The 144,179-nt window shown below is 39.6% G+C and overlaps 5 protein-coding genes across 11 annotated transcripts; 3 read left to right on the top strand and 2 right to left on the bottom strand.

Moving 5' to 3' along the window:
- Nucleotides 1-3,548: 3,548 nt before the first annotated feature.
- On the top strand, nt 3,549-37,842 carry fndc5b (fibronectin type III domain containing 5b). 2 transcript variants are annotated; one of them, XM_077196383.1, is made up of 7 exons: nt 3,585-3,854; nt 6,931-7,092; nt 15,728-15,843; nt 18,691-18,889; nt 21,692-21,781; nt 28,773-28,958; nt 31,048-37,842. In XM_077196383.1, exons 4-6 carry the CDS (start codon nt 18,706-18,708, stop codon nt 28,910-28,912), a joined length of 414 nt encoding a protein of 137 aa, XP_077052498.1. In that variant the 5' UTR covers nt 3,585-3,854; nt 6,931-7,092; nt 15,728-15,843; nt 18,691-18,705; the 3' UTR covers nt 28,913-28,958; nt 31,048-37,842. The 2 variants fall into 2 exon arrangements, with proteins under 2 accessions (XP_077052497.1, XP_077052498.1); XM_077196382.1 differs by lacking the exon at nt 6,931-7,092 and having other exon boundaries at nt 3,549-3,854.
- Nucleotides 37,843-40,617: 2,775 nt separating this feature from the next.
- Nucleotides 40,618-55,543, bottom strand: ldlrap1a (low density lipoprotein receptor adaptor protein 1a). 6 transcript variants are annotated; one of them, XM_077196388.1, is made up of 11 exons: nt 55,266-55,537; nt 48,556-48,698; nt 48,177-48,289; nt 47,143-47,257; nt 44,382-44,454; nt 43,839-43,925; nt 43,611-43,714; nt 43,450-43,484; nt 41,977-42,008; nt 41,829-41,884; nt 40,618-41,322 (listed from the first exon to the last, which is right to left on the bottom strand). In XM_077196388.1, the coding sequence occupies exons 1-11, from the start codon at nt 55,489-55,491 to the stop codon at nt 41,314-41,316; spliced, it is 993 nt and encodes a 330-aa protein (XP_077052503.1). In that variant the 5' UTR covers nt 55,492-55,537; the 3' UTR covers nt 40,618-41,313. The 6 variants fall into 6 exon arrangements, with proteins under 6 accessions (XP_077052503.1, XP_077052501.1, XP_077052505.1 ...); XM_077196386.1 differs by having other exon boundaries at nt 41,829-42,008; nt 55,266-55,542; XM_077196390.1 differs by lacking the exon at nt 41,829-41,884 and having other exon boundaries at nt 55,266-55,532.
- A 1,004-nt stretch (nt 55,544-56,547) lies between these two features.
- On the bottom strand, nt 56,548-71,799 carry maco1a (macoilin 1a). Its single transcript, XM_077196392.1, has 11 exons — nt 71,664-71,799; nt 70,102-70,243; nt 69,823-69,949; nt 68,228-68,351; nt 66,295-66,473; nt 63,172-63,676; nt 62,934-63,092; nt 60,996-61,178; nt 60,708-60,828; nt 58,321-58,495; nt 56,548-58,228 (listed from the first exon to the last, which is right to left on the bottom strand). The coding sequence occupies exons 1-11, from the start codon at nt 71,741-71,743 to the stop codon at nt 58,026-58,028; spliced, it is 1,998 nt and encodes a 665-aa protein (XP_077052507.1). The 5' UTR covers nt 71,744-71,799; the 3' UTR covers nt 56,548-58,025.
- Nucleotides 71,800-71,901: 102 nt separating this feature from the next.
- Nucleotides 71,902-77,447, top strand: srfbp1 (serum response factor binding protein 1). Its single transcript, XM_077196391.1, has 3 exons — nt 71,902-72,018; nt 73,597-74,261; nt 75,288-77,447. The coding sequence occupies exons 2-3, from the start codon at nt 73,617-73,619 to the stop codon at nt 77,046-77,048; spliced, it is 2,406 nt and encodes an 801-aa protein (XP_077052506.1). The 5' UTR covers nt 71,902-72,018; nt 73,597-73,616; the 3' UTR covers nt 77,049-77,447.
- Nucleotides 77,448-77,994: 547 nt separating this feature from the next.
- On the top strand, nt 77,995-93,473 carry e2f3 (E2F transcription factor 3). Its single transcript, XM_077196393.1, has 7 exons — nt 77,995-78,528; nt 80,353-80,455; nt 80,606-80,825; nt 80,946-81,113; nt 82,237-82,351; nt 91,424-91,562; nt 91,660-93,473. The coding sequence occupies exons 1-7, from the start codon at nt 78,268-78,270 to the stop codon at nt 91,932-91,934; spliced, it is 1,281 nt and encodes a 426-aa protein (XP_077052508.1). The 5' UTR covers nt 77,995-78,267; the 3' UTR covers nt 91,935-93,473.
- Nucleotides 93,474-144,179: the final 50,706 nt, after the last annotated feature.

The raw sequence follows: 144,179 nt of genomic DNA on the forward strand, positions 1-144,179 counted from the left end.
CTATTACAGCAAGCTATTTAATAATATTTTGAAATAGCTTTTATTTTATTTTTTATTTTTTATTCTAATTTTTAAGTTTTAGGAATTTTGTTATGTTCTTTTATCATTTTTATTGGTTTTATTTCTATATGGCTTTATTTAATTATTTTGTAATTTCAGTATTTCAACTTCAAAGTTTAATTCTAAGCTTTTTTAAGTTTAATTTTTTATTTATATTTATATTGCATTGCAATTTTATTTTAATTACTGAAAGCCATTTTTAATAGTTTTAGTTTTAGTTAACAATAAGAACACTGGTATTTACATTTGTTCACTTCATGTTTTTTCTAAAAGAAAAGCTGTCCAGTCGAGAGATGAAGAAAAAACAAGTTTAAATGCCCTCTAAGATGCATTTAAGATGAATAGCATTTATCCCAAAGGAGGTGGTTTGGATGCATGTAAGACAGTTGGCTGTTTAGCCCACATATGTAAATGTTACCAGTCCCAAATCTACATATATGAGTCAAGAAGTGACTAAGTGCAAATAGGCCAAGTGTTACACTGGATAAAATCTGCATTGCAACTGTAAAAGTCAGCATATATTAATATTTACACGTAGATGTCGATATGTGTTTGGCATATTACTGTACATTAGAATAATGAAAACGTTTCAGACGTTGTGAATGGAAAGTGCATTGTGTGAATTTAAAGTGGTGTCATTCTGTGGTAACTCCTTTTGACATGTAGAGGGTATTTCTCAGAACTTGGCACGAGAGTTCAAGGAGAGAGCTGGAAAGACCTCCACAAATTTAGGAAGAGTGGTTTCCCTCAGTAAGCATTCTAGCAAGAACAAGCGAGAGGGAGTGATGAAGACACTGCCAGAACTTCTCACTCTGAATTTGATTTGTTGACTGAATTGGCTGCAAAGGATGACTAGATCAGCAGTCACTGGACCATCCGAATGTTGTACACCGAAAACCGTCAATGCGTATTAAAGCCGAGGCTGTCATGCAACACTCAATGGCTACACCATAGAAATGTAATACATGGGTAGAATGGAAATTACCATGACAAAGGGAGTCCTGAAATAGGTGGAGCTTAACAGCCCAGACATTATTTCTCTGTCTACAATCAGTTTGCAACTTATATAGCCTACAATAACTTTGAGGGGGTTTACAAAGGAATATCTATGGAAAAATAAGCAAGCGGTTGAGGTTTGTTTTGCCGGATTATCCCAGATCCTTTATCTTTATCCTAAAAGAAACTAAGGCGCAAATTCATTGACAGGGTTGGAGTAAGCATGGATTAGGCCTTAGTTCAATTAGGGCATTTAAGTAGCTTTTATAAACGTGCTTAGAAAAAAAAACAAAGTCACTGACATATATCTCAGTTCAAGTTGCTTTTAAAACAGCTCAAACATGCATTGTAGTCTGGACTAGGCTTAAAGCTATAGTATACAATGTTAAAAATCGGTCGAGAAAGCCTGAGACGTTAGGGAAGTTTTAAAAAACTCATCCCGCCCCTCCACACACACACCCCTCCCCTCTGTGTTACCTGATCCCTCCCACCAGGAAACGAATTGAACAACGTCACTCAGTCAAGCTGTGATCACCGGTAGTAAACATCGGACACACATCATATGTAAAATTGCCTTTAGACACTTGAACTAGTTGCTTCATCAACAATTCTATTACACGTTTGAGTTCACGTCAACGCAAGATTAGCAACACATGGAATGTTCTAAACTCCCCACCACCATTAGTATAATACTACTAGTATTGCTAAGGTTTTCAGTAATTGTTATTGCAGCACACAGCGCAACAGCACGGCTCGAACAGAAACCCGCTAGGCCTGCTGAAATATATTCAAGGACTTCAAGAAATATAATTACTTTGACCCGTGATAGGCGATGCTAAACGGCTAACATTCCAATGCCGACCGGCAGCAGGAGCAAGTTGTCAAACTGCTAAAAAGCTATTTATGTAACATGTCACACCATAAAAGTATAAATAAATTTTTACCTGCTCAACAAAAAGTCAGCCGAGTCAGCGTCGGTGTTCAGTCCCAGATCTTCTTGAAAGCTTGAAGCTTCCTCCAACGGTCAATGGATATTTATCGTACTCAAAGTTCGGCGTTCTCTGCTCGTTCCTCTAATGACTTTCTCTTTCGTCCTAACTTTACTGTAGGGGCAAGCAGGGGAGGCTTGCTGCTGTCTTTTTTTTTTTTTTTTATCCATTGCTGATATGCTACTTAGCTAGCTACCATAGACTGTCAGCTGCTTACGCGTGCAATTTCATGTCACAGGAGGGGGGCGGGGGTGGGTGCGGTGGAGACGCGAGCGCCAGGTGGAGTTTCAAGTGGAGCTGGTAATTGGATGAGAGCAGTTGACCAATGTAAGCTGTCCGGCCGGACAGCTTACATTGGTCAACTTCTCTGCGGCTGTACAGCCAATAGAGTGAATGGATTTTTTCATTCTTTTTTCTATTCATATTGTTAGGATTGTACTATATAACAATAACCAGCATCTAAACAAGGATATTAATAATGAACAATCTTTGAAATCGTATACCATAGCTTTAAGCCTTGTCTGTGAAACCGGTGGATGTTTATTTTAGGTATTAATATGTGTCGGAGTAACTTGTAATGCAATTTTCATGGTTACTGAAATATTATTAAAAGGCTTGTTGAAACGTAGGCTAGCTATCAAAACTGTTTATTAGGCCGGTATGTAGCTAGGGAAGTTTTATTCCATATTGTGACATATATATAGGCCTATCGAAAGTGAAATCGCTTCTCAAACAAGTTTTTAAAAAAAGGTAAGGTAGGAATTGATTAGATTGTTGTGGTTTGCCATTGCTGTGATCTCATGTGAGTGACAGGTTGTCCCGCCCCCGCGTCGGCAAACAGGTCATCAGAGAGGAGAAGAGATGCTGCTGGTGTAAGAGGGAAATTAATCTATTTTAATGAAATATTATGAAGTTAAAAACACACAATGATGTGTATGGATTTATTATTTATGGGCTAATAGCTAAATACTGCTATAGCCTACCTATTCCATAAAACATCAAGAATAGTTATTTTTGATTTAAAACCTTTCAACCTTTAGGATTTGGGTCAAGCCTCAGTTTGAGAGTATTATTTAGACCCCCTAAAGGTCTAAAGTACTCCCGTCTTATTCTTCAATTTAAATTATTTTTCTACTTTGAAGATCCTCAAGTGTCTTTATTCGGCTGTAAATTATCATCCAGATCAACGCTGGAACTTGGACAGCGTTGTCACGTGGAGCCTGTTACTTTTCTTAGCAATATTAGGACGGGCCAATCACAATCGTTTGTGATTACAGAATAAAAAGGTATTTTATTTAGCCTATGTACAGCGGTTGCTGTTACTACTGACCTCCATTATTGACAGATATAGAATATTTATAGAATATTTGGAATTTATAGATTTTTTAAAAATAGCTTGGAAATGTTCTTAATGAACTAAAAATTTGAGTGCGGTTTAATAAGGAAATTAAGCGTTGTGAGCCACCGAGCGCCCCCTGGAGGAATAAGGCATTATTCTCCATTGCTAATAGTGACAAATGCCGTCCAATGAGCTCAGACAGTCTTCTCATGTCGACTTTCTGCGGCAAGTACGGAGTTTAGATCCAGTGCTGTTCTGGACTGATGCGGGAATTAAGACGGCCACCAGTCGTCAACGTTAAACACATAGACGCCGACTTATAAGTTTAATAATCGTGTGAGTAAATGGGATTCAACGTCTTCCGAACAGAATGTAAAGAATTCCTTGAAGGATGTGGGGAATTGAAGGCTCGTGCGCTGCGCTGTTATTGTTGTTTTTGGCGTATATCTCCGTTTCCTCGGTTAACGCCGGTGAGTTTGCGTGATTGTATTCATTTAGACAGGAATGTTATTTTTATATGGTCATTACTGGGCTTTTGCGCTAGACATAGAAAAAGACACGAAACCCTGTTAGTTACACTATATTTGCATGAATAAACAGAATAGCAACTGTTTTATCTTAATATTTCAAACAATATGCATAGTAAAATAAGCATTCTGATATGTTCACATTGGCAGAGAACAGACAGGTTGCGGGTATGAGATGAATAAATGATGCGCTACTACCTGTTCAGCCCATTGGGAAGCTCGTGGGTTTCCACTGTTCATTCAGACTGCATGTAAATGCTGTGAACAATTCATGTGATCCTAATTGATTCTGTTCAACGAGACAGTAGAAACCTGGTCGGTAGACAGAGATTACAGTTTGAACGCACAATAGATCACATTTGAGAGCTCTGGGATTTAGGGCATTTGTCTGGATGCATGCAGACACATTATAGATTAGTAGGCTACTGAATTCAGTTGTTAAATGGCTGATCTGATAACTAGTACAGCTAAATAACTACAGCAGAATAATGATTACTTTGTCAAGGTCACAAATTCACCCCCTTCAATTGTATTTGCATTTACCTTTCTCCATTAATTTAACCTTTCTAAGCAATATATAATTTAACAGATGTTTTGTATTAGTATGCTTTTTTCTCTGGCCTATATATAATCTACGAATCATGGTATTCTGTTTATTTTTATTTTTATTTGAAACCTATAAAACAATGGCTGGTTTCACTTATACAAAAATGTATGTGCAGATAACAACATCAGAATGTCTGCGATATCATTTGTTATATGGTTCAGCTGTTTACTTGTTATAGGATACTGTTAGTTAAACAGCTTGGAAAGGATTTACAATGATGATTTACCTTTTTAAAAGTGCTGTATAACTCAGTTTCTCAATATGAAACCTGAGATATATAAAGTGCCAATACTTTTGTATGTCAAATGTAAACCAATGGCTATCAAAATTAATGCACATTCATCTTTTTAAATTCAAATAAGTGTCAGTTTGCAGAAACACACAGCATAAAAGCCTTTTAGGCAAATGTACATCTAAATAGTCATAAGAATAACTAGTCTTATCGAGTAAGTTTTAGGCTAAGCAGTTTGATTCACATATGGCGTGTGTGTTTTAAGTTTCACTTCTGTTTTTTGTGGTTGCATGAAAATGAGTAAATCAGCTAACACCTAAAAATGATAAAAGTGAAAAGTATTAGCAGTAATTTGAAATGACTTTGAATTTGCTAGATGTCATGCTGCTTGCTTTATGTGGATGTGTAACACCAAATATGCCATTATTGTGATTATCGTACAATGTAGATAGATTTGTTGACGATTTAATGTATGAGGGCATTGGATGTTGTGTTGCTCACATTCTGTATTAGATTTTAAAAAAAAATGCAACAAATGGCAATTCTGCTGTCATTTTTACCCAAGCCAGAGACATTTAATACACTGTGCAAGTTTCGAACTGTTCACCAAACACTTACCACATTCCACCCTTTTTTTCATACCGAGAAATAATAAACTCTGATCATTAGCTGTTTTTAAATGATCAAAACAAAATGACATTAATCTGATGATAAATCGGGGTATCAGTAATAATAGGCTAACCATCAAGAAATCTATAGGAATGCATGCGTTCCATTTACCTCAGAGGAGGGACGTCGGTCACACTTTAGATTAGGGTCCACTTCTTACTATTAACTAACTATTGTCTACGACTTTTGCCTAATTACTGCTTATTAATGGTTAGTAAGGTAGTTGTTAAGTGGATGTAGAATATGGTGATGCTGAATAAGGCATTCATAAGTGCTTGTTAAGTATTAATAATCAGCCAATATCCTTGTAATATGCATGCTAATAAGAAACTTAATAGTGAATATTGGACCCTAAACTAAAGTGTTGGGATGTCAAAACTGGGAATGACGTCAAACCCAAGTTGTACCACGTTAGAGTAAACAGGTCATAAGTTTAAGATGGATGCGTCCAGGCAAGCTTTCATTGTCTCTATTGGAATGCAAACACATAAAAAAGCTGTATTTTGCATAGATAATACCGAAGTATCATGTCCACAACGGTTGGATAGCACTGTGTGCACCACTGAATTTATTGAGACACAGACAAACAGAAGTGCTAATAAGTAATACTGTTTCACAGCGGTTGATGCGCTTGCCATGATATTGGATTCTGAAGTCGGGGATGTTTCGCTTCCCCCAAGTTTCCCAGTCACAACTCCGACTTGAGAAGGCGTTCCACTCAAAAGTTCCTATGTGGTCTAGGACTTTCCCACCTCGGAGAACAAATGGAACGCACCATTGAAGTCGACATGAAATTTACTTCCCTATTGTGGTTTATATTTGTATCCAAGGGAAATATTTTTTTAAACAAGAAAAAATGTAGGGCGGGACTTGGTTTTGTGCTCCGAGAACTGATTGAATCATTGTGGTTTGCTATTGCTGTGATCTCATGTGAGTGACAGGTTTTTGGTACCCTTGCACCAGTAAACACATCATCAGAGAAGAGAAGAGATGTCGCTGCAAGAGGGAGGGCAAGTTATTTTGATTAAAAATTACAAGGGCACATTAAAAAAAATAATGATGCGCACAGATAAAGCATTTATAATAAAAATTGCAATATTCCATAAAAATACTAATTTTTAAGTTTGATTTCATCGTGACTTGAAATGCATGGTTTTCTAGAGGAAGTCACCTGTGAGTTTATTCTAAAACAGTTGTTTGGTAAAGGAGGGCAGTCTGCTAGAACAGTCAACTATTTCACATCAGTAGCACCTGCCTAATTTACCTAGCACCAAAATACATAAAGGCTCTTTTATCAAACAATATGCTGTGAAGTGAAATGGCCAATCCATATATCTTGTTGAAATAAGAACGCAGCGTGTGGTACATGATTACGGTGCTGTTCTGAGCTGCTAATGTGTAACATGATGTAGATTAACTGTAATAGACATACACAGCTCACACACACAAACAGACAATAATAAAGCACAACGAACCATTTTCACTCTGCTTTTCTCTTTTATGTTGTCTAGAGAAGCAACAAAGCCTCTGTCCATACATCTTTATACTGAGGCATTGGCAGTGATGCAGGATGGAGGAATATTAATGAAGAGAGCCATTGACATTTCCACACCATTATGAAAAGAACACGGTTTCAAACACCCTTTCTAATACAGAGAAGCAAGAGGAAGCAGGTGAAACAAACATGTCGGAGAATAACTGATCAACTTTAAAGCTGCATGAGGTTTAGTCTTATTACAGGCCTGTTGTATTTTGTTATGACGCTTGTGATGAAAGGCAGAGGTGCCCACACAATGTGCAACACGGAGTTCCTCGATCCGAGCTCTCGCATGTTTGTTTCATCTGTCAGTGTCAGGCATCTCATCAAAGCTGGCTGCACATTGCGAATATGTTATGAATCTGATGTTGTTTAGTGGGGCCAATCGCCCCTGTACATTGCATATTAGAGCAAATCTATCAGTTTATCTCTCTGAGATTCTGTGTTTGATGCATTATGACTAGGGATGTTAGTCAATGAAAGATTTTAATAGCATAAAATTGATTAATCACAATCACATAACTTAATATTGAATTGACAAAAGCCCCCAAATATAGGCAGGCAATAGAATTCAATATATTGTTTGTTATTTGTCTGAAGTGTATTTTGGTGAGGCACAGACAGCCTGAATTGCTCATTGGTTTAAAATAGTGATGTGGTAGTTAGTGCACAGGATATTAATACATTGAGCTATGGTGCTCAGGTCAGACTCAAAGCTGTTTGAGAAATTGTTTATGTTGCAGCCTTATGCTAAACTGTCTTTAAAGGGTTAGTTCACCCAAAAATGAAAATTATGTCATTAATGACACCCTCATGTCGTTCCAAACCCGTAAGACCTCCTTTCATCTTCGGAACACAGTTTAAGATATTTTAGATTCAGTCCGAGAGCTTTTTGTCCCTCCATTGAAAATCTATGGACGGTATGCTGTCCTTGTCCAGAAAGGCAATAAAGACATCATCAAAGTAGTCCATGTGACCTCAGTGGGTTAGTTAGAATTTTTTGAAGCATCGAAAATACATTTTGTTCCAAAAATAACAAAAGCGACGACTTTATTCAGCATTGTATTCCCTTCCGGTTCTGTTGTCAATCCGCGTTCATGAGTCCGCGGACGTAAGACGAGCTGACGTTTTATCTGGTGCGCCATTGAAAATCTATGGACGGTATGCTGTCCTTGTCCAGAAAGGCAATAAAGACATCATCAAAGTAGTCCATGTGACCTCAGTGGGTTAGTTAGAATTTTTTGAAGCATCGAAAATACATTTTGTTCCAAAAATAACAAAAGCGACGACTTTATTCAGCATTGTATTCCCTTCCGGTTCTGTTGTCAATCCGCGTTCATGAGTCCGCGGACGTAAGACGAGCTGACGTTTTATCTGGTGCGCCCGAGCTTCGTTTACAGTCTGAGGGAGACCCACGCTGTAAACAAAACAATCTTTGCAAACATGTCTAAGGATTTCGACACAGGGGAAGACTTGCATTTTTTTTAACCAGACATATTTATTTGAACCCGAATACACGGTACTAATATACCAGATAACATGTCAGCAGCGTCCTACGTCAGCAGCGTCACTGGCCTCGTGAACGCGGATTGACAACAGAACCGGAAGAGAATACAATGCTGAATAAAGTCATCGTTTTTGTTATTTTTTGGAACAAAATGTATTTTCGATGCTTCAAAAAATTCTAACTAACCCCCTGAGGTCACATGGACTACTTTGATGATGTCTTTATTGCCTCTCTGGACAAGGACAGTATACCGTACCTAGATTTTCAATGGAGGGACAGAAAACTCTCGGACTAAATCTAAAATATCTTAAACTGTGTTCCTAAGATGAACAGAGGTCTTACGGGCTTGGAACGACATGAGGGTGAGTCAGTAATGACATAATGTTCATTTTATGGGGAAACTAACCCTTTAATGCCCACCAAGGTTGCATTTTTTTGAGAAATATTATTACAATGTAAAATAACTACTCATAACTAATTTGCTGAATTGGTGCTCAAGAATTATCAGTTATTATAGGTGCTCTATTATTAATAATGGTCATCAATGTTGAAAACCAGTTTTGATACATTTGTTCTAGGATTCTTTGATTTGATGAATAGAAAGGTAAATGAACAGCACATTAATGCTGTTTTTATTATGCCGCAGTCGACCACTGCCGTGTCAGGTTATCACAGCAGTCTTACGGAGAAATAGAAAGGACAGGACAGTCAACAGGAAAAAGGGAAGACAGATGAGATCCGACCCAGGCAAGGCTATGCGAAGAATCGAGAAGATGGAGAAGCACCAGATAATGACTGGAGATCAGGCAGTAGCTTCAGGAACCAGAGGCTATGGAAACTTTGAGATGCAACCAAAGCTGTATCAGTCTCACTGCCTGGTCTTGAAAGCAGCAGCCAGGATGGAGGACAGGAACAAACACAACAAGAGAGAACAACAAGAAAAAGCAAAAGAGAAATAAAAACTGACTCAGCACAGCGACTACAGAAACAGAAACTACAAACAGAGAAAGGCCAAATCAAAATAAAAAAATAAGGCTTGAGAAACCTAGAGCAAAAGACTGGAACTAGACTAAAGCAAATTCATAAGAATAAAATGCAAAAAACTAGAATTTGCAGGAAACACTGTCTAAAGATCAGTAGACAAGCAATAATCGGTAACACTTTAGAATACGATTCCTTTGTTAATGAATAACTACACAGGAACAAAAGAGTAACGCAATATTAGCAATCTAGTAACTACTATTAACTAACAAGAAATTCACAAACGAATTAACGAATTAGTAAGTAATAGCACACAGATGAAAGTGGTAGTTCACTATTAACTAATCAATAAATACTATTTTTTAATGATTCCCAGAGAACTACTGAACAAGTTTCATAATTCATGCAAAACTAATCAATAACTAATGCAGGACAAATGACTAGCACTACAACAACATTTTAACTGCTACTGTAAACGAATACACAAGGTTTATCAATATGTAATACCATAGCAGACTTATGATTTGGGAAAAAAAATAGCCTATGCTCTCTCCTAGAGAACTATTTATCAACTGAAAAATTTTAAAGAAATGGATTTTTAAATGTAGTTGTCAGGACCTTACTTGTCTTGTAGCCAATTTTCCGGCATTCCTCTGGACTGGCATTGAATCACTAGAGTTACGGTGATGACTGGAACATATTGAGTTATCAGCCATCCAAATACCATATACAGTGATTATATTATTTAACCCACCTCACAAAAAAAATGTTTTTATGTATGTCTCCTAGCTCATATATGTGTGTGCAAATATCTTGTGAAGGATTAGAAGATTCTACACTTTAGGATTGGCTTTTCATTAGTAACTACTGTAATAATCATGGTAACTAACTAGTAATGACTCAAGTGTTACTACATACTTCTAAAGGAATTACGAATTATTTGGATCCGTATTCTAAAGTGAAGATCATGGTAACTAACTAGCAATGACTAACGTTTTACTACATCTACTTCTATGAGAATTACTTTTTAAAACTTCACCAAAAACCTCAAAAGCTTAAAATGATTAGTAATTCCTTTAGAAGTATGTAGTAACACTTGAGTCATTACCAATTAGTTACCATGATCTTCACTTTAGAATACGGATCCAAATAATGAGTAAATCCTTTATAAGTATGTAGTAACACTTGAGCCATTACTAGTTAGTTACCATGATTCTTACAGTAGTTCTCTGGGAAGCATTAAAAAAATAGTAGTTATTGATTAGTTATAGTGAACTACCACTTTCATCTGTGTGCTATTACTTACTAATTCGTTAATCAGAATTTCTTGTTAGTTTATAGTAATTACTAGATTGTTAATATTGTGTTACTCATTTGTTCCTGTGTAGTTATTCATTAACGAAGGAACCGTATTCTAAAGTGTTACCCAATAATCCAGCCCGTCCTCATCCCAATGCGTCATATACGACGCTTTTGCCAAAGCGTACATATCCTACGCACATGGCACCCTTTAGCATAAATATGAGACACAGATATATAGGTGGCAGAAGGCGCCTCCTAGTGGTCTAACCCTACCCCAGACCTAAACCTACCCATACTCTGTGCGTGTTATATTTACGCTAAAGGGTGCCATGTGCGTAGGAAATGTACGCTTTGGCAAAAGCGTTGTATATGACGCATTGGGATGAGAACGCGTTGAATAATCTCATCCACTACATACACATGCTACAAACCAGCAGAGACACAATGGAAAGGAGCACAATATAAAGGGACTAGAGCACATGAGGATCAGGTGAGCATAATTAGTCGAACAAGGACTAAACAAGGGGGCGTGGTAAAGGGAAAGAAGGAGGTGGTACAAGAGGAGCACATGGCCAACAGAAACAAAGACAAAGCCATGTGCTCAAGTCCAAGACAAACATAGAAACATTGACCATGGACAAGACTGTCAGACCAGGATCCTGACATGCCGCTCCTTTCCAGTTTATTTTACGATAAAAGTTACGTTTAATCAGAATCAGAAAGAGCTTTATTGCCAAGTGTGCTTGCACACACAAGGAATTTGTTTTGGTACTGAGGCTTCCAGTGGACATATACAAATACAAATACAACATGAAACATAATACTACAAATTATAAGAATAAAAAATAAAAATATAAATATATGAGAATAAAACTATCACAGTTGGGTTTAGTCAGAATAGACATTTTCAGATTTACAGATTATGAACCTATTTACAGTGTTTTGAATATTATAAATAAATAAATCTACATATAAGTATCACCTGGGTTGTAGGGTATTGCACTAAACAGTGGGAGTATTGCACTTACAGGCATATGCCTTGGGAGGAGTGTTAACTGTTCAGGAGGGAAATGGCCTGTGGGAAGAAACTGTTCCTGTGCCGAGATGTTCTTGTGGCCAGTGATCTGAGTCTCCGTCTTGACGGTAACAGTTCAAACAGGTGGTGTCCAGGGTGAGTGGAGTCTGTGATGATTTTACCTGCTCTCTTCCTCACTCTGGAAGAGTACAGGTCCTGGAGGTTTGGCAGGGGGGCACCAATGATCCTCTCCGCAGTCCGGACTGTCCGTTGTAGTCTCCTGATGTCTGATTAGGTAGCTGAACCAAACCAGACAGTGATGGAAGCGCACAAGACGCCTCCTAATGTCCGCCTCCTTCTTCCCTGAACTTGAACTTTGTTAGTTACGTTCGATCACTTAAATTCACTTTATTTCATCTAGTTCTAATGAAATAATGCAACTGTGCAAGTAATGAATTATTACTCATACAGGTCACTTTTTTTGGACAAATTAAAGTTGTGGGCTAACGCAGCACTGTTTTACTTGGTCAAAACAATCATACTAAAATACATTTGAGTGTGTTGAAAGTTATTTTATAATGTTACTCTGCATTCGCTCGGTGGCTGGTATGAGACACTTGTTGCACATAGCAGTAAGCTAGATCGATATTAGAATATCATGAAAAGCTGGATTACTTGAGTTGCTAAATGGCATGCAATTAATTTCAAAATATTTTATTTTTTTTTGTTGGAGAAAATGCTGTTTAACTGTTACTAAAAATTAAGCTCTTTCTGATTATGCTATGTTAGCCTCTTTACAAAATAATGTTGTCTCTGAGGCATGGTGCAAAAAAACGTTACACATAAAATTAGCATGGTGGATTCTCACTGCATGATATTACTCTCACACAAGATTATTGTCAAGAATATCTGAAAATAAGAAGTGGTCAGGTGGAGTGCAGGATTCCAAGCTAAGATATTATTGGATGCTGGAGGGGAGCAGTTTGCATCTCTTCCTCTGAGTTCAAGACAGGCCATTGGTGTGTGGATCAGAGACTGGGATTTTAATTTCAAGGGTTTATTATTCTCTGTCTGGAGGTCAGCCTGAGCTGTGAAACCACTTATAGACTTCAGGCAAAACTGCCTCCTGTCATCACTGAATTGTTTATCTGAGGCTCAGTTTTCATAAAGGAGCTTTGCTAAATTACTGTAGCCTACAGTAAGAAATATTTTCACAGGTCAATGAAATAATGAAACATTTGGTTTAAGCTGCTAGTTTCCTTTTTTTTTTCAGACTCCTGATCTGATTTTAAAAAGCTACAGTACCTGATGGCCTTATATAAACAAACACAACATCTTTGCATTTACTCTAACTCAATGGCAACCTCTCCATCAAATTAGCTTCATGCTACTATTTACATTGTGACAGAGCTTCGGCTCCTGACCAAAACTTACCCCGATAAATATCTCTCTAAGGCTTTCAGTGGGACAGCAATGCTAAGCTAAATATTTATGAGGACTGCCATGTCCAGGGACAGAGGACGCAGTCAAGCCAAACCAAGAGATTCACCTCATAGCTTTGGCTCCCTAAATCAGTGCTGCTGTCTAATGCTGCTGCCCACCTGAGTGCACAATCCTCTGACACAAGACAACCAGAACGAAAAACTCTTGCTTCCTACAAGGACGACTAGCAAACATGCTTGTGTTCAATGTGACATGTTGAAAAAAGAATCAAATTAACTTTTCCAAAGGGCCAGTGTTCCTAAGCAGTGCTCATTGCAAGATTGCCGATTGAGTAAATGCCTTGAAAGTCTATACATTCAAAACACGTTTGTCTCTGCAGACAGGCTAATACACTTTAGGTTTGGTGTCTGGCTGCAAGCCAAGGACTTATAGAACATTCACATGAAGCCCATTACCTACCGATGGGATCCAGAAAGACTGAATGAACGTCTTCTGTCTGTCCCGAGGTAACATTAATGCACTGTATGTGTTAACATCATGTATGACACCTCAACTCTTCAGTGGTGGTAACCAATATATTCAAGGCAGCTTGATTTTCATTTTTAAGAAGGTAATTTAAGTTAAAAGGCTTAATCAGGTGAAGCACTGGTGTTGAAGACTTTTGGAAAATATCCAAATAAAAAGGCAAATTATAAAACACATTAATTTAAGGTGAAGTGTGTAACTTGAGCTATACTGAATAGAATAATGATGATTTTTACCTAATTATTTTCACAAATACTCTCTCTCACAGTCAATCTACAAAAGGCTTGATTATATTTTCTCAGAATTTCTAACTGGAAACATTGAAACACTTCTAAAGGAATAGTTACTCAAATATGAAATTTAACCCTCATGTCATTCCAAACCCTTATGCCTTTCTTCCATGGAAACCAAAAGGAGAAGTTTAGCAGAATGTTCATGCTGCTCTATTCCATTAAAACGGTCACCAGGAGCTTAAAATAAGACCCCAATAAAGTAAATAAAAGTGGTTCATACAACTTTATACACTATATTATAGTCTTCGTAAGTCATATGATAGTTTTGTGTGAGAAAGAGAAGTTGTTATTCACTGAAAATTGTCAAACTTGAGCATATTCAAACTTAACGTTGGCCAGTTCCTTACACTAAGATATTCACTTCAAAATACCAGTGATATTTTAGTATTATTTATATACTATTATATTATGTATTCATATTTTGAATGATCTTTTAGTTTTATATTTTCATGTTTAAATTTACATTTTTAAGTGAACTAACCTTTTGCACAACAAGATTTCTTGAACCATGAATTCTGGGAATTCATCCAATATATGTTTCTGAATGCATGTTACATTCCTCCCCTATTTAAGGTGTAATGTATGACTGTTCCAAACACATCCTGCCCAGTGGGAAACATATTGTGTTCTCGGGGATGACTGGCTTTCTCTGTCTGTCATCCCCTTTAAATACACAATTTCCCATCTGCAGGGTGTGAATTTGTTACATTGTGATGGATGACGTTAACCAGACAACCATTTCACTCTGTAGTCAACAAACATTACTGATGATTAGAACTTCATGCACCAATTTAAGCAACAGTATATTATCATTCTGACAAGTGATGACACACAACATAACTTCTGACATCTTCGCTGCAAAACATTTCAGTTCAATCCATGAACGAAATGCCCAATAGCCAAACAGCGATTAACTTTGTGTAATCTAGACTGTGCCAGGCCATTTTCTTGGTTTGATGACCATCAAAGACAAAGAGGCTGGTACAGATAAGAATCTAAGAGCTCACACACAGTAAATAAAAGTAAAGAGCAGTGGAAATATTGATCTAGAGCAAACATGGAGCTGAGCATCAGTGCATTTCCATTAGCCAAACTGCACTTTTCATTTCAGTATTAGACAAAATAGCTCGAGAATGACATAACAAAGACGTTAACCGAGACAGAATGAATAATTTGTTTGGCTCTGAGCATGTAACATGTGCTACCATTGTATGATTTCACATACAAATATCCTGTATCAGATCTAGGCAGGTGGAGCTGGGGGAGGTTGAGGGTTTAAAAAAAAAAACTTTGATGGCATGCTGCAGAACCAGCTCACTGAAAACATTGACCCAGAATATTTAAATGTTGAGCAAGCAATCTCATTGGCCGCAGAACCAGCAGAGGTCAGTCAGCTTTTGCCATGCAATATATATATATATATATATATATATATATATATATATATATATATATATATATATATATATATATATATATATATATCCCTGCCATTTATGTTAAATTATTAAATAAAATGGTTTTTCATAATCAGTTATTATCACAAAGGACTGTGACTGGTCCAATTCAGTTATTATTGTCATAATACACATTGATAAGATCTTTTCGACAATCTCTTTCTCAATCTCTTTTAAGTTTCATTTGGGAAAATGAGCAAGAATGCTGTTGAAAAATAAACACAACACTTTTTTGTGTGTCTCCTCAGACAGTTTATCTGCTCCGCTCAATGTGACCATCAAAGCACTGGAGGGGAACTCAGCGATAGTGACATGGGAGATTCTGGAGGGAGACCCAGTCATTGGATTTGCCATCACCCAGCAGGTATACTGAACCAGTTTATGGTTCATTGTTGAGTCCTTACATGTGCAAAACAGTGGGAAATCACCTCATAACTCAAGTTTAATGAGGCAATATAATGGAGGAATTCTTGTGTAAGCATGTTGGTGACTGGTCTGCTTTCTCTTTGAGGGCACATGCTGTTGATATTTTAGGTGGCCTTGAGCTTTCTGTAAATGTTTTATGTGTGCATGCATTAGTGTGTGTGTGCAGATTTGAGGAAAGCAATCACTGTGGAGACCTCAGTAATAAGGACTGCAGTGACCATCTGCTGGAGTACAAAGCCATTACAGCTTGTCACCAAACTGAGCAAGACAGAGTTTCTGCAGTGTGTGTGTGTTAATTTTATCTCCTCATGAATTTCTTATGCCACTTATCACAACTATGGGATGATTTCACTTAGAATTGCGGTGATAGCACTGTTTATTAGTGCACACTATAAATCTGTTCTGACAATGACGTCATCTATCCAGGTCTTTAGTGAATAAGACATTATTAAAGTAAACATTAAACAACATTTGATATCTTTTTTACTGAGATATGAGTGAAAAAGATGGATCAATCTTAAATTACTATTAATTTTTGATACTGATGCTGCATCAACAGGATAGATAATCACATACAGTATATTTTTCAGTCAGTTGTTAATTTTTAACAGTTTTAACCATTTATTTTGCATGAAAATTAATCCTTCATAAGCTTTGAAGTGGAAAAAAATTGCCAAACTGAACAAGAGTTTCTGCAGTGTGTGTGTGTGTGTGTGTGTGTGTGTGTGTGTGTGTGTGTGTGTGTGTGTGTGTGTGTGTGTGTGTGTGTGTGTGTGTGTGTGTGTGTGTGTGTGTTATATTGGATAGTTATATTGGATAGGAACTATTTTCCTTTCTCTCATTTTCTGAGAGAAACGGTGAAAGATACATGCACAAACAGAGCGGACAGAGGAATGAAAGATAAACTATATCTGGTGATTTATGAGATTGTATTGGGGGTGAGGTTTGCTACTAATTTATTTATATAATTTGAAGTTAATAAATGTATAGAACACAAAAGTGATTCTGTTCTGGAATAAATTAAACTAAGCAAAACCCGATTTTTCCCCATTAAATGTTAAAAATAATGGCTTTCAAATTGAATGTTACATGGCTACAATTACCCATTTTATCTTTCAAAAAAGAAAGAAAGATAGCTTGATGTCAGGGTTATATTTAATTTCTTGTGTTTTTTTATACTCCCTGTTCTTGTTTGCCTGTGTTCTGTTTTATAGATAGTTTCCTTGTTTGTTAATTAGTTACACACACCTATTTCTGTTTTGCTGATTACCTCTCCCCAGTCCCCATGTATTTAAGCTCTGAGATCTTTCTGTTCAGTGTTTGGTCGAGTTTGCATTTGTGTGTTGTGGTTGTAAGTTATTTTCTAGTTATTTTCCTGAGTGTTTCTCTTGGATTTTGTTGAATAAAAGGACTATTGTGAACTCTACATCATTGTGCGCTTATACGGCCACACACCCCGTGACAGAAGACCGTTTGCCTTCTCTGTTCAGAGCCAAGTAATAATAATCTCGAGGACCATGCCAATGACTTTCTAGACCTGCCGTGCCTTACCAATTTCCCCGACCGCTCCCTGTGTTTACTCCCTCGGCTCCACCTAGGATTGTCATCCTTGCGGCTCCACCGGGCTCCCTTGTCCCTCAGGCTCCACCTTGTTCAGTTGTCACTCTGCCTGCGCTACGGACTTCCTGGCATTCAGCTGCGCTTTGTCCCTCCATCCCTACGGCTCCGCTTTCACTCCGGCTCCGCCTTGGTCCTCAGTCTTACTGGCTCCACCTCAGTCCTCTGTCACCCTGGCTCCACCTCGGAAGCTCATCGCTGTAGCTCCACCTAGGTCTTCAGAGCCATCGGTGTTACTTTGTCCCATCGGCTCTTTGTTCTCCACCTGGGTCTTCACCTCCATCGACTCCGTCTCTGTCTGTCATCCCCCTGGTTAATCCTATAAATTTCCTCCATGACCCCTCCCTCTGTCGACACCGCCATGGGCCTTCGTACTGGCTGTGGTCTTGGTCTCCGCCAGGCTCCTCCTGCTCCTGGCTCCTCCCACCATCATCCCCACCTTGGTCTCTCGCACCGTCCTCTCTTCCAGATTCTTTCCATTCACCTGATCCACGTCCTCCTGAGTTGGACTATTAATTATAGTTACGTCGCGAGTATGCGCTTTTCCGGGGCGAGTGTGTAATGTCAGGGTAATTTTAAGTATCTTATGTTTTTTGGTTATTTTCCCTGTTCCCATTTGCCTGTGTTCTGTTTTGCTGATTACCTCTTCCCATGTATTTAAGCCCTGAGTTCTTTCTGTTCAGTGTTCGGTCTCGTTTGCGTTTATGTGTTGCGTTATGCGTTTATGTGTTGCGCTCTGGTTTAAAGTTATTTCCTGGTTATTCTCCTGGGTGTTTCTCTTGGATGTTGTTTAATAAAAGGACTATTGTGAACTCTCCATCGTTGTGCGCTTTGTTAAAGCCACTCTCCCCATGACACCTGGACGGAGTGGTGAAAATAAGAGGACTTGGTGACGTCAACCAAAGAGGAAAGTTGTTGTAGACACTGAGCAAAATATTACATACTGATTATATATTACAATATATATATATATATATATATATATATATATATATATATCTGGAATAACATACACTGATGAATTATTCACAGTTAGACCAGGAACATGCATTTGAAAAAGTTTGTTTCATGTTGACTTACATGTGTGTGGCATCAACCACATTTATCCTTGGATTATTAGCATAAGCCTCGCAATCTCATTATTTCTTTCTAATTTTGATGTTTATAGAAGAAGGACGTTCGTATGCTGCGATTCATCCAGGAAGTGAACACCACCACTCGTTCATGTGCATTATGGGACTTGGAGGAAGACACAGAGTACATTGTCCATGTGCAGTCCATTAGCATGAGCGGCACCAGCCCCCTGAGTGAACCTGTTCTGTTCCGCACTCCCAAAGAGTCAGAGAAACTGGCCTCAAAAAGCCCAGGTAACTACCAAAAGAAAAAAAAAAATCCATAATACCATAATATTTTTTGAAGCACTTCAGAGGATTATTCTGGAAATTACATCTTAAAGTACTAAAGTACTTGCGGTAAAAACATTGTAAAGGGTTAACATCTTGCAACTGCAAATATCTTTAGCATATTCACAATGTAATGTCTTGTAATTTCAACATTATATCTTGCAGGACCATTAACGTCAGAATTTACTCACCCTCATGTCGTTCCAAATTTGTCTATTTGACTATTCTTCTGTGGGAAAACAAAAGTTTTCTTTTTTCTTTTTGGAAAAATATACTATTGAATACAATAAAAGTGAATAAGGACTGTTATGTACAGCTCCCAAATATCCTAAAAGTAGTTATATTCCTCATGCACTATATTCCAAGTCTTCTGAAGCCATTGATACTCATTAAGCTGATGCTTTTATCCAAAGTGAAGAGAAATAATGAATAAAACAAAGCGATTCACACTAAGGAGGCAGTAACATGTGAAATGCTGAAATATAAAGTTTAAAATTGTCCAGAGGAATACAGGTATTGATAATACTAGTGAAACCTAGAATAGAGATGAAATTCACTTCATTACTTACTGAACATTTTGACGTCACCTGTAGTTCTTTGTGGTTTGTTGAGTGGAGAAACTGCAAAGTCTTATTCACAAACAAATCATTCCTTTTAGATAAGATCTTTCAGTGAATAGATCAATCCAGTTCACAAAACTGGTCTGAATGATTCAAACTTTATGAATGTATGTACCACAGGTAATTTTTGAAGCTTGAAATCTCCAGTATCCATTTATTGCAATTGTATTAAAATCTGACTAGTATATTAAAAACAATTATCCTTAATGTTTCAAGAAAGAAAGAAAGCCACACACATTCAGAAGAACAACATGATAAATGATGACAGAATCTTTAGCTTAGTCATTAGCTTATATAAATTATTATATACAGAGATACAATACTGATATCTTTGTACAGTTGAAAAAGTAGATTCGTTTGAAAGATGACTAAACGGTCAAATCATTTCCGTAGAGGGAAAAAAAGCCACAGCAGGGAGGTGGTTATACAACCGCTCTAAAAATGGTGTTGTGTCATAATTCAGGGCATGAATTGCTCACTTTTGTACGTTTTACCAATGCATTTTCTGTTAAGGAGCTTGTCTTATCTATAGAGCAACACACAATACAGCCAATTTTTCATGTTGTGTAATCCATTTCGGTGACCTACTTACTTGGACAAACATCTGCCTGGGAGGATTGTGTTCCCGAAACACTTGCCATTTTATGGATGAGTGTCAGTCCTTGGCACTGGACTGTGTTGATTAGTGTCAAACCATCAGTTGTGCAGGTTAGAGACAGGGCAGGAGTATTCACTGAGGTGTAACCTCAGACATTAGTAAAATGTCAAATGATACCTCTTCATCTTACACATCAATGTTTTTGAAAAAAAGCAACTATGATTTAGTTTCAAAGAATGGTTCTCATAAAAAGTGTGAAAGATAAGTGACACATTTATCTCATTTACTATCATTATATGTACACTTCTGTTCTATATATATATATATATATATATATAGGCTATATATATAGGCTATATATATAAAAATATTATCAAAAGACATTTTTATATAATTTTTTTATATATATATAAAATTATATAAAAATGTCTTTTGATAATATTTTTCACAAGTGATCTCTGACATTTGGGACTCAATGTAAAAATAAAAATTACAAACTGGGATGTAGATTAATCTTGTATTTAAAGGACACTCTAGTGTCATATTCATTAAGGTATAAAGTTCTCTTTTTCAGGATCCATCTTAAATCTGTTAACTCTGCATTAAAGCCATTTGTGATGGATCAGGGGTAGAAATGTGCTTAGGCGCAGCAGAGAGTAGTTTACAGATGGCTAATTTTTAGCTGACGCATGTGTCAAAAAGTACTTTACAAAAAACAGTTTAATCATCAGGCATCACACTGATCACCATCACACTTCACTAAATACCAGAGCTAAATACTAATAAACACAGACAGTTAATCTTTCTCTCCACTGGCCTCCCCTCTCCATCGCTTCAGGGTGGCGTCAGGGTTTTTTGTTTTTTAACTGTACTCATGACATGTATTGATGTAATGTTGAGCTGAAAAATGCCTCAACTTTTCCCCTGCACTCAAACGCCTGAGACATCCAATACCATTTCAGTTACACCTAAAGTGTATTGAGTTTTTCTTCAAAGAAAGAAGAGGCGCAGACAAAGAGACGAGTGTAACTTCTCCCTGCAGTCATTATGAAGCACAGCTCTTCTGCTCCTTCAGATAAGCAGGACGTTGACGAACTTGGCTTTTCCCTCTGCGGTTAATCAGTGAACACAGACCAGAGCGCTATGTTCAGTTTCTTTTAAATAATAAGACTTTAATTAGAAGACACTTTAAATCTTCAGCCAAGAAATTGACCCCTGAGGTCTTCTCCCAGTGAGAGGAGAGCTCAACCCCGAAGCGATCCTAACAGTCATCCGCTTCGACTTGGGTTTTATGATTTGAATTGTGATTTTTTTTATATGAAACTGATAAATAATAAATATATCTGAGACGGAGAAGGTTTGCTTTAGGCTCCGCTTTATATCCTCTTGAGGCTAATTAAAGAACCCTCGGAAATGGTTTTAATTCCTTAAATAATTCTACTGTGGTTGTGCGTGTTGCCACAGTGCCTTTGCTTTGAAAACTGCAGAAGTAGTGCTTGTTTTCTGACTATATGAGTGAATGAACTGTGTTTGTTTGAATCCACACAGATGAAGTGACCATGGAGGAGGTTGGCCAGGCCGCCCAGCTCAGGGCTGGAGAGCTCATTATCATTGTGGTGGTTCTCGTCATGTGGGCAGGTCAGAATATGACCAATGATCAAACAGTTTGACCAATGATCAAATGTTGACTAGAGAAATTCACATTGGCTACATTCACACAGCAATAATATATATATATATATTTCAAATGTGGAAATAGCCCATGTGAATTTCTGTTGTCAACATTTGATCATATTTATATATATATATATATATATATATATATATATATATATATAGTGATGCTTGAAAGTTTGTGAACCCCTTGCAGAATCTGTCAAAATGTGAATAATTAAAAAAAAAAATACATAAAGATATTTACATATAGTCCACAAGACAAAAAAAAATGCTGAATTTATAAAAGTTTATTTATTTTTGTTTTTATAAAAACAGGATAAGATGTCTAATTTTTTCTTATTTTGTTTAAATATCTTTTTTTTTTTTTTTCATTTTGTATGGCCCTTCGGAAGCTACAGAAGATACTTGCATGTTTCCCGGAAGACACATTAAGTACAATTTACCTTGATCTTCAAGTTCAAAAAGTTTTCACCCCCGACTCTTAATGCATCGTGTTTCTTTCTGGAGCATCAGTGAATGTTTGAACCTTTTTTAATAGTTGTGTTTGAGTACCTCAATTGTCCTCAGTGTGAAAAGATGGATCTCATAATCATACAGTCACTGCTTGAAAGGGTTCAAATATGCAGAAGATGCTGGAAAACCGTAGAATTTGCAGGACCAAAATTATTTTTTCTGAAGAACATTGAGCAGTTTAACTGCTCAGGACAAACAAAAGATTCAAGAACAACCATCACAAAAAACAAAAAAACAGTCGTGGGTCATCCAGGTAATGACACAGTATTAATGAGACAGTATTAAGAATCAAGAGTATGTAAACTTTTGAACGGGGTCATTTTTATAAATTCAGCCATTTTTTCAAATATTTCTTGTGCACTATATGTAAACATATTTTATGTAAATGATCTTAATCAGGACAGAACTGTCACGGCTGGGTAGTGGAAAGGATCGAGGACTCAAGTGCAGGAAGAGGATTTAATAAAGTAAATATAAGTACAAAAACTAACAAACAAAAACAGAAAAAGAATAAATCAGATATGCAGGAAACACAAGGAACATGATAACAACGAACCAGTACAGGACTACAAACACAGGGAGACTAAATAGGGGAGCAAACAAGGAAGGTAACGAGGAAAAACAGGTGAGACAAATTAACCAATAATCAGATAACAAGGAAGGAGGAGTCAAGACAGAGACAGGAACACAGAAGACCACATGTGCTACATATGACAGGACAGACTTGTGACATTACCCCCTCCTTAAGGAGCGGCTACCAGACGCTCCAAGATGTAACATATACAAAACAAGAGTCCAGGCGGCAGGTGACACGGTGGAGGATCAGGGGGAGGGATGAGGGGCCAGGTCCATGGAAGGGAACAGAGACAGGGGGTGATGGTTAATCCGGCGGCCAGGGCGAAAGCAGACAGTCCATCTGGCGGCCAGGGCGAAGCAGACGACCCATCGGGCGGCCAGGGCGAAGCAGACGACCCATCGGGCGGCCAGGGCGAAGCAGACGACCCATCGGGCGGCCAGGGCGAAGCAGACGACCCATCGGGCGGCCAGGGCGAAGCAGACGACCCATCGGGCGGCCAGGGCGAAGGTGAAGACCCATCGGGCGGCCAGGGCGAAGGTGAAGACCCCTCGGGCGGCCAGGGCGAAGGTGAAGACCCCTCGGGCGGCCAGGGCGAAGGTGAAGACCCCTCGGGCGGCCAGGGCGGTGAAGACCCCTCGGGCGGCCAGGGCAGTGACTCAGGAACAGCAGACACCGGCTCAGGAACAGCAGACACCGGCTCAGGAACAGCAGACACCGGCTCAGGAAAAGCAGACACCGGCTCAGGAACAGCAGACACCGGCTCAGGAACAGCAGACACCGGCTCAGGAACAGCAGACACCGGCTCAGGTACAGCAGACACCGGCTCAGGTACAGCAGACACCGGCTCAGGTACAGCAGACACCGGCTCAGGTACAGCAGACACCGGCTCAGGTACAGCAGACACCGGCTCAGGAACAGACACAAGAGCTGTAACAGTCACAAGAACAGACACAAACACAGAAACAAACGCTGGCTCTGGAACAGACATTGGCTCCAGCTCTGGAACAGGCCTTGGCTCTGCCTCCGGCTCTGGAACAGGCACTGGCTCTGCCTCCGGCTCTGGAACAGCAGACACTGGCTCCGGCCCTGGAACAGCAGACACTGGCTCCGGCCCTGGAACAGCAGACACTGGCTCCGGCCCTGGAACAGCAGACACTGGCTCCGGCCCTGGAACAGACACAAGAGCTGTAACATTCACAAGAACAGACACAAACACAGAAACAAACGCTGGCTCTGGAACAGACATTGGCTCCAGCTCTGGAACAGGCCTTGGCTCTGCCTCTGGCTGTGGAACAGGCACTGGCTCTGCCTCCGGCTGTGGAACAGGCACTGGCTCTGCCTCCGGCTCTGGAACTGGCACTGGCTCTGCCTCCGGCTCTGGAACTGGCTCTGCCTCCGGCTCTGGAACTGGCACTGGCTCTGCCTCCGGCTCTGGAACTGGCACTGGCTCTGCCTCCGGCTCTGGAACAGGCACTGGCTCTGCCTCCGGCTCTGGAACAGGCACTGGCTCTGCCTCCGGCTCTGGAACAGGCACTGGCTCTGCCTCCGGCTCTGGAACAGGCACTGGCTCTGCCTCCGGCTCTGGAACAGGCACTGGCTCTGCCTCCGGCTCTGGAACAGGCACTGGCTCTGCCTCCGGCTCTGGAACAGGCACTGGCTCTGCCTCCGGCTCTGGAACAGGCACTGGCTCTGCCTCCGGCTCTGGAACTGGCACTGGCTCTGCCTCCGGCTCTGGAACTGGCACTGGCTCTGCCTCCGGCTCTGGAACAGCAGACACTGGCTCCGGCCCTGGAACAGCAGACACTGGCTCCGGCCCTGGAACAGCAGACACTGGCTCCGGCCCTGGAACAGCAGACACTGGCTCCGGCCCTGGAAAAGACACAAGAGCTGTAACAGTCACAAGAACAGACACAAACACAGAAACAAACGCTGGCTCTGGAACAGACATTGGCTCCAGCTCTGGAACAGGCCTTGGCTCTGCCTCCGGCTGTGGAACAGGCACTGGCTCTGCCTCCGGCTGTGGAACAGGCACTGGCTCTGCCTCCGGCTCTGGAACTGGCACTGCCTCCGGCTCTGGAACTGGCACTGGCTCTGCCTCCGGCTCTGGAACTGGCACTGGCTCTGCCTCCGGCTCTGGAACTGGCACTGGCTCTGCCTCCGGCTCTGGAACTGGCACTGGCTCTGCCTCCGGCTCTGGAACTGGCACTGGCTCTGCCTCCGGCTCTGGAACTGGCACTGGCTCTGCCTCCGGCTCTGGAACTGGCACTGGCTCTGCCTCCGGCTCTGGAACTGGCACTGGCTCTGCCTCCGGCTCTGGAACAGGCACTGGCTCTGCCTCCGGCTCTGGAACAGGCACTGGCTCTGCCTCCGGCTCTGGAACAGGCACTGGCTCTGCCTCCGGCTCTGGAACAGGCACTGGCTCTGCCTCCGGCTCTGGAACAGGCACTGGCTCTGCCTCCGGCTCTGGAACAGGCACTGGCTCTGCCTCCGGCTCTGGAACAGGCACTGGCTCTGCCTCCGGCTCTGGAACAGGCACTGGCTCTGCCTCCGGCTCTGGAACAGGCACTGGCTCTGCCTCCGGCTCTGGAACAGGCACTGGCTCTGCCTCCGGCTCTGGAACAGGCACTGGCTCTGCCTCCGGCTCTGGAACAGGCACTGGCTCTGCCTCCGGCTCTGGAACAGGCACTGGCTCTGCCTCCGGCTCTGGAACAGGCACTGGCTCTGCCTCCGGCTCTGGAACAGGCACTGGCTCTGCCTCCGGCTCTGGAACAGGCACTGGCTCTGCCTCCGGCTCTGGAACAGGCACTGGCTCTGCCTCCGGCTCTGGAACAGGCACTGGCTCTGCCTCCGGCTCTGGAACAGGCACTGGCTCTGCCTCCGGCTCTGGAACAGGCACTGGCTCTGCCTCCGGCTCTGGAACAGGCACTGGCTCTGCCTCCGGCTCTGGAACAGGCACTGGCTCTGCCTCCGGCTCTGGAACTGGCACTGGCTCTGCCTCCGGCTCTGGAACTGGCACTGGCTCTGCCTCCGGCTCTGGAACAGGCACTGGCTCTGCCTCCGGCTCTGGAACAGGCACTGGCTCTGCCTCCGGCTCTGGAACAGGCACTGGCTCTGCCTCCGGCTCTTGAACAGGCACTGGCTCTGGCTCCGGCCCTGGAACAGCAGACACCGGCTCCGGCCCTGGAACAGCAGACACCGGCTCCGGCCCTGGAACAGCAGACACCGGCTCCGGCCCTGGAACAGCAGACACCGGCTCCGGCCCTGGAACAGCAGACACCGGCTCCGGCCCTGGAACAGCAGACACCGGCTCCGGCCCTGGAACAGCAGACACCTGCTCCGGCCCTGGAACAGCAGACACCGCCTCCGGCCCTGGAACAGCGGGCACTGGCTCTGCCTCCGGCCCTGGAACGGGCACTGGCTCCGGCCCTGGAACGGGCACTGGCTCTGCCTCCGGCCCTGGAACGGGCACTGGCTCTGCCCTCCGGCCCTGGAACGGGCACTGGCTCTGCCCTCCGGCCCTGGAACGGGCACTGGCTCTGCCCTCCGGCCCTGGAACGGGCACTGGCTCTGCCCTCCGGCCCTGGAACGGGCACTGGCTCTGCCCTCCGGCCCTGGAACGGGCACTGGCTCTGCCCTCCGGCCCTGGAACGGGCACTGGCTCTGCCCTCCGGCCCTGGAACGGGCACTGGCTCTGCCTCCGGCCCTGGAACGGGCACTGGCTCTGCCTCCGGCCCTGGAACGGGCACTGGCTCTGCCTCCGGCCCTGGAACGGGCACTGGCTCTGCCTCCGGCCCTGGAACGGGCACTGGCTCTGCCTCCGGCCCTGGAACGGGCACTGGCTCTGCCTCCGGCCCTGGAACGGGCACTGGCTCTGCCTCCGGCCCTGGAACGGGCACTGGCTCTGCCTCCGGCCCTGGAACGGGCACTGGCTCTGCCTCCGGGCCTGGAACGGGCACTGGCTCTGCCTCCGGCCCTGGAACGGGCACTGGCTCTGCCTCCGGCCCTGGAACGGGCACTGGCTCTGCCTCCGGCCCTGGAACGGGCACTGGCTCTGCCTCCGGCTCTGGAACAGCAGACACGGGCACTTGAACAGTCTCTGACTGGGCAGACGGGACGTGAACAGTCTCTGTCTGGGCAGACGGGACGTGAACAGTCTCTGTCTGGGCAGACGGGGCGTGAACAGTCTCTGGCTGGGCAGACCTGACCTGAACAGTATCTGACTGGGCAGACGGGACGTGTCTCCTTCTCCGGACCACCGGACTCGGGACCACCAGACTCGGGACCACCGGACTCGGGACCACCGGACTCGGGACCACCGGACTCGGGACCACCGGAACTAGTACGGAGGGTTTCTTCCTTCTCCTCCGCCGACAAATGTGAGACGGTGTGGGATGAACTGCCTCCGGAGGTGCTGCCTGTTGCCACAACGGCGGTTTCCCTTGTGGGTCTAAAACGTTAATAAAAGCCCAAAAGTCAAAAGCTCTCAGCACTTCCATCTCCGACACATCAAATGGCTTATCCAGGGCATAATTAAAGAGGTCCTTAAGAGCCGTCTTTCCCAACCCTAAACCCTCACTGGCGGAGAAAAATTCCCCGGCAAAGTCTCTCACATTCCTCCCCTCCTGGTGCAAGGAAACCAATGCAGAGACCTTCATGATCCGGTCATAGTGCGGGCAGTCAATCGGCACGACTGGTGGTTGACCCGAAGTCTTCCGCTGAGTCCTCATCAGGGCTGGTTCGTTCTGTCACGGCTGGGTAGTGGAAAGGATCGAGGACTCAAGTGCAGGAAGAGGATTTAATAAAGTAAATATAAGTACAAAAACTAACAAACAAAAACAGAAAAAGAATAAATCAGATCAGCAGGAAACACAAGGAACATGATAACAACGAACCAGCACAGGACTACAAACACAGGGAGACTAAATAGGGGAGCAAACAAGGAAGGTAACGAGGAAAAACAGGTGAGACAAATTAACCAATAATCAGATAACAAGGAAGGAGGAGTCAAGACAGAGACAGGAACACAGAACACCACATGTGCTACACATGACAGGACAGACTTGTGACAAGAACTTAATAAAAAATAACATGCATTTTGTACGATCCCTGTTATTATTAAATTATTCACATTTTCTGGAAGGGGTTCACAAATTTTCAAGCATCACTGTGTATATATATATATATATATATATTGTGGTTCGATTTAAGTCACAGTAACACTTATAATTACTTTTATGAAGAAGTCATTAATGTTAAAGTCATTAAGATTACATAATGCTTAACATTTCAGTTGTTCATAAACATTCAGATAGGAATACAAATTTGTAACTATATATTTTTAGAATAAAGTTGAATAACTTTTGAATAGTGTTTGTGTGAGTGTGTATGTATACAGTAGTTAGTGCATATAAAACATTTAAATTTAGTTTCATGACATTTGTAACTCGCGCCTACATTTGCAAATAATGGGTTTTGATAAAATTGTAATTAAATGTTTAAGATCTCTAGTCTGTGGTCATAAATGTGGTCCAGAGTGGAGAAAAGACAAGAGCATATCTAAAGTTATGATTGGGTCTTATAGAGGCTTTCCTTATCTTTATATAATCCACGTCAAGTCTTTTAGAAGACGAGGGAATAAATCATCAGACAGGACAGTACTAGCTCAATTTAACTCAAGGTCGCAGTGCAGCTCATCATCCTGTTCTAGTCCAGCTATAATTTGTATGTTATTATTTGGGGCAGAATCATGCTGCAATCCATCATTGCATTTTTTTCTTTCCTTCTTTCGACAATGTCTCATCCATCACCTCCGCTCTTCCGTCCCGTCTTCAACTCTCCAAATCCTCTTTCATTTGTGCACAGGTGTGATAGCTCTGTTCTGCCGCCAGTATGACATCATCAAAGACAACGAGCCCAACAATAACAAGGACAAAGCCAAGAACTCTTCAGAGTGCAGTACCCCAGAGCACCCTACGGGGGGACTACTGCGCAGCAAGGTCTAATCCAGCCTTCCCCTGTCGGCAATAATAGGCTTTAGCCTCAGGACAGGTATGTTGGTTGATTGTGTGCTTGACTTAATCGAAAGTGTAACATATCGCATTAACCTTGGTCTTTTGTTGTTTGTAGTATTTAAGATACGTTTCATTGTTTGCTTTTCTAATACAAACCACGCATGGTTCCCATGGTTAAAAACATGGTAAAATCATGTAAAGTACCTGCAAGGCAGTGCTGTATTGACATTCCTCATTCTAGTTCAGGTTTGTACAATCTGTTTGTACAAACCAAACACCCCTTAATGTACATTCAGTCTCATGTGTTCTATCCTTTTTTTTTTTTTGTAAATGTTATACTTTTTTCTAATTTTATATAATATACACTACATTGTACACTACCATTTTCTAAAGTTTGGGGTTAGTAAGAGTTTTTTTTTTAAAAGACATTTTTAATGTTACAAAAGATTTCTGTTTTAAATAAATGCTGAAATGTTATTCATAAAAGAATCATGAAACAAATGCATTATGGTAATCTACAGGTATTAAAAAACAACTGATTTCAACTGATAATAATAGGAAATGTTTCTTGAGCACCAAATCAGCATATTTGAATGATTTCTGAAGCATCATGTAACACTGAAAACTGTAATTGTACTGAAAAACACAAGAATGAATTAAATTTGAAAATATAATAAAAAACATTTATTTTAAAATGTTATAATATTTCAAATATTACTGTTTTACCGTAATCCATTTTTTTTTTGGTAAAAATAATAAAGAAATTATTAAAAAGATGCAGCTTTGGTGAGCATAAGAGACTTCTGTCAAAATAATTTACTTAACCCAAACGTTTAAACGGTAGTGTATGCATAAATTTACTTTAATTAATATATAATAAATTTTATTTATTTTAGAATTAAAGTTTGAAAAACTCCCATTGAAAATGTAACCAACAGCAATGATGTCATCAATATTTGCACACCTAACTGCAAGTGGTCAACTTCCTACCATCTATTAGCATAATGAATTGCAATTTTCGTATGATTTCGTCTTACTGGTATATACAGCATTAAATTATTTTAGCAAAGTGGTGACACATACAAATGGTGATGCGGTGGTGGGTCCCCAGGACAGGTTTGAGAACCAGCATAGTATGTTGGAAAGAGTGTGCCAATATTTTCCACACGGTCTACTATTTCTGGTAGATTTTTGAAGTGTGGATCATGCACACTCTAATGGCTAATACTGCCCACAACCAATTGTGCTTTGGAGGAGGATTCAGTTCAGAACTACAAACACGAATTATGTTTAAAAAAAACTACAAACATTGCAGATGTGGGAGGCGGGTGTGCTAACAAGGACACTAAAGAGCGCAGCCTCTCGGTAGTCAGTTGTTAGCGGCCAGGGAAGTGAGGTTTACACGCACAGCTCTTACTGGCCTACGTCCGTTACATGTACATACTTCTAGGGCGAAGTAGGATGCAGCATCACAATTGAATTCAGTATAATTTGACTTTAGCATGTTGCTAAGCTAATGACATTATAATCTAATAAGAATAAATATACATAACATAAAATGACGGATAAAATAGTTAATTTTGATTGCTCATCAGTCACAATGCATTCTGGGATTGCCTTCTTTACAAATGATACATGCAATGCTAATATAATTATGCTGCCTATATCTTATATCATAATTATATGCCTATAACTGTATTGTGTTATTGAGTAGTAGACCATCAATGGTTCCATGAAGAACCTTTATCATGCATTAAACCTTTCATTTCCACAAGTAGTAGTGGGAAAATGTTCTTTAGATTATCAAAATGTTCTTCAAAAAACAACAAAATTGGTTCTTTTAAGAACTGTTCACCGGAAATGCCATCACTGCGAAAATCACCTTTTGGTACCTTTATTTTTAAGTGTATGGTGCCTTAAAATGCTGCTATGTAGGCAGTTTACTAGATTTTGGAACAGAGTGTATGCATTGATTTCTGTGTGTAGCCAACTGACAATAAGAGAATAAGCTAGCCTAAAGCTTGAACATTGTTCTTTTGCTGCCTTGCAAGCACTAGTTGTAATTCCTTGAGGAAATACAAATCTTTTGGTCTTTTAACTCTCCTTTTGTTTCGTCTTCCCAAAAGTGCTCCGAGACAAAACAAGTAAGCCATCAAATCACAAAGTCGTGAAGCCCACCTCTCATCCTCAATCAAACAACCTTTAAGTATTCCCATCGACCAACATGAACTCTTTGGTGCTTGTCTGTTTGGGACATTGAGACAAACTTGAGGATGAAATGGACAGGATGGTTCCAGAACTGCAATGCTGGAAGTTTCAGCTGTTTGAAGCGAGTTGTTGAGTTTCGATCTACAGCTGCCTCAGCTGAAGGACTCAAACCCTGCTGTGAGCTGGAAGACCAGAGACGTTGTGCCACCAGGAGTGTCTTTGGCTCCTACGTAGGCTCACAGAGATAAGGAGAAACCTGCCACCCCACATAAACCTTAAATAAACCAGGAAGCTGTGTTGTGAAAAAGAAGGAAGAGCATTTTTCAGAGCTCACCGTCATTATCAGCTCTGAACCGGGATCAGGTCTCTGACAGGGGTGACAATATGATAGTCATTTCACTATCTCTTGTATTTGGTTCTTTCTTTTCACACCTCTAGCTTTGTTTTATTTTCTTTACTTCATTATCCGCCCTCCAGCAGCCAATCACGCACCGTCTAGGTAATTTGATGTGGTGTAATTGGTGCGGTAGGATCTTTCTTCTCAGCACTCTTGCTCTCAGGGCATTCAGGAAAACATCCATAGGAATATGATGGACCAGATCAGATTCACCCACCTATAGCTCAATCACACTGTTCAGACCGAACTGCACATCAGAGATTGATGAAGAGCTCCATATTATAATAGTGATAGAAAACCTATTTAATCGCTTGTTTGTCTCAAGTAAATCAACAGCTTGTCGTCTCTAATGAGCACATTACTGTACAGCGATGGCTATTTAGGTCTTCATATTACATTCATTAGCATATTCGGCATGAGTATGGCTATTTACCGCTTTTATGTGCTGCTAAGAGATAGAGTTGGGTTTCTTTTTTCCACAGGCTTTTCTGGATTACTGTCCCTTTAAAAAGTTCAGTCTTAAAGTCAACATGAAATCAAAATTGACCCTATTTAATCTCATACTACATCTTTCTTGTGTTTTATCGTGAATGATTCAAACGGGGAAGTTATAAATTGAGGCCATTGTTTTTGCGACCTATTCAGTTCTCAATTGATTGTCCCATCCTTCATTTCCCCCCCCGGTTCAATATCTTCTTTAACATGTCACCTTCAATGTAAATTTGTATGCAGCACCGCACATTACATGAGGGGCCAAAAGATATACACTAGTGGCCATGAATTAAGAATTTGTTTCCACAAAATATTAATTAGTTTCCTCGCTTTAGTTCAATCATGTTCAAAGTTTAATTAAATGAAGACAAGGGAACAAATTAGTAAAACATGGGTACAAATTAATATATTTTGTGGAAATGAGTTCTTAATTCATCACTACAATATCTTTTTTCTTGTTCCATGTAATATCCAGTGCTCTGTAATTAAAAAAAATATTTTTTTTGTTGGTCAGGGTTTTTGTCTTGATTAAAATACCATTCATAATGTTCAAATGTTCATTCATAATTTTCCAGATGTATTAATTTTTAATTTTTAAATGGCTTGTAATTTCCAAATAAATTAAATTTTAGAATGCAAAGAGAATTGCTAAATGTTTACCAAATATACAAACTTCTCATATATGATCATCAGATGATTATGGAAGCTTGTTTCCACCACTGAATAAAAAATAAAAAAGGTATTTGAGAAAAAAAAGTCAGAATTGTGATAAAATAACTTATAATTGCATGAATCGCAATTGTGGGTCCCACTTTATATTAAGTGGCTTTAAGTACTATGTACTTACATTGAAATTAATAATTTGATACAATGGACTTATTGTACATACATGTTATTACATTGTACTTATATTTTGAAAATACCTGCATGTAATTACAGCTGTAATTAATTTAAGTAATTACATTTGTAATTACACAGTTGACCCAACCCTTACACCTTAACCTACCCTTAAACCTACTCATACCACACACACCTGACACTAATCTTACCAGTATCACATCTCAATAGCAGCAAAAGCGTTTTACAACACAACCTGAACACAATAAGTACATTGTACTTATTTTTCTATATAAGTACATAGTACTTAAAGCCACTTAATACAAAGTGGGACCTAATTGTGTGTTATAAAGTGAGATATAAACTCGCAATTCTGAGAAAAAAGTCAGAGTTTACCTGTATATCCCGCAATTCTGAATTTATAACGTTCTGCAAAAAAAGTCTGAATTGTGAGATAAAAAGTTGCAATTATTTATTTATTTATTTTGTGGAAGAAACAAGCTTCCATAGATGATTGCCTCACCAACCAACTTTCAGTTTACCCCTCTCATTCACACAGCTCAGGTTGTTCACTCACCAACATTACCGAGTTAGATTTTTCTAAGATTTGTCTTCTTCAAAATCATTATTAGTCCATTGGTAATATTCTGCAGCATTTTTCTTGTCATTTTTGTCAGCAGTTAAAAATAAATCATTTAATTATCAAGAAAATGCACATTTTATCACTTCTTCACTATAGTAAATGAAAATCATAAAAAAAACTTTGTAACAACGATATTCTTCAGTAATTTGATTGAAAAGATCAACAGTGGTCACATTAAAAAAAGTAACATGGTCACGTTTCATGTTGACTTTAAATTCCTTCTAATTTAGAATTACAAGAAATTTTCTTTTTGACAGTTTAAGCAAACTATACATACGACCAGATCTGTCTGATGGTCTATATCGTCCTTATCGGCTAGTCTCCCGGGCAAACTGAATAAGTCCTTGTGTGTCAGGTTTGAAGAGTGGGAATGGAGATCAGAGGTCTAGAAAACACTGATTCCCTCAGCCATTGGTCATTTGGGACTCTACATGATCTGAGTCAATTCAATGACACTGCAACAGTTCAACTTTAATGGTTACAGACTGTACGCATTTTTCAAGGACGTGAATTAGACTGTTAGTATCTGATCTGAAGAACAAACCTCCCATTATTCTTAAAACCAACCTACATGGGCACACAATGAGCAGTGGTATTGAAATAGACCCATCTTATTTTTCAAACACATAGAAGAATGTAAAGGCAAAGTTAAGACTTCAATTACTCTGAGGACATGAGGCTCCAGGTTGGCTCGCCATTCATATTCAAAGCTCTCAATGTTGGGATGGATTGCACCATTAATCAAGTGTGTTGAAAGCCACCTGAAGGTATCTCAGCACAATTAAACAATTCCGCATTGGTGACCATTACCTCCTCATCTCTGTCACCATGGCGACAGCCTAACGGACTGTCCTATCACTCCGCAGCCGTCTACGAGTCATCCGCACCTTCTTTTTCATTCCCGCCAGAGGAGGAAAGCGTATATTTCTTCTTTAATGACTGCTAATTAACCTTGGCCATGGGGAAGAGAGCTCAGGCAGACTGCTGGGTGAAAAATGGCTCATATCAATATTCTGTCTGAGCGGCTTACGGAGAAGAACAGAAGGTTAGGTGTGAGGACTGGCTTAAACCAGAGAGGACCGGCAACGTGTTTTCTGTTCAGACACGTACTGAGGTTTTGTGCCCTGTATTAACTGGCAGCACTTTCATTCAGATTATAATGACAATTTCATGTGAAATAGACACAAGTGCAACATTGAACAGATGTGGGCTGTGTTTGGAGGGGAATTATAGTGTACTGCTTACTTTCCAATTTATGGAAAATATGTCTGTTTCAAATAGTGAAGAATGAGATGTTAAAAATTACAGCTGGTTCATTCATCACACTGGAAATGGAACATCAATTATTTATTCCTTGCAGTGTTTACACTGTGTTGAACATGTCTGGGTTGTATTTTACCCCGAAATCTAAAGAAAGAAATAAGTATAATATCTATCGTAATATTTAACCTATTTTTAAAAGGGTTTCTTTCAAATTAAGCACATTAACCCCCCAAGTGTGAATAAAATGAATGAATTAAAATAAAATTGTATGCTACCGTTCAATACTAAGTGTTAGGAAGATTTAAAAAAAAAAACAACAACCTTTTATTAAGCAAGGATGTGTTAAATTGATTAAAAAGTGACAAAAAATACATTTACAATGTTACAAGATATTTCATCTTCAAATAAATGCTGATTTTTAAACTTTCTATTCAAATAATTTTGGTTTCTACAAAAATATTAAGCAGCACAACAGTTTTAAACATTGATAATATAAGAAATATTTTTTTTGAGCAGCAAATCAGCATTGCATGATTTCTGAAGGATCATGTGACACTGAAGCCTGGAGAAAAATGCAGCTTTATCATCACAGGAATACATTACATTTTGAAATACATTCAAATAATAAAAAAGTTATTTTAAATTGTAATACTTGACAATATTACAATTTAACTGTATTTTTGTCTGTACAGTTTTGGCTGAGTTCATTAAAACAAATATTTTTTTAAAATCTTACCAACCTAAACTTTTGAATGGTAGTGTGCATAATGGTAGTATTTTTTCATACTGCCTTTAATTATTAACGAATTATTCCTATATTAAATTAAAAGTTTATCGTAATACATCTGGATGCAATTGGGATAAGAATCAGAATTTGGAGGGGAAGGAAATCTTAACGGTCATGAAAAATTAATTTCTTATTTCATATGTATTGATTCGAATGATTTTGGGGTGAATTATGACCTGTACATCTTATGATTGGAATCGCATGCGAACAGAAAATTAGCATGGTAGTATGCTCTTCTGAACACAGCCATAATCGTTCAAATCAGCTTACATATAAAAGCCAGCAGTCGACTCTTTATGACAGAGTGTCATATGATCAGGATCCACATTTCACACGAGCAATTTGAAATTATTTCAGAATGAGCAATGTATTTCCCTCCCGCAATCCAAGCTTATCCTATTCTTTACCTCCAAAGTCCTTTCAAAGAGAAATCTCTACAGAAAGAGAGCAAACGTTTGGATTTAAGAGAGGCAGCTCATTTGCTACTTATTGAAGAGAATAATTCTCCAGTTAGTGACACTCGGGAGAGCTTTTGCAGGCTGCACAGTTGGAGAGATTTAGGAAATGTAATCACATTTTGTACTCCTGTGCTTGTGTCATCAGTTAGAAAAGCTGGACGGGCTTCTGATGCTCGTCTCATGACGTCAACTAAAACACACAAACAGTCTCACAAATAGCTCAACTAATCTGAGATGCTTGACATGTACTTTCAAATTATGTCATCATTTACTCACCTTTATTTAGTTCTAAACCCATATTCGTTGAACATAAAAATAAATATTTATCAGAATGTCCAAACTGCCTTTTCAATATAATTAAAGTGGATGGGGACCAAAGACTGTATGGAAACAAGCAGCTTGGATATTCTGCTAGATTTCTCTTATTTCTTTTTGTTGTTGTTTTTCTACACAAGAAATAATGTCATATGGGTTTGAAACAGCATGAGAGTGTTAATTAAATAATTTTACTTTTGGGTGAACTATCCTTTAAGAACATAATATATTCAAAAATCGCTTAGCTGGCATAGTCTAAATGCTAAAAACAGCTTAATATTTTTCTCTCATTGTGGAGTAGAAAGTTTAAGATTATCATACCTGTCAGGATTTACTAGCTGACAGATATAAATTAAGTATATTTTTGAAGTTTACAAGTTTATTAAAATCATCCATTCGATTCACAAACTCTTGGGTAAAGGGAGCAAAAGTTGTAGCAAATGTCTTCAAGGGAAATTTCACCCCCAAAATGAAACTTTTGTCAAAATTTTCTCAAATGGCTTCCTTTTTTCCGCAGAACACAGGCAATATATTTTGGGGGCTTTCTCCCTAATAACCGTCATATCTAATAAAACTAATTCAAGAACATGCCAGAGTCAGATTTTACCTAAAAATTCAAGAACATGCCAGAGTCATATTTTACCTAAAAATCCAAATAAAGAAATAAGACATGTATAATATTTATCTTATTCAAATATTTGTTTTTTCACAAAATAATGAAAGCCATAATTTTTGGGTGAACAGTCTCTAATTTACATTTAAAGCATCACAAGCGTCTTTGAAGACTGAGAATAAATAGTTCATCATAAAAAGTTCAGTCCCTGTTTAAAATCAGAAACAAAAATAGGTCCCACGTTAGTTACTATTTCTATCAGCCTGTCATTTAGCGCTTCCGTGAGGAACAAACAGCCTTGGGTACAAGTGATACGGTATGTTTATGCTTATGTTAAGCTTTTGTGAACCAATGCATTGACCTGTGTATGGACATGTGTATTGACAGTCAATGTGAAATCATGCTCAGATTTCATCACTTCACTCAGCCCACAGCATACAGTCACATAATATGATAACTTAAAATAAGGTGTCAAGGTTAAGATTATGCTACATTAAGAGTGTTTCAAATTTGCATTTCATGTACATAGTTCTGTATTGTGGCAACGTAGCGTTTCCGGTAAAGCATCCGGGAGATCTACTGAAGGCAAAGCAGCGAGATCATGCCTTAAAGAACCCAAAATGAGCAAGATGAAGTCAGTAGATGTGACTGCTGGGGTTGAAGTGGTGCATAACGAACGTGACGATAACATTCACTCCACATATTTACTATAACGCATGGATTTCAAAACAGAAGGAATGTTTCATGTAATCCATCGAGTCTGTTAACTGTTGTTCTTGAACAATGCTTCATGAGGGCTAGCATGTTTCTGCTGTTCTACACAGAATTATACAATTTATATGGGCATAAAATAGATAAATGTCTAATTATGTACAACCACAAAAAATAAAGTATCATGTATTTTCAAATAAGTGTCAGTTTTTTTTTTCATCTTTAGAGACCAATTTCGGTATATGTGGCAACTCTCATTGCTCTATGAAATTTATTGTTTGTCATACTTTCAGTAAATAGTTGGTCTGGTCTCTTCTGTGCTGAAAAATAAGGATTTTTTTCCATTATCAAATAAGACTTTTTTTTTAACATTGATTTTATATTACCAAGAAACAATCTTGAATTAGATTTTTTTATTTATTTATAGATTTTTTCTTTAAAAAATTATTTTCTTTAAAAAAATATATTTTTCTTGCAAATATAAAAATACATTGTTCAAAAATTAAACTTGAGAATTCATTTGAAAAATTTAATTAATTTTAACGTTTTTTTTTTTTACAATGGTTCCTGTTTTTTATATTTTATTTTTCAAATTTCAATTGTATATTCAGTTAACACACACATGCACACACACAAGATGTGCGTGACTGACAGTTACGTTGAGATGTTTAGATAAAGGGGTTTGAGTGAATAATCAACCATAAACCAGATAAAAACATTTATTAAATGTAATCTGTGTTAAATTTCGTCTGTCACAACAATCGGAACTTTTATGAAGATCTGTTTGGCCATTGACTTTTAAATGCATCATTATGCAAAAATTTGAGAAGTTCTTCGTATGAAAGACCCACAACTGGCAGATTAACTGGCCTACTTCTTTTCTCTCCAAAATTGTAGAAAATTAATTAAATGAAATATGACGGATGTTACCTGTAACAAAAGATGATTGACAGGCCAGTTCACGGTGACAGGATGCACATAACTATGCGACAGAGCGTTAATGTTTCAAACGAGATAGTATGTCCCAAAGCTGGTCTACTCTATTATGGTACACACTCAAAAGTACTTTTTCCCTTCACAAAAAATAAAAAAATAAAAAATAAATAAATAAATAGTATAGCTGAACTGGGACTCACTCATGAGTACTGTGTATTCAGACATAAGCTATTTCTTTAGTCACCTACTGTTTTTGATACTATATAATAAGTATGCGATTTCAGATGCAGCCAATGTATGAAGTCAGTTCTCCTCAAGTTGTTGGATGTGGTTCATCACATTAACTATGTGGTTGAAACATTAACATGTGTAATATGTTAAACATTTTTGTCTTCATTTTAAAGAGTGTATCCACTGTATTATCCCCAAATTATAATTAAATCTTGATTGTTTAATTATGGACTTCCTCCAAACTGTTTCTTCCGATGACAGGTTGTAATTAAGACATCACTGACTAATGAAGTAATAACACTTAACTGCGTAAAAAAAAAAAAAAAAAAAAAAAAAGTTTTATGGTAATCAAAACAAATTCACTATGCACCCCAGCTAAAACAGCGCTAATGAAAACTAGCTAAATGGAAAGAAATATCCACACGGTGTAAATTAAAGACCTTCAGCAGGAACCATTCAGATCAGAACAATTCATCTGGGTCAAATGTACACAAAGGATAGCAGTTAGATCAAAATAAAGGTAAAAAAATAAAGTAAAACGTAATGGGCCGCACATTCTCAACTGACTCACTGTGATCAAACCCATCCATCTTGTTCAACCTCGGTGTGTTTTAGTGTAAGCAAAATCCCATCAGCCATTCACAGACAGTGGCCCTGTGAATACAGATGCCTGTGCGCTCCGGACTTTCTGCCCTTTTCGTTGAATCTATTTTTACTGGCTGTAAAGCGTGAACTTCATCCGTTCTGAACTAGAGACCTTGGCAAAAATCGATGGCATTTCACCCACAATTCACCTATATATAGGCAAGAGACCGAAAAAGAGAGAATTGCATCATATATGAACATTTCACATAATTTCGAGGGTCCGTTAGAGAATGAATGCAAAATAAGTTTGAGGGGAAGTCCTCAGGGGAGAGAATACAGCATGCGTGAGGGGAGAACAACAAGAGGCGAGCCGGCTTTTTGAAGCTCGAGCCTCCCACTCGTTTTTTAGACACGTTTTTGTTGGAGTGTGTATGTGCGTCAAGGGTTCTCTGTAGCACTTTGCGTCACACGCTTCAACCCACATGCACACCTGACTCCACACATGTATGCAACAAATACACACAATCATAAGCAGGTAACCCAGTTGGGTTCGATTCTATAAGCTGAACCAAAATGTACAGGACAACCAACATCTTTCCCTTTTAATAGGTCAAACTATCCATGATGACAAACAAAATCACATTTAGGACAACTTAAAAGCTTATGGGCTACAGAAATTGACAATATTATAGGCTATACTAGATCAAATTGATACCCAGTGAGCTCTCAGTAATACTTTCTTGGAATATGATTTACAGGTCTGAGGTTTTTGTAAAACCTCGTTCAAATATATTGCCATCTAGGCCATAATAACTGTCATACATGAGGAGTACAGGGATTTCTCATGCTGATTGTGTTTCAGTAAAGTAAAGATGGCACATCTCTCCGGAGGCATTTCAAACAGACACTGCTGCGAGTGCTCCACATGTGTCAAGTGAATTTTGTGCCATCTGGGACAAATATAGAAAACGTGAAAAATCCACCTAATGCATAAAAAAAACAACCCCACACACAAGGGACTAAAAGGGAGATGAAAAGCCAGAGAAATTTAGAAGGCAATGCTGCCCTCTTCTGGTGACTAAAAAAAAGGAGAATAAAACAAACAAAAATTATCTTAATAGTTAATAATTAATGTTATAGATAATCACATATTAATAAATAATAATAATGATAATAATGAAATACCCATAAGACTAACGAAACACATTGAATAGCATAAATTATAACAATATTAACACTTTTATTAGACTTTTTAGAGAAATAGTAAATGTCCCCTTGGGGTGTTATAACAATCATACAATCCTGATTAAATAAAAAAATATGCACATGTAAATACTGAAATATGACTCAAAGGCCTCAAAAGACTTAAGTGACATGCTGTACTGTGAATTTAACGCTGATTTCTGTTTCGTCATTAATGAAGAGCATTATTGTGATAAATTTCAAAGCAGCAAACTACAGAGTTAGACATTAAAGTAACTCTACAGTGTACCTGAATAGGCATGATGCTATATGTCATATGATACAAATTTCTTTTCATACATGAAAAAAATACTGACTCCGGTATCTACATACATTATTCTGTATACAATTCGATTGATAAAAATAAAGCATGTAAACTCAGGTAAGATATCGCTTTTTTATGTTTGTTGCAAAAATAGACTCGTCTGCTATTGCTTTGGTGTGATGGACCAGATGATCGGGATGAGAAGGACCAGTGCGCCACCATTTCAACTGAATGCAGATTCCTGCATGAGTTTCCCGGACCTTCTTTCTCCCACATACCTATCTGTGCTCAGAGGCAGGAGAGCTCATCGGTGTTAGGTGCGTTTCCATTGGTCTTGTCTCATTCGGTCTCAGAGTTCCAGTCCTGAGGCATCACCCCAATGTCCAGGACCTGGGGGTTAGTACGAGACTCAGCGAGTCTATAGGGAAAGAGACAGAAGCAAAAAAAACTAAAAAACTAAACTTTAAAGTGATGCAAATGTATAGTATATCACCAGGTTTGATTAACATATGGGCAATTCCATGCAAATGTCAACCTTACCATCGAAAAAAATAATTAAAAAACGATTTAGTCATCCATAATGCTGAAATTGCCCACATGTGCCTGAAGGTTTCATTAAAAGCCACGTTTGGTCGGTTACTATGTTATTTACTATGCTAACAACTGTTATGGTCTCATTTGTAAGGTTAAAAGCCATGCAATACATCAATGTAATGTTCAGGGATAAAAACAAACAGGATGAAAAAGACAAAGTGAAACAAATAACATGCAAGCTGGGTAGGCTGAGGATGATGGGAAATTGAAGGAAACGAGCCTTATAATAATGCAATAAAAAAAATCTGTCCTGTAAATTGCATTTAAATATGGATCATTGCAGAACCCTGCCGTCAAATTCACAATTAGATCAGTCTGTTAGGCCAGTACCAGGCCAGGACAGATGCGAAATTTAGTTGAATTGATCAGTGAAAGTTGACAGGGTTCTGGAAGACAACAGGGGAGGGGAATGATGTTACAGACTGACAGATATGGCTTGGGTGGACTTTTGGTACAGGACTTGACCTGGACTTGTTACCTGGAGAGTACTCATAGCTATCCAAACTGCAGCTAGGAACAAAGAGAGAGCACAACAATCAAGGGCTTGAGAGCTACAGGATGTTCCTCTGTTCCTAATTCTATTCTGATGAAGGTGGCAATGCATTAATCAGCCAATTTAGCTGAATGTTATTAATCTCGACATTCATTTAGAGACACGAGAGGCTAAATATTAAGATTTAAAGAAATACTAAGTAATAAATGACTAAATGAGTAAATAAAAAGTTACTACTACTACAAATAATAATACAAATAATATTAATTATTATTATTAGTATTATATGGACATTATATACATTTACTTTATTTACAGTTCATTTTTTCAAATTAAAATGTATGTGCAGGTGTACAAACGTAATAGGGAATATGTGTATAATACATGTGCATATAATAACAACAACAATAGATATTAATAACAATATTAATATATTATTATTATACACATGTATTATATACACCTTTATTTTATTTACATAATAATAATAATAATAATAATAATAATAGGGACTATATAAATAAAATAAATGTATATAGTACGTGTATATAATAATAATAATAAATATATTATTACTATACACATAGATGTATTAAATACATTTAAGTACAATACATTAAGCATAGTCCCAATTATTATTATTAGTAGTAATACTAGTATCATAATTTTTGTTATTTATATGCATTATATACACATTTATTTTATTTAATTCTAATTCATGTGATCAGTTCTACAAACATAATTTATTCTAATTCATGTGATCAGTTCTACAAACATAATCTATTATTAATATTATTATTATTATAAACATGTATATAAAAATGTATTATATACAGAGTATTAATGTATTTTCTTACTTAAAGTCTTAATTATGCATTGCTACCATTGCAAGTCTGGCAAAAGTAGACATGAAAAAAAGAAAATAAAATATTTATATATATAAAAAAAGTTGTTAAATTAACATCCAAGCATTCCATGTATCAGTTTCTCATATCAGTACTCATAAAGCACAAATATTCAGGTCAAGTGTGTCATCTATATGCCATTAGAAATAAATCATTGAAGGCCAACTCTACATTTGCAGTGTCAATTACACCCCGCCAAACTACTAGTATAGCTTGGTTCCGTGGAGAATAAACAAATAAAATGAGACAATCTGTCTCATGAGACCTCAGTATGGGAAAAATGCCTTTGTTCAATTGCTCTGGATGATTAATCAAAGCCCAAGAAGTTATGCGGAGAAAACTAAAGGGTTCCAACTATCTTTAAGAACAAACACAGAACGATTGTTGTTGGAGATCGTTTTGATGTGCGAGAGGTTATTAGCATGCTTTTTACATGCAGCTCCCTTCTCAAGGATTTGTCCTTCCTGTCCCTCACTGAAGAGAGTTAGAAAGGAGATTCAGACGAAACAGAAGCTTGAAAGAGGAGATAAGAACAGCTCTGGGTATCTCATACCTTGAAAAAGCCTCTTCCAGACCATCATCAGTCTCCTAAAAAGAGGAGAAAAATGATATTCAGATTTTGAGATAAGGATCAGTTTAGGATACGTTCATTAAGATAATGGTCGGCAGTCACTCATGAGAGAAAAACACGCTCATAAGTGGACAAGATCTTACCCATTGGGGGGTGGTGTTGTTGTTGTTGGGTTCGGTGGGGTTGTCCACATTTTCCACAGCAGATGAGTAAACCTCGATGTCCAACAGGTTGTCTGCAGCTACAGCTAAAACAAACCAAACAGCCCATTAATATTGAAGTGTAAAAGCGATAGTTTCTCAAAAAAAAAAAAAAAAAAAAAAAAAAAAAAAAGTAGAAAAGGAGGCAAAGAGAGTTTAAGGAGTCAGTACCTCCTCCTTTCAGGCTGACCGATCCCTCTGACTGTGAACTGTTGGACGTTTCACCAGCTGAATCCCATTTCACACAATGCTCTCTCTCTGAAAGCAGAGCAACAGTACATCATGAATAATACTGCTTAAACAAACTAAATTCATATAAATTCAAAAAAAAAAAAAAAAAAACCTTTTTGGTGCTTTTCCTGAGCCCTAAGTTCTTTGCATTCTTACTAAACTAAGTCTCTAAAATTGTGTGACAAGTACAAATTATGCAAGGATTTTTTTGGAAGGTGATGCATTAACTGGCTCCTGTTTTACAAATACAAAAAAATACATCATTTTGTGTGCATCCATCTTTTCTACAAGAAAAGGCAAATGTTTTGACAGCCATTATCAATCACAACAGCATCAATGCCCTTGAAGACCCTATCAAGAGTGCAAAATCTGCAAATCCTTCAAAACATGAAGCGACAAATTATTTTCCACTTGTGGCATATGATTCTCTGCAGTTATACATGATCTCCATATTGTTTTGAGGAGAGATATGAAACACTGTACCTTCTTTAGCAACCTCCCAGAACTCGAAGGCCACTCTGAAGGCCTGAGCCACGGTGAGCGTGACCGCCTGTGCCTGAGGGATCACAACAGAATATTATTTTCCTATGTGTATTCAATCAATACCACTGCTTACCAGAGATGGGGGACTCGAGTCACATGACTTGACTCGAGTCAGACTCGAGTCGCAAATTTAAGGACTTGAGACTTGCTTGACTAAATTAAGAAAATGACTCGACTTGACTTTGACTTGAGATCCAATGACTTGAGACTTGACTTGAACTGTATGACTCGAGAATGACTTGATATACATTTGTCATCGCAACATCAATTGATGAACAAAATGAAAGCAACGGAACCATTGATGCCAGTCATCAGATTCTGCGCGATTGCGTGACACTGTACAAGCCCAGAAAAAACATACATCGCGGTGAGCGCACTAAATACAAAAACATCTCCCAGCATCGTTTCTTTTTGGATATAAACACTAGAAATTTGACTATATTCATACAAGAACATTTGCCGTACGCATAATAACTGGCAAGGGATATCGGACGACCATCACAACCTCGAACAGTCGAACTTCATTCACCACGTCTAAAAGTAAGCTATGGCTTGTTTAACCCGTTTGTTATAGTTAATTTGACTATCTTTAAATCGAGAATATTGGTCAAAACAGCATGCCTCTTTATACACAATTATGTTTTCAAATGTAGCTTAATGTTGTCAATATTCAAATGATAATTAATGATGCAATATGTTTTGTATAACATTTGCCACATTTCTTTTTAAATCATGCTTTAAAGCCAAATATGTCGTTCTTTCCAATGACAAAAAACAACATAGAAAACTGTTAATGTTTTGTCCTGTTTTATGTTTCTCTTAAAGCAGGGTTAGATGTTATCAGGGGTTACATTTATCAGATATTATCAAAATGCCAGCAGAATTAATATTGCACCCAAAATTCAAAATGTGGTGGAAAAAAAAATGCCCTAGTATCAGTTATTTTCATAATTATAACATATGATATTAAAAAAATATTTCCAGAATATTCACGCGATTGCAAATGTGATAATGATTTTATAAAACAGTTCAGTAAACAAAGAGTGAATATTGTGATGTGACATTTAGACATAGCCTAATACTCCAAATATTTTCTGTTTTTGCTCGATTTCTCCAATGACAATAGTTCCAAACAAGCCACAGAAAGAGTTATGCGTATTTGTGATTCAGTGACTTAGTTGCTTAGTTCCAGAACGAATCTGCCGTTTTGAACATAAGTTAAATTAATGCTCTATGACTCGTACATTAATACGGTAATTTGGCGCCACCTATTGGCGTTTTTAACTTCATAATTAAAAATTAAAAACTGATATTAAGGGGATGCCAGTTTGAAGAATGCCTTTGGTCGCATTGGAATTATACTTGAATTGTGAATTGTTTAATACCTTTTAATGGTCTTCTGCAATGTTTGAGGCATATTTATTTTTTCATGCTTTAATGTTGGCCTAATTTCAGTTACATTTAGATTTTTATTGTAGTAACCACTCAGCTATATGTGGAAATGCATATATTAAAAGAAATGTTGCAAATAAAACCATAGTCCACAACTTCTGTAGTTTTAACACAGTAGTCAAACGTTTGTATGACTTGCCAGTGACTTGTGACCCAAGCTACGACTTGACTTGCTTGACATAAGGCAGTGACTTGACTTGACTTGCCTTTATAAAAAATTTACTTGGACTTGCTTGAGACTCGAAGGTTAAGACTTGAGACTTGCACATGTGTGACTTACTCCCACCTCTGCTGCTTACACAGGATTCATTTTGTTAATCTACAGGAGTTAGAGATTCTTACAAAACTTTTAATCAGGAAAGATACATTTTGTTTTTGACAAAATCTAGCTCTTAAATACACATAATGTATAAGTATGGAGATGTTGTAAGTTATCTGAGGCACTCAAATGCAATACTTCAGATAACTACAGAGCACAGGCCCCCTTCTTCCATCACACTCTTGGTAGAAGACTATATTGCCCCTTTTATCTCTTTTTTGTCTCTCTCTCGCTAATTTGTCATGTTATAATCTGCAAATGCTGTGAGAAACAACTTGTGAATAATGCCTTATTCTTTAGTCAAGGTCAGTAGGCCTGGGAAGATTCTAGGGTATTCTAGGTCTTTAACCTACGTCAGGTGGGAATATTATGGGATGTTGAGAAAGACCATTCAAATCGTCAAGCTTTTATTTTGTTGGAATACAAATACAGTACATCATAAAAACAAATATTGAGTAAAATAGTCAATAATTGTTTTTGTTATTAATACTTTTCAGTATTGAATGAAAGATCTATAGTTATCACTTTTCTCGAATTGTATGAAGTCTTGGAAGAACTGTTTTACCAAGCGTGCCGCAGTGGATCTGGAAGAATACTTTCTCGGAAGAATAAAAACAATCACTGCAAAACAATGCATCTCTGAAATCTCACAGCTTTCTGAACAGCCTTCAAATGTTGCTTATGTAGGAAAAGCTTTTGCATCTAAACCTCACCATCTAGCCTCAACAGGCATGTTAACATCTTTTTGGATCATTGTGCTATGCTGAGAAGAACAGCATGTTCTTCAACAGGGAGAAAGTGATCTAGTCAGCTATTCTGAAAAACTGTCCTCCTCCTTCATGCTTAGTTTGACTTCTTTTGTTCCAGTCAGAAGTCTTTGTGTTGATGGAAAGATTCACAGCTTTCATAAGGAAAGCATCATACACTCACCACTTTTCGTTTGGCACAGAGGAACGCGTGGCACTCCAGCGTCTCATTCTGTTGGTTCTGGGAGATGAAAGCAAACACTTTGTCATGCATCTTGTCAGCTGTGCAGTATGATATCCTGGGAGAAAGGGTCACAAAACAGACCAGCGTTAAGGACTTGCAATCAGGTTTGAGAAAATATAAAATGATGATGAGTCGCAGGGATATGGATATGGAATAGATGCAGACTGCGTTGGAACTTCAAGGCCTGTTTTTTTTTTTTGTCTAAGATTTGATGAAAAATACAGTCAAAACAATAATAATATCAATTATTACTCATTTAAAACAATTTATTCTAATTTTAATATATTTTTATAATGTAAATATGTAATTTATAATGTAATGGCGAAGCTGAATTTTCAGCTTCATTACTCAAGTCTTCAGTCTTGATTCTTAATTCATTCTAATATGTTGATTTGGTGCTCAAGAAACATTTCTTATTATTATCAATGTTGAAAACATTTTGTTGATTAATATTTTTGTGGAAACCATGAAACTAACATTCAAAAGTTTCCCAAAAAATATTTAGCATCAAAATGTTTTCAACATTGATAATAATAAGAACCATTATTAATAATTTAGCATCATTTAATAATAAGAACCATTATTAATAATTTAGCATCATTTAATAGTTGAGCACTAAATCAGCAATAAAGCCTTTTGAATTTAATTGAAAAGTGTGTGTGTGTAAAGTAGGCTCAGCAAAAGCACACTGAACTGCGAAGATGAGATTTATGGGGACTACTGCTGGTTTCCTGCAGTATGCTGTATTTCACATGTCTCTAGTGAGAAATTCAGAGGTGTGTGTGTGTGTGTCTACGGTAAAACACTGGATGGTACGATAAATCATCTCCACTGTAGGTCAGACACACTGACGAGGAAGCGTGCAGAGACCACTTCTTTCATACTTTAATGTGGTTCAGTGGCACAACAAGTGAATGTTTTACAGGCAGTTGAACGTGAGAGAAGTAGTTGAAGCGGAGGTGTGTAGAGTTCACCTGTATATGGAAATGTTCTCGATCAGCTGGTTTGACACGCTATCGCACAAGATGATTCCCTGAGGAGACACTTTCAGGGCCACTTTAGGCAGTTTCTTCCTGCTGGCTTTTGCCTAACAAATGAATATATATGAAAACATTTTTATATTGCTGCTTGTCCGTGGTCTAGGCAATTTACTTGTCCTTGCAGAACTTGATTCTAGGCGGTTCTGTATGATTACTATGGGGTTGCTAAGGTGTTTTAGCTTGTTATGCAGTTGTTAGGGTATTCCAGCTGATTGCCAAGGTGTTGCTATGTGGTTGCTAGGCTGTCACAATGATATTATGGTCTTTAGACATTCTTATATCTTCATATCCAAGCTATGACAAATGAACTCACCGTGGCAACAATCCTCTTGACAGCAGCAGCTGATAACTCCTCGCCTTTGGGTTGGTCCACCAGAGTCATCCCCAGATGACGGAGGTTAAAGGTCATTCCCTCCAGAAGAGTCTCTCTTGTGTCAGTCCAATTCTCAGGGAGCTCTGCATGAAGAAAAAATACAACAGACTGAAGAGTTTAAGGCAACACTGAATAGCTACAAAAACATTTACACATGTGGGTTAAACCAAGTCAGCACAGATAAACAGTAAACAACTTCAACCAAAATGCTCACAAGAGACTTGCGCTACAGAGGTCATGAACAGTTATGAAATATTAAAGAAAGAAAAAAACAGTGTATGAGTAAATATTTGTTGGAGTCAACCTTTGCTTAAGAGACAAATATTCCAGGCCAAAAAAACATTTTGGATGTCTCTGTACAACTTTATTCCCAGGGCTGACTGAAAACAGACAAATACAATCAAAGGCCTGGAGCAGCTGTAAAGAGATGAAAAGTTCAAAAAATTGTCTTTCTTGAACCGGTGTTTTTGAAAAAGTGTCTTTTCTCAGCTCATCTTCACTAAAAACAATGTGGAAGAACTTAACAAGGCCTGCACAAAGCACGTCTTGAACCCCTACTGAACACTTCTGGAATAAAACAGTTAGGTTGACTAATACAAATGAATATATACTGTATATTGTATTAGTTTAGTAGATGTATTTTTCAGACAATAAATTGTAATTTTGCAATTGCAGCATTGTTTTTTTTGTTGCTTTAAAGCTTGTATTTTTTATACTCAGTTAGTTGATGCCAAGAAAAAAAAAGTTAATATATAAAATGTAAATGTGATTACAGCACCTGTGAAACTCCAACACTCCTGCCTTCACAATCTGCATAAATTCCAAATATGATTACAACACACATTAAGCTGTTTCAGCTATCCATTAACGCAGATGCACACAAATAAAGCTCATTATTTCTGTTGAGAGAACTCAAATGTTTGGCTCTAGTAACACTACCTGTGGCTCACCTGATCGCTTTTGGCAGTGGAGCTATAACATTTAAAATTCAGAAAATCCCCATAGATAAATGATAGGAATTACAACACAAAGGCAACAAGCCAAAACAGACAAGACATTTTTCATTTAGTCAGATTTGTTCAACACAGGTATTCAAGTCCCACAAATTTCACATTATTGTGTTAGTTTTCTATAATAAAACTTCAAATAAATTGTATAATCCACCTATATGTTATATATAAAACATATTAAATAACATTATATTTATATTGAAGTAAGGAAAAGGCAATTCCTGTATCTCATTTACTTTGGTCTGAACAAGCCACTGGTCTGCTAGACCTCCTGCTAAACCATTAAGCAACCGTATGACCAATTCAACGAATCATACATATATTTACAGGAATCACAATCACAGGAAACAGTGAATCATAGTCTCAGAAAGTTATTGTTAATTCTTGTGTACGGCCAACAGAAAACAAAGATGACTGAACAACAATGTCATGACAAGAGCAAAATTTAAAGCTCTAATGTGACATTTCATTTATAAACAGAACCAGCCGCACCAAGGATGATCGAACCATTACAAAGAAACTGAAAAGCTGACAAATGGGTTAAAGACACAACAGAATCTAGCTATATCATTACTTTGCCCACAGCTCCTGAAATAACATATCATTCTAAAATGTTTGATGGTGCCCTACAACCCCAGCATAAAAACCAGGGTAATTCATAAACATGGAGAAATGGAAAAGTGCGTAATAATACAGCCCTAGTGACATACTGATTAGTGACACACCCAAGGGCCCTTAATCACAGAGGGAAGCACTGCTTTGTCTTAACCATGTCCCTGAAGAAACATCCAAGGGTGGAGTGACCCAAACCACTGGTTGTCTCCAAGCTCCAAAAACTGAACTGGCTTTTTAGGCCAGATATGATTACGGTGCAAAATTGTGGGGGGGTTTTCATGGTAAGGTTTGGAGTTATTTCAATCTCGGTCAGATAGGGAAGAAAGAATGTCCTTTGTTTATTTTTGAAAATGGAAAAATAAACAGCACTCTTAAGAAACAGGAAATTCTTGCTTAAAGAGACACATGCAGATAAAAGTAGATGACCCAAGTGATAGGGACATGTTAATGAGAACATTTAGATGACAGATTTATCATATTTATTCTTCTAGTGTGAATTGCAAACAACTAAACTGACCATATCAAACTTTGATGGGATATTGATGGCTTTGTGAAAAAAAAAAAAAAAAAGCACATTTAAAAATGAAGGCTCCCTATTAACAAGTCTGGACTCATGCTTCTACTTCCACATGACTCCTCATGTAACAAAGGTTAATATCTAATGCTTTTATCAAATGGACTGCCTGGAAAAGCATTTAACAGCTGCTGGACGTCTCCCTCATGTTCTGCGTCAGATTGCCTGCCTTTTTAGTATGTGCAGGGCACCAACAAACACCAAAGATCCAGAGGCACGGGGCGATAAATCTCACCACTATAAAAACTCTCTCTTCATTACAATGCAGCGATGTTTGCTGCAAGCTATGCACTTTCTCTGTTGAGGCACATGACTTTGGAGCAGCAAGAAGGACATTTTTGATCACTCTGATGAGAAATGATCATAGGAGATAGCTGAATGAGAAGTTCAAGAGGAAGGAAAGTAATTATAAACTATAACACGGTGAATCGTTCTCAAATCTCCCCTTTAAAAGTTGATAAGCCCATTCATTTTGCTATCCTAACGGTGCATATAATTATATGGCTACTTTAATTCGATTATCTGCATGTAGCCTTGGTAATATGGTAATTTTCTGACAAATTTATAAAATGTATTAAATACATTAAGATGCAATTCACACATACAATGGATTTAATACACCTCTTATTTGATTACCATGTTCGTGTTAAATATTGATAGCATTAAAGAATGAAAGAATCAGCATGACTACAAATATCACAGTTCTAAAAATTGACACGTGCTTCAAACGAGATGTTTCCTTTTCTTTAGCACAGACATTCTTTGTCAGTGACCCACTGTTTTTTCACTTTTAACCTCAACCCTACCTGTGACCCATTTTAGGTTGTGACCCACAAGATAAAAAAACACTTGTTTAAAGAGATAATATACCCAGCTAACAAAATGAACAACTGCAACAGTCAAATAAAAAACAAAAAAGATCTTTGTTTGGATTCCAACAAAAAGGAGGGCAATGAGGTGCAGTCCGTATTGGAGCTAAAAGTAGGTCAGTAAATCAACAAAAGAATGTTAAACACACAAATGGGTCTTATTCTCCATCACTCAGCCGTTGAGAGAACAACCTATAAACACTGCTAACTTGCTGATGTTGGAAACTTTTACCATTCTGGCAAAAGCATTGAGCCTTTTCACTCCGACTGATTTGTGACTAAACAAAATCATAACCGTGCACTTCTTGTATTCCAGGTCATGAAGATAAGCAGCTCTCAGCCAACAAACAGAGACGCTTTTGTGGAGTCAAGACAGAATTAAAGGGGAAATGAAAATGCACAGCAAACTTTCTAATCCCACTAAAGGATATAAAAAATAAAATAAAAAAAAATTGCACTTGTTGAGACCAAGCCAGCCCACTTCACCTGCTTTCAAAGCTTAGTTCTGAGCTTGTCCACAGCAACTTTGAAGAAGTCTTTCTTTGTTCAAACAAACATGATTTAGAATGTCTTGGATATACCAGCAAACAAGTACCTACTTGTTGTCCAGGACAGACGACGACGACAAAAAACAAAACAAAAAAAACAAAACAAAAAACACACTGCTGGCTTTGCATTGTTTATTTCACAAAACCGTTATTGGCAACTTCTCATATAAGATCACTTGTTAATTAACCCTCAAAAACCCACTGTATCAAAACTGCAACACCTGTTTAAATCAGCAACACTTTCGGCAACAGACAAATGGCCATTTCTAGTGCCACAGCTTTATAAAGTCACTGTTTACTCACACCATTGCTCAGTCTTTTGGATCATATTTAGCAAATTTAAGTATTTTAAGTACTTGACCTTTGAGTCTATGACCTTGTTTTTTTTCCGTTAAAAACATGTTCAGTGATTGACAAGTAATTATATGTCTCAATATCAACCTAAATTCACAACAATTCAAAAGTTTAGGTCAGTAATACTTTTATTTAGCAAGGATGCAATTAATTGATCAAAAGTGACACTAAAGACATTTAAACATTACAAAATATTTCCATTTTATTTGAAGACTGGACCGAATGGACAAACATTTTATGGTCCTACACCTTCCACAGACAAAATATATATATATATATATATATGCACACACACACCACTTAAAGCTCCAGTAGGTCACTTTTGTAAACAAATATTTGTTAAAAATGTCATTATGTCCTGACAGTAGAATATGAGACAGATAATCTGTGGAAAAAATCAAGCTCCTCTGGCTCCTCCCTGTGGTCCTATTGCCATTTGCAGAAATACACCGCTCCCAGTCAGAAACAACCAATCAGAGCCAGGAGGAATGTCTTAGCAGTGTCAATCACGCTCGTGTACGCGCTGATCACCCCTCTCTTGCACAGCGCGAGCGCGTACCGTCGTTCGTGACTCTCCTGTTCGAACTCGTTCATCAAAATGAACAAATCTTTTTTCGAGTCATTTCGTTCGTTGAATGAACGAAATGACTCGAAAAAAGATTCGTTCATTTTGATGAACGAGTTCGAACAGGATTACGAACGTGCATCACAGAACAGAGCAAGGCGAGCATTTGTGCTTATAAAACTTAAAGTTTTGTATTTATTTTTGAAATGGCCGATGGTTTCGCTAGATAAGACCCTTATTCATCGTCTGGTATCGTTTAAAGCCCTTTGAAGCTGCGCTGAAACTGTCATTTGGTCCTTGAAACGTTTGTGTCCTATTGAAGTCCATTATATGGAGAAAAAGCCTGGAATGTTTTAATCAAAAACCTTCATTTCTTTTCGACTGAAGAAAGAAAGACATGGACATCTTGGATGACATGGGGGTGAGTAAATTATCAGCAAAAGTTTTTTTTAAAAAGTGAACTAATCCTTTAACGTTATTTTAGTAGCTATTTATAACTTATAGAAAGAGTGCAACGTTATAAAGTTACATGTATTGCAAAATACATAATGATTTGAGGACCAAGTTTGTAGTCAAAGTATGGGCAGGCCATAGTCAATGTAAAGCATATTGTTGATGTTTCGTCCCTATTAGTGAATGTCCCATAACTGTTTATAATCCGCCGTCATCGGTGGTCTTGCTTACTAGCCTGCGCGTTCACGGCAGCCTCCGCTGTGGGGGAGGAGCTGTGGAGGGAGGGCTGTAGCGCAGCAGAGAGCAAGGGGGTTGGACCTGTAAGTTGTGCTTGTTCAAATTTTCAACATTTCAACAAGTCAACATTTTCTCAAAACTCCCTACTGCAGCTTTAACTTAGTGATTGCTATTAGGATGTAAAGAGACTTTCAACCAGCTGAACAAAAAAATTTTTCTGGAACAAATCGCCTACCCTGCCTTTTAAGGTTAACATTGCCGTTTTATTCACACAATGAAGTCACAAAGATTAATATTACAAATGATTTTTAATTTATCCTAATTCAACTTTAAAGACAGTCAGAGGAGTGCTCTGAGAAGAACATACTGAAATTTAATTTTTTGGCTGGAAGATTTATAAAGGTCAAAGCAACTGCACAGTGAGACCCAGCATGTGCTTTTTCATTATGTATTACAGGAGGTCAGTGAGGTGTAGAAAAATATCAGGATCTTTACAAAGTGTCAGAAAGCTGCTCTGAGATGAACATCCGCATTCCAGCCACCTGATCTAAGAGAGTATGTACTTGCATAGTGAATTATTAAGGGAAAGTTCACCCAAAAATTAAAATTGTCCATTTATTTACTCACCCTCAAGTTGTTCCAAACATGTATTAGTTTCATTCTTCTGTTGAACACAAAATAAGATATTTTAAAGAATGTAGTAACCAGACAGGCACCCATTGACTCCCATAGTAGGAAAAAAATCTTTTGTGTTCAACAGAGGAAAGAAACTCATTCAGGTTTGGAACAACATGAAGGTGAGTAAATGACGACAAACTAAAATAAAAAATTATAAAACAAAACATTTTTGATTTTACAGTGGTGATATTGTGCAACCTCAAAACAAAATATGCTTCAAAAGTGGCTTGCTAAAATAAAAGTATGGATTTCTGAGGGCTAATGCAAAACATGGTAATCGTATTGGTGATATGATCCAGCAAAAGCCATGTCTTAAAATCTAGACAGCTTATTTGGGCATTAACGTTACAGCTGTATATAGATAGGTAGCTCAACAGGTTGAGACAAGGTCAACCACCAATAAACCCCAAAACTTCTAGTTTCGAATGAAGATTGTGAATCTGACAGTTGCAAAAACGCTTCTGTGTCGTTCATTAAACAAATTTTGCACAGCATATTTAGATCATATTGAAGATCCAAAAAAAAAAAAAAAAATTACCCACAAACTAACTAATAATATTCACAATTGCCTAGTAACTTAGTTGTGATTCACAACTACTAGGCAAACTGCATCTTTTGATTGTATTAACTTACTAAGCATGATTAAACACTATTGACAAATCAAGTTCAGATGCTAACGAATGGACAACACAAGTGACGCGTGAAAACACCCCAAATAAAAGTCTCGCTGTTGACACGAATACTCACTTTGGTGTTTGCCTGAGCTCGAGGACTGTTTGGTCAGGCTGGGACTCCGAATAAAAGCCCTTCTGGCAGATTTCAGCACATCCATGACGAGGTTTTCAAGCGGAGAAGCGTCTTCAGGTGCTGTTGTTGGCCATGAACGTCTCACTCTCAACTTTGTTGTTGCCGTTTCGATGCCGACATCTGTGGGAATACTTGAGTCCTCGCGTCTCCTTGGGCGGTGTTTCATCCGTCAATCAAAATGACGTTCGAATTACGCGGCGCCCAGGTTCTGTTTCCATGGAAACGGCATTAAACAATCCAATCGAAGCCTTTGGCGTATGCTATTTAAATGTCTGGGTCCGAAAATCAGACAGAGGCTTTTATGAAGGAACCACGTATATGCGGCTTAATGTCTTCATACCTCCCTATAATTCTTGATGATAAGTCAACATTCATAAGGTTTAGGTGTCTCGGTACTTGGTAAAGCAAGACAGACATGAAAATAAGTGACACGAACATAGAGATCTATTGACTTCATCTTTGTCGCCCTAGTGTGGATATAGGAGAAATCGTCCTCTATTGAGACTCGGTCAAGTATTATTTTCCACTATGGTAGTAATACGTTGTTTGGTAATAAGTCAAATATTCCGTGGTTGTGCATTTTTGCTTGAATGTCCACCACTGTCCAACACAATTCGAAGGCCCCTTCATAAAATATATCCGTCAGTATTATGATATTTATGACAAAGCTTGAAAAAACAAACAAAAAAACATACACACATGAAAAGCCTACTTATTTAGGAAGAGAAAAATAAAGTTTTTTTTAGCATTTTTTACTAATAATGTTATTAACATTAATTGGATTCATAATAAAGTATTCATTTGAATAACTTTAAGTCATCATGTGGTCCCCAGAAGGTTTCTATTGGGTCTCGGGCCCCCTGTTTGAGAATCACTGCTGTAGATTTTGTTTTTTATTTTGAATTATATTTTTTTTATTTTCTGTTTTCATTTTGATTTAAAAGTTTTAGTAATTTTGTTAGCTTTTTAATCTCTATATAGATTGTTTTTCTTTAAGTTAATGAAAAAAAAAACTTTCTATGGTTCGATTTCACAAAGACGAACAATCAAACTTGGAGCCAATTAAATCTAGCATTAAAATTATATATTGAATTTTATACTTGAATAAAGTGCAAATTCCTCAAAGCAAGTACAGTGATAAGGTATTTTACTCCCCTACACACACACACACACACACACACACACACACACTTTAGCTTGGTTCTTTAAAAAATCCAAACAATGAGAAACAAAGGCGTGTTCTTTACTCTCCACAAAGTTTACCATAAAAACACCAAATGCAATCCACAGTAATACTTTCCCAAGGTAGACAAATAAAAAAGAAACCCTTGTTGTAAAACAAGGACTAAACCAAACAGGCATATTCTGCCAGGAACTTGACACAATCCTTAAACCAATGAAGAAGAAATGTGAAGTAGAACTTTGTAATGAAGCATTAATGGATTGATTTTAGATGTTATCTGCAATGAGAGCTCTATAAAATGATGCATGTATAGTTTGCATTATCTTCAATGACATTAAATGGTGGAGGGGTGAAAAAATTGGCACATTTGACCAAAATCGAACCATTCAGCAAATATCATAAAATGCAATGAACATGTTAATGCAAATTAGAGACAGAAATAATCGAACACTGATAACTAGTGGATTAAAGTGGGCTTGCTGTTATTTGTGTTCCACCCCCGACAAAACACATGCCAGCAAGAGGCCAGATGATTTTAAATGCCACACTTGGGAATAACAGGTAACATGGTATGCTGACCAATCAGATGGATTCTAGGAGTGGCTGAATATGGCATGGGAAGTGTGTGAGAATATATTAAACAAGATATTTCAAGGCACTGTGTAACATAACAACTGGCAAACAAGACATCATATGTTCAGTTTTTCAACTGGTTTCAACTAAATTCTATTTTGTCCGGTAACAAAAAGGACTTGCATTGACCGCAAAATACGACAACATTCCCAAATATTTATGCAGCATTTTTGTCCACAAATACAATGTGAAGATCAGTCCCTTTTTAAAACAGATGGGGTTTTTTTTCGTGTCTTCGCCATCTCGAAAAACAGCATTAGGAGGGACGAAAAATGTGGAAAAAAAAAATATCTAATTCAGATCCAACATCTGTATCGAAATAAATTTTACCTCCCCGAAAACAGATGTACAATACTATGGTCATAATTAAACTGAACTGCATTCTTAATCACAAACACAACATGTTTTCCATCACTAATACTTGTGCTCCATCTCAATACATTTTCTTGTTACATTCAATTAACTTAAATATGTACGCTTACACCAGGGAAGTAAAAGAAGTCATGCCACCATTTCTGGCACATAAAACGATTCAGATTCAACACAAAGATGAGGTGGTACTAATAAAATCATAAAAGGTCATTAAGACCTCACAAAACAGATATAGGAGGACAAAAGAACCACAACAGGCTGAAGTGCCCTTATCAAGAAAATAACTTAGGTCTAAGAGCTTCAAAAATAACCTTAAACACCAGGAGGGCAGTTCTTGTTAATGTGACATCCATTTTTTCCCTTCTAATCCTCCACTTATATTAGCAATAACAAAGAAGAGTCATACTAACAGAGGAGGGGTAAATCAAACAAAAATACAACCCCATCCCACTGGTTTGCATACTGAACTTTTAGACAAATCAAAGAGCGAAGTGGACGACGTGTGTGAACATTCACTTCTTGAGCGGCTGGTAGACGGAGGCATTGGGGTCCAAGCTGGAAGGACTGGTGTCCATGAACTTGGAGGAATAATGTGGGGTCACAGGGGTCATGTTATTGGTCTCTGCAGAGTAGGTGATGCTGGGCATGACCGCCATGACCTCTGCGATCTTCTGCTTCAACTCTTTTATCTCCTGATCCTTCTGCAAAATCTGACCTGCAAGCAGGGCAAAAAGACTATAGGTTAGTGAGAGTGGAAGCAGAAATATTGTCAATATAAAGCTCTATCAGGACAGGAAAAAGGCAGACCTTGAGCAATCTCTAGCTGTCGCTTGGCATCTCCGAGTGCTGAGAAGAGATCCAGTTTAATTCTGGTCTCAGCACTCAGACTGTTCTCCAAGTGTTGGGTCTTGTCCTGCATGGCCGACAGTGCTGACATCAGAACCTCCGTGTCCTTTTCGTTCTCCTTATATTTACGCAGCTCCTGCACAGAGAAACAAAGAGGCGAGGAAGCATATGAAGGTACTTTTAAGGTTGTAGAAAAGATTTGAAACGGTCAATATGAAACAACATTTACAACTTATTTAACGCCCATAATTTGATGTAATTGCTGTGTGAAAGGTAGGGGAAAACTGTAGGGTGAGATTTTTTTTTTTCTTCACCTGAACGGTGTGATTCTGCTTCCAGACTAGAATAAGAGTTTGCCGCATATTGTGTAGAGGATTAACATTTTGTCCCAGGAATCAGGTCAAATCATAACATTTTGTCCCAGGAATCAAAACATTTTGTTCCAGGAATCAGATCAAATGTTTTGTCCCAGGAATTAGGCCAAATCAGAGCAAATGTTTTGTCCCAGGAATCAGGCCAAATCAGACCCAATATTTTGTCCCAGGAATAAGTCCAAATCAGACCAAATGTTTTGTCTAAGGCTAAGGAATCAGGCCAAATCAGACCAGACATTTTGTCCCAGGAATTAGGCAAAATCAGACCAAACATTTTATCCTATGAATCAGGGTAATCAGATCAAACATTTTGTCCCAGGAATCAATATCATTTACTTGCTGTACGTACACACAGACGCCGACTTGAGCTTCCAAAGTTACCAGAAGTCATTCATTTTCAATGGAAGCTGGCTTCTCTCAGCAGCAAGAAGCTTCAAATCCATCGGCGTTGCGTTTTGAGCAACCAGAGCTTCAATCAGAAAGTTGAAAGTAGCTCAACTTTATGGTAATGAGCTATGAAACGGTTCAGCGGCAAAACGGCAGCGACCAAACGGAATATAGGCGTCCTTCGTGCTGGCTGATTCCGGAGAAACATACGATGTAAACTTTCATTCCTACCAAAACATTAGCTCCGAGAAAATGGAGGAGCTAATCATCACCGTTGCTGGGTTTCCTATCATTTATATGACATGACGTTGTTTGCATATAGGGACCAGTTACAAAAGAACTAGGCATGGGATAAAATAGATGGGATAGTTGGTGTCTCCGGTGAGTTGGTGAAGTGCGTTCTGATGATTTATAATATTTTTCACTAGGAGGGAAATAATTGCACAACATTGATCAGTGCACCGTAGCATGCTAGTCTTCCTTGCTTGATGTGAATGGTACGATCTGTTTGCAGATCATTTTACCCTTATTAAATGTGCAAAAGTAATTAAAAGTAGAAGAAGCATTTTAGTGCAATGCATTAAAGGTGCTAAGCGATGTCACACGTTTTTTAGGCCAAAACATTTTGTCACATACAGCAAACATCTCCTCACTATCCGCTAGCTGCCTGTCCCCTGAACACACGGTAAAAAAAACGCGGTCTCTGCAGACACCCCAGGCTCCAAAAACGGCAACAAAAACAAACTGGGCTAACCCGCACCACGAAACATAAATTGTTCCAGCCAATAACCGACAAGAAGGATTTGGGGGAGGGGTTCGAGGTAAGTGCACGGATGAGGAGCGAGGGAGGGTCTAGCTAGCCTCCGTTTTGTTTGACAATACTTCGAACGTCAACAAGAAGTGACGTCACCCAACATCACTTAAAGCACCTTTAATGAGTTGTGTCAAACGGGAGTTTTACAGCTACAACATCTGGCCCGCCATAAAGTTACCGCCAGTTTCATTCATTCTTTCAGCTTTTGTCATGTCCATTCCGCGGTACATTTTAGGTTTAAACTGTTTCTGATAGATACTCAAATTTGTCTCTGTCCGGCCATGGTGGTACAGTGCGGTCATGGGCTTCCTCAATAATAATAATAATAATAATAATAATTATAATAATAATAATAATAATAGCTAATTATTCTTTTTTTTTCTGACCAAATGTGACCAAAACGGTATAAAAATGCTGTCATTATAAAAGGTTTCTAGTGTCAATGTATTGCTTGTTTTTTCAGTTTACATTTCATGTTGTGACACTTCTCTCGAACATAGAATGCTGCTACGTCAAAGCAGCCAAAGCGTCAACAACCGCCCCCGTACTTTTTGACAAGCGTCCTTGACAGGGCGGCCAGAGCTTCTTTGCAGCTCAAGTCGGCGGCCGTGTGTAGGTACAGTTTAAACATTTACAGTAAAATCAGTAAAAGAAGTAAAAAAGTCCAAGGTCTAAACGTATAGAATTTTCTTGGACAATTACACATTAACTTAAAAAAATATATATACTATTGCTCTTGGGTAAGCACCACGTCAGCAGGGGTTCTGTCTTACTTGCGCTTTGAGCTCTAGCTCTCGGATTAGTTCCTCCTTTAGCTTCATGTCGTGCATGAGCTTCTTGCACTCTGACTCCAGCTCACGTATGCGACTCCTCAGCGAGTCTGTGCATTCCCCTCTGTGAATGGAAGCGAAAGTGAAGCCCACCAGTACAAAGGCATAACCAAAGACACATAAATGCACACAGAGCACCAAATAATCATTTAAAGGGTATTTTCCACAGAAAATAGTAAAAGTATATGGGGAATATTTTAGAATGATTTCTAAAAGTTATTCATGTCTCACCTGGAGGCAGCTGCCAGAGCGACAGCACGTGCGGCTGTAGCCTCTTCCATCTTCTTTCTTTTCTTCTCTTCTGCAAGCTGCTTTTCCACTGCGGCCCGCGCTTCCTGTTCTGCCTTGAGCCGCTTCTCAAGCTGCACAATCATTTGCTTGTCCTTTTGCTTGGCCTGAACAGCGTTATGAAGTCTAAGACAGAGAAGCACAAAATCAACACTGGCACAAACAACTGCAGGTAGAGAGATGGAAATGAGCATCTTAGGATAAGAATGCAGGTGTTAACACACACAAAAAAGAGACTAGATAGTTATTAGCATTAAACTGGGGTCCAAACTTTTTCTAAATTTTAGATTTTAAGTACAAAAGGAGCTATACTAATAAAATTCATTATCAAAAAAATGATGGGATAGGATTTACTGGTCAAAAAAAAAGAAAAAAAGAAAAACAAAAGATAAAAAAGAAAGAAAACCTGGACCTCTAACTGTTCAGTTATAACCAATTCATTAATTATATTAGCCTGGGTTTCCCCATGCTGCCTTGCGCACGGCACAATTTTATTCACGCTGCTAGGCAGTCTGGATTCCATGGAACAGATTTTCGACTCAGCAAGGGGACCAATCACAGAACGGGGAGGGAGCAGCAAGACGATGACGACGTCTATGCGACACACCGAAGCAGTTTGTTTATACCTATGGATCCAACATGGCAGCAGACGCGAAGTTACCTTTCGATGCAGCCTTAGATATTGTTCGAAGTAGTTTAGTTAAATCTCCGACCCATCGTCTTCTTCCTCGTCTAATTTCTGTCGCTCTACATACGTCACCTGGTATAATTGAAACGATTGGCTATGAGCTACGTACAGGCCCATTTGATAGACATTCGTAGCATCCAATAAACGGCTCTGGGCATTCGTAAACCACGCCTCAAATACGTGAAAATGAACATGTGGTTCCCAGACCTACTTCTCAATGAGCCTCGGTCTGACGTTAGCCAAGCTATAATTATATATTCATTTATTAATATTTTGAATTAGCTTTTTATTTTTCATTTTAATTTTAGTTGAAGTTCTAGTAATTGTATTGTGCTTTAGTGATTTAAGCTTTTTTTTAAATAATTCTATTTAGCTTTATATTTATTTCAGTTTTAGTTTTAGTCATTTCAGAACTTCAACTTATCTTCATCAGTTGAAATGAAATAATTCATGAAAATTCTATTTTCACTAGTTTTATTTTTAAGTTTTTATCTAATATGTATACATTTCAGCTTTATTTTGATTAAAGGAAACTTATCTTTTATTATTTTCTACACTGAAACTCACTTGTCTAATGGTCTTTACGCAGGTGTAAATTATTGCCCCTACCTGCAACCTGTTACATTTGTTAGTGCTGAAAAGGACTGACCCCTCACATCGATTTGTGATATCAATGATGATTTTTTAAATCTGAAATATTTACAGTTGGCATGAAACGGAAGTTGCGATAATCTTTTCTGGCATATTGTACCGTATATCTGAGTAAAACTTGATTTTGTCTATCGAGAATTGATTTGATCTTTGTGGTTTGCTGTGATTGACCATTTTGATTTAAAAATGACTTTAATTGACAATTCATCCTCAGTGAAAAACAGACCATAGACTAGTGGTCCAGGTAATCAAAGTTTGGCCCCGTCCCAAATGGTACACTTCATATGCACTTACGGTCTAGTCCCATTTGTTATTTTGGGTTTCAGAAGTGTGCTTGCGAGCTTTGTGGTCGATTTACATTCTCGATGGGCATTTTTGCTGAGCCTGCACTGACTTTCACCTGACAGTCAGAGCAGCGTTACGCAGCAAACTTGCAGACTCGTAGGAAGAGTTTAGGGTACCATTTGAGACCGGGTCTTAGACTCCCCGGTTTAAAATATGTATTGGCATATATTAGTAACTAATTGTTGCTGATTTCTCACTTGTTTTGCAGTAACTCGTTTTCCTGGCGGAGCTGCCCCAGTTCAGAGCGCATGCTTCTTTCGGTACTGCTCAGAGAGCTGATCTGACTGCGCAGGTCTTGCTCCACCTGTCTGCTCGCCTGCAGGTCAGCCTTCAACTTCTTTATGTCCTGCTCAAGCCTGAAAAACAGAGAAAAAGGGAATGAACAGAACAAACACACTCCAATGGCCACAGTAGTTGCTACATGAGGAGTCTTACCGCATTAATGCATCTGGCTTACTGAGCTGGTTGTTAGGTATACAGTTCTCCATCAGATCTCTGTGAGGTGCAAGGTTCTTCCCAGCACACTTCTGTTTCTTTTCACTCCTGCTGGATGAGGAGGATGGTACGCTGCCATTGGTGGAGTTGTGGCTACGGGGGGAGGAGTTTTTGTAATGTTTAGAGGGGGCAGAGCCTCCTCCTCCACCGCCTACCTCCTCTTTTAGGAACAGGTTCTCTGCGCTGCCGCCGAGCTCATTGTTGAGTCTCTTAGTGTTTAGGTGGTTCTCCATATACTCAATGTCCTGTAGTTTAGCATCCACAGTCTGTAAGATGTTGTTGTTTATTCCTATGCTGTGCTGCTGCTGTTTTTTGTCTTTCCCCCCATCTTTGCCCTTCTCCTTGTACTCCAGTTCAGGTAGAGAGATGGGCAGTTTCTTGGTATTAGCAGAGCCGTTCTGAGCCACTAACACAGAGTCTGCCTCAGACATGCCTTTTGAAGTGGCTGCCAAATGAATTAAAGAGAGATAAGATTACAAAGCAATGCTGTCTGACAGCTATGACTTCAAATGAAAAATACAAATTGGAAAGCATCATGCAAATGAATAGTTAACTAGTACTACCATATGACTGATTTTATTTTTGCACTATGTATAATGTGCGCAGTATGAAAATCTGCTGCAAGCATGGAACATTAGGCAAAATGTGTGGTATACATCCAAAGCACACAGCGTGGAGTACACTAAACTTGATCCTTTCATTCCCAGCGTGATATCAACTAGGACTTTGAACATATTTTTGATAGTTGCCAAACATTACAAACATTGTGTAATAAAATTTACAATAACTGGTTTCAACTTGGTAAAAAAAAAAAAAATCATGCAACAAAGGTCACGTGACAATGCAGTAAAACAAATGTAAAACATTTAAAGTTTATTGTACGGTTTCATATAATAGTTAAAAAGTATTAAATAGTATTTATTAAATACAAAAACACTATTTTTCAAAAGTTTTGGGTCATTAAGATATGTTTTAAAAGAGGTCTCCTATGCTCCCCAAGACTGCATTTATTTGATCAAAAATGTGTAATATTGTGAAAAATTATTACAATTCAAAATAACTGTTTTCTATTTGTATATATGAAAATAATATGCAATTACATAAAATGTCATTTATTCCTGTGATGGCAAAGCTGAATTTTCAGCATCATTACTCCAGTCTTCGGTCGGATGATCTTTCAGAAATCATTCTAATATGCTGACTTGCTGCTCAAAAAACATTTTTTATTATAATCAATGTTGAAACCAGTTGTGCTGCTATTTTTGAGCAACCCGTGACTGTTTTTTCAGGATTCTTTGATGAACAGAACGTTTAAAAGAGCATTGTAACATTATCAATCAATTGATCAATAATTCAGACATCCTTGCTGAATAAAAGTATACATTCCTTTTAAAGGGGTCATGAACTGCATTTTAATTTTATAGAATTCTCTAAGGTCCAATTCACAATAATTTTCTTAGATAAAAAACAACATCCTAATTTAGAATAAGTTATTTTCTATCCTGTTGTTGACCCTCTCTTTCCAACACTCGGTTTTAATAGGCTGCCTGCATTCAAGACTTGGAAGTAAATGCCCACTGCTATGATTAGGTAACAGTTTTTCATATTAAAATAATTTTCAATGTCCCTGCCATTACAAACGTGGCATTGTTTTGAAAACTTCCGATGTTGAAAAATATCTTGTTACATAGTTAATGTGCAATATTTAAATCATAAATATTATATTATATCAATAAAACCTGCTTGATTTTAAGCAATCTGTTTTATAAAGTGCTATATAAATAAACGTGGTGTGACTTTACTAGAGTGCTGAATTGCAGAGCTCATGCAAACATATCCACGGTGCTATGATCAGATGCTTTTCTTATGCTTTATTAAAAATTCTTGCAGTTTTCTAAATTTTGTTGCATGTTTATTTTGTTATTGAGAGGAAAGCGTGCAGCACATATTTACAGATTCATCTAAACGCTGTTTTCAGCAGTGTGGCGGCATACTGTTTGATACAGTATATCGCTGGTCAAGTATTTAAAACTTTGTTTCACCCCTAAACAAAGAACGAAAAAGAACTTCGCCGTGAGTATAGCGGGGCCTAGAGTTCTCAACGGGCCGGGTCGGCCCGACAAACCCGACGGGACCCTCGGGTTCGGTTAGAAAATATAAGCAAATGACTCGGGTCGGGTCGGACCTCGGGCTTAATCTTTTCCGCTCAGTGAAAAAAAAGGAAATTATTAAATCAATCATCGCTGCTGTTCACTGTAAAGAAAGTCTGGCTGCTGCGTGCAACGTGCATCGCGGGGGCAGACCTGACGCCGCTGCGTGCATGCCTTTAGCCTGGAGAAGAAGATGTAGTTGGTGAAAAGTAACTTGCCGGAGGTGAATTCACCGTCGCTACTACAGGAGTGGGAAAATCAGAGGTCTGGAAAGTGTTTGGATTGGTGCTGGATTCTGATGGAAATTCTACAGGTTATGTCCAATGCTCAAAATGATGAAATATGACAGCAAAAAAACAGGGTCGTCCAGAACATTTTTATTTGAGGCATATTTAGTAGCCTATATAGCCTATTTATATATTTAAAGTTTGTTTCAGTTGTTTGTAGGCTATTGTTAAAAGACGTGAACATTAAAGGTTGATTTGAATTCCCGTCTGCTGGTCATGATAATACGTGTATGAGGAAAAAAAGGAAAAAAAAGAAAATTGGCGTCAGGCCGCGGGCCGGGTTCGGGCAGATAATTCATGTTGATGTGTCGGGTTACATCGGGTCCGGGCTTTAAAAGCCACGGGCCGGGTCGGGTCGGTTGTAATTTTCAGGCCCGTTGAGAACTCTAGCGGGGCCTTTATGCGTCAAAAGACCAAGGAACAATCGTTTCTGAATTCATAAGTCCTTAAAAAAAAAAAAAAATCTAACTGACCTCGAACTTTTGAATGTGAACGGTCATCAATCATATGGTAAATGAGATCATGGTTGTGAAGTCAATGCCTTGATCATTTTTGACTGACCCGTTTTTAGTATTTGTGACACGTGTTGATATTGCATTATCATAATAGTCAAATGGTAAGCTTACCCTCCTCTGTCTCACGTTCCTGTCTCTGAAGCATCTGTTGTTCTGGGGGCAGGGCCTGCTGTAAGAGCTGCATGTAGAACTCATTTTCCTTCTGCACCTCCTTTTGCTTCCGCAGACGAATCTTATAGCTCACGTAACTCTTGAAGCCGAAGCCCAGCGTCACCACCGGATAGCCAATGCTGTAAAGGAAGGGTTAGAACAACATGTTACAGAATACAGGAAAAAAAAGGATTGGTACAACTAGTGATGACTCAACAGACACCTTGAAATGGTGGCAACACTCCCATGTGCTGCTATGGAGACGCCAACAGTGTGTTCACAAATACAAAACTGACTGCTGCGCTATAAGTAGTACAGTTACATCAGCTATTTACTACATGTTGAATAATAAAACAATTGTGAAACTTTATGTGGTGTGAGATTTCATAAACCTTTAAAGAGGACCTATTATGGCCTTTTTCAAAGTAATTTTTCACATATTTACATTGTAGCACCTCTCTGCCCAGTCTGTCTGTAAAACGGTTTAGTTCTGAACTCAATGAAGCCCCTCCTTCTGAAAAGCGCAGTGTGCTCTGATTGGCTGGACCAGTGTGTTGTGATTGGTCAACCACTTTGATCGCGTTTGGAAATGTCACGCCATATCATAACAGCGAGTTTCAACACACTAACCAGGCGAGTTTCAACACACTAACCAGGCTTCACCCCTTTTTTTGCATATGCCCTGAGCGGGAAATATTTAAATGAGGAATATTGTGATGTGCAAATTCCTGGAAGAACACTCAAGACTACAATTGACCCTTCGCTAAGCCCCGCCCTCCCTAGTTACTGTTGCTACGCCTGTCAAGCTTTCGTGTCTGGCACGTCTATTACAGTGTGTATGCACCGGTGTCAGACATTCCCAATGAGATAATTAGTAATTTTTGGCGAACATGTGAAATATCTGAGAGAGCAAGACAAAGGGGACTGCAGTATGCATTCGAGCGATATATCCACGAAATAATATGCAACCAGTTAGCGTATAATTTCATTCAAATTGAAGCTAAAGCCTATATAGTCCCAGCGCAAGCAGCCGCCGCCTCATATGCTGACCATTCAAATGGGAAACACACAGCTATTTTCGTGCACAGCAGGGTAAGTGAAATGTGAAAATAATCTAATAATTATATATCAAACAGTTTATCCATACATTTTGTGGAATAACACTAACACCGGGTGAGCCGCGATCAGATTGGGTTAAAGTTACTCAGTCAGGGGTAACGTTAGTAGGCCGTCGATTAACGAAATGCTGAAATATATTTTAAAGTATGTCAGTGAGCCTCCGTCTTGTCTTTAATCGTCTTATTTTACGTTAAAATATATGCATTATGAACAAAGAACAGTCATTATTTCCAACTTCCAAGCAATATGTGTTTTTTTTAATCCGGTCTCCCACACTGCTGATCCACGCACATCATTTCTCCTCTTGGCTTTTAGATTTTCGGGAAGGAAAAAAATTCCACTCCCCCATCCAAACTTTTAAGATACCGGGTATCAGATTAGCACAATCCATACACACAACGCTTCGGCATGTTTCACTCGCTCGAAAGCTTGCCAGACCTCCAGCGCCTAGTTACGGTTGCTAAGACACGATTGGCCAGTTGCGGTTTTCAGGCGTGCCTTAGCGAAGGGTCAATTGAGGAATTTAAGGGAACTCCAAAAAAGTGCTTACTTTGAATGAATTTGTGCTTTTTAACTTTGCAGGCCTTTTTCATGCTCAAACATACTTAGTTAAAAACACATGTTGTGAAGAAAGTTCATGCTGTTTTGTGTTTGTTTTATTGGAAAGAGCAGCATGAACATACTTCATAATTTCTCCTCTTATGTTCCATAACTGAAAGTAAGTCATATTGGTTTGGAACGACATGAGGGAAAGTATGCATCAAACAAATCTTACCAGTGAGCTGCAAATGGACGGCAAAGGTCTACATGAAAATGTTTCAAATCCTTGAATCGGATTGCTGCTTCGATGTAGACGAAAAGAATCCAGAGAGAGACAGTGGGCAGACAAACACCTCGCTCTGTAAAGGAAGAAAATAGAAAAACATTGTATAACAGTTGACAATTTGATCTCTAGCTTGCCGTTAATAGTTATGACATTCTTACGGCATATATAGGAATGCATAATTATTCAAAATATAATGACTTCTAGCCCATTAGTGACCTTTAGGGTCATCAGTGAGGTTAAATAAAAGGCAACTGATTGTGTGACGGATCAATAACGTCAAAGGTTTCACAAAACAAGCTCTCGGCTGCAAACAAAACTCCAGCTTGCTGAAAGCACCCTCTCTAGTTGAAACACGCTGCAAGTCGTGTGTCAGCAGGAGCAATCACAGTCACAGCTCAAGGCATATTGAAACGGTTTTCAAGGAACAATCACTCAGTGTCAGCAATTCTTTTCCTCCTCTCTCCTGAGGTATAACTGAATCGACCCAGGAAAAGGACATATAATGACAGGAGCACACAAAAATCAATCAAAGATCTCTGCTCTTGAATTTAAACTCTTGAGTTCAAACAGCAAAGTAAACCTCTACATGGAAGCATATTCAGTAAGGATGCATTAAATTAATCAAACGTGATAGTAAAGAAATATATAAAGGTTACAAAACTTCAATTTCTAATAAATGCTGTTCTTTGGAACTTTCCATTCATCAAAGTATCCTGAAAAAAGTATCATGTTTCAACATTAATAATAATAATAATAATAAGAAGAAGAAGAAGAAATGTTTCTTGAGCAGCATATTAGAATGATTTCTGAAGAATCATGTGACACCCAAGACTGGAGTAATGTTGCTGAAAATGTAGCTTTGCCATCACAGGAATAAATTACATTTTAAAATATATTAAAATAGAAAACATTTAGATTATTATTATTATTATTTAGCTAGTGTACAATAGTACAGACATTTTGCAAGATTACAATTTTACTGTATTTTAGATCAAATAAATGCAGCCTTAATGAGCATTAAGATACTTTTTTCAACAAACAAAAAAATCATCCCAACCCCAAAATTTTTGAGAAAACAGGCCACTTGCTCAGTTTTCTTTTATGCAATCATCAAACATTTTCAAGATGAATGGCAGTCCAGAGAGATCTAAATGGTATTGTTTGCATAAGAAAAGCCCTTTCAACATCTCCCTCTCTAGCAACTGCCAGGAAAGTGAATAGTTGCGTAATATTTAGCAGAATGCTCCTGAATTATGTCACTGAATAATAAGTGAATTGGGTATATAAATTTAGTTTCTGGAAGCACAACTGGATTCACATGTCTGCAGTTAGTATTAGTCAATGGATGCCTATGGCAAAGCTTGCAACTTTTTCCGTTGCATGATGGAGCATCACTTTCGAAAACACTTACCACACACCATCCCCATCCAATCAATAGATTCCCAGCATTCTCTAGCATTCAATCAGCTCCAATGTGTCAGTACCCCCACTCCTAAAAAGATAATCATGGAAAGTCTGACTGGGCTCGAGCAATGTTGACTTACCTGTATGCCACACGTACTGTACCCAGACATAGGTGCTGGCAGCAAAGAAAAGCCATTGCTTGGGGATGAACAGGAGGCAGATGATGTCTGACGTGAATGCGACACACACAAAGAACACAGAGAACGCCTGTGGGATAATAGAAGAAAAGAGTAGAAATAATTGATTTAACCAGTGAAGAACATGTCACTCAAAGACATCAAGAGTGGTTTACAAAGGACCAAGATGACAGTGAGCCATTAGTTACTCAAGTACACAACGCTGGGAATTCAAATACTCACCAATCCCTGATATCTAAAGGAATCATAAACACTCCTGATGAAGAGCCAGAAAGGCCACAGATACTCGAACCTGAACTCCAGCACGAAATCAGCCAGCAGAACAAGCGCCCAAACGACCAGGAACTTTAGGTATAGAAAGGTACTGCCAGATCAAGAGAAATTCATAAGAATAAAAAATAAACAAACAAACAAACAAAAAACATATCAGTGTCCATGTCTTAGGCAAACCCTTTCTATAAATTAATTTCAATTACTTAATCCATGATTACTATATATTTATAAGCGTTTATAAATTCAGTGCTAGGGAGGATTTATTTATATTATATCAATAGTAAAATGTATTAAAATAATAAAGAAAATATACATGTATAATTACATTTTATTTAAATATTAAACTTATTTGTGTGCAAAAAGAGACTTATGCAATTATCCATGCAGATCATAACCACAGAAATTTTCATTATAGACATTTCCATGACCTTTTCTGGTCATTTTCAGGGGGTTTTCGAACTGCGGGAATCCTGAATGTTAGACTATTCAAATATACACAGCAAAAATGAGGTCTTGGCAGAGTATATCTTGGTACTGCATGTTTATATAAACTTATTTCAGATGGACCGCAGATATAAAGTTTCAGTCAACACAATGTCATGTGGAAGTTGAACAAACAAAACTTGCAGCATCAAGTTGCAAACAGGGTTTAATCCGCACATCTTTCTAGAAGGAAAACAGTCAACAATCAGTTCGTATTAGGATTCCTTCATTACATTCACCTGACACCTCTATATATAAGAGTGAAGGTGTCAAAAACGTTACAATAATGTGGCATACATATTTGGCAGCTTATGGTTTCTGGTAGACTATCTTGGACCAGCAACAATAATGTTGATCAAGCTGGGTTTTTTTTTTTTTTAAAACATGGCACATTCTTAAAAATAAAGATTCCAAAAGGGGAGTTTCAAAGTGAACCCATAAAGGACAGATTTCGGTTCCCCAAATAACTTTTCAGTTCTTAAATGTAAAAAATAAATATTTTACATGTGAAAACCATTTGAACAATATAAAAAAACCTTTTGTGCAACACAAAGGTTCCATGGATGTTAAAGGTTCTTCATGTAAACATCACTTCCATTAAAGAACCTTTATTTTTCAGAGCTGGTTGGCCAGCCAATGACCAGCTTAAAATCACCAGCTACCATAAATTAATCCAAAACAAGCTGAATCTTCCAGCAAGACATAGTGATGATGGCTATAAAAGACAACTGCACAACCTGAAGAACATTCATAACATGGCCAGGACCAAATGTAATGCTTATTATTCTAAAATTATGCACAATTGAAGCCCATGGATGATACACAAAAGCCAGCATCCACACATATTATGCTTTACTAAGAGGAGTCAGAGGTATCCTGGTCTAAGCTGCAGTCAGGCCGGAGTTGAATGATCACATTGAACTGTGATCTGATTCTGTATCTGACTGTGACAGCTCACATACAGCCAAGCTCAGTTCAGAGACGCCATTACGGTGCGGTCGAGTGGCCGTGAGGTTCCCTGTCCGTACCTGCTGTGAATACCCTCGGTGATTCGGTTCCGTTTCAACGGGCGACGGAGTTTGCTGCAGTCCGCATTGCGCCGCTTCATTCTCCACCCTTTAGATTCCTGTAACTTCAAACACTCGAGGGAAACTACGGGAGCGTCCTAATACTGATGCGCATCGCTACGCCAATGCGAGGATGTCAGTGTTTTCCTTCTTTCAGTCACAAAGAAATAAATAAAAACACTCTGCGTGAGGCCCTCCCATTTTTATTCTGGAAGGCTCGTGACGTAACGACGTCGTGCGCTACGTTCGCAAGTCAAGATGGCGGCGTCCTGAGCAGTCAACTCTTCTGCTTGATTTTCATTATTATTTTGTAGAGGTAAGTGTTAATATCGACATAAACTATGGATTTGAAGGTTTGCATAATAATAATAAAGTAAAAGTTGTGGCATATTATGTAAACCTTCTGTATATAAGTAGAGCACATTCGATCACTCCAACACATGCCTTCAGCCATGCTTGAAACAAGAATTTGTTGGGACATGTCGCGAGAATAAATTATTATTTGAAAAAAAGTTATGCAATTAGAAGTTATGTTTATGTTTATTAAGATTGGTTGATTGTTTAGCGTGTAAGTCACTCAGAGTTGTGTCGGTTTGACGGGTCTTATCATGTCAACATTGAATTTGCGTTGAATAATTTTGTACAGTTATTACAACATAACATACGCACACAGACCTTTTACTTGGCCATGCGATTTTCACCTGCTTTGTTGTTGTGATGTTAAATAATTTAAGTGATTATTTTGTTTTTATTTAATTATGTTCTCAGCATTATTTTCTTTTAACACATACAGACCTTTTTTTAAGAAAATGTATTAGATCATCTAAATCTACATAAACATGAATGCAGTATTACCACTCTGTAATACAACATTTTTATTTTGTAAATTCAATCATATTTATTGAATTGCTATTACATAATCTCACATTTTTTATGTTTTTCAAAAGAAGTCTATTATGCTCATCAAGCCTGGATTTATTTATAATATTTATAAATACTGTTTTTTTAATAAAAAAAAAACAGTAATATTGTGAAATATTGAAATTTAAAATAATGGTTTTCTATTTTAATATACTTTAAAATCTAATTTATTTCTGACGCAAAGCTGAATTTTCATCAGCCATTACTCCAGTATTCAGTGACACATGATCCTTCAGAAATCAGTCTAATATGCTGATTTATTATCAATGTTGGAAAGAGTTTTGCAGCTTAATATAGTAATTGATAGTAAAGATTACTATTGTTAGAAAAGATTTCTATTTTGATTGATAATGTTCTTCTTTTTAATGTTTTATTCATCAGTGAATCCTGAAAAAGGTAGGCCTATCACAGGTTCCAATAAAATATTAATCAGCACTACTGTTTCCAACATTGATAATAATGATAATAATGAATGAGTATCAAAATCCCCATATTAGAATGATTTCTGAAATATCATGTGACACTGGAGTAATGGCTGATGAAAATGCAGCTTTGTATCACAGAAATAAATTATTTTTAAACTATATTATTAAAATAGAAAACCATTATTTTAAATTGTAATATTATTTCACAATATTACTGTTTTTTTTTTTCAGTATTTTTGATCAAATAAATGCAGGCTTGATGTTAATGAGCATTAAAAAACACATTACATTAAAATGTATTGTATAAAGTGTATAAAATGTATAAACTTTAAAATGTATAAAGTAATGTTTACATACTTTTTGACTGGTACAGTGCAGTATTTTTGTGCACCAGGACCTTATGTCTTTGAGCAAGTAACAACCCAAGACTAAATTTTAAAATGTTGAGATCACATAACTTCATGATGTGAAAACATATCAAAACAACCAAAAACAAAAATCACATTTCATTAGCATGCTTACACCACCTGTTGTTTTTCTCATTCCAGCTTTCAGAAAGTACATAAAGATGCCTGCGGTACTGAACCTCAGTAATGAGGTGGTCAAGATGAGGCCGGAGGTTAAAAGGGTGAAGGTGCTCCTCATCCGGAAACTCGCCCGTCAGATCGCAGCCCTGGAGAAGAAGAAAGGAAATGAGGCAGACGTGGAGAAGTTCCGCAGGCGAGCGGCGAGACTTCGGGAGGAGATCCATGAGCTGAAAGTTGTTGTGCCTGACAGCGTCACCAAGGCCGCCTTACAGAAGGACATCAGCTTTGACAAAGTGTGCCGGAATAAAGAGGCCAGCCTATCTGAGCGGGCCATCGCCCGCATCTCCACTCATCCACAGTTCAGCAAGAGAATCCAGAGCATAAAAGCAGCCATCAAAGCTTTCAAAGATGAGAGAATAAATGCAAGAAAAGCAAAACAAGGAAAAGACAATGCCGAATGTGTCACGTCGCAAGATCAGCCACAAGCGGAGGATGATGATGGGGATGTTGGTTCAGAGAAATCAAACGATGATAATGAGAAACTGACAGAGGAGGAGGGTGACAAAAACACAGATGAACAGCAAGAGGAGATTGATGGTTCCTCACAAGAGAGCCAGAAGACGAGTCTGGAGACATTAAAAGAACAGAACAATCCGTGTCAGAAGGAAGAAACATTAACAGTTGAGGTTAGTGTAATTTTAAATGGGGTTTCTTCCATTATTTTAGATTAGATTGGTACAGGTGAAATAATTGGTCAAGCTATAAAAAAAAATACAGGTTACTTAAAGGAAAAGTTCACTTAAATATGAAAATTCTGTCATCATTTACTCACCCTGAAGTTGTTCCGAACCTTTACGAACTTCTTTCTTCTGCTGAACACAAAGGAAGATATTTTGAAGGAAAACCTGGGATTTGATACTAAAACAAGTATTGAAACTTTAAAAATAATAGTTCAGATTCGACTTTTCTAGTTAAGAATGGTTTAGTCCAGATACACTATGGTTCAAAAGTTTAAAAAAAGAAAGAAATTAATACTTTTATTCAGCAAGGATGCATTAAATTAAAAAGGACTTGTATAATGTAACAAATGATTACTATTTCAAATGCAGTTCTTTTGAACTTTCTATTCATCAAATAAATCCTTAAAAATGTATGATGGTTTCCACAAATATATTAAACAACACAACTGATTTCAACATTGATTATAATAAGAAATATTTACTGAACCGCAAATCAGCATATTAGAATGATTTCTGAAGTATCATGTCACACTGAAGACTGGAGTAATGATGCTAAAAACTAAAATGCATTCTAATGCAGCCTCGGTGAGCATAAGAGTTTCAACATTCTTGCTTCTTAAAATTCTTGTTGTATATATGCACTGTGTACCTTTACAATACGAATTTTTGCAGCTGCTGTCTTTATAAAATAAATAATTTCAGAACGGATTCTCCTTATACTGAAATTGTAAAGAACCGTGATCCCAAAACTGATGTACATACTTCAGAAATACAGTTTTGTGTTCCGCTGAAAACAATAGCTTAAAAGTTTGGAATGAAAATGAGTAAATAATGACAGAATATTCCTTTTTAGATAAATTATTCCTTTGAACATCATGCTTTTATTCAAGATTTAGACTCTTGCAGTAAACATCATTACTCTAAAGAACTCTTTACATGAAGATTGTTCTGAAAATAAAATGCCTCTTACAGGACTCATCTGAAACAGTGGCCGTCCCAATTGAGGTGATAAGGATGAGGAAGGAAGTGAAGAGGACGAGGGTGCTGATCATCAGTAAAATGGCAGAGCAAGCGGCTGCTCTGAAGAAGAAGAAGGGTCCGGAAACCGAGGAGAAGGAAAGCCAAGAGAGAGCAGCCGGAATCCTGAAAGAAATCCAGGCTTTAAGGAGTCTTAAACCAGATCAGGTGACCATGACGGCACTTCAGGAGAATGCTGAGCTTGAGAAGATTTTACTGGACCCTCAGTCAAGCCCACTGGACAGAGCCATCGCACGTATCATCACACATTCCCGCTTCGTCAACAAGCTCCAGAAGGTCAAAGAAGCCATCGAAGAAGAAAGAGCTAAGGCTGCGAAAGCTGAGCAGAGAAACACTGACAGACGGGACACGCTGCAGTCCAAAAATGAAGATAAGGAACCAGAGGATGACGACAACGATGACATCGAGGAGGATGGTGAAGTAGTAGATGAAAAATCTAAGTGTTTTTCCACTGAGATCAATAAGTCTGGTGTTATAGAGCCAACCGAGAGTAAAGACCCTGATGCTTTTGAATTACCACCATCCAAGATCGTCACAACACCATCAGAAAACTCCAGAGGGGTCGAAGTTAACTCAAAGAATATAGAAGTCACGGCTCCAAATGTCCAAAGTTCTCCTGAAAAGTCTTCAGCTTTAAGCAGCACAAAGTCTACTCCGCCGAAGAACGTTAGTAAAGTAGTAGAGGACAAATTAAAGAGTTTTTCCACTGAGATCCATGAGTCTGGTGTTGTAGAGCCAACTGAGAGTAAAGACCCTGATGCTTTTGAATTACCACCATCCAAGATCATCACAACACCTTCAGAAAACTCCAGAGGGGTTGAAGTTAAATCACAGAATGCAGAGGCCACGGCTCCAAATGTCCAAAGTTCTCCTGAAAAGTCTTCAACTGTAAGCAGTACAAAGTCTACGCCGCCAAAGAACGTTGATAGAGCAGACAAAGAAATGGAGATCACCTTAATGTCACAAAAGAAACAAGACCTACATGAGACCAAGAGGCTTGAGGCAGATGAAGAGAGTGATTTATCAGATGATGAGGAGGAGAAGGAATATTTCGATGACAGCACTGAAGAACGTTTCCGTAAGCAATCGTCTCAGTCTGAAGACAGTGAAGATGACGACTTCTTCCTGGGCAAAGTGAGCAAATTCAAGAAACGGAAAAGTAACCAAGATAAAGTCGAGGAGAAAAAGAGTGAGCTTCAAAAACCTGACAAGGAGGCCACCAGCAAACCTCATGAGACAAACTTAGAAAAATTAAAGTCTGTGTTTTGCTCAACTTTGTCCAAATCCACCGTCTCCTCTCAGAGAGCAAAGTATGGGTCTCTGTCTCACAATGACAGGTCAATACCTCCTCGATTCCAGAACCAGAGGAAAGGTCTTGAGAGTAGGATGAAAACATCTCAATATACAAGCCAGGACCATGGCGCTGACAGGAGGATGGTTCCTTTCAAACCTAACAGACAGAGTTTTAAAGTTCCTGGACAAAGGCAAGTGGGACCGTCAGGGTCAGGGAGGGGAAGGTCACAGTTCGAGCAGTATCAGAACCAGAATCCCAGAGGTCCACCTGGAAACATGTCAAATCCACCCCAGCAGTCCCTTCATCCCTCGTGGGAGGCTAGCAGGAAAAGAAAAGAACAGCAGGCACAAATCACAGCATTCCAAGGGAAAAAGATCCGATTTGATGATGATGATGATTAAGAAATGTCTGCTGAAGTTCATTTAATGCTTTCATGTTTTGATTATAATTCTTCCTGTTAATTAATATATTTAGTCAGAATTTGTAATAAAACACAATTGTTCTTTGTTACTTTACAATGAAGCACTGTAAAAAGCCAATGTGAATTTCCTGTGATGTATCCCATTTATTTCATAGATAAAACTGTGTAAAAGTTTTTTTTTCTTCAATTGCACACTAAAAGATTTCCAAGTCCTCATTGTTATTGTATATGTATGGCCAATTTGATAACTTTTGCCTGTTGTATTTCAGAAGTTGCAATACATCTTTCTGTAGGCTAGTTTTCTTAAACTTTACACACAGATTGTGCTGTGCAGTGCCCATATTATAAAATTCTTGCAATAAAGGCCTTCTCAGTGTTATTTAGTATCATGCATATACTTTTATAGTATTTATTCTTTTGAAGTGGTATTTATTTAAATTTTCCATTTAAATTTTAAAGTTAGTAATTTTGTTGTGGTTTTCTTTCTTTTTTCTTTCAGTTTTAGTTATTTCAGTTTAGAAATTGAAATGTATGCTGTATTATACGCTGAAAACACACACACACACACACACACACATATATATATATATATATATATATATATATATATATATATATTTCGGTTTAGATAACAACACTGATCTTTTTTATGTGCTTCTGTGGATTTGTCTACATTTTGTTTAATGTTTATGTATATCGAGATCTCTCTGTCAGCATTTAGCCATGTGTTTTCCATTTGTCCTGTGTCGCATATCTAGCGCCTCTAGAGGGCAAACCGCAGTTTTAAAAAAACGCCATTGTGCGTTTTCATTGGCTCCACTATACCTATGCGTCAGCATTTATGGGCGGAAAACAGAACGGAGCTAGCGAATGACTGCGCATATGCAAATTTGTTTCAAATATTTCCCGGGAAATCTGAGTTTCGCGGGAGGACCTTTCGCGCGTAAACCTCATCCCCTACTTCATTGTCCGCTTCCTGGAGCCATTTTTCGCCCTAGCGAGAGGGAGTTTGCATCGTATTTTAATCGCTTACATCGGGTGTTTTAGGATTTAGCAATCTCACTCATATTACAGCTATGCATTCCTAAGACTGTGCGCTTTCATAATTTATGATTATTTTAAAGCCAGTCGCCCGGATTTGATAGAAAAAGAGCCTCTAATCACAAGTGGGACAAAGGGAACCTGCGCCTCGGAGGATCATGAGAAAGGGGGGTTCCTCGGTCCCAGGACAAATTATGTTAACAGGGGTTGTTAGAGGCGAACAACACGGTGTTTTTAGTGCGGTTTCCGATCGACGATGTGCAGCTTATTCCAATACAGCAGCCCGTATACAGATAAACACACCACCGTCCGCGAATACTGTCTGTGTGCCCGAGGCTTCTGCTGACAGTTTGTACACAACTCCACTACAAGGAGCGACACATGGGACAGGACTGCGACCCACATTAGGACGACCACCGGTAAATGTCTGCTTTAATCCTGTCAAAGTGTTACACATTCAATCCTGCAAATATGAAGTCGTTAGGCTAAGTCCACTTAGCCTACTTCTGCTGTCATCATGGCTACTGCTGGATCTGCGTTATGTGCATTCAGTATACGGAGTAGGCAGGTTTATTGTGCAGAACTAATCAGCACGTTTACGATACTTAACTAAGTAAGAACTTAACTCAATGTCCCCTAAAAATGCGCAAGTTAATGACGCATGATGATAGTTTACCACAAACATACACATGCACATTTCCGCAATTGTAGTCACGATATAACTAACTGTAATAGACAATACGACTATAATCATGTTAAATGTGTTTTTAACTTACAATAGCAGTACTGTAGTATTTGTAACTCGATTGGTTGTCTAGTTGCACGCCTTTTAAAGTTTTATTCGAAAGCTCGAGGGTTGCCTCTGTGAATAGCTCTGTATAGGTCGGATAACGTTATAGACCATATGCAATTTAATGTTGAGTAGATATTGTCTCATAAGAGTCTGCTTTCCACGCAAAAGCTTGAAATAGTGAAGTCTAGGCCCTGGTTTGTTGTCTTAGGATGGGGGATGGAGTCATCTCTGAGCTCGCGGACTCTGTGCTAAGCCGAATGCTTTGCTAACTGTTGTTTTTATCGTGATTTACTGCAAAAACTCCTGACTGGCATTTGTTTATAAAGTAATTTTTCATACGCAAGGTCGGTGGTGTTCATGTTATCCAAAGCTAAACGGTTTATTGAGAGATCAAACTTCTGTTTTATAATGTTTTCTAGATTTCTTGAACAATACAACAATTACAACTTTTTCAAACTTAAGAAACCTACATTGTTTTGAATTTAAAAACGACAAATCCAAAACTGAAGTGAACTACAAGTGATCAAAGATTGGAAGAAAAAATATTGGGATGAATGAAGCAACACGCACAAAAAAAAAAAAACCCTAACAAAATAAGGTCATGCAAGAATAAATCAAATTATATAGTACTTATTACGATAAATAAATAGCATACTATTAGGATCTTTAATGTTACGTATGTCAGTTAATGTTACCAAATATGTAGGACCTTAAATTCAACCAAAACCAGATTTTGGTAAAAACTAATTTCTAACAGAATTTTTGTATTTTATTTGTTCAAAGTTTCAATGCATGCAATCATTTAAGCAGCACTTAAGAAGGGCACTTCCTATGACATCAAATATATTTCCCGTTTATCATGTAGTGATGACAGCAGAATTCCTGCAACATGCAAAATGCATAAATAGATATTGACTGCATCTATTATTAACTAAAGTGTCATTGGTCCTTTCGAAGTTTCTCAGTGGTCACTGAGTTTAAGGCTTAGGTAATGGAGGACAGCCATTTTAATTTCTCCCCTACTATGTTGCATTTTGAAGTGGTATTACTAGGCAAATGAAAAACCAATATCTTCTTTTCAGAGGAATCTGAGCCTGTCCAGTCCGCTGAAGATGCTCTTTTAGGGACATAAGCTGTTAGTCTTGAAAAATGTACCTTTTAATGGTCACAGACAATATATTGACAGATTTTTGTGGCCATTTGTGAGATTTGTCCAATTATTTGACCAACTTGTCTAAATAACACAAGTGTGTTAAATTTGATGTACTCATACAATTTCTATTAATGATTGAGCACATTCGAGGAAAAGTTTGTATTTGCACATTAGTTTTGCCTGCTATTTAAATTGAGTGTAATGATAGTAGTCTTATACTATTATAATAATGTCGTCTAATTACCCTTACAAATTCACAAACACATGACCAAAAGAGTTTTTTTCTTCTTGACACAGGCTAAAAGGAGGTTGGAGCTTGACATCACAGACCACCAATACAGCGAGCCAGCTAAAACCTTCCGGAGTCGCAAAGGAGCCCTTAAACTGAAGGTCCCCAAAGGTATTAAATTAAGTCTTTCCACAGTTTTCCTCATGCGATAAGTGTGTAGAGTCAGCAATATTAAATTATACCATCTAATTCCATCACCAACCAGCCCTGCTTCCTTGTGCCGCAGAGTTATGAATGATTGAATGACCACTTGCATTTCAGCTCCTAAAACCCCACCGGAGAAGACTCGATATGACACATCCTTGGGCTTTCTGACTAAAAAGTTCTGTCAGCTTCTGGCGCAATCCTCCGATGGAGTGCTTGATCTCAATAAAGCTGCCATTGTGCTCAATGTCCAGAAAAGACGTCTGTATGACATCACCAACGTGCTGGAAGGAGTGCGCCTCATCAAGAAAAAGTCTAAGAACAACATACAGTGGCTGTGGGTTGCTTAAAATTGTGGTTAATATTTTAACATGGATTATTTTGGAAGTTTTAGTAGATTTGAGCCTGTTTTGATTTGAAGTGTTGTAAGCGTTGACTTCTGCTCTGGTGTTTGCAGCGGCTCCATTCTCCCGTCAGAAGGTGGTCTTCCGTCTCCAGCGATGCAGAGTCACAGCCTGGCCAGAGAGATGCTGGCGCTCACTCAGGAGGAGAGACGCCTGGATGAGCTCATTCAGACATGCACACGTAACGTCCAGCAGATGACCGAGGAGATCCACAGTCAGAAATATCCTTCACAAGCAGTTAGCTGTACTGTCTGATGTGTGTAATCACTGAAGGCCAGAAAAGGAGAGCACGAGTAGGAATCTAAGTTTTATTCCTGGTACGCATTGTACAATTTTGGGCTGTCCCAGACGAAAGATGACCAATCGTGGCGATTTCTGTGGTCATGGCTCCTTAACAGTGGTCGTACAGTTAGAGAGGTGCACTGACGCCCGTGGTCACGGTCTGGCGACCAAAGATAGCATGCGATCATTTTCTGACAGTTTTAGAAATTTAGCATGATCATCTCGCTGTGTGTTTGATGCAACCTACATCTACTGACTAGTCAATAAAAATGCAACATGAAATGCATATTGATCAATGTGATATGGCGCTAAAACTAAAAACTACTTTACCTCAAGCTCCATTTGCAAAATTGGCATGCCAACAGCCATGACCGCATCCATATTCTCATCTTTTGCTTCCTCATCCTTTTTTGCAGCGCACATAAAAACCACAATTGCCTAAGTGTGATTCATCTTGCTCTATTTGTTTTCCACTAGCGCATGCTGGTGACATTTTATTCTTCTATACTATCTTGCATCGTAGACTACGATTCAATGGGTGTCATCATCGTACAGTGTACATACATGTCATACTTAAGTTTATTAGATCCATAATGTACTGTGTGATTGTAATGATCTTATAGGATTGCTGAAATCACACAGTCTGTTGCAGGCATTAGTTGTAGGGCTGGATTTAAAAATATCGTCTTCCCGATTTGAAAAGATTTTAATTATGATGAACCAATATCAATTCTTAAATCGCAAGATTCGATCTTTTCTGTTGTCAGTTGAACAAAAATTATCTGAAGTTCACTTACCATCCAATAATTTGCAATAAGCTTTTACTTTTGATTTGAAACAAAGTGTCAGCTTTCAAGTTCTGTCGGTTTTATTAGAAAATTCAAACAATGCTGTTTTGGTGCTCTTTAATGTGGCATGACAGATTGCTGTAGCCACCTCAGTTCAAGTGGCACGTGAACTGATAACCTCTGCTCTTTACGACTAGTTACAGCAGGAAATAAACATGAAGATGATGTGTTGAAAGACTTGGTAGTTGCTTGATTTGTCCTTAACCCTTCTCACATATGCATATGTGACCTATCAGGACATCCGAAGAATAAAGAGCCTAAAAGACCAAACCGTCATAGCGATCAAAGCACCATCTGAAACAAAGCTGGAAGTGCCTGACCCAAAGGAGGTAAATCATTTTGTTTTAGCTTCATGCTTGTACTGTTTAAAGACCTATTCACTCCATCAAACAAGGACTGTTCTACTACGGTTTGGAATCTAACTGTTCTGCCATACATGGTATGTTTATATTATAAACAACTACTCAAAAACCTTTTTAAATGTTGCTTATTACAACAAAACTTTCAATGTGTGTCTAACTACATATCATATGAAAATCTAGTCAGTATTCTGTTTGAAGTCTTTTAAAAATTTAAGTTCAACAGCATCAAAGGCACTAGGCTTGGGCGGTATCCAAACTTTGATACCGTCAAACCTCCTCCCTATTTTACCGGGGTATACGGTATTACCGTGACTAATTAAAAAGGCTCAGACAGCGTCACCAAACTGTTGGCTTGTGCCTACACCGCTCAGAAACTGAATACCAGATCGAAAAAAGAAAAAAAAATCAAGGCCAACCCGTGCTCGTTGTGTCTGATCCCGGCTGACGGCATTAAATGTAATATGAGCCGTAGCCCTATTTAGACTCGACTATTTTTAATACGTGGGCCGTTATAATATGGTGGCGCCAAATAATTTTTTAACCCAGGTGCTGAGGGGGTGGTAGATATAAATACTATTTATAAATGAGCAAAAATGGGACACTTAATATTATTTATTTTAATTATGACAATTAAAGTATTCATTTTATGAATTAAATTAAATTAACAAGCAACAAGCAAGAAGTGCATTTGTAAATCCGGTGACACGCGTCCATTGATTTTTATTAATACAACTTTTCTGTCAGTGCTGCAAAGATTAAGTTGACGATCGCCATCTCCTAGTGAACGCGCATATATAGAGAGAAATGCAAATCATGGATTACATAATCAGAAGGTATAGGCTAGCCTTTTTCTTTTCGTTTTGAATTGTTTCGTTTAAAGAAATTGACGATTGATATCTCCGTAGTGAACGCGCCTATAGAGAGAAATGCACACATCATGGATTAATCAGAGAGTATGCTGCCTATATTTCTTTTCCTTTTGAATTGTTTCGTTTAAAGAAATTGACGAATCGCCATCTCCATAGTGAACGATAGAGAGAAATGCACATCATGGATTACATAATCAGAGAGTAGGCTAGCCTATTTCTTTTCGTTTTGAATAGTTTCGTTTAATGAATTTGATGATCGCCATTTCCGTATGAACGCGCATAGAGAGAAATGCACATCATGGATTAAATAATCATCGAGTGGCCTATTTCTTTTCGTTTTGAATTGTTTCGTTTAATGAAATTTCAAGCTTTATTTAGATACAGGCCTATCTGTCATGTCTGTGAGACATACACTGAGTTTCGGTTAATTTATGATGAGATTTCAATGCAAGTGACCGCGGCGCGCCAGCGCACGATCATGTCATGATTATGTTGTCTGCTTTATTTGATTCTTATTTATTATTGGTTGATAAAAAAATTATTAAAATTAAGATACAATTTATACAAAACGAAATTCACTTTACAGAAAGGCCTTTTACAAAATGAAACTTAATTAAGTGGTCAATGTCTGACTCCCGATGCATCCCATCTTACTCGTGCTTTTCAGTTTTCATTATCAACGTAAAAAAAAAACATTATAATATTTTAACAAATATAAACTAATGCGCTTATTTAATGAACTCGGGGCTTAATGCATCCTCGCAGCAGTGAGTGGGTGGTTGTTCCGGAGATGCGATATTAGGTTAGAGGTGTTTCCATCTCTCGCGGTCACCTTTTTTATTGCAACATTTACAAATTGCCTCGTCAGTATTTACCGCCTCTCCCTTCTCTCTCTCTCTTTCTCCTCCACACTGTCACTTGATGACAACTACATAAGCATTTTTAGGCATTGAATAAATTATATTTATATATTATATGTAAGTGCCGGTAATGACGGTATTGAAACTGATACCGTTGCTATTTTAAGACCCCGCGGTATACGATATTACCGTAATACCGCCCAACCCTAAAAGGCACCAGGAAATAATTCAAGCTAAATTGAAAAACGGTCACCATTAGTCGTCACCTTTATTAATATAGCGCTTTATACAATACAGATTGATTCAAAGAAGCTTCATAGTGATAACAGAAAAATGTAAGTTTTCTCATCATAGCAGTAACGTTGTTAAACTTGTCATTGGTCCATAATGTGAAGGTCTCTTCAGGTGTGTTTCTTTGGGAGGTGCGTGATGTTAAAGACTTAAGCGCTCAATGCAGATTTCGCACTGACTGACAAACACTGTGACCTGCCTCTTAGTTGGCACGCAATCCTGAATTCAGTTATTTCACGGCTTATTGCGATTCAATGGTCAAATACACATGACAGTATGTCAAAATACCCATCTTGGTGAGTTTATGTAAACACTTGGTTATATCTTTAGTGAATGTAACCAATTGGCAGAGAAATCAAATGAAAAATCAAATGTGTGTTAAGATATTGGATCTGTGCCTCGTGTTACAGGGCATCTTTACACTTGTCAATGCGTTTTTACTGATCAGGGGCCGTATTCACAAAACAATGCATCTTACAACTAAGATTTCTAAATGGCAGTAAAAGTTATTAGGTTAGAGTTTTCTCATAACTAGGGGTGGCACGATCCGCCTTTTTTGCCTCAGATACCGATTCCGATACCTGGGACTCAGTATTAGCCGATTCCGATCCAATACTAAAATAAAAATTTAAAAAACAGTGCCAAATTACCTAATAAACTGTATCTGTATGCCTCACTGTCGGGAAGAGACTGTGATTATTCTTTTGTTAAAGGCTTCAAAGCTTGACTTAAACATTAGTTTCCTTACTTTGTAAAACAATACAGACAAAATATGTACTATATAAAAATAAGACAATTATTTTTAAATTTTAAGCGCAACTTTTTAATGAAGCAGCAACATATGATAGATTGGACAGAACAACTAAGGCTATCAATAAACTGCCATTGCGCAAAAGTATTGTAATATGAAAGGCTCCAATTCAGAGCAGCACGAAACGCTTATGCGCTTCCTGTGCGCAGAACGATGCGCTCGAAGCAACATGGAATCACGGCGCGCAGCGCCTCGCATTGAAAAGTTCAAAGCACAAAAGTAAGATATACATATATTTCTTATTTATTCATTAGTATGAGCCTTTTAACAGTTTTAAATTTCAGTTAATGTGCGCGTGAAGAGCAATTATATCGCTCTCTACTCCAGTGTTGTGTTCACTGATCAGTTGTGTTGTGATCTAACAGACACCCGGTAGAAAGTAACATGTGAAACTCCAGCACGTTATAGTGCTTTTATGCAAACCATATACCTTTATCTACAGATCTACAGTATAATAATAGGAACATTGACTCATCTTGGAGAGTGTTTCATCATGTTGACTGTTTTACCCGAATGCTGTTTGAGTACTGCATGGAGAATGATTGACAGCCGCAGCGGAGGGAAGCACTAAGATTAATTTAACGATTTAAATCTGTAACTCGCATTAAACTATATGTAATGGCTTCAGAAAACTTGGAATATAGTACACGGAAACATTATAGCGCTTTATAATGTTTTTGTGCCTTTTGCGTTGTATAACAATAACATTCGTAGGCTACAATATCGGATTGGATTTGGATGGTCTCGCCTGGCGATACCCGATCCGGCAAATATTGGTAGTATCGGAGCAATACTGAGTATCGGATCGGCGCACCCCTACTCATAACCTATTCACAAAGATACTGAGACCAACTTTTACTAAGGAATAGAGAAGTCTTAAGTTAGGAGTAAGGGTGGGGTTGACCTCGTTGCTATGGATGATGTCAACAAGCTTAATAAGTAGGTGAGTGGGGAGGAGTCTCTGTCAGTGATTCAATCATAGAAATATTGTAGAACGATATGTTCATGTTGCCAGATTCAATTAAATATTGTAAAATAAAAATCTTGTCATATTGAAATAAATATGTTATTAAGTAGGCACTAATTTAACAAGTATGTTTAATTGTCACCCTCTTAATACTCTGCGCTTTTTGTCCGATTTTGAGACTCGTGCGACTCTTTTTCGGGTCGTGCCGATTTTCAGCTTTGTCGTGCAGTGTTCGTTAAGTGTACATGGGGGAACGAGAGGTGATTAACCTCTCCTGACAGGAAATGGATGGTCGGATGAATTTCTGGCATGTCAGAAATTTTGGTCGCTCCTCTTGACTATCGCACAGTTGAAGCAGAGCTATGAACCGATTGCCCTAAACTCAGTGTTTTTTCCTTCACTGCGCCTGCGCGAAAACAGGAGTTCAACCATTTCATCTTTAATGCAGCAAGAAAGAAAACGAAAAGAGTGAGATCTTTAAGTTCTGTCTATCAAACTAGCTGCAAATTACTGTTACTTACCTTCAGTTTGTGTTGCAAAATGGATAAACCATATTAGGGCTGCAACTAACGATTATTTTGATAATCGATTAATTGGACGATTATTTTTTCGATTAATCGGATAGAAATTAAATTAGATTTTTTTTTTTATTATAACTAAATAAAACCGTAAATCAGGGTATTTATGTGTAAAAGTGTACTTTAAAAAGTGCAAAAGCCACACATTGAGTTTTACTAATATCAATATTTGCATTGTTTTTAATGATAATTGCTGATGGCAAGTTGACAAACATGATTATTGTTAAAAAAATGATATCCAACATATTATGTTTTATCACAATTTTTGTTAAAACAAATTTACACAGACATGTTGTTCAGATGTGAATATCTGAACTAAAAACAAACTAAAAACATCTAAAATATATAATTCATTTAATTTTAAAGAATATAATATATATTATATATATAATATATAAAAGAATATAATATAAGGATAAATTGATTAATTAAATATAGAAAGACTGAAAACAATTGTGTGAATGTAGAGCCGCAGTAGATCGCGTTTGAAAAACAATTAAAACTTAGTAGACAAATGCTATAAAAAGAGAACGGAATGGAGGTAACGTTACCCAGCAAGCTAACAGGCTTGAGTAAAGGACAGGAGAAATTATGCATTAGTGCACAAGCATTCGCTGAAAACCACTGAGTACAGTGACTAAAAAACAATATTTTACTGCTGCTGTTATTAACTGCCTTTGTATTTAATGCTTCACTTTGTAAACACCGTTTTAATTTAACCTATTTCTGCGGTAGCGCTATTTTAATCCATCACTTACGTTGCGAGCGAACTGATTGCACAACCTGATGCTCGAGACAAAATACAGACATCCCGGAAGTCCCGGGAGTCTCCCGCATATTGATTGCGGCTCCCTGATGCCCGTGAATTAGTTCAAACTCCCGAAATCTAGAGCGCGCAAGCAAGAGCGTGCATGCGAGACAGAAGAGACTGCTCCAAACCGTGTAGCGCGCGCGCTCGGCAGAGCGCCTGAGGGAGAGAGACCTTGCGTGTGTGTGCGTACCAGTAAACGCTCCCCGTGACGTAAGCAGACCAACTAATCGATAATGACATTCGTTGACAACGATTTTCATAATCGATTATAATCGATTTTATCGATTAGTTGTTGCAGCCCTAAACCATATTACCCACGTCTTCCAAGCTTCCTGCGATGTTGATACCGTGCCTATTTTATTAATTTGTTAAATGCTCATGTTAAACGAGCTGTTTTTGAAATGAATCTCATTTTAATTTTCATTGATGACTGATTATTACAGTGTTCGGACATTGACTGTTTATAATTTTAATTATAGGCCTATACTTCATTGCAATCGAACTAAATGTTTTTAGACTATTTTCAATGAGTAAGCTTCTATCTAATCTTCGCAGCATGTCGGTTATGCGGGGATGCGCTATAAAATTATTGCGTGGCAAATGAATTATAATAGCCTATACATTTAATAATAAAAGTAGACCTTCCCTAATAATAATTTAATACATACATTGGAAATGCTCTTGATATTGATAGCTGATGCTTGTTTTGACTATCTCTGGATACATGATATCATGGTCTATTGGCGCAACCTGGCACGGGGGTTTATCGCACATATTTCACACGTATAGTGTGAGCAGTCAAGTTGCTGCTCGATGATCGGGCGTATGGTGTGAGCGCATAAAACGCGAGCTTTGGCTTTACATCGCATGCGATTTTACTCGTTCAGTGTGTGTAGGTAACCTTGCTGAAATTGCACAGTGTATGCCCGCCTTTACATGTCTGCATCTCAAGATATTGCAGAATTCAAGAGACAAATTCTGATTTATAAACAAAGTTCTGGAGGAGCATTATCTAATCAATTCAAGAGGCATATATACAGTATACACAGCCGACTTTACCTAGTTACCTCAACAGTTTTCTGCATTCCTCCGCCACCCCGACGACTCGCTCTCGGCCCAGCAGGGGATACGGGGGGAGTATTCTGGGTTTGGACTAAATTTCAAGCTTGGAGCCCTCGATCCCCTCGGACAGCATGGCAAATAGGCTTATTTTACTCTCCGATCATTTGTAAATGTGAACTTGTGAAACAACTGCCACATGTAATCAGACATTTTAATTTCTTTTATAAATTAAAGATGTATTGTTGCCTTTTTATTATGACAGGAAGCAAAGTGGGAGAGAGAAAGGTCCACTTGACTGCAATGTTTTATTCTCCATCGTTCAATGCATATTGCCTATACATAAAGGAACCTTTGTTATGAAATCTATAAATCAAAATATTTATTGCATTTATGAAGAAAAGGCTCTATACCTATTGCCTAAACGTTGTACTGTGTCTTTGGGTGGATTGTGGAGGCAGATTGCAAGCAGCAGCCATTAGGATTGCTTGTGATTTCGTCTTAGTGACTTAGGAGTCCTCTTGACTACTCCTAACTTTTCACAGATTTAGGAGCTGGTGATCGCTCTAAAATGCTTTGTAAATTACTCTTAGAGCAGAAATGTAGGAGTCTTAAAATTAGGACTAACATGCTGATTTAGGAGAAACTCTTAAATACTGGGAAAGTTAGGAGCTACTTTTAGCCTCAAGATGTTTTGTGAATGCAGCCCCAGATAGCTATCCAATTTGTTAAAACGGTTTAATTTATGCTTGGCCACACAAATGTCTCCACACAACTAATCTTCAATTCCCACGTTATTTGCAAATTCAACAGAGTACGTGTCACTGAAAGATAAAATAAGAAATTGATCTTGAAATAAGCTAATAAATTAAATAAGTCCGCAATTTAGCATTCACCAAGTTGAATGACTGTGCTTTCAGGATGTGACCCCGAACGGTGAATTATTTGTGGCAGTTTGTGCATGTGCTTGTTGAAGTAAGATACTAAACTGTTCATCTTTTGTCAGGCTATATCTTTAGCGATGCATGTTGGCGCTGTCATACCTGGCTACCAGGAGCCGGTGTAACACACACACTTTTTTTACCGCCATTTTTGGAGGAATAATATTGTGTGGCTTAAACAACCAGATGCATTAACACATGTCCAGTTGCATCTGGTCTTTTCACGATCAGAGAATGCATGAAGTGACCAGGTGTAAATGCGTCCAAAGTTACCACAGCCTAGATTGAATGGTTAATATTTTCAACCTTAGGGAGATTTAGCGTATTTCTGCAAAAATAGTAATATAACTGTCTTTTCATATCTTTTTGTCCTGCCTTGTTTTATTTGCACCAAATTATGGAAAGTGGTATCAAGCGCATCAATAAAATAATTAGGATATGAGCTTTGCTGAGAGTATATAGGTAGCCTTAGTGCTCGTTTTGAGTGAGATGACTTAAATGACTTGCACATATTTTAATTCAGTAACCAGCTGATTCATTGAGCGAGCGTGATGTGTGCCATTATAGGTATGTTCCCAAATAAGTTTTTGTTTTATATTTATATCATCTAATGTTATCATACAATATCACATCAGCAAGAGTGCCGTTTTCCCTTGCACAATTGCAAATGTGATATTTATTTTATATAAGTTAAATGAACAATAAATGGATATTGTTACATTTTATAAACTATATTGTCAATATTGTTTTTTTCCCTTTATTTCACAGAGAATTTCAAAATGAAACCGTAGCCGAGTCTCAATGCAGCAGACAGCGATTATTTATTTTTTTGACTGAAATCCACATTTTGAACAAATCAATGTAATGATTCAATGAACAATCACTTGCTGCTTTCCCGAATGAATCAGCTGTTTGAACAAATCGGTTGAATTAATGACTCCATCAACTCCCTTTAAGGCAGTGACTTGTCGCTTTAATTAGAACGTTAAAATTAGAAATCCGTTCATATTAAAAAACAATCTCATAGCTTTATTTATGCAATTGTAAATGCAGTGTAAATATATTAATGTCAGTTCTGATGCCGCTTCTTCGTCACCTCTGCACTGCAAAGATGGATTTGATTTAATTTGACTGGTAACAGTGGTATTGTGTTATTATTCTAATATAATTTAATTTGAATTTTATAATTTGACATAAGTTGATGCATACATCCACAAATGTCCATATATAGGTGAAAATTACCCTGGAAATCAATTTAAGGTGGCAAATATTACCCCTTAATAAAGTTAATTTCTGTCACTGCTGTAAACTGACCACTGCATAGAATATGAAAAATATGAATATCTTCGTGAGTCAGCTGTCAACAACAGGTGTAAACCAGCCATGGCACCATGCACAAAAACGTAATCAGTAAAATAATTATCAAAACAATATTTTTGTCAATATTACACACTCCTAATGCACAGTATTAATTTTGTTTTCCTCATGTCTTAAAAAGCCTTAAATTTGATTTTTTATTTTATTATTATTATTATATTTTTTTTTTTTTTTTAAGTAGACATTTGAACTTTGAATTTGAAATGGTTATGTATATTCATTATGATTTTGTGAATGTCATGCTTTAAAACCATAACTTCCTCATGCAAATTAAACAGGGTAATTGAATAAATGTTATGATCTAACTTTATTTTTGGCTTTTGTTTTTTAGGCTAATGAATTTTATCTTCCATTTCTGAAAATTCATTTTGTAAATAGCCATTTAAAGTTACTCTGGTTCTAGTAGAGGCAGCACACTAAAGTAATTTTATATTTGTTCCTTTTATACTTACATTTCTTTGCAATGTCTGTTTAGAGTTTACAGGTCCACCTGAGTAGTTCCAAGGGTCCCATTGATGTTTTCCTCTGTACGGACGGTGGCGACTCTGGGAGTCTGCTGCACAACGGCCTTGATGTGAATGGAAATCACCCTGCGTTTCTCAAAGTCTCCCAAGGCAAGAACTCTCAACTTTTACAGCAACAATAACATCTGGTCCTTCCCAAAAAAAAAAGTTTCCTTCAAGTATATTTTTCCATTCTATATCATTTCAGAAACCGCTTCAGATGGAATGGCTGATGGTGTGAAGATGAACGGTAGCGTCAATGGTTTTGGGTCCTTGGCTGGAAGTGCCCCCATGTCACCACTCAGTTCCTCCTTGTCCTCCATTCTCCAACAGCCAGAGGAGTCCATCCCTTTTGTGCCGCTCTCTCCTGCTCTGCTCAATGATGAATACATGCTGAGCTTGGGTGATGAGCAGGGTATAAGCGATCTGTTCGACTCCTGCGACCTGGACACACTAGCACTGGATGATCTGCTTAGGATATGAGCGATCCCGGAAGCCCACCGGACCTGATTTAAAGTTAGTTGACCGGTGCTGCTTAATTCCTGAATGAAATCTAAATTGACAAGATTGATGGGCGTAAATCTGGGGATGAACTACAGACTGAATTTCCTCATCGTCACATTTGACATTCAGTTTACGCATGGATCTTTAGGTTAACTGCCTCAGGATCCAAGGTTCCTCTTGTCTCTTACTGTACAGATGGGTTTCTGTATCCTGATAATGTCATTTTAAAGTTATTTTTAGTGTGGTGAGTTGCATGAATTGTTTGATTGGTCTGTAAATGTTATACTGGTGTTGTGATGGGCAGCCCCTGCGAATAATGCAGAAAGTTCACAATTTCCTCAAAATAGAGTATTTCTCTACTCTTAATGAAATTTTTTTTTTTTTTTTGGAGTTAATCTATTGCTTGCTTTCATGGGGAAAGTCATCTTAGTATTATAGGCTAGCTAAAAATCAAAGAAGATTAGCGAGTTGTTCCCTTATTGAATGATCCAAAGTGCATTTGGTGCTTTATCACTTATGCTATATGCCAGTGTACAGTATCTCAGGGCACAGATCAAGGAGCGGGTGCTTTGTGTGGTGATCTAGTGATGTCTGGGTAAATGTAGAGTGAAATTGGTTTTCCTGAACTACAGCGTCTTATCACTTTTGTTACCAAATGATTTGTGCAAAGAAATTCATGTCTTTTCCTCCATTTTTGGTGCGATTCATGTGTAAACAACAATGTAATGATTCTGCAAGTTGTGCAGTTTTGACTAATTTTAAAACACTAGATTGGAAACTGAATTTTGGATATTTCCCTTATCTAGTCCCCCTTCATGTTGAATGTATTTCAGTATCTGAATTGCACTGAAGACTTGAGTCTTATGAAGCCATCATGGACATCTGTGGCGTAACGGGCCACTTGATTATCTAACATTTACTGTCCCACAGAGAATTTTAGGTTTTTCAGTAGCAGCCGTTTTGTGTAGTGCACATTAATTTCCCATCATATGTTTCTTTCTTCAATCCTATAAATTAAGTTAATTTGGTTTTATTTTAGCGCAACCACATTATGGGCTAGTACACAGGCTGCTGTTATAGCCATGCTGGTCCCCCCCTTAAATACCTTCAGTCAAGTAAATTAGGCATAACCATTGTTATTTTAGCTGTATTTTAGTTGTAAAGTTCAATTGTGTAATACTTCGGATGTGAAGTAACTTGTTAATGCAGTTTTTTTGCTGTGGTTAAAGTAAATTATGGTACATATTAAATTTGAACTGGTGCTAATGGTCACTAGTTCTCTTGGTTCTGCATTGGAATGAGGATGTTGGCCATATATGCAGCCATTTTGCATAGAAAATATTATGACTAATCACTTTGCCTGTATGTATTATATGCCTACAGTGCAATTTGATTTTTTTTTTACAATTAGAGGCAGTTTTGTGTGCCACTGTGTGAAATGTGAAGTTTTATATGTGGACTGTAAACTGTGCATTAATTGTTTGCAAATTGTTTTTAATAAAGTTATGAATTTCTGCACATTCTGTCCTGTTGATCATGGATGCTGCGCATATGTAAAAGGCCTTTATGCAATGATCTAATTAGAAGAACTTTGCTTGTCTTAACTCTGCTGAACTTTGATCATTCAGAATTGGTTCTGAATAGTTGTTTATAGAACAGCACAATGCAAACAATTTTTTAATGTTGCAAAAAAAAAAAAAAAAATTTCGTTTATCTGAGAAACTTCTCAGATCCTGAATGTTACAAAAAAATACTAAAAGGGAATGAGATGTTGCCTATTAGACTTACAATTGGCAGTAATATGTCAGAAGAGTAAATCCACTTTTTAATTTTCCCAATATTGATCATTTGAACTCCTATTTCAAATGTCTGGTATCACCTGAAATTGAAAAGTGTCCATCAGAGAAAAAGCCTAGTGTCCAATATTAAAGGTTAGTTCAATCACCGGGGAATTTATAAATGTTCATAAAATATTACAATAAATATAGGATAAGCTGATCTTTTGAGCTCACCGCTGAATTTAAATGCTAATTGTGTAATGGTTGATGCAGAATTGTATGCAGAATGGGGGAACTTTCTTAGTGTGCTGTCCACAATGTTTATACATTTATTGCTCCGATTTTAATTTGTAAGTGAATGAATTTAAGTCCGGGTTTCACAGACAGAAACAATGCCACTGAAATATTTTAAGATTTGTCAGTGCAAGTTGCTTTCAGTTAAAACCGCTCAAACATGCATTCTCGTTTGGGACTAGCTTAAGCCTTGTCTGTGATCTGTATGTATTAAGTTACAACATGATGCCTCTTGTAATGACTGTCCTTCTCTTGCTTGCCATTAGATGGCATGTTCTTCATTTGAAAGACAGAAATGTCTGAATACCACTATATTGACAATATTCTTCTCACAAAATTACTGCAATGCCATTTAATGTAGATCTTAAACTGCTTTTTATAAAAATAAATACAAATCATTTTCTTCATGAAGACTTGCATTTTTACTTTATATGGTTTTCTTTAGTGCTTCCTTGTGAGATGACATTAGTGTTTCAAAACCTTTAAAGGCATTTTTGCATTATTTCAGTCCTGCAGTGCAGGGGATTAAATGTTTAATTTCACATATTTCTTTTTTCGGACCATCAGAGCAGACAGTATCATCAGAATGAACAGGCGGACACGTTTTCCTACAGATGTCCCTTATCTCGCCATGCTTCGACTAATGTGTCTTGGCTCTGAGGCTGTCTGCTCTTTGTCTGAGAGAAACAGCAGTGAATGGCTAGGCAATGTATGATGTAATTTATTTGGAGTAGCACCTCTCTCATTTGCCTGTAGGGGGCACTGTTGAGACACTAAAGAGGGCCCAGACACACTTAACCTAATTCCCTAGTTTTGCTTGCCAGACACTAGGTTCATGGAAAGTCACTGATTTGATCAGTTATTCAAATTATAGTATGCATCCAGCAGTTAAAACAAATGGCTGCAGCTGTTCTCATTGGTTATGTGAAAACTGATATTTGTGTGCCCTTGATTAATGCTTCATTCAGCTGCCGTTGTTGTCCGCACAGGCTCCAATGGGAAATTTCAAGCCAGACAGTTGCAAAGCACACTTTATTTCAGCCCATGTGCTTGTACAGCCTGTTGAGCTGCCACATTATGATCAGATTTTTTTTCAGAATTATTGTATGATGAGTAATAATAGAGTTTAGTCAGTTACTAAAGTATGTGATTCATTCCACTGAACGTGTATAAGTGCTACAGTAAAGCTGAAACGTACACGCAGCGTAGAAGCACTACACGTGCGCACATGCACAGCATACGCTGCTCCTCATTCATAAAAGCACACGACGTGTTTTGATGGATACTGATTGGATGAGGGCTACGCTACGCTTCTATTCGCCGCATCCTACGTGCCCAATCAGAAGCAGGCTGCCCTCCATTCCTTCTGCTCTGTGTTTCAGAGTTTCAGTAGTGAGTCTGACTGCTCAACTGGATCCTGCAGCAGTGGCCAGAGGTCTGTGGACAGTAAAAACAAGGATAGATTAGTATTGCAATAAAACGGCTATGATGCATCGCTGTGAGCTCATTAACACAAAATACATTTGCTTATCCAGATTTATTGGTATTCAAATTCCTAGTTATTTCTTTCAGGAAGAGATGTTTGCATACTAAGAAAGGCAGTCATAAGGTCTGATTGTACTAACTGAATTGAATTCATAGTAGCCGATAGTGATGCCAAGGCAACTGAATGACTGTCGTTACTGTAGATATATTGTATATATATTTTCCTGTTTTTGCTTGTTGTTTGCAAGTTTGTTTGAAATTTATATCATGTCAGAATCATGTTTTTCAGCATTCCTTGTGTCTCTTAGGGAAATCGAAGGGTTACCTAGATGGGAATGTGTCTTTCTTTTCTCTATCTTCATTCACAGATGTTTGAGATTTAAACCCAGATGCCTCATTTCTAGACTAAATTACCACGAGCTACCGGACAGCTGCCTCTTTAGACTACTGACCAAATTACCATCCAAAATATTAACCCATACCACACGTGTTTAGCATTATTTACCAAAAAAAACGGTCTGTCTGAGTTTTGTTTCATGTAAAGTCATCTCAATGGCGAAAAATGTCCCAATCAATTGCATTTTGCATTATAGTACACTTAAGTGGCCTTTTATTTAATTAATATTGTATTACCTGCAAGTACAGTTTTTAGAAATATACTTAAGCATACAATATTTTAGCACACTTCACAAGGGATTTGTTATAGCTGTTTATTTGACATACAGAAATTTGATTGATACGGATGTCAGGATGCATGCCTTTCCCCCAGATTGCCACTATTTGCTCATTGCACTTGCATACCTAAGAATCATACAAATCAAAATGCAGGCAGTGTAGTGATGGTTAATTAATCAGATAGAATTGTCTTTTGTCAGTGAAAATGTGTGTGATTGCTCCAGATGGTTTAGTTTCCAGATGGGAATAAAAGAAGGCATTCTCATAAGTGAATGTACGGTTAGCAGATATCACACATTTGATGGCTAAATATTAGCCAGTTCCTTTCTCTAGTATATATACATAGTCATGATACATGACAATATTCACCCATAAGGTGTTTGGCACATGCATTTTAGTATTATAATTAGTTACTTAAAGTTGAAATGTAAAGGAAGTAGCGTTGCCTCGTAGACAATACATTGGGCAGAAAAATCCCATAGACTTGCATTGAAAGAGGGACACGAGTCATACACTCTTAGAATAAGGTTCTATATAGAAGCTTAAAGGGTTCTGTCAGGTGCTTTAAAGTCCCCTAGTAGTCCATAACTGTATCCATTAAAACTCAGCTTTGATCACCAAAATGACATATTCAAACAAATATTCTTCACGCCTTAAAATAGCTTGAATGTAACTCTACACCCTTGCCTCATTTAGTATACGTGGTTCTATGAATATGCAAATTAGCCCTGCCTTCACACACTCGCACCAGCTCAGAGATCCACTCGTTGACGATCACACATTGACGTGATTGGTTACAAGGTAGTTAATGACATCAGAAACCCCAGTGATTTCAAATCCCGTTTTTGAGACTGTCTTTGGTTCATTGCAGTTTTAAAGAGAAAATACTCGGGAATTGTGTTGACTTTTGAATTTGCACATGGTTTGTCTTAAAGCATATTAAAAACACCACATAGACATATAAACAACATTAAAAGCTTGATTTTCAGCACAGGGGGACTTTAAATTAATTTTCTATTTTAATTACATTTTATGAATTAAACAGCTCGTAAACATTTTATCTCTAGAAAAAATGAAAATAACCCAATAAACATAATAGTATCATGCGATATTTATATTTCTCCTTATAAAAAACCTTTTTGGCATAAAGGGTTTACACAACGTTTGAACGTTTACACGAAAACGATGTACGGAAAACGGAAACGACGTTGTTGTCAAAATTATCCCCGTTCACATGGATCAGCGAAAATGACTAAAACCGTTGTATTATGCTGCCAGGCCAGTAGTTGATGATGTCCCTTTGTAAAGAAAACTACGCGCCAATCGACTGAACACGTAATGCGCAGTTACGTACTTTCAAATAGTTGCAAATGTTGTCGTGTAAACAGCCCCTTGGAGTGTATCTAGAGACTAGAATATCAGAGATTTGAGGGTTAACTCTTTTAATCAGAAAGCAACCACATAGCAACACATAGCAACCGCACAGAACACCTTAGTAACTACAAAGCACCCTTTAAGGTTGCTTTGTAGTTACTAAGGTGTTCTGTGCGGTTGCTATGGTTTTAATAATAAACTTAATGAAAATTCTGTCATTATTCACCCCTTAATTTTGTTCCAAGCCTGTAGGACTTTCTTTTTCTGCAGAACACAAAATATATTTTGAAAAACATTGGGGTTCGAACATCATTCCAACCAATTGATTTTCATTTTACAGACGTGTACAAATCAAAAATGAAAATTCTGTCATCATTTACTCACAAGTTGTTCCAAACCTGTATGAATTTCTTTCTTCTGCTGAACACAAAATAATATTTTAAAGAATGTGGTTAACCAAACAGTTGATGTACCCCATTCACCTCCATATATATTTTTTTCTCCATACTTTGGAAGTCAACGGGGCCCATCAACTGTTTGGTTTTTATTGTTTTTTTTTTTTTTATTATTATTGTCTGAACTGTTCCTTTAAATGAAATCATAATTGTGTACTGAATGCCTTTATTGGCACAAACTGTCTCCTAAGATAATTCATATTAAGTCTGAAGAATTACTGTCAATACCTTTTATTGTATTGAATTATTCAGTCCGTATGAGCTTATTTGATCAGGATTCCTACTGTAATGAATTAGAGGCACTTTTTGCGTCAAACTAATGGTGAGATGAAAACTTTCCCAGAACCAATGGCCACCAAAGCGCTTTACATATTTGCCTCACATTCACCCATTCACTCACTCATTCATACACCGACGGCGGTGTCAGCCATGCAAGGCGCCATCCAGCTCATCGGGAGCAGCAGGGGTTAGGTGTCTTGTTCGTGGACACCTCTACACTTGATCAGATGGAACCGGGGATCGAACCACCAACCTTTCGGTTTGTAGACAACCTACATGAACCACTGAGCCACTGCCGCCCCAATATATTCATACTGCATTAACTAAGGTTTTTAAAGGTGAACCCCCTGACAGTTGGCGCATCGGCTTGTTTCTTTCATGCACTGACCCCGGCTGTCTGGGATGAGGTAATGTTTGCCCCCCTGCATAAGTAGCAGCCAGTGACCGGCAGTTTAAATTGGCATGCCACAGATATGCAGCGCTGCCCTGGTAAGTGGCCAGTTTGTAGCGTTGGAACAACACATGGTAATTAACTACCTAGAGTGACAAATCCAGTCCGTTTTATTTGGTGTTAATGCGAAATTAATGTAACATAAGTAGCATTTGTTGAAGGTAGCACCTTCTTGTATGAAGCGACAGGCCAGCTGTTGTTAACGTAACGCTCCAGTTGCACCAACACAGGCAGATGCACCTGAACTTTCTTGAGATTGTGTTGGCCCCACCTGCAAACCTCAGACATTGCGAGAGGACAGAACAGTAGGTTCCGGAAGTGCTCTGGTCATTTGCATTCCATTTGCATACAGTTGCCCCCCAAAAGCCTGTTGGTTATGTCAAGTGGCCAAATTAACTAGTTTTCAGTTTGCATCTCATTTGCATATGAGCTGCTTAACCGAGGTTGCTCTGCTAGGTGACCTTAATTGCCTTCGTCCTTGTGCTGGGAGAAAGCAGCCTCTGATTGCAATTAATTTCATTAAGAAAAGTATCATTATGACCCAGAGAATACATTTGCATGCTGTCAGGATAGGGATGTGCAAGCTGTTCCCAATCAAGTTGCGTTTTGCATGTGTAGATGTTCTGTCATACTTTTCGTAAAGATGAAAAATTAGGCCAGGCTATGATGAGTGTTGCCTTCATCAGCGCGATCAATCTCACTCAGAAAAGACGCAGATGCATTCATTACATTAGCGGGGGAGGTTCATAGTTTTGCCACGGTAAACGGTCTGATTTCGCCACAGGTTAATGTGAAGGTCTAGTTCTGCTGTCACTGTCTGAAGAAAAAGTACAGGACTGGGCGGAAGGAAATGAACTCAATTAAAGATTTTAAGAAAGGTTCCAATGTTTTGAATATTTGTATATATAGTGGGTTCTAAGGTTGAGATTTGATTTAAACCTAATAAGCAGAACTTTTCAAGATAATATTTATATATATATTTTTTGATTAATTTTTATTTTCACAAAATCCAAAACAGGCACACATTTTAATGATGGATAATTTACTTTTATTTTAGTGACATTTTAACTCAAATGCTAAGTAGGTTTTCACATTAATTAATTAATACATTTTTCAATTCAACTTTTCACTCAAATTGTTGTTTATAATATAATTTATATTAAATAAATAAATATATTTATTTTATTATAGACATCATTTTAGAAAATCACTAATGGGTTGAATTAATTATTTTTTCAATTAAACTTGACACTCCAATTGTTATGCTGATATTATATATAATTTAAAATATATGTTTCATTACAATACATGTGTTTGTCTTAGAATATTTTATTTAGAAACAAAATGGAAAATAGAAGCATTTTCACTTATGAGATTGAGACTGATGGAAATTTTCAATTCAACTTCGCACTCATATTGCTATGCTATAGTTATATTATTTATAATGAATATATACATTTTTCATTATAAATACATGTACTGTATTATAATCAAATGCATTCATTATTTGTTAAATTATTAATGAATTTAAAAAATCAAGAATTAGGAATAAGAAAATTGTCACTAGTAGTCCCAGACGTTTCACCCTCACAGTTCATGAACACTGTACCTCTCTTTCTTTTCTGAGGATTGCTTCAAATACCACAACCACATGCCACCAAGTTGAATGAGCACAAGACTGTGTGTGTGTGTGTGTGTGTGTGTGTGTGTGTGTGTGTGTGTGTGTGTGTGTGTGTGTGTGTGTGTGTGTGTGTGTGTGTGTGTGTGTGTGTGTGTGTGTGTGTGTGTGTGTGTGTGTGAGTGTGTGTGTGTGTGTGTGTATGTGTGTGTGTGTGTGAGGGCGACAGAGTATATTTTCCTTTCCTCCTCAGGGTAGATTTGTAATTAAGCTTTTGGGTTTAGGCTTTTCTGCTCGGCTGGAGCTCCAAAAGCTTTGGAGAGAGAGAGAAACAGAGAAGGAAAGAGAGGGAGAGAGGGCAAGCGAGCAGAATCATAATGACACTGCTCCTAGTGGAGTGTGAAATTCACCTCTGAATCCATATGCCAATAGCATCTCTCACCAAGGCCCCGGCGCCCACAACAGGGGCCTCCTGAGCCTTTTAACCCCAACCTCTGGAAATCAGTTATTCATTCGTTCGCCACAATCGCAGGCCTTCTGATTGCTCTGACGCCTCTAATAAATGCTCAGATTGGCTTCTGAGCGCCGTGGTCCGAAATGAGAATATCTTTGCGTTGTTCCACGGAGACGGTTCCTTTCCTTCAGGGTGGAAGCTTGTGGAAGTGGAACGTGTCAAATCCACAAGGGGGATCTGGAATGAAGGAATTGTGCGGGTCATACCTGAAGGGCTTCTGTTGATGAGAAGTGGCGCCTTAATAACACCGTTTGGAACACCACCTTTGAGAGCATCGTAACTTCAGTGTGACAGCGGCAGCGTGCGAGCTTTACAGCACCAATTCTTTGTTGTCTTTATATGTCTGCTCAAAATATATCTGTTTTTCCACCCCATTTGCCCTGGACATTGAGATTGTGGCCTCTGTTTCGATACGATAACTGAACCGAAGTGGAGAAATGTTCTCGAGATGGAAAATCCTCAAAGATTTGTGCGACCAAAAATCAATATCAATCCTCAACTTGAAAACACACCAAACCGCCTTTTGTTTGGTATCATGTAGCAACGAACTCTTTTTGCCAGCAGACTCTCCTCTGTTCAGTGTTTTGTAAAATGGCTGATTCCCCGGAGGTTCGTGATATAGTGTTCTCCATGTCAACCTTATTTGCTTGTAGAGACAACTAACCCATGCCACCCCCACACCATACACGAGTCAAAGTAGTCAGAGCCATTTTTTCCATTTACAGATATGACGAGACACGCACGGGCGAGTGGCGCATATAATATCCCGCAAAAAACATCCCGCTAAGTCTAAAATATAAACACGTATAAGGCTTACCAAAGTGAATCAGGGAAAGAATTGATAATGTATTGACTCATTGTTTAAGGCAAGACACCCCAGGTGAATAGGGTAAAAAAATAACTAATAGACATCACCATACTTCACCAGTTGATTGATTACATTAATAATTGCAAAAAATAAATGAATAATTGTATAACAAGTTTTCTGAAATGTTGTTTAAATATGCAAATAAGGCGTTATCTAATTAAATATGCACTAGTTTGCATACATTCCTAGAACAAAAATCTGAACATTGGATGAAGTCAGGTTTAAAATTCTTGTTTAATTATTATTAGTTTTTTGATATTTGGATATGTCCATCACTCCACAAATCAGAAAATACTGTCAACAGCCAAAAATAAATACATTTTCACAATTTTTTTAGGAATAAAATAAAACGAAATCAGGAAATTTATATATGAACAAACCCCTCTGTAAAAACCTTCAGAATATAGATAAGAATACAACTGTAACGTTTGGTGTCTGTAAGTGCTACTGAAGTGGAGATTTCTGGCTCAATGTAGAACTAATTTTGAGAAAACGGCCTTTTAAGATAGTATATATGTTTTTTCAGACTAGTGGAAAGAAAAAATCCAAAATACACCTTTAACTATCATTTAGAGCACTTTATATATTTTCGTTTGTATATTTCAGTCTGTATATTTCAATTACAGTATACTGTAATTGAAATATACTGACGAAAATATATAAAGTGCTCTAAACGATAGTTAAAGGTGCATTTTGGAGGTTTTCTTTCCACTAGTCTGAAAAAACACTTTATGAAAAGCTCAAAAACTCAAACTCTAAATTGTGTTAATTTTGAACAAAACAACAAAAAAAGTAACATAGTGTACCTTTAATATCTATGTTAGTGATACATGTTCCTTGAATTCTTTCAGGCTGATCCCAATACAACTGTCAAGTAATTAATAAGTAAACAGGAAACATATCACTGAGCAGTGCATAAATTATTGTCAGGTAAACATAATCTGCTTCCTCCCAGTTCAAACTGATGAGAGGAAGGAGTAGGACTTCATGAGGAGCATCGTTCACGGATAATACACAAAGTCTCAGCGGAAATTCAGCCAAGGTCTTGGCAGTGCGCCAGTCCGCCAGTGTTCAGTAGCCTGCAGGTTAAAGCAGTGCGGAAGCGAGGAAGTGTCGAAGGTGTGCATTCAGTGTTGATTCCAGAATGCATATTTGGCTCTAAGGCTCTGGTACAGTTGCTCTTAAGCAGCGTAAGACTTTGATATGCACACTGCGCTAGTGAACGATCTCAGCAGGGCATATCCACTGCCTTCGAGGCTTATACATTTGCTTCCATGCAATGATGCTTTTTGCATCAACACTCCAGTCTATTATAGTGCATGTCTATATGCCAACATAGCACGACTGTGAAAGTCAGAATGCATACAGATATCCTGAGCACTCGTTGAACTTTGATACCCTCAGGGAAGATTGTGTTAACTCCCTTTAACTAATACTGTGTCCTGTCAACGCATGAATGGAGAAAGCTTGCTCAAAAAGATGATTTTAAACGTGGCAGCTGACCTATGCATGCATTTCCCGCTGTCTCTTTTACTGTATACCTCCATTTTTCGCCATGCTCCAAATGTTAAGTAAGTGTCTACACTTGGCATAGTGTCTTATGTAAGTTTGTACCAAGGCCAGCATATTTGTTGCGAAACACGACGGCCCCTTGCAGAGTGTGGCTTGTGTTCATCCAAGCTTGAATGTCAGGACGCTTTACTGTGGTGGGTGGTGTTACACAATTTTTTTTCCGAAGCATATCTTTCAGTATCAACACAGGGTAATCAACTGTTTATCTAAGATATAGTGTTTTTTTGTATTATTTATATACTATTATAGTATTTATTAAAGTGCCCCTATTATGCTTTTTCAATATTACCTTTCATGTAGGCTAGTGTTTAATATAGCTCTTTGTGAATGTAAAAGTCTTCAAAGTTTTAAACATCAAAATGCACGACAAATAAAGTCATTGTCTCCTAAAAGAATTAATCAATTCTGAAATTCTAAGTCGCCAGCAATTCCAGTCTCACTCTCTATTACATACCTATGTAACAATGTAACAAATTTGCATAATGCCAGCCTATGGTCTTCATTGGCTGTCCGTGAACAGTCTACTTTGACCCGCCCTCAAACACCGTTGTAGCTGAGGCCTGGAAGGGTTTGGTTCATGTTGTCGTCATGTCGAGAAAACGCTGTTTGTAGTGCTGTAAATCCCCTTTGATGCACTTCAAATGGATCAGGACTCGTGCCGTAATTGATTCGGTAAATGCCATCATTACTGTTCGTAATGATGTTACTCTGGAGCTGAAATTCAGAATTAGTAATAGGCGTTTTGTTTTTCCGACACACGTAGTGAGCAGTAGACCTATCACAACACACTGGGTCATCTGACCAATCAGAACAGAGTAGACACTTGGAAAGGAGGGGTTTAGAGAGTCTAAATCTTCGAACGATCTGTTTTCATGCTTTTTGTGAAATACAGTGATGTGCAATGGATGAGAATATTAAAATGTTTTTTTTTTGTTTTGTTTTTTACCTTGGATGCATGTAAACCTATAGCATAATAGGGGAACTTTGATAGCCTTTATTTTTATGTTTTCAGGTCTCATTTACCCTTGTTAACTCTATCTATACAAACCTGGTTTATTCAGTCATTGTTTGTGAAGTCATGTATGTTACACTGTAATTTCTGAGTGCTCTTCTGATTTCCTGTTCAATGGTTTTAGACCCTTTTGAGAAAACTCTGGATTGCCCCGTTTGCTTGTTTTCGGGATTACCATGTTTGCCTGAGTTTCCTGCATGGTGTTTGTTTTGGATTGTTTGCATATGTTTATAACCTCTTGCCTGTTTATTGGATTACGTATTTGGATTACCCTTTATTAAATGCTGCATTTTTATTGTACACCTTGTGATATAATGTAACAAGCTATAATTTATATCGTCCCCTTGGAATTATAAGGTTCTATCTGACATTTTTGTCAAAATTGAGTTATTCACATATTCTTATTCTGTGACAACTTATTTACATTATGTGATGTGTTTTTTTTAAGTTGTGTACATTGTGGGACTTTTTATTGAAAAAACAAAAAGGTTCTATCTACAAAATCGAACTCTAACTTGGCTCTATAAGGTTCTATCTGCGTGAGCCAATCAGCACTTCGAATGCACAGAAGAGGACCAATCAGAATCAACTTTATATGTCATGTCGCCGGCTTTTTCCTTGAAGACAAAAAGAAACCCCATAAAGGCAGAATGCTATACATTTACAGTAAATTAAATATTCACTAAATTGTGTAGTGTTATGAAGTGGCTTCAATTTGGCCATTTTCTTTATAGTGTATTGGTTATTATTATTAATTATGAATGAGGTTATTATTAATAACTATTATTATTATAGTTATTATTATCTGAATTATACAAATATGCAGTGAGTAAATTGAATATTTAAAAAAAAAACATTTAACATACAAGTGTGTGTGTGTGCGCGAGTGTGTGAAAGTGTGTGTGTGTGTGAGTGTGTGAAAGTGTGTGTGTGTGTGTGTGTGTGTGTGAGTGTGTGTGTGAGTGTGTGTGTGTGTGTGTGTGTGTGTGTGCGAGTGTGTGTGTGTGTGTGTGTGTGTGTGTGTGTGTGTGTGCGAGTGTGTGTGTGTGTGTGTGTGTGTGTGTGTGTGTGTGTGTGTGTGTGTGCGAGTGTGTGTGTGTGTGTGTGTGTGTGTGTGTGTGTGTGTGTGTGTGTGTGTGTGTGTGTGTGAAAGTGTGTTGGTGTGTGTGTGAAAGTGTGTTGGTGTGTGTGTGTGTGTGTGTGTGTGTGTGTGTGTGTGAGTGTGTGTGTGTGTGTGTGTGTGTGTGTGTGTGTGTGTGTGTGTGTGTGTGTGTGTGTGTGTGTGTGTGTGTGTGTGTGTGTGTGTGTGTGTGTGTGTGAAAGTGTGTGACTGTGTGTGTGTGAGTGAGAGAGAGTGTGTGTGTGTGTGTGTGATTAAAAAAATAGTCTGACATTTCTTGTGATCATATAGTCAGTGAATCATTTTTCAATGATTATTTAACTTTATGAATTAATTTGCTGACGCATGTCGATTTTATTGTAGTTTTTAAAGTCTTAAAATGTCTTAATTTTTACAATTTTAAGCCTTAAAGGTCAAATAGTTAACAATTTCATTGATGGGGTCTTAATTACAACAATAAACGTTAGCATGTTATTTCAGCCATACTGATGTCTAGAGAGAAAGCCATTTCACCTGGCCCACTTTAGCTGGAATAAAGTCCTGCTCAGATGTATTACAGTAGCTGCTTTCTGTCTAAACAAAAGAAAGATTAAAGTAACAATTTCTGCAATAATGTGTTTAATTACCCACCAAATTGGTAACGAAAATTAAGATTCTGCACTGGACAAAATATTTAGACCTACCTTGCTTAATTTGAAATGTCCTAAATACATGGAAGTGCTAAAAAATATGAAATAAACGTCATAGAAAGGATACAATTTTACTTTCTAACACATGTTGAGACATTGTTACAACATTAATTTTATATTTAATGTTCAAATAATGTTTTGGCAGATAGAACCTTATAATTCTAAGCGAAAAGTGTTTTTTTAGAATTAGAAGGTTCTATCTGCGTTTGACCCATTCCAAAAAAACCCATTTACAAATTTGAGAGGATTTTGATATTGTACATTTAGAATACATTTAGGGTCCCTGTTATTTTCATGTTTGAAAGAAACTTGTTCCCCATATAAATTTTCCTATATGTAATGCAAAAACTTTGAAGCTCAATATCTCAAAACTGCTCAGAACGCAGATAGAACCTTATAATTCCAAGGGGACGATATTATATATTTTTTTACTTTTAATTTTAGCACTTTAACAAATTTTTTTTAACTAGAATACCAATCTGAGCTTCCCAGGTGTATTTTTAATGTTTTTACCCCCAGGCATTTAAAAAAAATAAAGGACAAGCCCTTCGATATGTCACGCCCAAAATGTCAGTTTCAACAGGAAACACCCTCAACACAAAATCAAAAACTGCACTCGTTGAGTGATTTAATGGGGCCTTTATGGACCTTTCTCTGTCCTGCCATTTTTTATCCCCTCATGCTTGGAAAACATGTGCATATAATTTTCCAACAACTGTTTAGTTCGCCTCAGCTGTTGTGACCTGAGTTTGTGTTCAGCGGTGAGTGTGACTAACAGCGTGACCCTAAGAGATGGTGGCTTTTTTGAAGAGCTGCAGTCATCGTACGCCTTCCTAAGTCACAGCAGTTTGTGCGCATGTATGTTTGTGAGCGAAAACCAAGAGGTAGTTGGAAAAAAGATCCTCCCCCCAAATTCCCCTGCAAGGACATCAGAAAGCTCTCAGTGAATGTGCACGATGGGGTTTATTAGGTTTAGGCAGTGTTTTAACAACAGCCCTGGTTTCCTCCCCTGTGGTTGCGATGAGTTCAGTGAGTTGGTATGGAGGCTGGCACGAAGGGTTTTTCCACAAGGCTGCAGTGTGCCAGTCCATGTGCCCTTCGGTCATTGCGGTATTTCAGGTTGTTTGTTTTACTAGAACACACTCGTTTTCATGCCTTGCAACCCTGACCGCTTTATGCTTGCCAGGTGTGTACACACACGTACACGAATACATACACACACACACACACAGATGTCAGATTTCGGTGCATGGCAAAGTGGCATGGCTATTCGCCTAATGCAGTGTCATCCGAATGAGATGTGAGTGAGTTTTCTGCATTATCTGAATGAGTGCTGTTTGTGCCAGTCAAAATACATAATGTCAGCCATATGTGTGACCTCTTTGGCAAAAGAACATGAACCCGCTGCCATCTAAACAGCACCAGGCTGCTAACTACTGCTAATGCCCCAGTGAAATCCCAGAATGCTCTGGCCAGATGAAGCTGAAAAGCTAACAGGAAAGAAACTGCCAACGTAATAAGGTGTAACATCTCGGATTCTCTGCAGCAAACAGGTGCAAGAGTTCTTGGAATCGTGCTGGCAACGACGTGCAATGTATCGACTGTAAACAGTCAGCAAAACCCTTTGTAGCAAACGGAAAACGTGGCAACTGACACCGTAGCAGAATACTTTTTTTGCTCATGCACACACTTTGAAGTGACCTTTATATGCTGTGTCAAACCAGCAAGGAATAACAAAAAGCAGCCTGTGAACTGAGCGCTTCATCGCTTCCCACAGCTACAGTACTGGCACCCGTACCGTGACCCCGCAGCGGGCCGAGGAGGAGTGAAAAATAACCGCGTGCATGCTGAGGAGCGGGAACATTCTGACTGACAAATGGTAATTTACGTCCTCATTGGCTAATTGTCTGGGAAGTGTCCTCACATTTGAGTCGCCTCGCGGTGGGAAATGAGGGATATTTCTTTGTTTCTCATTTCTTAAAGGCAAAACGGGAGTATGAAATAAAGCTTTGCTGAAGTAGAAATTGAGTCAAGGAAATCTAATTAGGATCATTTAATTAAATTAGTTCTCTTTCCAATAATGCGACTCAAGGGAGTGCTGTAGTCAGAATCGCATTGTAATTGTCTCAACTTTATTCTCAACTCTTTTGTGTTTCTTAATATATTTTCACTTCATCTGAGAATGGCTTATTGCCTGATTTCAAAAACACATCTACTTTGCTGAATCTTTTCGCTTTGCATGTGGGCATCAAAATTGCACATTCTTTGTTGCTCATCTGCTGTGTTTTAGCATTAAACCATGTCCTAATCTGGAACGACGTGTCGAACTGACAAGCAATAAAAATCTAATATCCTCCAAATAAAGCTCGTTTACACCGCAAACAACAAAACTACTCAACAAAGGTGAAAAAAAGTTATTTGGTAATAAATGAATAATAGAATTTGTTTTCCAATATTCAAGAAAATCCAATGAAAATGACACATTTCATTTAAATAGTATAACATTTCATTTCATTACATAATAGTTTATACAAACAAGTTTATAAAATAATAAGAAATAGACTATATTGTGTTGCACATCTATTTACATTTATTTGAATGTGTCAAGCGTGTGAAAACTCATTGTTCCCTTTCGTTGTCACTCCGAGTTACGTCGGATGACGACGAATGGGGTTTCGCTTAGAAAGCCTATCAACTTCGAGTATTACAAAACGAGCCAATGGCAAAGAAATGCCATGGGTCTGCGGAATTTGCATGGCGTAACTCCGCCCCACCTCGTGGGTATAAAAGGAGGAAGCCGGCAGCAAGCAGATATGTTTTCGCTTCGGAGCCAAGTGTATTCTTCTCTCCACAAGCCATCTCTGAATTGTCAGCTTTACAAACGAGTACCTCGAGTGTTGGTGTGACGGCGATCTACGGCGAGAGCGTGCTTCCTGCTGATCTGTTGCAGTGGTCTGCCAGTCGGTGCGTTTCTCCCCGGGTGCTTCAACACTTGAGTTTTCTCTCACTAAAAGAGCTTACACGTGGCACGTCTTTTTAAAGATGTCTCGCCCGTGTACTTCTGGTTGCGGCAGATTGGTATCGGACTCTGATGGGCACGAGCGTTGCATAGTATGTTTGGGCATTGATCATGCTAGAGCAGCGCTCGTGGATGACTCATGTTCTCTCTGTGGGAACATGACCATCGCGTCATTACGGTCGAGACTCGGTGAACTCGCAAGAGTGAGAGTCCCCTCATCCACCCCCCGTCCTGCGGCTGGTGGCCAGGGTGATCTGAGGGTTACGGTCTGGAACAAGGCGCCGACTATGTGTCCGCGACCCCAGCCCCCCTCTTCAATGACGGTGCCCGCTAGTGAACTGCTGATTCCCGCGGGTCTACCCTCTGGTGGCCCGCGTGCTTCAGTTGAAGCTACAGAGGAAGATGCCATGTCTGTTGCAGCATCACTAGGCGGGTTTGACTCTTCTGGAAGTGAGGGCTCGTCACAGCTGCCACCTTCCGGTGTGCATACGGCTGTGTTCGAGTCTGATCCGGAGATGACGGCCATGCTTTCCCGGGCAGCCGCGAGCATCGGACTTGAGTGGAGGCCTCCACCCTGTCCTGAGCGCTCGCGGCTGGACGATTGGTTTTTGGGTAAGGCCGCCGACCCTCGTCCTCGGCAAACCCCAATACCTTTCTTCCCGGATGTGCATGATGAGATCTCGAAGTCCTGGAAGACCCCCCTGTCTTCTCGGGACCGCTCGCTGGTCTCATCCGCCTTTCCTCCCCTCGATGAGGCAGCTGCCCGTGGGTACACTGGGCTTCCCCCGGTTGAACGCTCTGTTGCCATGCAACTATGTCCTCAGAGTGCTTCTTCTCGGGGCGAGCCTAAGCACCCATCCAAAGCCTGTAGATTTTCGTCGACCCTGGTGGCGAAGTCTTACAGAGCGGCGGGACAGGCGGCTGCTTCACTGCATGCTATGGCCACTCTGCAGGTCTACCAGGCCCAGATGCTCAGAGACAAGCACGAGGGTAGGACAAACCCAGGGCTCTTTGATGAGCTGCGCGCCGCGACCGACCTTGCTCTCCGGGCGACGAAGGTTACCGCGCGCTCCCTGGGTTTGGTGATGTCCACAGCTGTGGTCCAGGAGCGACATCTGTGGCTGAACCTGGCTGACATGCGGGACGCTGAGCGGACCCGTCTGCTTAACGCCCCCTTGTCCCAGGCCGGCCTCTTCGGCGGTGCAGTTGAAGACTTTGCCCAACAGTTTTCAACTGCCCAGAAACAGACCGAGGCCATCAGACACATTCTGCCCCGCTGGCCCGCTGCTGCCTCCACCTTGCCGGCCGGGCAGACGCCTCGACCTGTTTCCCGCCGAGGGCGCCCTCCTGCGGCTCCCGCCCCTCCCGCCCGGACCACGCAGCAGCCTCCACCCAGGGCCGGTCGCGGAGGAAGCCGTAAGAAGGCGCCACAGCCCTCTCCTGCCCCGCCCCCCGCTAAACGCCGGGCCAAGCGGCGCTCCTGAGACGGGCTGCTCAGGGATGATGATTGTTTCACAGGAGGTGGTAGCAGGACCACTCCTTCCCCCGGTGGAGGGCCGGGGGAGAATCTTTTGTTCTCCACTCCCCGCTGCTCACCCACGGGTGGGCAGCACCCTAATGTGGTTAAAGTCAGAAACAATCCCCTCTTCCCTGAGCTCACAGAGTTCTCGGGCGACACAGAGCGCCGCCCACAAGCCGTGCTCTCCTCGCCCCCCTCTGTCCCAGAGGCGGTTGACACGGCGTGCCGTCCACGGACCGCTTCGCCCCTGTCCCCCTCTGTCGCCAGACCCCTGGCAGAGCAGGCCCCCGCGGGACGACCAGCCTGGTCCTCCCCTGGCCCCCTCTGCCAGGGCGCGGTTGCTAACTGTGCCCCCTCTCCGGGCCGCTATGCCGTCCACATCTGGGCCAGTTACTCCGCTTCGCTGCCCCTCCGGGGGGACGCCTGTGGCTCGCATGATCCCGTTGGTTCAGTTCCTGGGAGCCTGGCTAGAGCTTCCCCGTCTGTCCCACTGGATCGCGCGTACCGTCAGGCTCGGCTATGCGATTCAGTTCGCACGGTCTCCTCCCCGCTTCAGGGGAGTCCGCTCCACTTTGGTCGGTGGCAATGCCCCTATCATGAGAGCAGAGATTGCCACCCTGCTGGCGAAGGGTGCAATCGAGACTGTCCCTCCAGCCGAGATGAGGTCCGGCTTCTACAGCCCCTACTTCATTGTCCCCAAGAAAACCGGTGGGTTACGGCCAATCCTGGACTTGCGCGTGCTGAACCTCTCCCTTCACCGGATGCCGTTCAAGATGCTCACCGCCAAACGCGTTTTCGAATGCATACGGCCCCAGGATTGGTTTGCAGCGATCGACCTGAAGGACGCCTACTTTCATGTCTCCATTCTTCCTCGACACAGACCGTTCCTCCGGTTTGCTTTCGAGGGGCAGGCATACCAGTACGCGGTTCTCCCTTTCGGGCTAGCCCTGTCTCCTCGCATCTTCACGAAGGTCGTCGAGGCGGCCCTTGTTCCCCTTCGAGAGCAAGGGGTTCGCATCCTGAGTTATATCGACGACTGGCTGATCCTAGCTCACTCTCGAGATCAGGTTTGCGAACACAGGGACCTAGTGCTTCGGCACCTAGCCCGTCTGGGCCTTCGGGTCAACTGGGAGAAGAGCAAACTTTGCCCCGTGCAGAGGATCTCTTTTCTCGGTATGGACATCGACTCGGTCGCCATGTCCGCGCAGCTTACGAGCGAGCGCGCGCAGTCACTGCTGACTTGCCTAAGACAATTCGAGGGCAAGAGTGTGGTTCCACTGAAACTTTTTCAGAGGCTCCTGGGGCATATGGCATCTGCAGCCGCGGTCACGCCGCTCGGATTGCTTCATATGAGACCGCTTCAGCTTTGGCTTCGCGACCGAGTCCCGAGGTGGGCATGGCAACACGGCACGTTCCGAGTACCAGTTACTCCGACCTGCCGTCAGTTCTTCACCCCGTGGACGAACCTCGATTTTCTCAGGGCCGGTGTCCCCCTGGCTCGAGCTTCCCGGCATGTTGTTGTCTCAACAGATGCCTCCACCACGGGCTGGGGCGCCATGTGCAATGGACATGCTGCTGCGGGCTCCTGGACAGGTCCCCAGCGGCTATGGCATGTCAATTGCCTCGAGTTGTTGGCAGTACACCTTGCCCTGCACCGCTTCCGAGCGTTGCTCAGGGGTCAACACGTACTAGTCCGCTCAGACAATACCGCCACTGTAGCGTACATAAACCATCAGGGTGGTCTACGCTCCCGCCGTATGTCACAACTCGCTCGCCACCTCCTCCTATGGAGTCAGAAGCATCTGAGGTCGCTTCGAGCCATCTTCATTCCCGGAGCGCTGAACTGTGCAGCCAACGAGCTCTCACGGCTTCAGCCCCTCCCTGGAGAATGGCGACTCCATCCCCAGTCGGTTCAGCTGATTTGGGACCAGTTCGGGGACGCGCAGATAGATCTGTTTGCCTCTCACGACTCGACCCATTGCGCCCAGTTCTATTCCCTGACCGAGGGCACGCTCGGCACGGATGCTCTGGCGCACAGCTGGCCGCAGGGCCGCAAGTATGCGTTTCCCCCAGTGAGCCTTCTTGCGCACACTTTGCGCAAGGTCAGGGAGGACGAGGAGCAGGTCATTCTGGTTGCCCCTTACTGGCCCAACCGGACCTGGTTCCCCGAACTAGTACTCCTCGCGACAGCACCTCTCTGGCCGATCCCTCTGAGGAAGAACCTTCTTTCTCAGGGACGGGGCACCCTATGGCACCCTCGTCCCGATCTTTGGAACCTCCACGTGTGGCTCCTGGATGGGACGAGGCAGGTTTGAGTACCCTACCACCAGCGGTGGTGGGTACCATCACTTCCGCTAGAGCGTCGTCCACGAGACACGTCTATGCGTTGAAGTGGGACCTCTTCGTCAACTGGTGCTCTTCTCACCGAGAAGACCCCCGGAGATGCTCGATCAGTGTTTTGCTTTCCTTCCTTCAACAGGGGCTGGAGCGAAGGCTGTCTCCCTCCACCCTGAAGGTCTATGTTGCCGCCATTGCCGCACATCATGACCTCATCGAAGGTAAGTCGGTGGGGAAGCACGACCTGATCATCAGGTTCCTGAGAGGAGCGAGGAGACTAAATCCGCCTCGTCCTCCTCTCGTTCCCTCTTGGGACCTCTCAGTGGTTCTAACTGCCCTGAAGAGTGCTCCCTTTGAGCCCCTGCAATCAGTCGAGCTTAAGTTCCTGTCTATGAAGACAGCGCTCCTGGTTGCACTGGCCTCCATCAAGAGGGTTGGGGACCTGCACGCTTTCTCCGTTGACAAAGCGTGCCTGGAATTTGGGCCGGCTTACTCTCACGTGATCCTGAGACCCCGGCCTGGATATGTGCCCAAGGTTCCTACCACTCCCTTTCGGGACCAGGTGGTGAACCTGCAAGCGCTGCCCTCGGAGGAGGCAGACCCAGCCTTGGCACTGCTCTGTCCAGTACGCGCTCTCCGCGCCTATGTAGACAGAACGCAGTGTTTCAGGACCTCAGACCAGCTCTTTGTCTGTTATGGTGGGAAGCTGAAGGGAAAGGCTCTCTCCAAGCAAAGGTTGTCTCACTGGATAGTGGACACCATTGCTTTGGCTTACCAGCAGCAAGGTCGACCGTGCCCCCTTGGTGTGACTGCCCACTCCACCCAGAGTGTGGCGTCCTCTTGGGCTCTAGCGCATGGCGCCTCGCTAACAGACATCTGCAGAGCTGCAGGCTGGGCGACACCTAACACATTCGCCAGATTCTATAATCTCCGAGTGGAGCCTGTGTCCTCTCGTGTACTCGCTTCAACCAGCTAGTACCGGACCCGCTCAGGTGTCTTCGCTTGCTCGCCATTCCACTCCACGGACTGGATACGTGCGATATTTTCCTCAGGTGAGCTTCTCCGAAAGCCCTGAGCTCCTCCAGCACTCCTGACGTCGGCGCCAGTGTCTATTGCCTGTGCGTCGGCTAGGTGCCTCCCGTGTGCATGGTCCCTCCTCTGAGCGACCCCCACATGTGTATTTCCACTGTAAGCCTCTCTGAGCGTGTGTCTTTCCCTTGGCAAGCCACCTTGCCACCCCTGGGGTTGAAATATTCCACCTGCGGCTGGACACCCCAGTGTTTTCCATATGCTTCCTTCGGGTCATATGTGTATTCTCTAAGTCCCCCCCCTCCGGGCTGGCATTAATTGCATACTTCCCCTAAGCTTGGGATATGCTTCCCAGTGTACCTTGGTATTCCTGTGTTATATGGAGTCCTTTGTCCAGGCTGACAGGGATCTCGATTTACGCAGGGCACTGGAAGACAGCTGAGAAGGTGGCGTGATTAGACTGGTAACCCCATTCGTCGTCATCCGACGTAACTCGGAGTGACAACGAAAGGGAACGTCTACGGTTACGTATGTAACCCTCGTTCCCTGAGTAGGGAACGGAGACGTTACGTCTGCCTGCCACTTTCCGCTGTACCGCGGGGATCGCCTGAGCTCAGTCTTGGCTCCTCAGCGAAGAAACATATCTGCTTGCTGCCGGCTTCCTCCTTTTATACCCACGAGGTGGGGCGGAGTTACGCCATGCAAATTCCGCAGACCCATGGCATTTCTTTGCCATTGGCTCGTTTTGTAATACTCGAAGTTGATAGGCTTTCTAAGCGAAACCCCATTCGTCGTCATCCGACGTAACGTCTCCGTTCCCTACTCAGGGAACGAGGGTTACATACGTAACCGTAGACGTTCCCTCTACATCTGGTAAAACCCCCTTTTTTGACATTTAAATTATTTATTGTTTTATTTCTTTATTTTATTTATTTATTTTCTGTGGTTACACATTAATGCCAAGTCTAAGAAAATCAAGTAATTAATAATTTAATAATAAAATAAGAATGGTTGTTTTATGTCAAAGATTTTATCAATGTTAAAACTTTTATTTTGAAAACCGTCTTAGATATCTTTCAAAATCTTTCATAGTCAAAATTCAGAGTAAGAAGAAACTTTTCAAATTGTGTGCACATTATTTTATAAAAAATAGTAATTGACATTTAAACATGTTTTTTTATAATTAAATGTTTGTTTATATCATTTAAACATCATTGATGTTGCAATGTTTAATAAAAATGAAACATAATTTTGTTATAATTTATTGATTACAATCAGATAAGTTAAATATTTTAGATGATATTGACACAATCTTAAAAATAAACATTATTGTTATTGTATTATATTCTACATTATTATTTTAATAATTTCCAACCCTTTCTTATTTGTGAAATAAAATAATAAAATAAAAACATTTTCCTTAAAGACAATTTGTCCTTGTCATGGCTAGTAGACTTAAGTTGTATGGGCTAGTTTTGTTGAATTTGTTTCAAAAGAGACTTTTATTTAAACGTTTTTCTGCTCCTGTTATATCTGAGTTCTAGTTTCCTGTGTATATTTACTGCGCCCTTATCACTTGAAATCCACTGTGGAGTGGATTTATTATTCACTGATTTGTTTTATGAAATTGTTTTCTTATACACACCATTCTATAGGGCTGTGTGCTTAGGCTGTTGGAGAAAATATAAAAAATGATATAACCGAAACCGATAATTTTGAACAAGTTGAATTCACTTTAAAATGGCTGCAGGGATTCTCCCGAGGGGAAGTGCTTAGAGAAGTTTGCGAGTGTATATCAGGAGTTAAACACAGTCTGAGTATGTTCTCATTTGTTTCTGTAGTTCGTGATCAGTCCTACCTGTGCCTTGTTTATAGTTTTTGTGATTTCTGTAAATAATCTGCTTGCCAAAGGAGAAATCCTTTTCTCACCTTGTTTGTATTAATACCAAGGTCTGCTTTTCTGAGAAAAAAAATATTTTGTAAATCTGAAAAAAAACAAAAACAAAAAAACAATGACCCTGGTCTGAATGGGGCTTTAATACAAGGTTCTGTCCAAATAACCAATAAGAGATTGCAATTTGTTGATTAATTTGTTCCTGTGTACCGCCTAAACCGAAAACTCATCAGACCAAAATCCTGCTCCTCGTGCATGTTAAATATCAATCACAGATTTGAGCCCATAGGAGAGAATTGATGGAAGTTAATAAACATTTGATATAATAAGAAGAAAACAATAAAAAAAGATGCTTTTCATTTATGCAAAGTTATCATCTTCACTAACTGGCTGTAATTGTGTTGTTACGCAACACTTTTACTGTCACTGTAGGAAGAAGAAAAAAGCTTGTTACTGTAATTTTGCCACTTTAGCATTTTATCATTAGCCTTCAGCTAGGATGACTATAAAGAATGGCTTGATAATAATACAAGAGGGCCTGTGTTGGTCTTGTTCCCAGTTCAGTATATTGCTCTGCTCTCACAGTGACCTCTCACAATTGCTTTTTGCTGCTGGAGAACGCACAAATTAGGCTTGGCCCTTTCCAGCAAACCCAGGGTGGAGGCAACAAGATGAGAGAAAGGGTAAAGAGGGAGGCGACGTGTTAGGATGATGGACGGAGAGAAAATTAAAGAAGAAGCGGTCCTAATTTTGTGTCATGTGAGGACAGCTCTAGCTCTTGCCGCAGAATTTGCAGGGATTTGTAGGAAAGTGTCACATTTTTCAAGTACACGACTCAATTTCTTCTCCTTGATCCATTGTCAGGCCCAGCTATTGTGAGCTGAGCAAAATTAATAGTGCTGTGGTGTTTTACAGCTTCAGTATCTTTTTCCCATGCCCGCTACAAGCTTTTCCTCTGGAAATTTCCACACATTTTCTGTGGCTTATATCTAAAAAAAAAGTTTTTCTGTGACTGGCACATTGGACAAGTCCTGAATCCAAGATATGCCTTAATGTGCCGGCACTGGAATAGAGTAGAATTAAGCTAGTTGCCCACTAAATAATTTTTCCACCGATTTGCAGATGTTAACCTTCTTTACATAAGCGTTCAGAAAAAGAAGGGAGTCGGTGCACATGACCATGTCTGCATACACTAACTCCTTGCTAACTTAACAAACCTGCCAACTCTCTGTGCCCTCTGGGAATGACGAATAGCCTGGAATTTTCTCTGTGGTTTTTGGCAGTCACCAAACAGTTTCAAGGTAGAAATTCAAAATACAGGTAATGTAACAGATGTTGTTGTTTTTTTGTAATGCAATAAATATGCTTTTTCAAAACGTTGCAGAAACGCTATAATGTTTCATTTTGTCTTGACTATTTGTCCTGCCAATGGAAAACTGGGTGTTGAAAACATTAATCATTTATGCAATTCTGTTTGATGCCACTAGTGACAACAAACTTTTGGAATTTTTTACTAAAACAGATACAAACCAAAATAAAACTTTGTTCGCAATTACTCATTTCTTGTCATTATAAAATAGTTTATTTTGATGTTTCAGGCATGTGATCAGCTAAGGACAAAAAAAGAAGGAAAACAATTTTTTCATTTACATGACTATAAAATAATAATGATAAAACGTAACATCTAATTATTATTCAAATATAAAAATTAAACAAATAAATAAATAAATATATTAATATTGCAATAATTACAACGCAATAATGAGTGCTCTTATTGGCTATGGTTTACATGCATGTAATACATATTTTATACGCATTTTATTTTTGAATTAAATTAACTAATTTATGCAGTTTTGTTTCTTTGATTTACGCTATTCACATGGGTCATATAGTAAGAAAATATGGAAAAAGTACAGAAAAACCTCCCAGAGAAAAACTCTCTTGGTACATTCACATTGTATGTTATTATTATTATTATTATAAATTTCAGGTGTTGTTTTAAAATGCAGCAGTAAGAAATATGTTATAAAAACCTTGGTCTTCTCATTGTGGCATGGCAAGCACCTCTTATGTAGTTTGTCAGAAATGTTTAAAATTGAAATGTCTATATTCATAACTGGCTGAATAGCTAATGAAATTCATTTGTAAAACAAGGTGTAGGCAATTCTAACCCAAATTAGTGTGATTTTTCACATCAAATGTAATGTTTGCGTGACTGGGACCCCTTGCCAGTGCATACCCTTACAAATGTCATGATTCTCTGGTTCAACTTTGTTCTCAGGGTTCCAGGGGGCCATCTAGAAACGTTTCACCAGGAGACTGTGACTCAGGTCAAGTGCTGTTGAAGCAGAGTCACTATTTCATGTTTCCCACTGGACAGGCAGCGAGTTTCACCTCTGACCATAGAGAGCATGAATGAATGGAGAAAACAACAGTCTCTGGCACGCCACATTAACAGAAAGGCAATGCCGTATTCATGACTGTAATACACATAACATCACTGTCCGTTGTGAGATCTGGGTTCACCTAATGCACATATATGCTGTTTGCTTTTTTTTCTCTGGATGGTTCTTTTGCTTCTTTCTCTCTTCTCCTTACTGTTCCCTCTCTGTTCTTCTCTAGAGGTTCTCGTCAGAAGCTGTAAAGCTAATAAACATCTGAAGCATGAATAAAAGAAGACAAAACTTAAAGGGCTAAAGATCGGCTCAGCCACATCAACCTCTCAGAAACACTAAAGCCTGTTCAGACCAGCTCTTACCTTGTCACAAGACTCTATGGCAGAGGTCTTCAATCCTGCTCCTGGAGGGCCACTGTCCTGCAGAGTTTAGTTCCAACCTGCTTCAGAACACCTGCCTTTGTATATTCAAGGGATCCTAAAGAGCTTGATGAGCTGATTCAGGTGTGCTTGATTAGGGTTGGAACTAAACTCTGCAGGACAGTGGCCCTCCAGGAGCAGGATTGAAGACCTCTGCTCCATGGTATTATATGCATACATAATGGCTGCTGACTCCCTTATTGTGAAGATACTCTGCTGATACTCTTGTCTCCAGTGCCCAAAATCCCTCTAAAGCCATCAAACCAGACTGGTTCAAAGCCGAAAATATGTTTTAGTTGTCCATTTAGCACTACATTACATTTCATCATCATGAACTGTGTACAGTCTAAATTTTGAATCAAAAACATACAGTATAGTCCAATTCCCGAACAAATGGCTGTCATGAGTCGATTCATTTAAGTAAACATGCAGTTTTGTAAGTGTAATGTGCTGAAGGAATGATCATTATGATTTGGTCTGTTTTAGTGATTTAAAAAGAATATAGTCTGATTCCAGAACATATAATAATAATAATAATAATAATAATGCATTTTATTTCTAATGCGCTTTTCTTAGACTCTTGTGAGTACAAATACAGCGCAACCAGTGTAGTCCGATCACAGAACAAATTACTCGTTGGATTATATTTGTAAGGCAGAAACATTTCGTTTGGCAGTTAAAGTGAGTGTTAAAGTGTAGCATGACTCTAATGAGTCGCCTCTTTTTAGGCAAGGCAAGGCAAGTTTATTTATATAGCACATTTCATACACTATGGCAATTCAAAGTGCTTTACCGAAAGGAATTAAAATAATCACAAAATAAAAGCAAATTAAAACAGTTATAAAAGAAATGAAAAGAGATATATGATACAGTTATAAAAAGAATTAAAAGAGTAAAATGATGATACAAACTTCTCATCTAGCAAAACACCGGTGTATCCAGTTTTACTCTGAGATTTTCCCATGGGGATTACACTGTGTCTGTGGTGTTATTTAGGCACCTAAGAAATGGGCGCAAAAGTGAATCAACACTATGTTTTAGTGAATCAAAAACATACAGCTCAAACAATTTAGTCTAAACCCCAAACAAATGACTCTTGGAAGTGAGGCGTTTATTTTTAATTGAATTAAAAACATACAGTGCAACAAATGTTGTCCGATTCAAAAACAAATTATTCTTTTCAGTTGGATAATTTTAGCTTTCCAGCAACAGTGCATAAAACTTTGAACAAATTTTCGCATTGGTTTAAAAAAAAACAACGATAGACTGCTTTCTGTCAATGCAGAGTTACGCTTAAAACATGACTTTATTAGGCATTACACAGAGGTAACATAAAAATTTAATTTCATTGACTCTTTTCTGCAGTCAGTTCCCTAAAGAGATACATTCATATAATGAATTCATTCATATATTCATCACACAATTTCCCTCAGCACTCAGCTGTAAAGGTTGCAGAAGTTGTAAAACCTCTCTCTGCCTTACATCATGCCTGTTTTCACACTAAACAAAACCATTGCATGCAGCGCCTGTGTGAGACTGTTGCTAACTTTGCTTAAAGTCCCCAGTAGTGAACAGTTGTATCCCTTAAAACTCATCTCTGGTCACCAAAATAACATATTTAAACGATTTTTCGTTGAAAAAAATCTTATTGCTCTAAAATAGCTTGAATGTTACTGTACACCCTTGCCTCATTTAGTGTACGCAGTTCTATGAATATGCAAATTATTGCACCCCGCCTCCAGTCACTCACACCAGCTCCGAGATCCACTCGTTGATGATCACATGTTGACGTGATTGGTTACAAGGTTTGTAACGTCAGAAACACAACAGACTGTCTTTGGTTCACTGCCGTTTTAAAGAGAAAATACTCAGCAATGGTGTTGACATGAATTTGCATATGGTTTGTCTTAAAGCATTTTAAAAACACCACACAGACACAAACAACATTAAAAGCTTGATTTTCACTATTTTTTCTCATAGTATTTTTTACTATTATTTTATGCAGAAAAAAAAAAATAATGATTTAAATATCACCACATTTATTTGGATCTAGGCAGCTCTCCATACCAGAGTTCACTCAAGGCAGCTTGAGGCTGGGCGGCATTGTCGCTATGACACTTTGCCACTTCATTTAAGTGGCACACTTTCACAAAAACCTGAGAAATGACACAAATCCCCATCACAAAATTTACACAGCGACCTTTATTCACACGTATGCAGAACTCTGAAGCTAGAGTTGTTGGTGTTACATCAACTCCCTCTTAACGTTTTATTTAAAGAGCCGTTGATGTCCATTAGAGTGAGTGTGACATGGAGCTGCCATCCCCTCATCGCATACCTGTCCGTCGCTCTTCAGTACCTCACTTAAAAGCTTGTAAATGCATCAAGGTGTTTCTCGTGCGTAAGCATTCAGCTCGACTGATTGACTGCTTCATACATCACGGCTCGCACACAAAAAGCCACCGGGGGTCTTTGTGCGTCTGGCGCGGGGCATGGGCGGCATTGAATTTAAAATTCCTTCTGAAAAGGCACGCAAACTCCTTCAAATCACAGAAAATGGCCAGGCTTTTAAAAAAAGCAACCATGTTTGCTTAATTTTGAATAGAACTCATTACAAGGATCCGGGCTTGATTTTGAATGAAAACACATTTCCTGTGCTAGACTCCTCCACTGGTGATGTCAAATCTCTCTCTCCCTCCAATTGTTAATTCCGATTGTTTCCTCTTTGTCTTTTAGCCCTCTCGAGTACTGAAAATAAAGGAGAGAAAAAAAATAGAGACAGCAAAGAATTTTAATTAATTCTAATGAATATGCAAATTGCATTGAATCTTCTGGATAATGTGGTCTTTTCAGTTTTATATGATTCAATATTTAGAGTGTGAAAGGAGCGGCGTGCGCGGAAAAATACATCTTCCCCTGCAAACAATCAGAGCCTTATCCATCTGCAAGGCCACACACAAAAGCCAAGAGCTTTCTATTTCTCTATTTAACATGCGTTTGTGTGAATAGACGCTCTGTGGCATAAGGTGAGGCTACTTTGAATAATTTAACTTCTTTAAATACAGTGCAGGATATGTATAATCTTAATTCCAGCGCTTGTCGCAAAAAAGGCCTTGTGTATCTGCGCAGACACATGATTGATTGTTCTGTGTAATACCTATTTTTGATTATCAGCTGCAATGAAAGCATTGGTTAAAAGGGGTTCAGAGCATGGATGAGATTTTCTAATTATTTATTTCATTTTTGTCTGCTTTTCACTCACTCACACTGGAAGCTTGAGGGACTGGAATGTTTATTACTTGTGGAGATAAGGGAACCTCGAAGGCCCCGCTGGTGCTTTCTGCTGCAGCAGAGGGGTGTGGGTTAATTTTTCTTCAATAAAGGGGGTAATTATTTCAGATCGGATGGGGACTTTCGCTCGAATTTCGCTAGACAGGTTAAGAATTAACAAGCAGCTTTTGGGTTTGATTCGGGAGGAATGCATGACGAACTACGATGGTGTCTGTGCAAAGATTAAGAGGCCTGTGATCAAAGGCCAGTTATTCAAGCCTGACAGCATGTTAAATTTCCCTGCGTGGCATTGCTGGAATGGAGAAAACGTTCTCTTGTGCGGAAACGGGGTATGTAGGCTCGGGCTGAAGGAAATGTTGGGCAGCGTGTATGTGTTAGCATGACTCAGTGGTGGTGTCTGGCGGTCCAGATTTGCCCTCGTTCTGCAGTAAGGGAGCAGTTGGTAGCCTGTGCAGGCAGAGTTTTCACAAGTAAGGTGTGAACAAACTGCAGTGAAGTGGAATTGTGGGTGTGTGTGTTGCTACTGTCGCCGGAGGTTACGTTAGGTGCAAAGATTGTTATTTAAGTACTTTTTCTTCCTGCTTCACTCAATTAGGAAGTGAAAAATGATCACATACAGAAAATACAGGAGAACGTGCTGGAATATGTATTTTCTGTGCTGTTTTTGTGACATGATTAGGGCTGCAAAATTAATAAAAAAATAACACTGAAAAGAAGCTTTAGAAACAAACCAAAGCCTTGTTTTACATCGACGACAATATGTGATTTGATCACAATAAGGCCATTTTTGGAGAAATGCAATAAGCCAAAATATAAACCTTAAACCTTGAATTTTGACAGTTTTGTGTTTTATGTTATTTTTAAAAACAACAATTACAGCAACAACTCAGGTTTCAAATAATGTCAGTTTTATTACAAAAAAAAGAAGAAAACGTTTGTAGCTTGGCATGAGCACAAGTGAACCAATCATCCTTGTCTAATTTTTACAACAACAAAAAACATGAATGAATCGGAGGGCTTTGGTTATTGTATACATTACTAAAATGATGTTCCCGTTTACATCACAATAAAAGTTTGTTGCACTTATTTCAAAGCATATATTCTTTCGAAAACATATAAATATATATATACACACACATGTAATCTGTTAGTGATATTTTAAGTATGTTTGAATAAATCTAACGGTCAAAAAATATTTTCTTTATAGAAATCATTACACATATTAGGTAGTGATTGCAACAAGGATGAAAATAAAGGCTGGATATAGTCGCAACAGTGATTTTAATGACAACTACTATATAATAACGAGACCGGACCAAGGACACTATAAACACAGCGCTATAAATACAAATGGAGACTAATGAAAGGAAATGAGAATCAGGTGTCTTGAATTAATCAAACAATGAATTGCATAGAAACTAATGCAAACATAGGAAAACAGAACAGGAAACAGTATAAAACCAACCAGGGCTGCGTTCCAGTCCAAAATTGTCATGCCCTTCACTCGCTAACTTCCCTCCGTCTCGTTCGCTCGGATGTGCGTCATTGCTTACGTTGCACGAGTGTCCACTTCTGGCGGAAACTGCAATGGACTGAACTGGAACGTCCTAAGCCCTTGATCACTTGGAATCAGCTATGGAGTTGATTTATTATTTACAATTTTTTTCCCTTTAAGAATTTGTTTAATGCAGCATCCAAATGTATATAGGTGTGTTTGGGTTGTTTTACATAAAAAAAAAATCTAATTAATATATAATAGAGTTGTTTGTGGTGGTGGTGATTAGACGAGATCGGCGGTGACGTCACAATTGTGTTGCATTGTGGTATATGGAACTGCCTGAAGTGTAAAAATGAAGTAGACTCGCTCCCTCGGTCAAAATGGAGGGAACGAGTGTCTGTCCATATAAACTTCCCTCGTCCACTTCACGAAGTGGAACGCACTTCAAAATGGCGGCAGGGATTCCCCCGAAGGGAAGTGCTTAGGGAAGTTTGCAAGTGCATGTCTAAAAGTGGACTGGAACGCAGCACAAGAATACAACTCAAACAAAACTCATACCAAACGTGACACCAAGCAGATCGAAAAAAATATAGCGTAAAGATTAGAAAAGTAAGAATGCTGCAATTGATTAATCAGAATCCAGTAGACCTATTCCAGATTGTCGCAATATTAAAGTCACCATCAAATCAAAATCGACAATTATTTTCAACAATGCAGTATTTATTAAAGGGGTGGTAAAACACGATTTCACTTATCTAACTTTAGCTAGTGTGTAATGTTGCTGTTTGAGCATAAACAACATCTGCAAAGTTACAGCGCTCAAAGTTCAAAGCAAAGGAAGATATTTGCTTTTAAAGAAATCAATTTCTAAGGACTACAGCACACGGCCGGTAGGGACTACAAAACATTCCTCCAGGATTGCTGACATCACTAACCCCAAAACCCCTCCTCCGAGAATACTAAATAAGGGGGGCGAGGCCATTTTATATTGCGTTGGAGAAGAGTTGTTGTGGTATAGTAGGCTGTTGTTGCCGCAATGCCGCAACGTTGTTATTTTCATGTTATTGCAGGTCCACTTTGTTCAGTCTTCCTAGGGTCGCGGGAGTTAGGGATCAATGGTTAATTATTACCCAAATCTCGCTCTCTGTGCTGATACATTTTATGGAGGAAAGCTTCCACAATCTCCGCGAGTTCAATGCAGGATTCCCACAGTTTTCCTGTAATAGTTTGTATTGTTAATTGTACGTTGTAGCAAGGAAGTAAACAGACAATGCTGTTTGGCTCTGCAAACTAGTTTGTTTTACGTTATAACGTCTTTACGTTATCCGACAAACACCTAACGTTACAAACTTTTTTTTAATCTCAACAGCGAACTTGGAATTAGTGTAAATTATTCTTTTATTAGAGCTTTTATGTATTGTTTATCTACATGCTTATTTATCTACAGGCATGCTAAACATGGTTCTGTGTTTGATTTGGCTACTGTAGTAAAGCCAATGTTTAGTGTTCATTTTGGGTTAATGGCGGGGTTCTGGCGTTCTGGCGACAGATATTTGGCTACAATTGTTCTAAAAATACAAAAGTAACGGTGCCATACATTCAGTAACGATCACTATAGATCCGCAGTCTTTACTCAAAAAAAATCTCTTTGAGGATTGTAGTAAAATTTGTTAGACCGATTATATGAAATTCTTGTTTATGAAGCTTATTTTTTGTAATACTATGTATGGTTTTATTGACGCCATCGTTTATAATACACCAAAGCACAAACTACCGGTAAAGGTACGGGGCGTGACGTTTCCGGAAAACGTGCACTAGGCGATTAGCGAATCACAACACACTGGGCCAGCTAACCAATCTGAGCCCATTGCGTATTTGAGGGACTGGCTTCATAGAACCCGGAAACCATCAGACCGTTTTTACAAAGAGGGACAGAGCAGAATAAAGGATAAAGGTAGAATAAAGGTAAAATATATGAAAAATAATGCAATTTTTTAAAAACGAAGCATGAACACAGTGCAACCCACAAACACAATCAAGCCTTTGAAAAAATGTGTTTTACCACCCCTTTAAGATTTATCAATGCATATCTTTATTTTGTTTGTATTCATATGCCCTTGTAATCTTTAATCAAAATAACTTCCCCTTCCACTTGCAGTAACATCTATTCTCGGATAATTGGCAGGACAACCAGTCACTCACATGACATCACAGTAATAGCAAACCACAACTTTCCAATCAGTTCCCGAAGGACAAATCCCTACATTTTTTTCTTGTTCGAGAAGCTGTTTCACACTAATACGTCACAAAATGAAAGACAAAACTATAGGAAAGCAACTTCCATTTCATGCCAACTAAAACTCTACCAGCCACTCTTTTTAAACACAGACGCAAAGATCACTCAAAATGTCAACATTTACTTTCATAGACACACAACAAAAGTACATATATCCAGGCAGTGTCTCGGGAGAGTCAATATTTATACAACCATTAATCGCACGCAGGAGTTAGTCCCCACTGCACATCTACCCACCGCCTCTGACGTCGTCCAGATCACCTCGTCCTTAATTAATGAATGCTGCTAATTGATTCAGAACCAATCAACAAATCATTTGCATAACAACAAGAACAACATGATTGATTACTCATTGAAGGTCCTGTGTGTTATCCTAATGTCCCATTTGGAGCTTTCCTTCCTCACAAAGAGTTCAGCCAGGCATGCTAACAGAGTTCCAATTACCAGCCAGGCTTAATGAGCATATGAAAATGAAAGGGGTGAGATAAGAAAATATGGTTAACCAGAAACAGAGGGCGGCTTCACAGGTGAATTTTGCCATTCTGAAAATGAGCAATGATGGTAGTTTTTTTTCTGAGTCAATAGGTTCATTACTGTATAGCAGCTTTAAGTTATTTTACTTTTCTTTTAAATGTCACTCTTCCCTTCATCAGTTCCCTTTCAGTCGATAACGTCAGACGTAGTCGACGGTCGACTGAATTGGGATCTCGCTAGAGAGCCTGTCCTCTTCGAGTACTATTGAACGAGCCAATGTAATTGGCGTGCGTGATTCGCATCACACACTCCGCCCCCGCGGCGCGGGTATAAATACGGAAGTGGAGGCACGCACTAGTTGCCTTTCGCTTCGGAGCCGATCGTTTGATGTCTCTGAGAGTGCTGTTGTCTACAACGAGCGAGTGTGTCGGTGTTCTTCAGGAAAACTCTCCCAGTGCTGGTGTTCTACAGCGCGAGTGCAGCGGTGATCGCGAGCTTTGAGCTCTCAACTGCTGTTTGAACAGCAACAAATTTCTAAATGTTTGTGTGTGTTGATGGCTGGTTAGAGGGCGGAAAAGTGAGTGCTTCACTGTTTCATTTCTCTGTTCAGTGTTGCCGCGGTCATTCCCCTGTGTGCTCCGGCACTGGTGACGGTCCTATTTTCTGAAAGAGCAACACGGGTGCGTTTGCGTCTTTTTCAAGATGTCATTCCGCCCGTGCGTTTCTGGGTGCGGTCGTTCCCTGTCTCTCTCTGATGGTCACAACTGTTGTGTCACATGTTTGGGCTTACAGCACGCTGAGAAAGCTTTTGTGGACAGCTCATGTTTTCACTGTGGGAACATGACTGTCGCAGTGTTGAGGGCGAGACTCGCCTTCGTTCGCGGAGAGCGAGTCCCCATTACCATGCCCCACCCTCGGGTGCTGTGTGGGATGGGTGACCGGAGGATAGTGTTGGATGTCCCGCCCGGTAACCATTCCCTGTGGGCTCCTCACTCCTCCCTTCCACTGCAACCACTGGAGCCTCCTGTGTTGTCTGCTGGTCCATCTGTAATGGGTGGGACAGCAGTTTCACTCGGGGCTCCCCTGGAGGACAGGACGCCGATTGCAGCATCGGAGGGTGAGCTGACTTCTAGAGAAGGCTGCCGGGCTCGAGTGGAACCTCCACCGTGTCCCGTTCAGTCTCGGTTGGAATCTGGAGTTTGGTATCTTGGGGCGGGCCGCGCTGGTTCTCAGCTCGCCGCCCCAGTGCCTTTCTTTCCCGAAATGCATGGAGAGCTTATCAGGTGGTGAACAGCATCTTTCTCTGCCAGAAACTGCCTGAATAGCTTTTCCACCTCATTACCCTTGATGGAGGAACGGTGAAGGGTTGCGAGGTGTCCCTCCATTGGAGCGGTCTGTCGACACAGGTGCACCTGTGTCCGGCGGCCGCTGCCTTTTGGGGGGATCCTCGTCTCCCCCCTAAGGCCTGTGAGTTTTCGTCTGTTCCGACGGGCAGAGCTTACAAAGCCTGTGGGCAAGCCGCTTCCTCTTGCGTGCCATGGGTTTGCTGCAGGCTAGGGCACCCATGGCATGCACGAGGGTAATCCAGAGCGTGCGCTCATAGGTGAGCACCGCACTGCATCCGACCTCACCCTCCGGGGTACGGGTGTCGTAGCGTGCGTGATCGGTCTGGCGATGTCCACCTTGGTGGTCCAGTAGCGCCTTCGTTGGCTCAGCCTGGTTGGTATGGCGGATGCGGACAAGGTTCGGTTCCTGGTCTCCCCAATTTCCCAGGTTGGGCTGGTCGGCGACGCGGTTGAGAACTGCATCAAACAGTTCTCTGCCGCTCAAACGCAGACGGAGGTCATCCGGCACATCCTGCCCCGGTGGCCAGCTGCTGCCTCCACCCGCCAAGCCAGGTGGCAAGCGACAGCGAAAGCATTCCGGAGCGGGCCGCCCAGGAATGGATGAGATGCTCTTGGAGTGGCACGATCACTCCCTCCCCCCGGGTGAGGGCCGGGTGGAGCCTTTGTTTGTGTGTGTGTCTGTTCCGCCGCTGGCTCCCTAAAAAAAATAATAAAGCGGAGCAAGCGGTACCCACACTTCAAAGAGAGAGCAATTTCATCTGTTCCTGGGTCCCAAGAGGGCCAGTCTGGCGGGTGTGACCCTGTATAGCCTTACACCCCTCAGCTCCCCCTTGGTCGCCAGCAGGCAGCTTGGTGCGTTTGAGGACCCGGTCATCCGCCTTCTCACGCGCCCCCTGCCGCTTGTGGAGACAGGTAAGTGTTGCACAGCACACTAACACCACTCTCTCTACTTTGCTGCCCCACCCCAGGCTCGGCTACCCCGCTCAAGTCAGTGATAGCCATCACATTAGGTGTTGAGTAGACGTGCTCCTGAAAATTCAGTGATATTCATCACACCGAGTGTTGAGCAGTGCTCCTGACTTGTGCGTGCTTATCTGATCCTGCTGGCAAGGATTTGATATAGCCGCTCCTCCAGCCGGTACGAAGGCCAGTTGTAAACTCGTTCTTCGTGCTACTAGGTGGTGGGTCGTGACCATCTTGGCCCAAGATTGGTCTGCAGCTCCGACCTGAAAGACATGTGCTTAAAAACAGATCTCTACCTTCCGCACCGCAGGCCATCCTGTGGGTTGCGTGTAAGGGTGGAGTATCAGTACAGTGTCCTTCCCTTCGAGTGCTCCAGAGCCCGTTGGGTCTTCAGGTCAACTGGAAGAGAGTAATCTCGCCCACGGGCTTAGTATCTCTTTTTCAGTTTTGGAGATGGACTCGGTCTAACACGTTTCTCCAATGAGAATGTGTTCAGCTGGTGTTTGAAGTGAGAAAGGGTCCCACTGGAAGAACTTTCAGAGGCTCCTGGGGTATATGGTAGTTGCAGCTATTGGCTTCCTCCATATGTGACCGCTTCAGCGCTAGCTTCATAATCGAGTCCCGAGGTGACCGTGGCAGAGCAGCTCACCCTGTGTGACTATAGTTCATCCCGGTCTGCTGCCAAACCCTCTTCAACAGAGGGGCCATGTACAAAGGGCGTGTTTTAACGGGGGCCTGGGCGACCCTCGACTACACGGGCATTCGTGCCTCGAGTTGTTGGACATTGCGACCGTTGCGCAAGCTTCCCTTGCATGTCACAACTCACCCGTCACCTCCTCCTTGGAGTCAGAAGCTTCTGAGGACGCTTTGTTCCACTCTTCCCGCTTTACTCTATCGTGCCGCCATCGAGCCTCACGACAGTTATAGCCAGGGCAGGTGGAGACTCCATCCCCTAGGTCCAGCTGGGTCATGACCACTCCGGTGCCGCTCAGTTGCCCCCCCGGTTTCATCTTCCCGCCAGTGTTTGTGTAAACCGAGCGGACTACCCTTGGACAAACACTGGGTCTCAGCTGCCCCAGGGGCCCACAGAAATGCGTTTAACCCCAGTGAGCCTTCTAAAAGTGACTGCGACTCATGGTCGCCTTGCGCCTGCTCAAGTCAGTGAAATCATCACTATTCATGTTGAGCAGAATTGCTTCTGAAACTCAGTGAAGTTCATCGCACTCAGGTGTTGAGCAGCAATGCTCCTGTAGCTCAGTGAGTTCGTCACACTCAGGTGTTGAGCAGAAATGCTCCTGGTGCTCAGTGAAGTTCTTCGCACTCAAGTGTTGAGCAGAAATGCTCCTGAAGCTCAGTGAGTTTATCACACTCAGGTGTTGAGCAGGAATGCTCCTGAAGCTCAGTGAACTTGTCACACTCAAGTGCTGAGCAGAAGATGCTCAACTAGACCTGGTTCCCATCGACAGCCTACCTGACTTCCCCTGAAAACTCTTTCAGGGACGGGGCACGAGGGCACCCGCGTTCTTCCCCCGGAGATTCCGGGCGGTCTTACATCTGAACGCGGAGGTTCAGGTGGCTATCACAGGGCATGTGATAGTTACCATCACTTCTGCAAGCACCCCCTAGAAATGGGTAGCGTGCTTACGCCTTTAGAAGTGGAACCTAGTCGTTGAGTGCGTCTTCTCTCCAGAGGAGATCCTGAAAGCTTTCGATCACTTCAGTGCTCTCTTTCCTGCAAAATGGGTTGCAGTAGGCTGTTTTCCTTCACCCTCAAAATGATGTTGCCTCGGTGTTTAAACGAGGCTCATCGTGTTGCAGAAGTGTGCAGAAGCATGTTCTGATCGTCAGGTTCCTGAGGAGCAAGGTCTTGTAAATCCTTGTGTCCCTCTTTATCCTCTTGGGCCTTTTCCCTGGTGCGACTGCACTGCAGAGACCGCCCCTGAGCCACTGCAGGCAGTGAGTTAAAAATTCTGTTATACCAGTTCTCCTGCTCGCGTGGTCTCTACTAGAGGGTAGGGACTTGCTCGCTTTCGGTCAACGTATTGTGCCTGGAGTCTGGGCCGGCTAACTCTCACAAGCTGAGTCCCCGGCTCGGATTGTGCCCAAGGTTCCTACCTCTCCCGTAATAGGAGCAGGTGGTGAGCCTGCAAGCGCTGCCCTGGAGGAGGCAGATCCAGCCCTGGCTTCTCTGTCCGTTCGCTTGGACGTGTACAGAATGCAAGCCATATACCTCAGACCAGCTCTACAAATATCTGTTCGAATTCAGCAGAGAGGGAAGGCTGTTTCCATGCAAAGTTGCACTTAGTGCTTGCTTCATTTCGGTAAAAATCCGAGATGCAACATGTCCACTTAGGTGTTGAGCTCCTCTATGATGAGTGTAAAGTGCTCCGCCTGGGCGTTGACTATATGCTTTGCTAAACAGATTCTAGAGTTGGGGGCTGGACGACACCTAGTTGAACCGCTGCTTCCCGTGGGCTCCCTTCTCATGAAGCCAGTTTCACCGTGAGCCCGGTTCAAGTGTCGGCTTGCTGCGCCATTCCCCTCCTATGGACTGGATACGTGCGCCTTCTACTCCAGTTGAGTTCCCTTAAAATTGAACCCTGTTGAGTTCCTCCACACCCCTCCGACGTCGGACGTGCGGAACGTCTGGTGTTAGGCCTACCACTCGTAAGCAGTGTGGAACCTGTGTTAGGTTGGGTCCATATGTTGCGGTCCCTACGGCGACCCCATATGTGTATTCTTCCACGATACGGTTCCCTGCGGCGAGCCCGTGTCTTCCCTCGGCAGAGTCTCTCTGCCGTCACTGTCCGGTGTGTCTCCCCCGTCTTAGGCTGGAGCCACCTCAGTGACATTCCATATGTTAGACTGCCCGGTTTCCGCCCAGTTCATATGTGTATTCTCCACGTTACCTCCCTCTGGGTTGGATGTGGCTTCCGCAGCGTCCCTTCCTTCCAATGTACGGGGAACGCTTTCCCAGTGGTCCTGTAAGAACAGCAGTGACTTCCCTGGCCTAAGCCCTGTCCTTCCCCGCCTTAAATTTGCGGGGGCATCAGGAGGCTTTGGTTTAGGCACTGGAAGTTGGCAGCGTTAGTGGCGTTTTCAAAGGTTATCCCAATTCAGTCGACCGTCGACTACGTCTGACGTTATCGACTGAAAGGGAACGTCCTGGTTGCGTATGCAACCCACCGTTCCCTGAAGGAAGGAACGGAGGACGTAGTCCCCTTGCCACTACCGCTGGACCACCGCTGACCCTCTCTCGGCTCCTCAGCGAAAAAGCAACTAGTGCGTGCATCCACTTCCGTATTTATACCCGCGCCGCGGGGGCTGAGTGTGTGATGCGAATCACGCACGCCAATTACATTGGCTCGTTCAATAGTACTCGAAGAGGACAGGCTCTCTAGCGAGATCCCAATTCAGTCGACCGTCGACTACGTCCTCCGTTCCCTCCTTCAGGGAACGGTGGGTTGCATACGCAACCAGGACGTTCTTGAATAGCTTCACTAGATTAAACTAGCAAGACCAACTTAGCCTAAGTACTAGCGACGCTGCTAACCTAACAACATTTTCCAATAGCGTGCTGTGTGAACAGTTCAGCTATTTTTATATCGAGGTACTTTGTCCAACTTGTAGCCAAACGCTATACTTTGCTGATGTTTCGCGTCTGAGCTGAGGGAATATCAAACACACTCATCTCAACTGTAATCTCTTCGTCTCTCACTCTGTATGTGTAATTAATTCTAGTGAATCTGTTTATCCTAAATGGTCCCTTTGCTCATGTAGCGTTGGAAAATCCGAGTCATTTTAGTAAATTGGTTCGTACTGAACGGCTCTCTCTTATTGTAGGAAGGTCTGATTCATTATAGATTCATCGGTTCAGCGTAAACAGTCCTTACTCACATTGGTCACTTTGGAAAGTGTAAACTTATTTTAGTGAATTGGTTGGTTTGGCTGATTCGTTTAAATGGACAAATAAAAAAGGATTCACCAATTCTAGTTCATGTACTACACTGAACACATTTGTTTTGTTTGCTTTACAGAAAAAAAACCTAAAAATGACACATCAAAAATGTTCAACTGGTTACTGCTCGTTAATTTACCATATACAATGTAAATTGTAGATGGTTCAATTTTGCAAGATATTTAATTTTTACAGTTAAATCAATATAGATTACTTTATTATTCCAAAAAGTCCCTGTGTGACACATCATTATTTTTGTACGTAAATATTTTTTTTCTTCTTATGTTAGTTATCAGTAATATAAATTACTGTTTTTTGTTACATTTAAAGCTACTTTGTTAATGTTTATTGCATTATATTAGTCTTGTATTGAACATCTCTCTACTCTATTTCTTGGCAGAAAGACTTCTATTTGTGTTACATTTGAAAAATGACTATGGCCTGTTGACTGTCAGTATCCCGGTAAAACAAAGGTGTGCCATTTTATTGTCTCTTTCCCCAATCACATATTTTAGTAATCATAATAAATTAGGTATCATTCAAAATTCATCCTGTGAAAACCTTTTGAAATTGGACAACATTGCCATGGAAACAGTATTTAAAAACCTTTTAGTGAGCTTTGTGATGAGATTCAAATTTGGAACACAACTTGGCATGGCTTTGATTTTCTAGTTGCCATTTTAGAATCCATATTCTTTTATAAGATGTATATTTTGTATACAAACTTTCATTCAATGCATTTGCTTTACAGTAAACTTTTATAGCTTTGTTTTACACTTTAATTTCACTTTAAGAGCTTTCACGTTTGCTATGATCGGCTGAGATTTAGTAACATTTATTTTGTATAAATTTTTTTTTGTTTCAGTACATTTTTTTAAGTGCTTTCTTCTTCAGTGTTTCTGTCTTTGAAACGAGATCAACCTTAGGTCTACAATTCAAATGAATTACAACCCTCAAAATGGGGGGTGACATTAAACAGGTTAACATTCTGTTTTAAGATGATTTGTTTTTTTTGTTTATCCTTTTAATACAAAAAATATTCTGCTTTTGTCCTGTGTGAGCATGCACAGTGTTACACAACTACACAGCCTCTATATCGGTTCAGCACATATTTAGCACTAATGCTCTTTGTGTGGGACGGGGTGCTGTGACAGGATGGTTTTGCTCCTATCTCATCGCATACATCAGATTCTTTCCTGTGCAGAGTTCTCATCTTCTCAGTCATTTCTCTCCTTATCTGTGACTCCGGACAGCATTAAAGTGATTAAAGACGAGATGTTCCCATCATGAGCCAGATATAAGGCATTAGCAGTTTATGAACATCATCTCTCTGCCCTGATCCACAAAAGCTTGACTCCTCATTGAAATTGTTGTATCCTCTGGGGGAGCTGATAAGAGAAGCATCATATTTCTCACAATTCATTTATTTCCTTTAGGATTTATAAACCAACCGCCTCTTTTCTAAGTGTCCAGGTCTGAGACTAGTGTGTCAGGGGTGCACAGATTATAGTTGCCCACAATATCCAAGGGTCCTCCGTGATTTGACCGCAAACTGTTGCTTACATTAACACGACAGGATTTGATTGGCAGGAAGAGAACAGAAAGGAGGGTTACCTTTAGATGGATTAGAGGATTTCTATGTGGTATAGCAATAGGCCATGTTTATGGTACTCTGATGCTGAACTGTTGTGGTCAAACCATTGATTTTTCTTGCTTTGAATTTCAGTGGAAATGTAGAGAGATGCTGTTTGGAATGGAGCTGGTTGAAGATAAAAGACTTTTTAACAAGCTGAGAGGATTAACTGGTTATCAGAGCAGGAGTTGGATTCCCCATTGCTTTGGGGGGAGATGTGGCCAGAGGCTCTGAGACCCTCACTGGGGATTAGGAGTCATGGGGCCTCCTGTTTACTTTACATACAGGATCGGTCATGGTGCTAAGCTCACACCAATAAGATCTTAGAACCATAATTCTCACTGACCTGGTCACAACTTTTCACCTTCCTCACAGTCATATTATTGTATTTTATTAAAAAGAGTCATTGTGCATTGTGGGTTGTATGTTCAGGAAGGCCCTATAAAAATACTCTAAAAAAGATGGTTCTTTATAGGCTCTTTACAGATTGTCATAGTTCTATTTAGAACTATATTAACATGAAGACTCATTTATGATAAAATTGTCACAGATTCTCAAGGCTCCACAATTACTCCAGCACAACAATTCCAATCTCTTGAATATTAATCACCTGTGCCTGTTTCCCATCTGCACCTCAATCAGCCTATGCATTTAAGAACACACCTGCCTTCAACCAAAGAACCTTTACCTGTAATGCCTACCTCCAGTGATCCTGAATCCATTGTTCCTCGTGAGTCTTTCCTGTCTCTTCTGGGAATTTCTGCTCCATTGTCTATCCCCATTGTCACATTTCCTGATCACCATTCACTCACCTACTCACCTGGACTTCACTTTCCTGCAGGAACTTGAAAGTTCCCGTATTCAGTCGTCATGATCTGTCACCATTCCTGCAATGATAAGAGAAGTAGTTAATTCATTCGGTTTATTATTTTGACCTGTATACTGCCATATTTATTCTCCTGTTTGCTTGTGCTCCTCTGCTGCATCAATAAACTGTTAAACCGCATCTGTGCTTCTTTTCTCTGAGTATAACAACCATTACAGAAGACCAGAATGACACAAGCAGCGTGACCAATCCAATCCAGTATCTGTTTCAATAGATCGTTGAAGCGCTGCGAATAGTGCTCGCCATACCCATTGCTGCATCGGTTCCTACTTCTTCGCCTACGGTTGTTGCCAGACCCATTGTCAATCCAGCGCTCAACTCTGGTTAGGTGCAGGACGGCAGCTGATTTTCTCTCTATTCCACCTCGCTTTCAAATTACTTATGAATGCCCGTGTAGCTGTGCACATTTTACTTTTGCTTGAATTGCTTGAATTAGCAATTCGGGCGGCGGCAAATGCATGAAAGCACTACAATAAAACAGTACAATGACAAACTCGCTTATATTAAACAAAACTTTTATTAACAAAATGAATAAGATGTATAATAAAAAAAACGAATAAGCACGGGATACACCATGCTGATAAATGAAATCTGACACTTGCTGCTGATCGAAAAATTCATCCAACTGTCCATCAGAGTGGCTCATCGTGGCAGCACTCCTCTATTCCACCTCGCCAGCCAAAGTATATCAGCCCTCCAGAACCAGTAATGGAGCTCATGAAAGTTGAAACCGCACAACTTTTACCAGCTGAGCAGCAGAGACGGCTAACCCTCGGTCTTTGCTTCAACTGCGGAGCCAGGGGACATGTGATCTCTACATTTCACGTCCATCCTCATCCTGTGGTGAGTGTCATTCACAGTCCCATTATTAATTCTACTTTACTCACCACTATTGTATGTCTTACTGCCTCTAATGCCTTCATTTCAGTCAGCGCCCTTATCGACTCTGGGTCAGCTGTCAATTTTTATATCCAGAGAACTCTGCTGTTATCTCAACCTCAAGAAAACCTGCAACAAGACCCAATATATCTAAAGTATATAACCGGGAATGCAATTCAGCCAAGATAATGTGCACTTCAGTGTACATGAGACTAAGTTGATTTATTCCATTCTGAGTCCTTCCACATGCCCTCGTCCCTGCAGCTCTAGAGCAACTCCGCAGTGCCACAGTGTTCACCAAACTGGACCGCATATGTGACAGTTACAGGCCATTATGAGTATTCCATGATGCCGTACAGCCTGGTCAAGGCCGGTTTGTGTCACGGAAAACACACGGATCCAGAAGCAGGTAACAGAAATCTCTATTTAGCTCTCAAAAATGAGCCCAGGAAAAATAACAGAAGTACAAAAGAGAAGAGGAAGTCCAAAAAAAGAGTCCACCGGGGCAGGAGAGCACTTCTCAAAAAACAAAACAAAAATATAGCGTCACCCGACGCAGTGTCCAAGTCACACTGAACTCCCAGTACAGAGGAGGACCGGGGCGGAACATCCAAGTCCCAACAGAAGAAAACACCTGGGCAGGCAGTAGAGGAAACCAGGCCTGGAGACAGTGGAAGCAGGACAAAAATCAAAATGCAAAAACAAAACAAAACATAATCTCACTTTGAGTCTGAAGCAGGGAAAAGCAAGGCTGAGACAAGGCAAAGCAAGAGACAAAAACAGCAGATCAGACCGAAGTCATGACAGGTTTGTAGTAGTCTACATTGATGACATCTTGGTGTACTCCCGAACAATGGCCAAACATCGTCAGCACGTCTCGGAGGTCCTCTAACGCCTGCATGAGTTCTTCTGTTCCTGAAGGCAGAACATTTTTTATTCCATCAGTCAAGTTTTTTGGATATGAGATCAGCAAGGAGGGCATCAAGATGGACAAGGGAAAGGTCTTCGCCATCTGTGGTTGGCCCACACCTACCACAATAAAATAACTACAATGTTTCCTCTGTTTTGCCAACTTTTATTGTCAATTTATCCTAAATTTCAGTACCATAAACAAACCATTCACCAGTTTCTCGAAGGGCAAGCCCAAGTCTCTGTTCTGGACCGCTGTGGCCACAGAAAAATGCAACACCTCAAGGGGGCTTTTACCAACGCACTGCTCATCATCCATTCCTACCATAACAAATGATTCATCGTGAAAGTGGATTGGATGTCTTCACTACAGGAGTAGGAGCAGTGTTGTGGGTTGTGGAAACCCACCTAAACTCAATTCATGCACCTTCTTAAAAAAGAAACTCACCCAGATGGAAAGGAATTATGACATTGGTAACTGCAAACTCCTCGCCATAAACTCACCCTCTGGCTAGAGTGCACTTACCATCTGTTCACAGTGCTCACTGATCATAAAAAACTTGGAGTATATTTGTGAGGTGAAGAGACCTCATCTATATATGATGATCCCATATAGCGGCTAGCCTAAATGTTAATCCCATCCACTGGTCCTTAATGAAACAAATTGCCAATGATAGTGCCTCTCATGCGATTCCTTCGGGGTGTCCACCTGATCATCCCTATGAACTCAATGCACTCAGCTTATCCACTCAGTTCTCTCTTCAGTGGGCACTGGTTACCCAGGGTAAAATCAAACTGTCGTGCTAAAAGATCGCTGCTGGTGGACTCCTCCCGCTGCCCGTTCCATGTCACACCTAGGAGCAGACTTCATCACCGATCTGCCTCCAACAGAAGGTAATACCTGTATCCTTGTAATTGTTTACAGATTCTCTAAATCCTGCTTTTTGTAACCATTAAGGGTCTCCCAAATGCCATGGAGACAGCAGAACTATTTCTTAATCATATATTGCTTTATTTCGACCTTCCTGAAGATATTGTTTCAGATAGCAGACCACAATTCATCTCACGTGTTAGGAAGAGATTCTTCAGTCTCCTAGGTGTGACTATGAACCTTTCTTCTGGATTTTTGTTTGTGGTTTTGTTTCGTTTTCATTGTTCCTTGTTCTTCTTTGCCTGAGTTATGTACCCTAGTTATGCCGAGTTCAGACTGCACGATTTTAGCCCCGATTTTGGCTCGCGGACAGGTTTTGAGAAATCGCAGACAAATGCCCGAAATCACAGGCAAATCGGTGCTCGTTCACGCGAGTGATCTGAGAGAATCGCCGACGAGTCACCGACGCCTGTGAGATATTTGGCATGCTAAATATCTGGACCTGTCGGCGATTCAGAATCCTGCTGTGTGAAAAGTGTTCTGACTGAAAACTACATCGGCGATGACCGACAGCCAATGAGAGAGCAAGATACAGGACAGCAGGATGTTCAGGGAGGAGTTATAGACCAGAATATCAGTATTTTAATAGATAGGCCTATATTTACAATTATATCAAACAGAAACAAAGCACAAACATTTGCATGACCAGCAGCAACAGCAGGACATTTGTAAAATTATTTATTTACCCCCAACTCTCTTTGCAAAATACAGTCCTTGCTCCCCTCGTCTTCCCAACCATTTCCTCCTGCATAAACTGTTTATTTTTCTCATTTTCGCTGCAAATCAGCGCACAGACAATTTGGATCGCAATCTTCTTGTAGGCTATCATTTTTAATTACAAATTCAGTGTCGCGCGAGAACTCCGGTCTCACGAACGCGTGATCTTCCGTTATTTCCTTATCACTTCTCGCATTTGTTTGGTTGTGAAACGTAGTTTGCGGACCAGGGAGAAGTGGTCGGCAATTCTTTCTTTTGTAAAGTCATGCAGTGTGAAACCTCCTGTCGCCGATCCATCGTGCAGTGTGAACACACCAGCAACTGAATGTTAGCCCAGATAGTCACGCAGTGTGAAAACAACAGTGACACAATTATTTTGAAAATCATGCAGTCTGAACTCGGCATTAGTCTCGATAGTTGGTAATTAGTTCCACACACCTGTTCCTGTTTACTTTGATTACTCTCCCCTTGTATTTACCCAGATAGCACAAGTCTATTTGATGTGATGTTTACATCTGGAAGACGTATTTTTAAGAGTGTTTGCTCATCTGCAATACGTCTATAGGACGTTTCCTGTCAGATGTCAAATAGACGTTTAGAAGATGTCTTTAAGATGTAATGATTTAGAATGCATGGTAAACTGACATCTTCTAAATGTCTATTTGATATCTGACAGGAAACGTCCTATAGACGTATTGCAGATTAGCAAACACTCTTAAAAATACGTCTTCCAGATATAAACATCAGATCAAATAGACTTGTGCTATCTGGGTAAGCTCGGAATTTCCTTAGTTCTGTGTCTGGTATCATCAGTGTTTAAAGTGGTTGGTCACATTCTCCTGTCTCCTATATATTCTTTGTAGATTTATTAAAGACAGTTTCTGTTGTATCCACTGCATTGTGTGCTTACCATAGTTTCGTACCATTTATTTAATTTTATTTCTTTATTTATTAGTGCTGTCGATCGATAAAAAAATCCTAAATAAATACGGTTTTATGTTTTTAAAATATTTTATAATGCAGTAATTTCACAGTTAATCTCCAGATTAATGTAGAAAAAACATAAAGACAGTACATTTTAAATACTTGTTTAATGGCATCTTTTTATGAATGAAGGCTACAACTGATACTAATACAGCTACTGATGTCTCGATGAAATTGATCCCCCCCCAATTTTAAACATTTATTAGGCTTTAAAAAATTATAAAAACTTTTAATTTAAGTGAACTTAAAACAATCCTCACATAAACCCATAATAAATGTCATATTTACCTGTGCCCTTCATGTCTGACAGGTAGGAAATATACAGAAATTTAATAAAGTTATGAAACAGTCTGCACTGCATAAATTACAAAATAAATATAGATTAATCCTTATTAAAGCTACAAAAGATATTTAGTCAAGAGCAGAGTGTAATTTTCCTTGTTAGATCCGCCGCTGCCGCACATGATGTGGATTTCAAACACACCTCATTCTCTCACAACTCTTTACACTCATTTAAGACTAATTTAAGACTGCTCTTGTGAAGATTCTCGAGAAAACAGACATTTTTGTAAAATTGTATGTTGTTGTCCGTCGAAACGTGAAAGCGAACTTGATTCTGGCACGCTGTCTATGCGCATGATACTAGCGCGCGCCTTTCTGTTCGACATTCACAGACAGCGCGGTCTCTTTTGTCTTATCAGGATGAATGTTTTAAAAGCATTTGCATTAATAAAAGCGTGATCATATAATGTAGCGCTAGCTCAAGGATGACAGAAAAAACGGATTCTGCGTTAAATATTTTAACGCGTTAACTGGACAAAAATGAATCTCATGTGTTAACGTTGACAGCACTAGTATTTATTAATGTTCAATTATCTTTTATTAATATATTTGGCTGATATAACCATTAACAGAGCACTGTAATTTTTATGACCTACTAATTGCTAATATTAAAGAAAACAAACGTATTAAAACAGTTCTTTAACAGACCTTATGTAGCCCCGCCCCTTTTCAGTGCTACGCTCGTTGTGTTCTGTCTTTCAGCTTGTATTTCCACAGCATGAAGGTAAGATCTTATGAATTTATGATTGAACTGGTGGTTTTGAAATCTTCCCAGTCTAGTATGACATCCGCTACAAAAATTACAATAGTCATGATAACTTTCATTAAAGTCCCCCTGTGGTGAGAATCAAGTTTTTAATGTTGTTTGTATGTCTATGTGGTGTTTTTTAATGTAAGACAAACCATGTGCAAATTCAACACCATTGCTGATTATTTTCTACCTAAAACTGTAGTGAAAAAAAGCTGGTGTTTCTGACGGCACAAACTACCTTGTAACCAATCACGACAACGTGCCGGCGGGCTTTAGCATTTCATTAACAGCAAACTAGCAGGGGATTCTCGAGAGATCACCAGCTAATTTCTCTTCGACAGTGATGCTATAGAGAACTACCGCAAAAACGGAAGTAGAATGACCCCCTCAAAAGTTCTATATATCACTTTCAAAGCATGGTTCTGTATGAACCCTTATAAAAAAAAGGGTTCTCATATTTTTACAAATCAAAGAACCCCAATTTGGTAGTACTGTTTTTCTAGTAGTACAATTTTTCTAGTTACTCTTGATTACACCCACCCTACATTCCTTTTTAACATCAGATTAAAAATGTTTTCCAATGCTTTAGTTATATATCAAATTCCTTATATTGTCACGGTTCAGGTTTGCCTGTTTGTGTGTACTGTCCTGGTCTAATTGCCTATCAGCTTTTACACTTGGCAATAACATGTGACCTGTATCCGAATGTTTGTTGTCCACATACACATTGAAAAGACAAGAGTACTCGCGTCTGATCGGAATGTCATCTGATCAGCGTGTCCAAATTCGGAGGTAGTCAAGTCGAGGACGCATTGTGATCAGATCTCAGTGTAATGTAAAGAGAAGGGTATTCCTGCACAACCGGAGGCTGCAGTTTCAAGACCTTAGTTCCAGGACCCTAGTTTTTTTGTGACAGCGCCACCTACCGAACTGGATCACCAAAAGCACTAATTGAAACCCTTTTGCGGCAAAGATCACAGACGACCCCAGTTTATTGTTGTTCAACATTCTTTACTCATTAAAACATCACACTCTTACTTGACCTGGACAAACTGAGCATCATTAGAAAAAATTAAGACTCCAGCTTCAATATTTGACCACTGTTTATGATAAAACTGGTTTGCAGTGACATTAATTTCTTAATTTATGCCAGGAGTGCAAAATTATTAATCTGTAACGTTCTTGAATAGAAATCATCACTCATAAAGCAGTCATTCACGTCTTCTCCAGTTTATTTGTGTTCACATACATAAAATATACAGCATCCATCAGTGCTCTTAGTCCAATGGTGCGCATATTTGGAGAAATAATGATTTATCACATGTTTGTAAAATATTTTGTCCTACAGAATAACATTTCTATTCATGTTCCACTGAATTATGCGATCTGAAGGGCTCAAACAGCAAACACAGCGAGCTCTGTCTCGTCTCTTCCTGATTTGCGTCAGTTATGATCTCAGCGCTCTCTCATTCGCTGTACGGCTGTCAATCATCTAACGTGGTTCAACGTGAACATAATCCTGCCCTTCAGAGTTACGCGGTCCTGTGTACACTTCCTCCATTCTGACCTCCGTGATAACAAAGCTAAAGACACATCTCTTCACCTGAAACAAGAAGCTAATAAATGCATTTATTTTCGTGCAATTTGGGGTATTTTCATATGAATAAAGAATGTTTACAGTATACATGCTAAGCAAGGTGTAGCCATTAGCTGCATATAAAATGCTAAATATAACATATTCCAACATCTTTTTTTTTTTTACTTAAAACCATTTTAAACAGCGACCAGAAATGATACAAATACTCGGTGGTGGTTTAAAGTGAGCTTTAAGTAAAAGTCTACTATTAATCTTTTAAATTGTGTTATGTAGCTTGATGCTACTTTGTTGCTCTAATCCACCTGCTGCAGGAGCTTTTCTATTCCATAATCTTATTTGTTAAATGAATTCACATAAGGTCCCAAAAATATATACTTTTTTGACTTAAGATAATTAGTGGGTCTTGATACTATGTAAACTAAACCACCTGGGTCTCCTCCAGTTCTGCAGGTGGCGCTGTTACAAAAAACTAGTGTCCTGGAACTGCGGTCCTTGAACTGCGGTCCTAGAACTGTGGTCCTGAAACTGCAGCCTCCGGTTGTGCAGGAACATACCATTGAATGTAAACGCAATCCAGCAAATCTTGTCTGCATTCACAGGTGGACGTCACACAAAACCCCACCAACGGTCATTATTCCCCCTCCTCTCTCCAGGAATTGCTACACGTAGCTGTTTGGTTTTGCGATACAGTCGAGTGCGAAGTAGGCTACATCGCAAATATACTGAAATGTTTGCCTTCGCACCCGAAAGTTGCAGAACCATTCATTTTCTGTAATGAACGCGCATTTTTCCCAGCCTGCTGGCAAAGTTCTCGAACCCATACATTTACCGTTTCCATAATGGCATCTATCCACATTAGACTATTAGTACTTGCAGCCTCTTCATCCTCCTCATTTTGCGAGATTTGTAAAATGTCCCCTGACTGAAAACTGTTTTTAAAAGAAGACCCACCACTTCAGGTCAACTTTGTACCGGAGCCATCCTTTTTCTTTTTTTCCCGCGGGAATGCGAGATCCGATCTGTTTTCCAGATACAGAAGCCTCCTGATGTCGACAGGTGTAAACGCACCGCGTCCTGATTGGCTTCGGATCACGGTGATCGCATGTTAATGCCAAGTGTAAACGCACTGTCAAGCTATCAGATCAGCCGCAGGTGAATGTGTCCTAAAAGTAGTCTTGTGTTTGTTGTGTTCATTGTTCTGAGGTTCACGTTTTGTCTCCTTGCCCTGTCAGTGGTTCGCCGTCTCCAGTTCCTGTGTTACCTGCCTGCTCTAGTTTGGGATTATCTGCTTTGTACGGACTTCAGCCAAGTCTCCTTCCTTGCTACCAAGACTTGAACTCTGACCTGCACCTCTGCATCAGTATATCCTGCCTTGATCTTTTCTCTCTTTACTTAATAAACTGCCTTTTCATTCGCAACTGGATCGTGTGTTTCTCTTCCGTGACATATATAAATAATAAAATGTTCTTTCCGGAGGTCACAAAGCTCGTATAATAGTGATTGTTGCTCAGATCCTACTCACCTGAAGTGTGCACTGTTGCTGGTTGCGGTGACCATTTTATCAGATAGGTGGAATGAAAGAAATCCATCTTTTTCATCTCACATACATATTTTAATTCACAACATATAGCACAAACTGGCTGCATTGAAATGCATTTCACATCAAATGTGTAATTTACAATTAATGCAAGACAGACTGCGAATTATAGTTGGTACAATTTATTTTTCACAATTTGTTCTTAAGTGACTTCCATTTTCTGCGTTGATGCGATTTATCTAGATCAGTTATGTAATTGTACAGCATATGGCTACAGTTTGTTTTGAAATATACTTTGTAGACACTGTCTAGTAATTTACAACATTTGGTGCATTTGCATTTAAGGTGCACGTTTTATCACTTCATGCTTTCCTTCAGAATCAAACCCATGACCATGGCAGTGCTAAGCACCATGGTCTCCTAATTAAGCTACAG

Source organism: Siphateles boraxobius, unplaced genomic scaffold (genome assembly GCF_051911475.1).
Source record: "Siphateles boraxobius isolate OS27281-9 unplaced genomic scaffold, OSU_SipBor_1 35, whole genome shotgun sequence".
NCBI classification, from domain to species: Eukaryota; Metazoa; Chordata; class Actinopteri; order Cypriniformes; family Leuciscidae; genus Siphateles; species Siphateles boraxobius.

Coding starts and splice junctions, on each gene's coding strand:
- fndc5b (XM_077196382.1), top strand. CDS start 3,776: ATGTGGGGAATTGAAGGCTCGTGCGCTGCGCTGTTATTGTTGTTTTTG. Junction 3,855..15,727: donor CGTTTCCTCGGTTAACGCCG/GTGAGTTTGCGT, acceptor GTGTCTCCTCAG/ACAGTTTATCTGCTCCGCTC. Junction 15,844..18,690: donor GATTTGCCATCACCCAGCAG/GTATACTGAACC, acceptor TGATGTTTATAG/AAGAAGGACGTTCGTATGCT.
- ldlrap1a (XM_077196384.1), bottom strand. CDS start 55,491: ATGAAACACCGCCCAAGGAGACGCGAGGACTCAAGTATTCCCACAGAT. Junction 48,699..55,265: donor GAGCTCAGGCAAACACCAAA/GTGAGTATTCGT, acceptor TTCTTCATGCAG/AGCTCCCTGAGAATTGGACT. Junction 48,290..48,555: donor TCAAGAGGATTGTTGCCACG/GTGAGTTCATTT, acceptor TTCATTTGTTAG/GCAAAAGCCAGCAGGAAGAA.
- maco1a (XM_077196392.1), bottom strand. CDS start 71,743: ATGAAGCGGCGCAATGCGGACTGCAGCAAACTCCGTCGCCCGTTGAAA. Junction 68,352..69,822: donor ACAGTACGTGTGGCATACAG/GTAAGTCAACAT, acceptor CTTCCTTTACAG/AGCGAGGTGTTTGTCTGCCC. Junction 63,093..63,171: donor AAGCCAGATGCATTAATGCG/GTAAGACTCCTC, acceptor TCTGTTTTTCAG/GCTTGAGCAGGACATAAAGA.
- srfbp1 (XM_077196391.1), top strand. CDS start 73,617: ATGCCTGCGGTACTGAACCTCAGTAATGAGGTGGTCAAGATGAGGCCG. Junction 74,262..75,287: donor AAGAAACATTAACAGTTGAG/GTTAGTGTAATT, acceptor TGCCTCTTACAG/GACTCATCTGAAACAGTGGC.
- e2f3 (XM_077196393.1), top strand. CDS start 78,268: ATGAGAAAGGGGGGTTCCTCGGTCCCAGGACAAATTATGTTAACAGGG. Junction 78,529..80,352: donor CCACATTAGGACGACCACCG/GTAAATGTCTGC, acceptor TTCTTGACACAG/GCTAAAAGGAGGTTGGAGCT. Junction 91,563..91,659: donor GTTTCTCAAAGTCTCCCAAG/GCAAGAACTCTC, acceptor ATATCATTTCAG/AAACCGCTTCAGATGGAATG.